Here is a 136,715-nt window from a genome sequence, read left to right on the forward strand (position 1 = left end):
GCATCTTAAACCTGTTGAAAAATAAGGAAACCCTCCTCTACATATCTTATCTTTAGAAACTTGAAATGACAACTAGCAAGCTTGCAATCTTGTCAGTGAAATTCACAAATGGTTTAGTGGCAGGTATATAACAGCCCGTTAGGGGAGGTTTGCCTGGGATATTGGCAGGTGTTTACATGAAATTTTGCCCTGCTTGTTATAGCAGATAGGACAGCCGGCACCTGGCAACCTCCTCCTGAAGATATTATTTAATTGCTATGAGGCAGCAGCTGCTCACCTTGTTAAGTAAACAACAGGTTCTGCACCTGCTTGAACAAACCCTGACCTCACTCTCCACCAGGCAGGTGACAGTCAGGTAACTCTGCTTCCCTGCCCAAGCACACAATGGCCTCGGGGATTAGTAGGAGTCTATCAGCATTGATTTGTCCTTTCTTCACTATGTTTTCCGCTGCCTTTCTCTTGAGACTAGCCTATTCAGGCAAGAGAAGTGGAAACATCACTAATTAGATTTCTGTATTATGGCTGATTCTACCTGTTATTACATGTGTACTCACTCACTCACTCACACATGCACAAACACTCTTTAATGGAAGGCTGAATTGGTAATAAGCAGAAAAATGACCAAGACATTATTTAGCAGCTAAGATGTTTACGAAGAACCTTCTTATAAAAGAGAATGATTACAGTGTGTAAATTAGAAATGTCTTGGGAAAGTTTTATTACATAAAGCAGAACAAGTGAAGGGCCTTGAATCTTCTACAGCATAACGAGGCAACAATCTCAGCAAAGTCATAAACACTCATTTACATCAGATTAAGATCTGTCCTAAAAGCAACTGTTTTGAAATAACACTGACAGTCAGACTGTGTCAAATCTCAGTGCTTAGAAATGGCATCTGAGCTTTAGTGACAATAATCCTGTGTTTCTTTCAAAATATAGCAAATTTCAGTCTGAACTAGGTCTACCTTGATTACTGCCTGGAAAATGATCCAAAAGTGCAAAATATGTACACATTAAGAAACAACTTATCCCCTAGTCAGATACATGCTAATTCCTATGAGGTGATTGATTTTAGTGGTTGATTTTTCAAACTAAGAAGGCTCTATATCCTTCATATAAACAAACCTGTCTTATTAAGCATTATATCTTAAAGGCACTAGCTGTAAAATTTGAAAACATCATTGCTGTACTAATGAGCCATCCTATACCTGCTTAATCCTTAGCAACATTATCAAGGGGGCAACCATCCATATTTCTCTGATTTGATGAGAGTAACATTCTGAGTAACATATGCCCATACTAATACAATCTCACTGGTGGATATTGACTGCATTTTTTCATGGTGAAGTAAATTAAGAGAACTGGGACAGCACCGTAGCTAGGTGAATACACACATAGCAACAGGCTTCCACACACGTATGTTTAAGCTGGCTGCAGAAGCTGCAGACGCCAGTGAGTGATACGCTCTTGGCTCTTCCACTGAGCCATGACAATGTACACATAGCTTTAATGGTGGAGTGAGGAGCTTTTTGCACGGGATAAATTTGTTCATGAATTGCCTCCAGCTCGCTGCATTTCAGCCCTAATGAAAAGAAGTGAAGGCAAAGACACATATTACTCATAGGTCAGAAAAAAGGCCGATGAGGTTTTTGCAGTAGAGTTCACAGATCACTGATAGGTACAGTCCCATTCTGGTCTCATTATAACTGCCCTCATGTAGAGATGTTCTGTAATTTTCTGCCCCAGTTAAGTGGTGGGGTAGAGAAGAAAGCAGGGATGCTCTGTTTAGAAAGAGGGTTGACAACTTGTGAAATTATCCACAAAAAAGCTGTTTAAGTCAGAATCTTGCTACAGCATGCTCAGATTCACAATTAAAAGGAGAATTATACTCATTATGCTGCCAACTTTTGATCCACCCTAGTTTACAGTGTCTTTCAAATTAAAAAGCGGGGATTTATTAGAAGTCTTTTATGGAAGCTTTCAGCAAGAGGGCAGCAAGACCAACTTCTGAGACTTCATAATGGTCAAACAAACCTTTTTCCAGAGTCACAGTCATTCTTGTCACTCTCCTCTGAACCCACTCCAGCTTGTCTACATCCTTCTTGAAATATGGTGCTCAGAACTGGACTCAATACTCTAGATGGGGCCTAATAGTACCAGAAAGAGAGGATCCAGTACCTCACATGAGCTGGAAGCTATACTGATAATACAGCACAAATAGCATTTCCTTTTTGCAGCCATTTCGAATAAACAAATGAATAATAGACCCTCCAGAGACCCTCCTGCTCCTTAAAAGGATCTGTTCTTTCTCTTTTGTGCCCAGTATGCTTGGAACTGCCTCCCTGAATAACCATGGGATGTCAGTGTCTAGTTTTATCTAGCTGTGCTCTAGGAAATGTGGTTCCTGATCCCATTGAGAATCCTACCTGCTTTAATTTGAATGCTAGTAGAACACCCTTTCAGACTTCAGTGTTTCAACATCCCAAGGTCTGAAAACACTGCTTCAAATCCTTCTTTGAAGACTATCTCTTCTGCAAAGCCTTTGGCAAAACTCTCTAGTTTGGATGACTTTCTAAGCCCAAATACATGTTACTGAAAATAATAGCAATATATTCTTCTCTTATTTACCCCTACTTGCACTTTCTCTTGTTGTTTCCCTGGTCTTTAATTCTAGATTGCAAGCTCCTTGGGGCAGGAACATGGCTTTTGTGCTCTATAAAGCAAAGGTGGGCAAAGTCCAGGCTTATGGGTAAGCTTTGTTTTTTTTATGAGAACCTCAAAATCCACGTTCCAGAGCCTTGTGCAAAAGAATTAAAACACATGGAGTTCAAGAATGTGTTTTGAGTATCAGATATGGACATAAGATCTATAGAGTCCTTCACACAAAACCCTCTCCTGCTTAACCCTAGGACAGGAGAAATAATTCAGGTATGTTAGTGCTGCTATTGTTAAGGAACTGGGGATCAGAAATGCTTGCCAACCTACTGCAAATCTTCCAGTAGATTGCGTTCTACTTCTGCACAGACCTGCTGTAAAGCAATAAGTGCACTGACAGTATAATGAGAATAACAACAAGAACTAAAACTAATAATAATAATGGATTATGAGCTGGGTATTTGCAGAAACAAGAAAAGCAGAAGCTGATAGGATTGACTAGTAGGAAAGGAAATAGAATTGCAGCTGGAAATCAGTAGTAACAGCAATACCCAGAAAATTATTATATGAATATAAAATGGATCACCAATTCTGAAAGGAGAAGAAGAAAAAAAGATAATGTAAAATTTAAGAGGCCTGTTCCAAGATAGCAAAGAAAAATGAAAGGATAATTTCAAGAGATATGAAAGAAGGCAATAAAAATTATGTAACTTCCTGCATGTGGTTACACACATAATTTCCCCCTCCAGTAAAGATGTTAAGTCCTCCCTTCCTATCTAACCTGTGACCCAAAAACATGGCTCTACATCCTTATTGCAGACTGATAGAACCTTTTTCAATTTGTGAGTTGTATTATAATAAAGTATCAGCAGTGTGGATCCATGCAGAGCAAGCCAGGAAACATTTTCCACCAGAGGACCAGATTCTATTTTAGAGAAGCTCTTCAGAGCTGCATTCCACAGACAGAAGGAGCGACACAGGACTTAAAAAAACCCACCCACACATCAAATTCTATTGTCACTCATTCATAGTAGGAATTTTATCTACTGTGAAGCAAGCATGAGTCGCATGTCTACTCATAAAACAAGCAGGACAAGCCTCTGCATATGTAGTCAGAAGTAAGCAGGAAGGAATTAAGAGCAGCCCTTTCAAAATCCCAAAAAACAACTCTCTGCACATCTACTCAGAAGTAAGCATGGACAGCATATCCATTCACAAGAAAGTAGGTTTAGCCTCTACATGGCTTCTCAAAAAAGCAGGACAGACTCAGAGAAGGACAAGAGTGAATTATTCAGCAGTATTTTCAAACAACATTTATATTCAGAAGTAGAGACAAGCATCATGCAAGCAAACAGAACAAGCCCCTGCAAGCTGGCATTACTACTCAAGGGTAAGCAGGATGTGGCTCAGAGGCAGATAAATGCTTTTTCCTGCAAAGTGCTCAAAGGGGTGTCTTTTTCAGTGATAAGCAGGGAAAGGTTTTACTGTCAATCAGCTGCTGATAGGAAATGAGAGCTTTCTGCTCCCTGGCAGAGTGGGCATAGACACCACCAGGGCAAGAAGCAATCAGGCCAGAGGGGGAGACTTTATGAGTCCTGCAGACTGGAGGACAGCAGGATTCATTTATCTGAATGTAACTGCTTTCTCTTTTCACCTATACAGACAAAACAGAAAAGGGATGAAGAAGAAATAGTAGTGGGGCCCTGCAGTTGTCTAGCTGAGATTTGTATTGCAGCTACTGCATATGCAGAACTTAACTTTAACCTTAAGCTTCCAAACTTCTGTTTGGGCTTCTCCAGTTCAGCTGCCTAATACAAGTAGAAGCAACAGCTGGTCGGCCTTTCCAGATGATTTTATTCCTTCAAAGCTCATCCGTTGATTCATTCATAAAACAAACACTATATATTCTATAAACTGAAAAATTACAACAAAAGAGAAAAGGCAAGCTTGAGTGAGTCACTCTGATGTGACTTTTTGTGCTATCTAAATTTACCTCATCTGCATGTGTGTAAGTTACCCATCAGAATATCAATGGAAAAAATATTCTGAAAAATTGCATAGACCAGGTGCTCACACAGAGGTAGTGGATGGAGCTCAAATAGGATTTGTACAGAGTTAGGCACTCCTCTGCCAAGCTATTTCTGCAGCTGGCACTGCACGTATGAAGCAGGACTTTATTATTCAGCACTTGCCAAGGGTTGTATTCAATGACATCATTCTGCCAGTGGAAGAGAATCACCAGTAGGAAAGGATCACTGGTTTCTCTTACCCCAATCTGTTCCAGATGGCTGGAGGACTCTCTGGAGTAGATTTGGGGCACACAAAGAGGGCAGCAGGGTTAGGGTTAGGATGTCCCATCCATTTCATTTTGCAAATGGACTTTTGCTCATGCATGGGTTTGATCCAATCCTAAAAGTTTGTCATTTATGATCAGTGCAAAATACAATTTCTTTATGAATAAAATTGTATAAAATAAAATGCACAAATTTAATCAAAATACACAGTATAATGTATCGAGGTAAGCATCATTTCTTGGTGTTTCACTCTAAATTTCACAATAATGTTTTAAAACTAAGTTTTAATAGTTCCTGTAGTATAGTGAGCCTTGGCCTGATGCTAGTATTCCAATATTTAGGAAAGAATATCTCATCCTTTCTTAATTTATCTTATACAGGTTATTATTTTTTTTTTGCAGTACTTTTTTATTAAATTTTAAAACAGTACTAAAAACATCAATCATCACAAACTTTGGAACTACTGAGTCAGCCCCTTACTACATATCTTTAACATTCTGTAATCATATTCAGATCCATTTATGGAATCTTAAAAAACATTTTTAGATCTAAACCAAGTCCTGTTTCTCCAGCCAATTAAAAAAAAAAAGTTCCAAATTTGATAGAAGTCACTATCTTCTTTCTCCTTCTGTGGTAAGATCAGTCCATCCATTTCTTACAGAGTCCTGTTTTCCTTGACCAATATTAAAAGAAAGACTGTCCAAATTTGATAAAAGTCAATATCTTCTTTCTTCTTCGATAGTAGCTTCAATCTAACCAACTCTACACAATTCCAGATCTTTTCATTTTTTCTAATATTAAACAGATGAACTCCTCATTATAATAGTTACAAATACGATCAAATACATTTTTTGCTTACTAGTATTCCAGTCTAATATCCACTAAAAAGGAAAGTGAAAGAGAAGAAAAGTTCCAAGCTTAAAGAACTAAAGACTTTTAACCCAATTTATGTTCACATGTCTAACATCCATTTAGCATCTTTAAGGACATCTTATCTAATCTATTTAATGACAACAATTATCTATGATATCTTTTAAACAAATTTTCTTTAAGCTAATTTATTAAAGTTTCATCTAGCTTACACTTCACTTAATCACATACAATTAACTCCTTATAAGAGTCCAGCTCCTTACAATCTTTAATATATCTCGCTTGTAAAAAGAAATCTATTTAGTACAGCTCCTCCTACTGCCATAATAGTCATTTTCTAGTATAGCAGTTCAAAGACAAAAGAATCATACAACTTAGCTTTTGGTCATTCATTTTTAAGAAAAAAAAAAGAAAAAAAAGAAAAAGAATCTCTCATTTTCCCTTATATCACCCACAAAGGGGAGAAAAAAAAGGGGGGGGCTCCTATTCTTCTTCTTAGTTCAGTTTAAATCTTATCTTATAATCTCTTCATAATTCAACACATTTAAATGTAGAAAAGCTTCCACAGTTAAAATCATATACCTTAGCCTTTTCATACCACAATAAACATGCCAACCCATTTATACCATTCCTTTTTAAGATTTCTTTTTTACACCTCTTCCAAACAGCTTTTGTTTTAATAGGGTTTGTTGAAAATCAATATTTTTAAACTTTACATCTCCAGCCCATCTTTCTCCCCTTGGTGTTATTTGTTGAAAATCAACCCACTTCAAAGTCTGTATTTCAATCTTCACTATTTCTTGCTTTATCTTCTTGCTTGATTGTAGCATTTGTTGTAGGTCAATATTTATTCCCAATGGCTGTGTTTTTTGCTGCAGATTAACCTTCACTGTTTCTTCTTCCTCAGAATCAATTTTAGTTAATTCAGGATCCATCCATCCTTCAAAAAAAATATTCCTTCCTTTAGTTGCCAAATTTGTTTCTTTTTATCCTCAGTTTCAAATTTTTCATATACTTGTTGCATTTCTTGTATATTCTGTTCAGTTTTGGATTCTACATCAATCACCATCTCCTTAAAAGAATCATCAAGCTTATCAAAGCGCTTTTTTTGTACAATTGAGAACATTTCCTGTTGTCTCAACATCACCTCTTGGGATATTTGTAAAATTGTTAAAGATTCTTGTATTTCCAAAAAAAAATCTCTTCAGCTCTACCATCATTGCAATAATTCCAATAGCCACAAAGTGGCAGCCAAGATCAGTTCCACTTTTCTTTTCTCTAGATCACTAGCGGTCAGAAGGTTGGCAAGTTGCCAAATACTTTGGTAGAGGTTCCAGAAATGCAGGAGAGGAAATGGAGATTCTTATATCCTTCCTCTTTTCTCCCTTTTCTCTTTTTTTTAATGCCAATTAACAACAGATAAAGTTTTTCCACAAGTAGTATTGCAAAAGGAAAATAGGAATGCTCACCCAGTCGTCACATTAAAGAAGAAAGCATCCAACAATGTGAAAAATATCCTGGCGAGTGTCCAGTTGATCTTGGCAGAAGTCCAAACAGATATCCAAAATGATCAGTCAAAGCTTTGAACTCCTATCACGTAATTGTACCTTAAAAATTTAAACTAATTTTATACCCTTAGAGAGGTTAGAGGAAAAAGTCTTTTTCTTCGGCTTCAACTTGGACAAAAGCCTCAGCACTCTCTCATCTCAGTCGCCGCCTAAACATCTGGAAGGTGTTTCTTTTCTTAATGCCAAATTATAAACAAATGCAGCTTTTCCACGGGTAATATTGCGAAAGAAGTAAAAAATATTTACTCAGCAGTTCCAATGCTTATCTAGCTAATAAAAATCCTAAGCTAATCTTCTAAGATGTCGAGAACTTGAAGGGGCTGAAACCACCCCCTGTGTTACTCGGCTGAGAAGTACCTGAATTGCTCTCAGCAGATATGAGATTGCCTTCTCACATCAAGCCAAAAGCGTGCACAGGCAATCTGTCTTCACCCCGACAGGGCTTAGATGAGTCTCCCACGACTCACTGCCGAGTCATACCAGCGTGATAAACGAACTCCGTTAATCACATCCATTTCGTTCCAATGCCATCTTGGAATCTTACACAGGTTATTATAGATGCTCCTTAGCATATATTAAATTTACAGTAGTCAGAAGAAAGGTTAAAGTACATAATGGTAGCAGTATTCGAAACATCTGTTCAATAGAACTAGCCATACTTTGTCAGAACGTTATGGCTCTCATGCATTCTACCATGCACCAAGCAGGAGAAACTCTGTTCTTCGATATATTTGATATAATTTATATTGTATGATGCAAAAAAGGCAATATTTAGAATAAAAGCAGGTAGATTTCATGATTTTGGGTTAAGCTGTCTTTTGTTAAAATAGGAGATGCATTGTTGGTAGTTTTTAAATAGGTAATACATAGAATCCAACTAGACAAGACCAGTTTCACACAATTAGCAACTGTGTGAGTAGCTTTTTTAAAGTAAATGGCAGATGTGGAAATCAAATGGGAGATTCAGCAATTAATTAACAGCCTCTCCACTAGTAAATAAAACAGAGCAGTCAATTTGTGGTCCATCATATAGTTCTGTCAAAATTAACACATGGTGAATTAAATTCTGCCTCAGTGGAAATGCTGGTGCTACCATCTTTTAAAAAGTATATTGCTTAGTGGTTTCTGTGTTAGTTTATTAGAACATCTTAACATCTGCTATGATATGCTCTGAAGGATTGAAAGTGCCCATCAATTAAATTCCTCTTCTGACTTTAATTGCTCAACATCAGGTAGGCATCTCCTAGATTTATCATCTTCCTGTTGTGGCTTGCCACTTTGGAACTTGCCTGGGAAGCTTGCCTAGTGCTATCTCTGTTGTCATTTACCTGGCATCACAAGGACCAACACAGTGGAACCAGTGGAAAATATATTTATTTACTACTAGAAACCCACATCAGTGCCAACTTTTCATTTTTTAAGATCCATGTCCTTAAGAATACCCAGGCTACTGAGGCATCTTACTTTTAAAGCAATTTCTCTGCCTGGAGGATTTGTTTTTACATTGCTAACAATACAATTCTCAGATTTTATTTTAAAAATTTCTCTAGTATAGTATAGACTTATTCTCCAACTGAGTTCATGGGGCTAGTCCTGTATGTGTATAGCTGGGAATACATCTCATTCAACTCAATAGGGCTTACTTGTGAAGACATACATAGGATGCTAGTTACACTCCATGTTACCAGGTCTAGTTTCAGCCCTTAAAAATAGATCTTCCACAAGTGGGAACCTTGAATTATTATAACACCTGAAGAAATGGAAAGATTCTTAATTCTGCTTTTTACAGAGAATCAAATTCATTGTGGGCATATTTTCCTTTAGATCACAGTCCTGCTGTGCACTCTTTCCAGATAAAGTGCTGGTTTGAGTCTGTAAAGACCCACATGGTTCAGGCCCCAATACCTCAAGGAGAGCATCTCTCAGTATGAACCTAACCAGTTCCCGGAGTCAGCTTCAACAGCCCTTCTCCATGTATTCCCTCTGAAAGAAGCTTAAGACTGTTAGTTCAGGAATTTACTGCTTCTGTGATAGCCCTAAGTTCACAAAATGCTCTCTCCAAGGTGGCTTGTCTGCTGCTGACCCTGTCATCTTTTGGGTGCCAGGCAAAAACATACTTATTCTCCCAGGCCATGATTTATTGGTGATGGCCCAACTCTTGCAGGGTACTCTTGCAGTGCTCATCTTAAGCCTTGAGTGAACACTTTTCATATTGCATTGTTTTTAGATTACATTGTTATTGTATTTAATATTAATTGTATTATTGTGATGATTATAGTTGATATTGTTTTATACTTTTTTCTTTTATATTAATCATGGATTTGTGTATTGTGTATATTGCTTAACAATTTCCTTTTGAGGTGGTGAAGCAAGTTATCAAATTAATTAAATCATCATCATTACATTACTCATGGAACAGAATTAGTCACATATTCAACTAGTTGATCGATCCCTGAAATTGGTATTTATTGGCTATACATGCTCTGTCTGCAACAGAAGTAATGCTATCTAGTCATATGAATTGGTTACTTCTATGCTGAAATGGGGTGCCAGATCATACCTGATTAACATTCATACATGCATAAATATAATTTAAATTAATGTGCATGAGACACTATGTAAACTATTATTAGTGCTATGTAGGATATCCCCAGTGGATAGAATATACAACAAAGCTGGTATATTAGATGGAATTAATCAGTATAATTTTAGATGCGCTCTTATGATACCAAATTGGTGCAGAGCACAAATGCTCTTGAGTGCAGCAAATCACTCTGCTATCTTCTCCTACAATATCATAAATGTTCTGTTGCTATTACAAAATAATGGGCTTTCATACATGCAATATCATTCAGACTGGGCAGAGGGTCAGAAAGAACATTTAGCTACAATTTTTTAAAAATGTTGCAACATTTCATTTTTCAGGCTTTTGACATATTTATTTATTTAGGAGACTTCTATGCCACCCCATTCGCCGAAGCCTCGGGGCGGCTCACAACCATAAATAAACTTCAAACTAGAATAATATAAATTAACAATATAAATTAAGTCATCCTGGCCAAAGAATAAAATGAATAAATAATATTAACAATTAAAATAACATTTGAATAAAAAGGTCTTCTCCTGGCACCGAAAAACAAATAATGACGGCGCCAGGCGGACCTCTCTGGGGAGCACATTCCATAGATTGGGCACCACCGCAGAGAAAGCCCTCCTCCGAGTACTCACCCTCCTAATTTCCTTCATGGAGGGTTCCCGGAGAAGGGCCTCTCCCGCAGATCTCAAGGGGCCGGCGGGCATTCATGGACATAAGCGCTCCTTCAGGTAACCAGGACCCAAGCCGTTCAGGGCTTTATAGGTCATCACCAACATATTGCCTGTCATTTGTGGAAGATCCTCCCCTTCATTCCTCTAACTCCATTAATTTTACAGTTCAGGTAACAGTAAAATCTGAGTTGTTTGCAGTTATAATCCAGGATTCACTTTGATATTTTAAATGGACATGCTTTCACAAAGTAGAGGAATGAAAAATTGAATTCCTGTTCTTAAACAGCATATATTGAAAGAAAAAAAGCAGCCCCAATTCTATTTTTTCTTAATTTTCATTTTAAGACTACTTCACTCTTCTAAGCCTGGCATGAATATTAAATTATTCATTAATTACTGGCTAAGTTGACACATAAAAGTGGTTCCCTGGAAGATTAGTGTCTGATCTTTATTTCAAGTTGGAAATTATTCTGTGATTTAAAAGGCACTAGGCTTTTCTGTCAGTAAATATACATTATTCAAGATATAAAATGCAATTCTCATCCAGTATTTGTCTTCTTAGGTGAAAGCCAAATTAGATGTGAAGGGAGCAGCCATATTTGTTTATTCACATGCCTGCACTGCTCATGTGTGAAGTGCAGAGGTTGGTTTCTGTGACATTTTATTTATTTAAGGCATTTCCATACCACTCGGTTAGCACACTGCTCTCAGTGAGTGACAGGAACGCATCTTTCCTGTTCTGTGTTTTCCTCACCTATCACACTGGACATTCTTCACAGAGCAGTGCTGACAAAAAGGTGCTCGAGCCAGCAGTGCCATGAGGCAAGATAGAGAAGTGGTTTCCATTCCCCCACTTACTCACCTCCTTTCAAGTAAAATATGATCCTAAATGGCTTAGGGCCTGGTTCCCTGAAGAAGCGTCTCCTTCCTTCCATATGTGCCTGACCACCCCTCAAGATCTGGGTCAGAGGCCCTTCTCTGGGAGCCCTTCTCTGGGAGCCCTTTTGAAGGAGATTAGGAGGGCGACTACCCAGTGAAGGGCCTACTCTGTGGTGGCACCCCAATTGTGGAATTCGTTCCCTAGAGAGGTTCACCCAGCTCCATCACTTTATTCTTTTCAGAGCCAGGCTTAAAAATTTGACTAGGATGCTATGTTTTATTCTATTTTGTCTTATTGTGAAACTGTCCTGAGACCATAGTAAGGGTCGGTCTAAAAATGGTTTAAGTAAGTAAGTATGTAAATAAGATCCTCCATTCTAGCTCCTTCCCCTTTATACATGAGCAAGGCAAACATTGATACAAAATGCGACTGTCCCAACACATTTCATTTGGCCCTTATATTACCCAGCAACAGATTCCCAGAACTTCTGGATGATATTAAATATTTTAGTCTAGATGACTATTTATGAAATAAGAAATATTATGACCAGCAACCAAGCTGCTTGGTATTTGATGGGTTTCAATTTTTTAGGAAGCCAGACTTAATTTAGAAGAGTTCTATAGACTTCGCTTGTGGCTAATGAAGGTGGTGTGTGAACCGCAGGCTCTACCCCTGCTCTCTGTGTGAAAGAAATAACCATTAGCACATTTCTTCAGTAGGATCACAGAACTCTAGGGCTGAGAAAGTGACCTTAGAAATAACCTAATTAACACTTCACACCAAAACAGAATCTTTTGCTTCCAACACAATTAACCCTTCTCTTCCACATTACAGAAAACAAGGAACACACAAGAGAGACCGATGTTCCCATTAAGAAATTTAAAAAAAGAAACCCACCCATCTGACTCAGGTCCTCTGCTATGAGCCACAAAGACATAGGTTATTGCCTCATTAAATTTATACTATTCATTATATAGATGCAAGAGCTGTATGGCAAACAATAAAATAAGAAATAGCAGTAATGAAACTGGGACATATGCACTTGAGTCTATCTGCACTGAGGATCTTCCTATTCTTCTGCCCTTGGCCTCAAAGCTACCTGCCCCCTCTCCCGACCCCTGCAACACTTCATCAAAGCATCAGCCACTGCCATTGCATAAATATCCAGGTGGGCTTGGGAAATACCTTCGGAGGCTATTGCCACTCAAGCAATAGGCACAAGACACCATAAATCTTGGATATGCTATTCAAAAGAAGCAACTACCCTCATGTAAATGAGCACCATCTATTTAAAAATGGACAAAACAGAAACTTCACTGTAAAACTCTCTCAGAAGAATATTGCTTGTGTGATAAAACTGAAAATGAATAGGCTTCATGTTATAGTTTTTAAAGGTTTTTTTTTTTAAACGTATACTGCATGTTAAACATGGAGAAGCCAATCTGGATGGGTTCAGACAACTATTTGTTTGTTTGTTTGTTTGTTTGAAGTTTTTATATGCTATCCAATACTTAAAGTCTCTGGACAGCTTACAAAAAACAAACAAAAAACAAAACTTGACAAGCCAACACTTGGTTCTAAATCACCATGACTTATGTTGTATGAAACTAGTCACTGTCTTGAAAGATAAGACCCTGGCCACTGTCATATAAGCATTTGTGACTACTAGAATCCAAAAAATCAGATCCAGATGCAGTCCTATTTAGACCACTGAAATCAATTGTGCTTAAGGTAATCAAGACTAACTCACATCTCAATAATTTCAATTGGTCTACTCCATGTAGCACTGTCTGGATCTATCCCCAGTACTGTAATACCTTAGAAGCAATTACAGAACTTCAGCTGATACAGTTACCAGTTTTCAGCATAACACAGCTTGGAAAGAACCAACATATGCAACCATACTGTGGGACCTGCACTGGTAGGTACATAATTTCTAGACACAATTCAGAGTGATGCCTTTAACCTTTCAGGCCCTTCACAAACTGGGACCTGCATTTCCAAGACCACCTTTCTCTGAGTTAGCCTCTACCCAAGATCTTCAGAATGTAGAATGGGAGAAGCATGGTGATCCCATTGATTTGGTGCCTTTGGAATATTTATTTTATTCCATTTAAAGCTTTTATATCCTGCCCTTCACAATGTTTCATGGCAGTAGGAATACCTTCTCAGAGACTCTTGTAGCTTCTCCTTAAGTCTTTGCAAACCACAATTTGCTTTTACGGGCCTTAACATTTTAATTAAATGAAGGCTGTAACTGATATTGGCTGTATCAGTAGTTTTATTGTCAGCTATTTTATATTAAATTTTAGTAGTTCATTTTAAGTGTTGACTATTTTTGTAAAGAAACTTGAATGATAAATCAGTGCATAAATTTAGAAAACACTGTGACAATGACAGCAAGGGTGGACAAAATCTTCAAGCTTCAGTATTTCCATCCCCCACTCAAAGGAAGAGAGAGAGAGAGAGAGAGAAGAGACTCTTTAGCTTACAAGCCAATCATAGTGAACTACTGTATCTGCACATTAGCATTTATGTTAGGGCCCAACAACCATCAACATATTTTGCTTCAGAGAAGTTTGCTGGCTTTGCAAAGCACCAAGTGGGGAATTATGGCAGAGATGTGTTGAGGGCAGACTAGGAGTCATGGTTGAAGTCACAATGCAAATTTCATCATCACAGTCATGTGACTTATGGTTCACATTCACATTATCAATGGGATTCCTACTAAAAGACAAAATGGCTGGTGACACTAGGTCCCCTGCCAGTAATTCATTGCAGCTTTACCTTCATTGGTGAAAGTCACACCATCCAACCTTGAAGGTATGTGTATCTGGGGATTTCTACCTGCAGAGAGGTATTATTCATCCTGTGTCTGGCTCTGCTTAAATCTGGGTGGCTGCAGCATGAGTTTACAGACCTCTGTTCATTTTACTCATTCATGTAACTTATTGCAAGTATATTCTCATTTTCTTCCACTGGGGAAGTTAAGATGTTGTACATGCTTTGCTCACTACTTCTCTTTCTTTTTATTACTTACCTTTCTAAGCAGTTCTGAGAGCTATTTTGGCTAAATGCTGGACATAAATAAATACACTGTGAGTAAAGGTTCCTACATGAATCTCCCATCCAGTCACTAGCAATACCCAGATCTGCTTGGGTTCAGCCAAAGAGCTAGCTCATGCTCTTTGTATTAATGTATTAATGTAGGGTACCTAGCTTGGAGCATGCTGAACTTCCTGCCTGCCTATAGGATTGTGCCTATAAAGCATTCTTTTCCCTAGAACAGAAAATGTTTCTAATAGTTTATACACAATGTAAACCATGCAAGCAGATTATCAGTTTTTATCAGATGTATCATTTCCCCCTTAGCAGGCATTCAGCTATCCAGCGAATAGTTTATCTTCATTTTATACACTATACAATGGAGAGAAAAACAAAGAAACCAGTATTTATTTTTGTTTTTTATTTTCTTTAGAATATTTTAATATTGAAGCCCAAATTGTTATTTTTCAGGGGATTTAGGAGGGTAGAGAGCAAACATGTAGACAGAACAAATCTTTTTATTATAATCTTGTGATCAGTCACTTTAGTAAGCAACAAATGTTTCCTTTTTTTTGAAAAGAAAGACAAACAGCACCATTGATGAAAGCATGATCCCTGAAGTCCAAACCAAACACTGCCTCTTAAAAGGGGAAAAAATAAAAGAAAAAGTGAAACACTTTTTTCACTCAGTCACATTTAGTCAGGTAATAAAGCAAGCATAACAGTAAACCGTAGCAATGCCATTGAAATCAAGTGCTCCCTCTTCTGAGAATATGAAGAACTTGTCCTATGGGTGTGTGTGTGCGTGCATGTGTATATGTATGCATTCACACTTGTGCATGCCTGCATGTGCACGCGCACACACATACATACACATGCACATATATTTTCTTTGGTAAAGGACTGAGAGGTTTTGTTTCTCTGTATGTGGATGCAAAACACCTATGCATGGTAGGGAATACCCTAAGCCACACGAATGTGTGTTCCTCATGCAAGTTCAATATGGGTTGATTTCACATTGCTCTTATCCTGGGCAGGAGAAATACTACCCTTAAAAAGGCATTGAATGGCTAGTGTCAAAAAGATGTAAACATTCAAAATACTGACAAATAATAATAATAAAAAAACCTATACAAAACCCGGTACCAAAAATGTCAATTGATTTAGGTTTTTGTAAAGCAGGAAAAATAATAACTTTACAGCAGTACAAGATAATTATGGCAACAAAGTAAAGCACTTTTCTTGTAACATTCATGAACAGTACAAATACAACAAAGTATTCTACAGGCTAAATTATCTTTTAACTATCAAATATAGTACAAAGCGAAATATGTGCTATAAAAGAAGCAGCTCCTTTAAATTAGACGAAAAATACTATTTTGTTGGTTTTACAGTGACAAAGCATGATGACTGAAGACAACAGGATGTCCCCTTTAGATTCAGAAACATTTAGCTACACAGGTCCATGAAAATCCACTGAAAAGTAGTCTTTCCCCAGCATTGTACAGAACTCCTCCTGCCAGACACAGAAAGTCATTCAGCAGCAAATGCATGGCCTCACACATGTGAGCTAAGATGGTCCAGCTAGGTGGCATTTCTGAGCTCTTGTCATGGGTGCTGATCCTGAGCCTTTACCATACTATGCAAAACCAGATACTTATAACAACTTCTCTGAAATTGTGCGCATGTTTGTAAGAGCTGCAGCATAAGGTCATTTCGTTTTAGAAACTGCATTATAAAGCACCATATGCATCAGTTTGGAAGAAACTGAGCAAGAAATTCCATGGTCCTGAAAACAGAATCGAGTAACTCACCCTGACAACACAGACCACTTTTGAAAGATAATGTATAGTACAGAGGAAACACATTTTTGCTTTATGGCTCAGCCTCCCCCTCCCTGTGTTGATTTCATGCACTGGAGAATAATTGAATAAAAAAAAATCAGGAATGCTCACTTCACAAAATTTTTACATTATTTCTGTTTCAGTTTAGAAAACTCTGTGGAAACATGAAATGTACACATCAAATGCCCCAACATTATGTATAATTCTCAAAGATGTGTATAAAAAATTAGCCACTGGAAGAACTCAATTGTGTCTTTTCTAATCTCTCCCAAAATGTGCTGAAAAAGAAAATGGAAAAATGATGGAAATTTACCTTTTTTAAAAAATAGATTTTATTCCTCAGAGATACATGGGGACACATATTTTGTACCAGTTTATTTTTGCATGGTTTGTCAATGAAAATAGAAATAGGAACGAGTGTCAGCTGCAACTTATCTCAGCTCCTGTCTCAGATTACTCCTTCGATGTTCTGTTTCCTGGATTTTTCATGTGCAAGTCAGATTTTAGGATTTTATATGACTAGTATTTGTCAAGGGTATGCTTGTAGTTTTATGCACTGCCATGCAAAGCATGAATGACCAAAAGTGAACTTAAACTCCCATATACACATGCTTTTGAGTCACAACTGGAGCAGGGTTCTCAGATTCACATCTTTAAATATCTGTGTGTGCCTCTGTTGTTAACACCATACATATTTGTTGCAAGAAATATTTGTACCAATGGCTATTATGATTATCATGTAAACAAGTGCTGTGCTGGAATGGAGGACATTTTATGACTTTTCTCTCGCTCATGAAATGTACCCTATGCATATTTGTATGAAAGTCTTGCCACCAGAGGGTTTCCAGGCCTTGAAACCGACAGTGCAGCATGGTGCTGTAAGGGAGCATTGGTCAAGTTGTCTGGATATATTCTTTCACCCTTGTCTCCATTCAAAGTGGAAGCCACTGGAGGTCTTTATATGCTCTCAAGTGGCTTTGTCAAGTAGCTCAATCCAACTGGCTACATGGCATCATGAGATCAACATGTTCTTTACTGAACTCCTGCTTCACTGGCATCACATAAGTCCTTTCAATTACATCACCACAGCAGCTGAAACAATGGCTATGAACAAGCTTGAAAAATATATGCAGAATATTGGGGGTGGGGGGGTGGGGTGAGGCAGACTCCTGCTCAACATCAATTTTGCATAAAAATTGTCTCTTCGGTGCAGGGCTACTGGAAATAGTTGGAGTTACAGAGCTGATGCAGATGCTACTGCAGGTGACTACCCTCAAGGCCATAACTAGTTGTGCAAGCAGTATATCCAGCTGAATTATTTACTATTTCATTTGTACACTGCTTCACAGCTGAAGCTCTCTGGGCCAGATTACAACTGCAGAGCAGCGTTATATGCAAGAAGAGGACCCAAGGAAGACCTTTTCTTATCCTTTGCAATTATTATTATTATTTGTTACATTTATATACTGCCCCATAGCCTGCAGGCTTTCTAGAAAAACATGCATTTTTTTCTAGTAACAGAGAAGGAAACACCTCTTCCGTCAATGTTAAATACTTTCTGGAGTCAGCTACTAGGGCCCAGTCGCACCTAACAGCAGCAAATAATTAATCCACAATTTGCCAAGGCAGTGCACTGCTGCCATTCTGAGCATGCAACCTTTGATTTGAAATTATTTCTTGACATGTGAACCCAGACACTAAGTGTTAATTATGAGTTATACAACCCACAGTTAATCTTCTGTGCAAACCAGATGTCTAAGTGGCATTTATTTGTGGGGATTAGACAGCGGCATCAATGCCTGCACCAGCTCTAAGTATAAACAAATGTATATTTAGGCAATTCTCCTATAATGTCCCCTATCTGGGCCACTGTTTCACACTACCTTACAATTCCAAGAAATCACCTTGAGGGCCTCCCAGTCTATTATGCACTGCATTACAACAATTTGTTCCATGAATGAATGCAATCCTGAGAGAAGGAAAGACATATGTAGAAGCTGAATACTGGGGCAATACGACATGTCACAAAAGGTGCTGGTGAAGACATTGCTAATCACAGCCATGCATGCAACACAGTTATGAGTTTTAATTTGCCTTTAGTTGTTGATTATCCCCTTTTTTAGATATAACTCTTTTATGCTATAAACTGATCTTAGGAGAGTGATGGGATATGGACATTCAGACAAGAATGAGAGAGAAGACAAGAATACTACAAAGTTAGAGAATACTTGGTTTCTTCTGGGTAAGGAACAATTCTTATAAGCCACTACTGCCACCATCAGGTGTTTCTAAAGAGCAACCCAAATTAATTCCAGGTGGAACACAGGCAATAGTGGCTTAAATTCTACTAGGGAAAAGTTTGGACAAACATTGAGCACCATTTCACCAATGGCCTTTTCTGAAGAACACTTTCTCACAGGCTAAGTAAACCAGCTGCAACCATGCCACCCTTATACATGCATACACGCAGGATGACAGGAGCGAGTTTTCTATCATCAGTCACATCTCTGTTGCCAAACCTGATGTAACACTGGCAAAAATGAGTGTTTAAAGCCATGCTAGCTGCCAAAGGCAAAAGTGTGTGTTTGTGTGTGTGATTTTAACCACATATGAGATGCATGGGGGAGAAGTGCTAAAACTTCCTTTGCCTGTTGCTTATCTCTCAAGCACAATGCGTGCACATCCAAGTAACTTTATCCTAACAAGGCTTACTGCTTATTTTGTATTTCCTCCAGTTATGCCCACTAATTTAAAAGAGGCACTATGCCTCTGGCTGCCACCTGCTAAGTAACATATGCTGGAGGGAGGGTGCTGCTATACTCATATCATCCTTGTGGACTTCCCATAGACTTCTGGTTGTCACTCTGTAAACAGGAAGCTAGACTAGATAGGCCTTGTGCTGATCCAGCAGGGTTCCCTTAAATTTTAATGGAAGGTTTCATGAAGTTTTTGGGAAGGTTTTGGTGCCACTTTTGTAGTTAAGATCAGGCATTTGTGGAGCTTTTAAAACACATACATCTGTTGTCCCTACACCTAGTTTGGTCATTACCCCAGCAGTTAAAATATAACTATAAAAACCCATCTTAATACTGTGGGCAGTATCTGCTGCTGTCCCATCTATGCACTGGGCCCAGTACCACTTCCATTCTATAAGCAGGCAGCCCCACTGATTCTCTTATGCAAGTGCTGCCTCATTCCAGAAATAACTCTGCATGCTCATTTTAGGTTGCTCCTGGACATGCTAAAGCTCCATGGCACAAGTGGGTGCCACTTACTCAATGGAATTTGCAAGGCTGTCTGCTCATGGGTAGTCACCTTTCAGTACTGTTTTGTGTTAGCCACAACCACACAAACAAAGGGGGTTGTCTGGAGAAAGCCAGGCAGGCCAAAATTCCATTTAAGACCATGAGACTAGCAGCCCAATATTGTGCATGTTTACTTGGATGCAAGTCTCACTGAGATCCAAGTAAACATGCCCAGGATTGAAGTTCTAAGTGCTTCAATTTCTCTGGATTCTTCACAGATTTCATATGGTATAATTTCAGAGCTAATAAATGCTTTTACAGCCAACAGTCCTTAGGACAGTAGAAAACATTATTCTAGCTAAAAACTGCTCACTGTGTTTATTTTGATAAAAGAAAGAAAATACCCTGTCTTTATCAGTCATAATTCTGGATTCAGTATTGGTAGGCATTTACTGAAACCAGGATTCCGTCTACTGTATTACCATTTTATCAAGGTTCTAATTTAAAATCCTCCTAAATTCAACTAAAAATGCAAGCACATGCATGTTTAACAATGGCTCCATTTAGCCATCTATTTTGAACATTACAAAAACATGCTTTTCAAATATGTTTTTTTGAAAAAGATTTTTTTCCAAGGGTACCTGAAAGTGTTGAGAATCTACATGTTATTTATCTTACACAAAAGAGTGTTTTTGAACTACAAGATTATCTCGCCTTCTCAGTTATGGTAAGGCAATTGTCATTGTCTAGTCCTTTCAGACTGTAGGGACTCAAGGCAATCTGTTGGTCTCACTATGAAAATAAAACATGAATCCAGTAAAACTACAAGACCTCTGGCTAAAGGAATACAAGCCTACCTATTCCAGTTCATTTAAAAAAAATGGGAAAATGGCAGATTTTGTGTTAAATTTGGTCCCAAAAGAACTTAAATATAATTTCCAAATAGCAGAACCTCACTCACATGCAAATATGCCTGGAAGTCCTATTTATTATTTAGTAACAAAAGTGATAAAATATATACAATACTTTAAAGCACCTACAGAGGGGTAGGTGCCTCTGGACATCAATATTCCCCTGGACACCTTTCTTGGGACCTGCCAAGATGTCCTACTTGTCTCACTTTTTTTAAAAAAAGTAGCACATTTTCATGCCAGCACCGGGGATTGTTGTGAAATCAGTTTCTTCTGGTGCTGAAAACTGTGGTTCAATTGAGTTGTTTAGCAGGTTGGCACTCAGATGCCACCTCTGGCTTGTTCTCAGTCTTTTGGGCAGGTTACTTGTCCTTTGCCATGGGAGTCCTTTTGTGTGGTGCATGGGCCAGTTTCTCAAATTGAAAAATGGCCCCATGGTCTAAAACAGGGGGTCTCAAACTCGCGGCCCGCGGGCCAATTGCCGGGACAGGCGGGGCACAGGGGAGGGGCCCTGAGGCCTTCCAAGTGCCAGCGGCGCCCGGGCCAGCCTCCGGATGAGCGGCCCACCACCACCGCGGTGGTGGAATACTTGATGTGGCCCAGCCTCACCCAGACTCTACTTCCAGAGGCCCCCAGGTAAGTTGAGTTTGAGACCCCTGGTCTAAAAGGACACCTATTCCTGGATAAAAGTATATTTCAAATGCCATACTTATTGTAACAGCAATACTTTGGGATAACAAAATTAACGTAGTACTGTTAATTTCAAATAATAAAATATCAGAACTTGGGGATTTTAGTGCATTATCCTACTATGATAAAGCTTCCACAAGAGCTGGAAAGGAATCACAACTTTTTTGTATGTATTGCCAGGCATTGGTCAGTTAGGTTCTATGTTATGGTTGGGAAGGATGTATTTCTTTAATGGCTACATCACTTGGTGGTTAAATTCACATCATAGCATGCATGGTACATTCACCCTACATTTCATGTCCTCCATGGTAAGGGGGGCGGGGGGGGGGGGACAAGATAACTAAGCATCTCCTCTTGTCAAACTCCACATTTTTATCTCTTTACAGAAATTTCCTTATTAGTGAAAAGAACTTAGCCATTGCTACAGTTTTTCTCCAATAGTCTGGTGGCTAACATACCTTGAATATCACTATCAACATAAACTAATACTAAATACAATACTGAGAGTTAAAAGATGCAGTATCCCTTTAAAGACTCTTCATTCCTCTAACCAGCCTACACAATATTTGTAGTGTGAATTCTCTAACACTCAAAAAGGCGATAAGTAAAATTTGAAAAAAATTTAAAAATATATCAAGTTGTAAACATATTTAAAAGTACTGTAAATCACATGTGAATTATTTTCTTTTTTTGGATCACAGAGACAGAGTGAAAGAAGAATTAGTTTTAGGCTATTGAAATTATATCATTGCTCCAAACATGCATGTTGTTTACATAATATGGTTCACATACATATTATATGCTGAGTATCTTCCTTCAGGACAATTTATATGTGAGGTTTGGGGAAGATAAATGGATCAATACATAATATTGTAATAGCTGCAGTTATTCCACACACACACACACACCCCGCAACTTCTAAAATCATGCAGATTCCAATTTGTTACAGGTTACCCTAGGTACCTGGCTTAATTAAAATTTCCTTCAGTGTAACAGCTTGTTATAAGGGGAACAAAGTGATCAGTATCAAGTTGTCAAAGTGTCTCATTCTTTCTTGCTGCCTGTAAGTCAATCTTGGATGGCAAAGGTAGATCTGGGAATACAAGCATATTCTACAATACAGTTGTAGAAACTGCCAACTGGCAGCAGCTATACTAGTCTGCTAGTGGTAGCAGAATACCATGCCATCGTCTCATCTTCCTTGGTCAGGGTTCCTTCTCATTCTTGCTGTTTCATGCCCAGAAAGTTGGAGATTATGAAATTTGTAATTCTTGTACTCAGAAGATATGTTATGTTTACAAATGGTAAAAAATAACATTCTGCACTTTGTGCACATAAATAGATATGGAAATGCAATTCTGTAGTATTTTAACACAGTAAGAAAGCTTGGCATGTTTAACATTTTTGTGCACATTTCCCAGAAGGGGGTGTTCTTACCAGGGAGAGCCATGTAAGTTGAAATAACTCAATTCTAAAAGAAAGTTTCCTCCGTAAAGAATTCTGCATCCAGTTGTTGTTGTTCCCCCTTGGCTTGGCTCAGCTCTCCCAGGCAAATAAGGGATACTGCATCTCTGCTTCGGATCCTACCGAACAACTAAACAGGCTACACACAATTTTGAAGGGCCTATGCAGTCATCATGGCAGAAGGCGCCACAGCCTTTGCACACTATCATGGCTTTCAGCCTGCAAGAGCATTTCAGTTCCAGCTCATCTGTGCTGCTGCTGTCAGCAAATTTCTGAACTGGAATCTGAGTGTTCTGTATAGATAGGCTGGAGGCTGTATTTGAACTGCTTCCTAAAATTCCGATAGATTTTTCAATTGCAGATGCTGCCCGTTTGAAGCTTGTGCTACCAAAATGTATTGTAGGGTAATTTCCACAGAGCTGCTGCTGCTGCTGCTGCTGCTGCGGCGGCGTCTGTATTTTCTGAGCAGTTAATTGGGCAAAAGGGTTCTGCGGCTCAGAGAGTAAATAGGAAGGGAAGTCAGAATTTTTCAATGCAAAGGCTTTCAACTGTTCTTTTACTTCATTCTGATCATAAGAAGCTTGTTTCATGCCCAGCTCACAGCTGCTGCTTAAACCTTCCTCAAAAGAAATGGGTTCTGATTTTATATTGCTACAGACGCTTGCCGGCTGAGGCCAACTAAGTCTTTTAGTGGTTTCCATAGTAACTGCCGGTTGTTTGTGATCAGATGGAGCTTCTGCACTGGGAAGGGGTGGGGGTGGGGGAGGTGGGGGAGGAGGCAGTGGAGGGGGGTGCACTAATGATTTATTCTGCAGGTTCTGTGAGGCACTAGAAATGTCATCACCTTCTTTAATTTGAATGTTAGGGGAAAACATACTAGCCAGCCTCAGCTGGTGAGGCGTTGTAGACCTGCTGACCTCTCCCAATGCCTTCTGCTCTAAGTGCCTGCTGAAAGCAAAGGCACCACAGCCAGATGGGGCCTTTAAAGTTGCCTGCATCAAAGCCGTCGAAGGAACAGGGCCTCTTGCAGCCACTGGCATTTGGTAGAAATGCTGCCTGTGTGAGCTGCTTGCCTCTGTGTGGAAGCTGTCATTTTTGTCCACGTTAAATAAGTTTTGTTGGAAACTGCATGAAGGCAATGGCCTCTTCTGCTGCTTGATCTCCGGGCTGTGTGCAATTCTGCTCTGAACACCATGCTTGCTTGGCCACTCCTGTTTAAACAGCTGGCCGTGCCCAAGTTGATTCAGACTGGAGCTGACAATACAAGGGCCTATTTTAACATCTGTGTCCATTGATGGTTTCCCAGGTTCACATTTAATGTCCCCTGCTGTACGGGCCACTCTCTTTTTGGGATGGTTTTCACGCTTTCTGATTTGCACTGGGGCTAAACTGGCTGCCTGAAATCCTCTGCCATCTGTATTTGGAGATGTGGAAGAATTTTCAGCCACATTTCTTTCAGAAGTTGCTGCTTTACATACTGAGGTAGTTTGCAAAGGCAAGGGAAGCCTGTTAATTTCTAGCTTGGCTCCAAACCTGGGCTGTGGCAAGACTTTCTCCAGTGGAAGGTTGCCTTGCAATAACTGTGTCACCAGAGGATTGTTGGCTTCTACTGATGACAAACGGCAGCTAGAGCTTCCAGCATTTGTAACTCTTTTTAGTGTTTCTGTTGTTAATGACAGAGAGTTCTCCATGGAATCTGTAACAGATGTCTTGGAGTTTTGTGTTGGCTGTGCACTTGTGGCTATTTCTACAGTCTGGAGAGGCATTTCGGGTCTCGCAAAATCTTCAGTGTCCATCCTAAAACATTTGTCAGATTCTGACTTAATAGGCATGGCTATGCTTGTCACAATGTTTCTTGCATGTATCTCATTCAGATGTGCAAAATTTGAAGGCTCCGTTTTGACATTTTTAATGCAGTTTTGCTCAATATATTCCTTATGCTTATTTGGGTTAAGATGAGTGACCACAGATTGATCAGTGTTCATTGCCTCATCATCGTTCCAACAGATTCTGCTATTGGGATTATATGGGTTGGCACAGACACTGTCTGTTTCACTTTTGAAAGTCAAAGCACCTCGTAATTGTTCTGAAAAAACTTGGCCAGGAGAAACAACTTCAAGTCTTTTATCTTGAGGCACTTCTCGAAGACTAGGGCATGCTGTTTGCAAATGTTTGCCATCTTGCTTTGCTGCAACAGTGTTAAAGCCAGAGCTGTGCTCCAGACTTTCATTAGTAAGCAACTCTGGCCGGCTTATTACAGACACTTGAGGACATGTGATACTTTGTAAGGCAGGTTCTGTCCTAATAGGCCTGCTCTGGATATCGGTGCTGTTTTCAGAGTTTTCCACAGATATACCAAGTGACAAGTTAGAGTTCATTGTTGTTGTTGTGTGATCAACAATGACTTTACAAGGTATAGATCTATTCATAGGTGCCTGTACATAACCTACTGAGGATTTACCAGACATATCTAATCGGCTTCTCCCTCCAGAATTTCTCTCCACAGTTTCAGCACTCATTTTGGCGGTATTCTCATAGGAGCTTGCTGTCATCATGTTACTGGCAAACACTGAAATAGAAGTCCTGCCAACAGAATCTGCTCCTGGAAGTGCCTCATTGCCATGTAAAGGTGCCCTAATGGAAGTGTTACTTGACAAAGAGCTTGGGTCACTACACCCCGTTATGGCTATCTTATCAGAAGAATATCTGTTTGCAGACCCTACTGGAGGGATCAAAACAGAGCTACTACCCAGATGATTTGGCAAATTACTTGCAATGGATGAAGTTGGCACAGTGCTATACTGGCTAGAAATGCCATGGTTTGCATTGTTGGTTGGCATAGACAATCTTTTATCATCTAAGGAATTTGACAAGACTGCACTGTCTACTGCTGTTGGAGTTGTGGGCTTCTCAACACAATTTGGCATGATAGCAATGCATGGAGTGTCAGCTCCTTGGATGGATTTCAGCATGGTTATATTGCAAACCTTAGTGCCTGTGTTTTCAACGGACATTAAAACTGAAGACTTATCAAGAGAACCTGCAAAGGGAAGTTCTTTAATTGCTCCTGACATACCAGTGCTGCACACAGACATGGGGACTGAGTTTTTATTATATAGCACTGACACACTGTTACTTTCCATAGAGGTAGATGAAAGCATTTTCTCACCGAAATGAGACACAGGGATACTGTCATCAGAATTGTGAAGAGAGATGTCAGTACTAGTTTCTGGTAAAGTAGTGGCATTAAGTGACTGCTGCAATAAAGTAGTCGCTTCTCGAAGGTGAGAAGACTTGTTGCTAGGAGACCTGCAGTTAGGATTAACTATAATCACGCCAGTAGAACCTTCAATCTTTGTTTCAGAAGAAGCTGAGATCTCCACTGCTGGTGGACCTTCCTTTGAGGCATGCTGAGATTTGGTTTCTTTATTGTTCTGGAGCAAGTGAGCTCTTGCTTGGTGCTTTGCAAACAATTTAGCCTTGGTCTGCTCCTTGATGTGTGCTAATGTCCTGGTCTTTCCACCTTCACAGGGACTTCCTAATCCTCCAGACACAATGCTTGCAGCTGCGGCCACTGCTGCCGCTGCCGCTGCCTCCCTCTGGGCTCTAGCTTGCTGAGCTCTTGCTTTGATATCTGCAAGTGTTCTTGCTCCAGTATTCCTCCCACTGCTAACTGCAGTACTTGGAGATGCCCGAGGCTCGGGTTTGGAAACAGGCTGGCTCTTGATGATGAAAGGAGGGCCAATTTTTGAAAGCTGAATCTGAAAGGGAAAAAAAAGAAAACATCATCATATGGATGGTTTAATGTCTCAAAAATTACTTCACAGCATGACGATGGAACAACTTATGCTAGCAACAACTAAATACCATGTATCCTTTACTAATTATCACCCATCTGGAAGGTGCTTTGTCACTGAAGCACAGACAATTTTTGTGTCAACTAAGAGGCTCTTTAATCTCTTTCTCTGTCTCTCAATGGGCCAATTCACACAATCAAACTAAGATACTGTGGTGTGTGCTGGCCATGGGTTAGGGTTAGGGTTATGGGTTGGTTATTGGGCCCGGGTCATCAGGTATCAGCAACTGGCACACACTATGATATAAATAAGTCACCCTTATTTAAATGAAAAATATTTATTTAGATTGTGCAAACTAGGTCAGTCTCTCTCTGTGTGCATCCCTACTATTTTCACAGCTCTCTGATCCTTGGTTTGTGGGAGTGGGGTTGGTTGCAATCAGATTTTCTGATAATGCAGAACTATAAACTCATGGAGGTATGTTGGAGCTGTGTATGTTAAGAGCAGAACTACAGGTGGTTTTAAAATAATTTCACAGGTGTTTCCCATGGCTCTGTGAAAACTGAAGCCAGTTCTGAATGCAAACAATGTTTTCAGTGGTGTTTTCTCTTAATTTTGTATTTATGATTAACAGTTTATTGAATTAGATATAAATGATTTTGGGCTCATTTTGATAGTGTTCCAGCACTTCCATTAGATCCACTAGCTACCATTGGAAGGACCTGTAGTACTTAGGCCATTGCACACATATAATAGTCCAATAGGGCAATTGTTTTTAATAATGTATTTCCAATTGAATTTCCATGGCTGTCTATTAGCATATTCACTCTGACAGATAGACGACTGACCAGAAGCTTGCCATGGCATCTGTGGAAGTTTGCAAGTTAACAAACAAACATGAGGCTCCAGCTGAACATATGGCTCTCTTACCTGTACATATGACCTTTTCATTTATGGCCACTTAAACTGCAAAGTCAATTATTCTTTTCTCTTTCTCATTTTACTTTCTAAAATGTAATGCAGCTATTAAAATAGTAACATTAATGTTACACAATTAAGGGCTCCATGGTATATGCAATAAAAACTACCTGCTCTTTTCATGGGTGTATTGCTATCTGAGATGACACACAGAAAACACTATTAATAGGCTCCAATAGCATTTCTGAGGGAAAAGAAAAACAATTTCTTTTACAAAATGTAGTACTTCATGTTGGAAGAATGTTGACTGAGTTCAGCTATTCGGGTGATGTTATGTGGAAACCTCCATACTAACAGCTTGCAATGAAACCAGGATTGCTCTGAAACAAGGGATATTTGTCAGATGTTGGTTAATTACCTTTGGCAACTGGTGTTTTAATTGGAAATTGTTAGATGAAAGGAATCACTCTCTAGAAGTATGCACTTGAATTAGTGAAGAATGCCAGTGTATTTCAGAGAAAGTTGTAAATAGAGATTTTGTTTCAGTTCTTTCTTTCTCTCTCACACATGTGTACACATGTGCATGCACACACTATCACATGCAAAGTGTACCTTAAGAGGTGGGACTCTGGGCTCCTCCCTCGGTGGTGGTTCCCTCTCAGATGAACTTGCCGATGCATTACGATGAGGCTGATCATCTTCGATTCTAGCACGCTTCTCTTTGCAAATTCCAAAACCATGGTGCTCAGCAGTCTTCCTCTTTGGAATTTCTAGGTCCCTGCTTTCACTTCTTGCTTCAGGTGACTTTGTGGCTTCAGATGGTTTTGAAGAATAAGAACCTTCAAACCGACTCTGCAAAGTCCCCTGAAGTTTGTGAGACTTGCTTCTGCCTGCCTCTGAGAACAATTTTTCTGATGAGGAGGAGTTAAATAGTTTATCAAGTGATTTCGATGGAAGAACTTCAGTATTTTTGCATCCTGACACTTCTGCTAGAACAGATACTTCTAGCTGAGAGATTGTACTTTTCTTGTCAGTTCTTTGCTGGGTACCATGGTTTCTAATTTTTATCACTTCCAGGGAAGAACGTTCTGTAAGAGAAGAAATGAAAGGTTTTTCTATATCAGAATGAGGCCTACATGGTTGATTAGCAAGTTTTATAGACTGGGATTCTTCTACTGCTGAAGCTTCAGGAATGACAGCTTTCATGGCTTCCGGTGTACCTTGGAGCTGTTGTGATGCAAGATTCTCTTCTTGAGAATTATTAGAAATAGCAGAAGTTTCTTCTTTCAGGGGTGACAAGGATTCTTCAGACAAACATGGTGATTTTCTTTGCTGACTAAATCTTTCACTCATTGGGGAATTAGAAAGCGGAGATGCTTCTGAAGGTAACAGTACACTGTTTGAATGAGATGTTTCTGAAGCTAAAAGAATAGAAGACACTGAAGAGGTTTCGGATGTCAAGGGCAAGTCAGACAGTGGTGAGGTTTCTGATGGTAAAGCTAAATTAGAAACTGGTGATGTCTCTGAAGTCAGAGGCAAATTTGACATCAGAGATGCTTCTGAGGTTACTGGTGAGGGAGGCATTGGAGATACTTCAGACACTGAAGATGTATTCAGATTATCATCAATGGGTTTTTGTTGACTATCAGCATCAGTATTTTCAGTGCAAGAGATGTCAGAAGAACATGCTGTTTCCAGAGATACTGGAGTGCAAGGCTCCTCTGAAGTAGATTGTGTCTCTCCTCCAGGAGATGCAATACTGACAGATGGTTCCTCTGGGCTTTCAGAGGAAAAAGACGTTTCAGAAATACAAGCATTTTCAGAGGACTGTTCATCAGGGTCACTTTGAAGCTCCATATGTACAGCAACATTTCCACCAGTGAATAGGGAACCATTGAGGACAGGGGAGTATTTTCCATGAGGACTTAGTTCCTTTGCTGACTCCAGATCTTTTTCTTCCATGTTACTGACAGAGTTTGTAGATGAAGCAGACTGTGAAGGTGATAAACTGCCTTCTGGTTGATCAGTCATGACTGACATTTCTACTTGGGGATATTCAAATCTCTCCTCCACTTTAATTTCAACCTGAGTCAATGTACTTACTGCATCATTCATGACAATACAGGATTCAGAATTCTCTGCAAGGGGTAAAGTTTCTGTTTCTTCATTTATACCAACTGGGCTGATTGCCTGTTCAGAACTCACATGTTCTGTTTTATGGGTCTCCTCCTGACATTCACAGATAGTTGTTTCAACCTCCTCAGCAATTTCCTCTTGAATAACAGATTCTTCAGGTATCAGAATGCCTTCTGTATCTGCTATTAGATTCTTGGATGGAATTTGTTCCATGTTGCAAAGTGACTGACAGAAATCTCTCTCTGGCAATAATGGTGGCTGGTTAGTTTTCTTTTCACATTCATCAAAAGTTGACTCTCTTGAAGGACCAGGCAAATCTGAAGACCCACAGAGTGAATTTTCTTCGTTTTCATTATTGTTCTTGGCAGATGTAAGCTTCATAGACTCTTCTATTGACATTCCCAGCCTAGTTAGAAATCACACAGTTAAATTATACAAACATCATTCTTCAAATAGGTACTTGTATTTTAAAACCAAAAAAATCTTTCATTATATGCTACAAAAGTAGAATTTCCAGGTGAATTTGTAGATCTGTAGACAGAAATTATTGTCTAGTAATGGTGCTTTTGTCTCATAAAGCTACAAAAACTTTATTCCCAATTATTTGTGTTAACTCTAAAAATTTGCTGCATACACAGAGTACATGCAATTTTTTACCTAGTTTATATTTTCAGAAAGATGGCACAACTTACAGAAAAATGAATTTAGAATTCCAGCAACTCTGACCTCCAAGTTTTGTTGACAATAGCAATTTAGACAATGGCTAGTGTCAAAAGCCTGAAGGCCAGTTTAGTCCAAGTTCTGTCATTTTCAATCTCCATACCCCCATTTTTACTATTGTTTTTATCACATCTGCATGTTTTGTGCCTACCCCATTCATGTCTTTGTGGTCACAAGAAGTATCATAAAATGTTATGCATATACTGTGTTTGATATTATTATGGCAGAGATGACCTGATGGTTAATATAATAAACATATTTAAGTATGGTTTTGAAGAATTCACTTGATATCATTCTTTGTCTTTAAGCAACCTTTATTACTTGAAGCTGATCTGCCAGTGGCAGTCAGCTTGACTACAATTACTCATCCTCTAATAATCTCCTGTTTGGATTATTGTAATGTTTTGTACAATGGGCTGCCTTTAAAAACAGTTCAGGAACTGAAGTTGGTTCAAAACAAGGGCACTAAGTTATTGAAAGCTGGATAGTTTGACCATATTATGCATGTGCTTTGTCAGCTGCACTTGGTCCCACTTTTCTGACAGACCTAATTTAAACTGGCAATTGTAACCAATAAAGACTAAAAGCCTTGACACCTGGAAAACCATCTTCTCCTAAATTATACATTCTTCCTCATAGACCCTACAATATTGATGTTAAATGGTTGTGGTAACATCATAAAACATTCACTGAAATTATTATTGTATTTTTGATTTTGGAGTCACAGCTCTTGTAATAATTCTGGAGTAATTTAATTCAGATTGTGTAAAGTCCAACTAGCCAGGCTGTTCCCTTGATACAGATAAAAATAATTCTGTCTATTTTAAAAGGTTAAAATAAAGCAGTGTATATTTGGTGATGCTTGCTTGTGAAGAAACCAAGCATGGTTCTTATTAAAATGTTGTATTTTAATGCTGAACTACATGTGACCTGACTATGGCAGGACCACAGCTTTAACTATTTACACATATAAAGCACAGAGGAAGGGCACCTGAACTCAGAGGGGGCAATGTGTGGGAGTTGCTATGCAGCTTGACCCTCCACAAGGTGATTCCTCTTCTGGCTGGGCTCTGATACTAGGAAAGGGGCTGCTGGTGAAAAGGAACTAGGGCAAGGGACTATAGGGAGAAGCACTGCAGTTTCTTTTATTTCCCCCCTCCCGCCAACCTACCCTTTTAATGTGACCAGGGCAGATCTGCATTTAAGGAAAGTGCTGACATGCTGTTAGAATTTCATCCAGAATCTGCAATGCCGGAGTTGTGAGTAAATCATCTATATTTAAACTCAGCCCTGCATGTTATATAGAAATGAGATTGCCTCTGTCCATAAGGTTAGTTGAATAAGACAGATGGGACAAAGACTTGCTAAAGGAGCTGTGGGAATGGAGGCAGGGGATGTTTAGCATAGCACAGATGGAAAAGGCTGTAGGGGTCCAGGGAAGCCTTTCTAAACAAGTGGGAATTGAGGTAAGTGGAGAAAAGCCACTAAGGAGCCTTCTAACTATGGGAGGCAGAAAGAGCTACATTATTGCCATTATTAACTAGGAGTTTATTTTTAACTGGTCTATGTGAAGCACAAGTATCTTTATTAATGTATATTTGAAGATGACAATTTAGAATGTTGCTTGGATACTTACTTTTCTCCATAAAATCTTTCAAAGAACTTCTCTTTCCATGGTTCTGTTTTCTTTTCCTTTTCAATCTCTTGTCGGATGCGCAACTGCATTTCAGGAGTAAATTCTCCTAAAAGATACAAGTAGTAAAATATTGAATACAGGTGTCTAAAGCTGTACATAAGGATTTCATTGGAACTTGGGTGGGAGGCTCGGCAGAAGCTCCATTGAACAGAGGCTGTGCAAAAACTGCTTAAAACTGTGCGGTAGATTTCACAGACTGGTCAAGTTGAATGATTCCAGTGCACAAATCCAAGCACTTTCATGCATTCATCAAGTCTTCCAAATGTCATCATCCAACTACATTTCCTGGTGCTGTTTTGGAGGCCTCTCCAGAAGGTTTTCCCAACTTTGGGAAACAATTTTCAGGTGTCATGGAAGGCTGCAGTAAGCAGGAGTCCTCAAAAGCTCCCTGTGTGACTCTTTAGCTCTCACTTGTTATATTTATATTCATAGGTATATTATATTGCTCTTTGCATTACTTTCAGTTGCTCAAAAGTTATTTCAATGCAAAACAATTCTGAGAGAAACCAACAATACAATTTTATTTGTAGTGTTGCCTTACTATTTCTAAAGTATGTTGGTGGGATTTAGTCACATGCATTTAGGTTTCTAAAGTTGACACTGATGAAAATGCTTGTTCTTATTTTAAGTATGGCTGTCCAAATGATCTTCTATATTCAGATATAATAAACAGATTGCTAATATTAATTTGAAGATGAACTAGAATATTTGAATTTCAAGTCTTGAAACTCTGCATTTTCTTTTATAAAAGTATTTTAAATGAGTATTATTCTTGCCCATAACACAAGAAGGCATTTCTTCAGGAAAAAAAATCAGTATTTGGTTAAATCTAATAACAAATAGAAAATTACCTTCTGCCAATCGTTGTTTCCACCCTTGTGCTGCATATGCAAAGAATTCATTATTTAGAGCGGAACTACTGAGGCGCAAAACTCCATCACTTCCCATCTAGAAAATAAGCCGGTGGTAGCAGAAGACACTGTCAGAGATTGCTTCAACTAAGAGTACATAAGAATAGAGCTCCAATTATGTGATACAGGGAAGGATAGAAAGTGGGAATAACATAGGGAATAATCTCCTAATATTTAAATAGCATTTTCATTATAGTCATCATATTAAATGCAAGTGGCCTAATCCAGTATCAGTGTACCTACATTAATGATGATCATGTTCTATTGATTTTAACAGTGGAATCCTATGCCGCTTTACTCAGAAATAGAAGACTCATTGCAATCAATGAGACTTGCACCCAGGTGAGTATGTTTAGGATTGTACAAAAATAATGAGAGCATCTGAAATGTTAAAATGGGGCCCAACAACAACCATTTATGTTTAAGAAAAAGTTCCAACATTTTCTGTGAAATTAATGAGCAGTACCCAATTATTAGACCAATAATAATAATACAAGTTTTAGAAAGTTGAAACGATTTAAAAGAAATAACTTAATCCACAAAATGCTCCAAATCAACAGAACAGAAGAAAAGCCATGCTGGATCAGTCCAAAGGTCCATCCAGTCCAGCATTCCAAACATACTGTGGCAAACCAGCTCCTACTCAAGCAGGATGAGTGCAAGACCTTTTCCTGCCCAACCTCCACAGTAACTGCTGTATGCAGGTATGAACCTCTGCTAAAGGAGGTAGCATGTAGCTAGCAAGGCTAGTAGCCACTGAGAGACTCTCCCCTAATGAATCTGTACAACCTCTTTTTAAAGTCATCCAGATTGGCACCCATCACCACTTTCCATGGCAGCAAATTCCATAATTTAATATATGCTGTGTGAAAGGTGAAGTACTTCCTTTAATCTGTCCTAAACCTCCCACCAATCTGCTTCATGGGATGATCCTAGGTTTGAGTGTTATGGGTGAGGGAGAAAAATAGGGGAGCTGCTCCAGCCCACTGATCATTTTTGTTTCCCTTCTCTGTATTTTCTCCAAAAAATGTCCTTTTTCGGGAAGGCAACCAGAACTGAACACAATATTCCAAGTGCAGTCATACCTAAGATTTGTAGAAGGGAAGTAAGATTTTGACAGTTCTGTTTTCATTTCTGCTCCTTATTGTGTCTACCATAGCATGAGCCTTCTTTACAGCAGCTGCACACTGGGCCAGCATTTTCACTCAGTTCTTCACCTCTACTACCCCAAGATCCCTTTCTTGCTTGGTCACTGCTAGTTCAGATCCATCAACATTTCTTTGAAGTTACAATTTTTTGTCCCAGCATGCATTATCTGATAAGTTTCAAGCCAGCAAAACAATGTACTAATAGAAACCTGATTTTCCCTTGTCCTTCTTCATCAGCTTTCCAATGGTTATCTTGAGGAGCAACTAATGTATAATTGGTGACTTTGTGATGGTGCATCATGGAAAAGGAACAACATTTCTAGATACAAAAGTGAAACTGCCCATGAAATCAGCAGGAAAAAAGGCAACTCAGGATACATTATTGTATGTATTGAGAACAATGGCCACTATGTTTGCTGGGAATGATGGGTGCAATTCTATCAAGAATGGCGAAGAGAAGAAATGAAACCCCCTAGCTACCTAGTATCCATATGAATCTCATTTTACATCTAGTTGGGATGCATGTGAGGACTAGTGTTCAGTAGGGCAGATGGGATGTTGGGCATCTTTAGCAGGAAGGTCCTGAAATATGGAAGTGCCATTTTACAAGAAATACCAAGTCAGGTTTCTCACTTCTTGTTTTCCAGTCATATTTGTTCAAGCAGATTAAAAAAGCCTTCTGAAAACTGCATTGAGAAGAAAATAAAAGAACCGCAAAATTATAGAACTGAAATTTGCTTCTGCTACAAATTCGTACACAATTCGTACACTCTAAGATCAGACAGAATAGTTTTCAGATTAGACCAGTCTTCCATAGCCTAGTGCCTTACAGCTGTGAACTACAAACCCCATCACCTCTAACAAGAATGACTAATGGATATACTATCTAGGGATGATGGCCATTTGTAGCCATGCTGCCTTGGTGAGTGCATTTGCACCTGGAATTAAAAAGTGCAAGAAAGGGAAAAGTTAAACTTCCTGGAATTAAAGTAGGTATTTACTTCAGTAGTCCATGGCCATGGAGATGGCACAATTAACCACTAAAGCTAAATTAGTATTTGGAGAAACATGCTAATAAAGCACTTTTTAAATACTCTATTAATTTTATGGTCTTAAAGAAATGCTGTCCAACAGAGACAATGCTTTAATGAGCCAGAACAACAAATGTTTTTGAAAGGTTGTTTTTTAAAATTCTGTTGGGCTTGGAATTCTGGTTTTGTCTGATTAAGCACAATGGAGGTGTTAATTCCCAAATACAAGCAATTATTTTATGGCAGACCCATACTTGAAACATTAAAGATTTTTTTTACTTTATTGTGAGTGGGGGATATTTGTCATAGCCCAATGGCTATTTTCATAAACAATGAACATGTCAGACATCCCTTAAAAGAATAGTATTTAGTCAGTTAATTTCCTACTGGTGCCTAATTTAACTCCTTTGTTACTGAAGCTAACAGTGCAGCATGGGAATAGAATATGGCAATATTTGATATACTTTGATTTTCTTTAAAAATATGACATTACTTTACAGGTGTTTAAATTCTTCTATGTGACTGATATATTAAGAAGCACTCAACCATCTAAATCCATTATTGCACTGCTTCCCCAGCTCAATCTAATAATTGGTGCCCTCATATAAAGCTATTGCTCAAGCTTTCTGTATAATTGATATGTAGAAGATATATTTCTCAAATAAAAGGTTTGGTAATAAGCATTGATTCTACTAGTAACACAGGAAGCAATGAATTCCACATGATTTGGTTATATTGTTTTGCAATATGAAGGCTTTAGGTTCAAGACAGCAAAGGCTTACTGCAGTAAATTAACCATGCATCACTCAGCATGGATCGCCATTTTTAATGGAAATTATTAAATGTTAGCTGCACTTAAGGAAAGTAGGAAACAAAGAGGATTCTGGTTAGTTTCTTGAAGACATTTAAAATGGGAAGATGTCAGTAAAGAACATTAATGCTGGAAACACTGGCAAAGAGCTAGCAGTTTTTTAGTTCATTAGAAATATATTATCACAAATACATTAAAACTAAGCTTATTATTAAGATATCAAGGAACGGTCTGTCAAATAATTCTGAGCAATTATTGTTCCTTGGCTTTACAGTTTAGACAAGCCTCCTGGGAGCCAATTTGTTAGACATGTGAGATGTGAACTCTCCATGTCCTGCCCAAGTATGGCCACTACAAAGTTTGACCTTTAATCCAATGTCTCTTAATTGTGTGCAAGATGCTCATGGGGTAAGAAAAGATCTGGAATATCACTACCACACTTCTACTATTGTGATATAAAACAAATTAATTAGCTTACATCATATTTTTTCTACGTTTCCTCTCTGGGAATTGAAATAGACAATAATTGTTAGAAAATTAGAATAAAAATATGTATTTATGGCTGTCAAGTCCAGAACAAAAAAAAAAAAAAAACCCACCACACAGCATGTGAGCCAGAAAGAATATTGAAACATTCTGCACAAGTTATAATATAAGAATAGCTTGACTGAGCAACTTCAATGAAAACAAGGTTTTGGTGAGTAAAAATAAAACTATCACACTGTAGGGGTGCATCTCTGACCAAGCTGCTCCATAATTGCTAAATGCCAAGGCATCCTTCAAAACAACATATTGGATCAGCTTAGAATTGTGGAACCATTAAGGAGGGAGGTTTCAGAGTATTCTCATGTTGTACTGACACATCTTTAAGCTAATTTTACTTACTGCATAGAAAATGAAAATATTTTTCCAAGTCAAATGAAAATTAAATGCTACTTCTCTTTTCCATATTAGTTTGGAATATATATCAAGTAAGATTGAAAAAGAACAAACGTGTCGTGAAAATCAGATCTGTTTAATCCTGCTTGGTGAGACACCATAATGGTTATAGTAGATGGAGGTGCTGAGAAACTATAGTGGCCAATATTGTTGCAAATATAAAAGGGAGGGGTTTTTAAACAGGATCACAGTGATAAAAGAAAATGGCAATAAGCACGGAGGAAGGCTAGAACATACAAGCATAATGGACTGAAACCAAAGGAAATTAATCATGCTTTAGTCCCATGGATGAATCATGACTGAGTTGCCCAATTAATTTCAATTGGCCTAAATACTGACTAACTTCTTCTGGCTTAAACCCAGTGTAACAGCACACATATTAGGCCAAATACAACAAAAAGCATGTTGCTATGAGCATGCAAATATAACTGCTAAATTAATATGTTGCAAAACATAAAATATGGAATGAGCCTAATGATATGAGGTTTCCCAGGGTGTGGTGAGGAAAGTATTAGGCATGTTGTTCATTCAATATTTAAATCAAGAATAGCAAACTTAATACTAGCATTGAAAATATAAGGTGAAAAATAACTTTGGTGGGGCTCTCACAGAAGTCAGCCTGGGGAGGAGGTGGGTTTGCTTTGACTTTGAGGAAGGAGCTGTGAATTACTTTAAGAAACACACCTGCTTCCTACTCTTCATAGTTCTCCCACAATTACATTTGGGTGTAACATAAGATCCTATTTGAACACAATGGAAAGTGCACTGCATGTGTCACAAGAGTGGTAAAAGCATTGCATAAACATCATGAGAGCAATCCCTGATACATGGAAGGGACTCTCATCTAGACCCAGTGCTGCCACTCAGGGCACAAAGAGAGTAGAAATGCACATTAAATTCAATATAACTGGGGAGAAATGTAAATCAATTAATATATGAAACTGGCTTATACCAAATCAGATCCTTGGCTAATCTATCTCAATATTATCTACTCTAGCTGACAAATCTCAAGCAGAGTTGTTTTCTAGCTCTTGCTGCCTGTGATTCATTTACTGGTTGTACAGTAATTGAACCTCAGACTTTCTCCATATAAATCTTGTGATCTATATGGAGCTGCAAAGTCTAGAAAAGCAATGGAATTGTGATGCTTCTGCCATACAAATAACGGCAACATGCCCCTGGTTGCTCATCTTATCTTGTATACATAAAGGCTGTAGAAAAGGTGATGGAGGCTCCAAGCTGATGGAGACTAGAAAGTAAGTAAAAACAAACAAACAAACAAACAAACAAACTGCAAGCCATCATAAATTCACCTTCCCATGGGAAAGAAACAATTAGATTGTTTTTATATTAGATTACAAAACAATTTGGTAAACATGACAGTCACACTCCAGAAAAGCACAAGCAAGAGATCGACTTCTTTAGTGAACAACAGCTTATTATGTGGAACAAGCAAAGGAGGGGGCTGCAGTACCCTTTAAGAGATTCTGGATTGCAGCCAATATTGTAAATCATTTTACTCTTCACTATGGAAACAGAATGATTTATACAAAAATTTATTTTAAAAGGCTTTCAATGTTAGTCATAAAAGCACTTAAGTTGCCTCTCCATTTATTGTTTTTAATTGAAGGTTGATGGCTTCTTGAAAAAAATTTAGGGACAGAAAATATATCTTAGGCACTAATATTGGTTTTTAGTCAAGTGCTGTTCTAAGTGCTTTTGCAAATCATACCACATAGCCATTAAATTGAGGGAGCTGGTGCCATGGCACAACAGAAAACAATATCTTTGGTTAAATAGCCGACAAGACTTTGAACTGTACATCCTACCCTCTTCTGTTAAATAATCCCTCTAAAGCTTTTCTGCATTGCTTAAGGCTCCCTCAGCAGTATCTTCTTGGCGTTTCCTGTTGTTTCCAAAATGGAGTCTTGCCACTGGGGGATGATGTCAGGTGATACGTGGTACCCTCTAATAATTGATCACCCATCTCATCTGCTTCACCTTGCCTCAGGTATGATCAGAAAAAAGAGTATAAAAACCTTGGGCTGATGCAGATCGGGTGCAATATGCTAACCCTTGGCCATTTCTTTGGGACCATAAATGAACAAAATGGAAAGCAACTCCTGCACCAGAGCTTTCAAGACAGGACTCTTCTTCAGTCCTTGCTGGGGAGGCCAATGGGTTATGATTTGGGAAAGTGTGCAAATGAGTTTTGTATTTTCAACCATCAGATAGTTTGTTTGTTTTTCGATTTATATCCTGCCTTTTCCCTACAAAGGGCTCAAGGCAGCTTACATCATTTTCCTCCTCCATTTTAGCCCCATCTCCATCTTATCTTATCTCCATCCTATAGTGGAGTCAAAAGTAACTCTGCAGGCTAGTTTGGTGAGGAAAACAATTCCATAAAACTTGCCCCTGCACTCCCTTATGCCAAGCTTCAGGATCTGTAATTTGAGGGGGAAAAAAAAAAGCTTTTTGAAGTGTGAGTCTTCTGCGAGTCAGAAGAGAAAGAAAAAGATAAGTAAATGTAGAGTGAGGAATGGGTTTTTAAAAAGTAACTTTAGGTTTTGGCTGTTTGTTTTATATCCTGCTTGTTTCCTTACAAAGAACTCAGACCAGCTTACATCATTATTGCTCTCAATCTTATACCTATGACAACAGTCCTGTGAAGTAGGTTGGGCTGACAGTCTGTGACTGGCCCAAAGTCCCCCAGTTGGCTCCATGGCTGAATGGGGACTAGAACCCTGATCACCTGAGTCCCAGTCCTGTGCTCTTAACCACCACACCATACTGGCTCTCTTTGTGGTTTATAAAGGAGTTGTTACAAAGGCTCAGTCTTGGAAGGTCATTGTTCTTTATTATTTTTGCCATATTGAACCTAAGAATCTTCCTTAGTTCAGCTTGCCTTGGCCATGATGAAACATTTTGCAAGAAGTAGCTACAAATTCCTACATGCCTTTAGACACATACTGAGTAGAGGTCCCATAGAAGGGAAAGGTTTTATGGGTATAAAGCAAAGGTTTTTATGAGTATAAAGTTGTAGCCTCTCTTTAGACTCAGCTTGACTCTTCAGGCAACAACTCTTCCTTTGCCTTGCCAATGTCTCCTGTATGATGCATAGCTATGCCAGATTTTTCTGCCAGCTCAGGGAATATTTTCAAATGATAACCCCTTCCCATACAATACATTTGGTGAGGTTTCATTTGGGAGCAACCATGTGTCCTTTTAAGAAGCTGACCCATTTTCCATGATGTTTCTATCAATCTTGATTTATTATCAATTTATTTTTTTAAAGATAATTATATATTGTAGTTATTCCTATACAGCATAAGTTCATCAGATTAGGAGAGGAAGTACAGAATCAGTACCCAGAAGAATATTATGTCTCTCATACAAAGTAAACAAGGAAAAACACCTCAAAGATGACAAGAGTTTCAATTTCTTGTCACAACAGGGAACCATTTTAATGATTTCATCATGTTTGCAGTTGAGTCACTAGTGCAAAGAAATATATGGTGTACTCTTTCCCTGTAGTACTCTGTATTTTTTCTAGGTTTCTGTCTTCTGAAAGGTGTTTTACTATACTTCTTGGATGAATAAATGTTTCTGGGAACCACTATAATGATTTTAGTACACCAAGGACCTGCTTAGTGATACACAGGTATAGTGAGTTAGAAAGCAAGTATTTGTACAACTAGAAGTATAAACAAGTTCTCCAAACTAAGGTGGTGTCTAAACCATTCTCACATTATCATTCTAGGAAGATATTCTGAAAATAACTCATGCAGAAGAAATAAAAAGAAATGAAAAAAAAAGTCTCTAAGATAAAAAATAGTCTTGCATTTAACTCTAGCATGCAATACTTTATGGAAGTATCTTGCCAACTATATGTGCAGGTGGAACATGAGGATCACAAGGAAAACAGCTTTGGGAAAAGCAAGATTTGCTGTGTGATGAAAACAACTTCTAGGGCAATCTAAATCATGCTCAAAACCAGTTGGTAGCACTTCTGGACCCACCTCCCTCACCTGCTCCAAGCCCATAGAAAGCTATGTGGATACAGAAATACCAGGAGTGGTACTCCTGTTGTTAGTAAGGCCTGGGCATTCTGGAAATATGTTTGCAGTGAACTTGTAACCATAGGCGCCAAAGAGCCCTTAATTCCACCAACATGCCAGAAGACCAGGAACTCAAACTATGCTAGACTAGAGCTGGCACAGTTATTTCATAAGACCATAAGACCAAGGGTCCATCTAGTCCAGCATTCTTTCCACACAGTGGCCAACCAGCCACACACAGGAAAGCCAGAAGCAGAACATGTTTCCTTGCAACTGGTGTACATAGGCATAGTGTTTCCAACACTGGAGGTAGCATATAGCCATCAGGACTAGTAGCCATGGATAGCGTTCTCCTTCATGAATTTGTTCAATCACCTTTTAAAGATGTCCAAATTGGTGGCCATCATCACATCATATGGAAGAGAATTCTATAGTTTTAAGTACTATGTGAATAATGGATTTAAAAAAAAAATTACAGTGGTGGGGAAAAGAAAATGCTGCCCCACCCACCCTAGGAACCTCTCAACTTAACATTTCTTTGCCACCTTACTGCAACAAAACTTTGGGAGGACTATTTCTGCATAATGTAAACACTCTCAAGCACTAGAACTGGTATGTTGAGATCACAAGAAATAGTGTGAAGGAAAATATCAATGACTGGAGGCTGGGAGGGATTGGTTTAGGTAGCAGTGGGTCAAGGAATATTTACAGTATCACTACAACACTTTTGCATTTGCAGCCAAAACCACCAGGAGGTTCGTGTTGTTCATAGTTACTTGGAGTAGATAATGTGGGAAGTCTAAAACTCTTCACATTCTTTGTAATAAATGTTGCCACTATTTCACTTGGGCATGAAAAGGATATATGATTTGTAACTTTTCATTTACTATTTCCTCTTTTCTACAAAAATGCTAAAACTTGCCAAATCTTCCTTAACAGAAGATTTTTTAAACTCTTGTATTATATGTTCAATATCAATTGTTGTCTCAGTCCAACAATTAGTTAGAATATACAACTAGTGTCAAAGAGGGTCTGTAAACTTCTTCCAGATCAAAAAATGCATTCAGTCAGTTCATCAGAGTCACAAAGCAGACAGATGCATATCCACCTGTACACAAGTATCTCCCTTTCTAAATCTGGGTACAAATTCACAGAACTGAACTATCAGAGAAGACAGATCACAAAACGGTTTTGTGACAAATGAGAACTGAGGAAAGAAGTGAGAGTGCAACAGTTTATGAGATTTTCATTTCATTCTTCTTGCCAATTCCATGTCTGTTCAAATAGATTAATTTACTGGAAGTCATTCATCCATCAATTCATGACCCTGATTTTACTCTTAATGTTATTTATTACTTAAGTATTTTTTACTGCCTGTAATCAGATTTCCAGAACATTACACAATCATTTTTTGTTTTGGCATATAGTTCAATAAAATACAAACGTTTATAATCTAGCTGAGATTGTTAAACTATTGTGGCAATTGTACAGAATAGGTGTCAACTTACCAGTGACTGTCTGTTCCTCTTGAGAGAATGGAGGACAGCTAGCAATGGAACAAGCCCTTCCCTGGGGCTAGGAAGACAGTCAAGTCATTTCCAGGGGAGGGAAGACTTCTTTCCCTTGAACCCCTGGAAACTTCATATCAAGGTAGAATGAAGAAATACAAATTCTCTCCTCCCAGGAGGCAGAGGCGGAGGCGGAGGTGGAGGAGGAGGAGGAGGAGATGATGACGACAGTTTAGTGAGCTACAGGGGCCAAAAAAAAAAACCCAACAAACAGAAGACTCCTAAGGACAGCAAGTAAAAAGAAACAAGAACTTGCTGACTGAGAACATTGAGCAAATGTCTCCTTCATAAGGAGCACAGAGATACCATCAAAAATGAAGTTGCTTGGAACTTAACTACTTCAGAGAAGAGCAGAATGAAGAGAAAAACTGATCCCCTGTACAAATGAAAATGAACTACCTCCACCTAATGGGAGAATAGTCAAAGAACAGAACATCCTCAGAGAATGTTTTGCTGTCCTTTCCCACAGAAGAATAGAAATTCATTATGAAATATGAAACTTTTGCTTCTCTTCTTGAGAGGGGAGCACAGCTAGCATGGAGATGTCAAAAAGCAGCGCATCCTGTGACAGAACCCCCCAAACTGATTCTCCCTAGGGCTATAAACTTGTGTAAGATGGGTCTCCCAGAGGCACCCTTAGGAGAAATATATCTATCTTTAGTGTCTGATGAAGGGATACACTAAGGAACAGGCAGCCATTTTTCAGAGGAGAACTTAGGTGGCTGCTCCCTTGACTGAAGGTGCTGCTATACCCCGAGGGACCTGAAGGTTACTAAAACTGTAGGCTAAGCAATATATGGGCAACAGAGATTATGCAGACTCTTAAGTTGAGAGCCAACTTCTTGAATGAGATAAACAGCACACTGTGCTATTGGTGTGGCTTCATCCAGTCAATGCAGAGCTCTCTGACATAGGTAAAAAGAATGAAGGAGCAATTACTGAATGGCTAAGTTGACTTTTGAAATTAAAAAAGGTTCTGGTTACATGAGGACCTTTTCATGGTGAAAAATATGTGATTTGTTCTCCAAGGAGAAGCTCCAAACTTGAAGAACCTTCAGGCTGAAGTTACTAATATTCAGCAATCTGCTCCTGAGATCTGTCACAGGATTCCAAGGTGGTGGTCAGCCAAATAATTGCCAACTGTCAGATAATTTTGATGGCTGAGTCAGTGCACCTGAATATAGATAGTTCTTTTTAGATGCTTGCTCAAATGGAATGAAATTATATCTCTTTCTAGGAGAAAGATAAGGCCTCCTTTAGGACAGTTTTGAGCAGGTGCTGTCCTGTCAGTTAATGTATCTCTTGGTTGCCATGTTGTCCATCTTGAACAGTATATGTTGACCCTGTAGAAGGTGGGTAAAATGGAGTTCCCTTACAATATGCCTCAGAAACTCAACTAGCATCTGTCATCAGGACTCAGCTGGTCTTCTTCATGGGAAAAGCTCAAGAGAGCTGCTGAAGTCCATATCTAAGGAATATCCCATAGTCTGGGAAGGACCTGCATCTTCAGGTTGAGACTATTGGTGATTTGAAGGTAGTATTTCAAGAAAAATATCTGTACTGGCTTGGAATGTTGCTCAAGGGATGGAGTTTAGACAGAATATCATCTTTTCAAGTAAGGGATTTTGCCTAGGGATTTTAGATGAGCCATGGGTTTCCTGCCCAGAAACTGGGTTGGAGCCTTCACACAATGTTTGTCAATACAGGGAAAGAAAAACTCTGTTGATCTTTGTGAGATGGATCATAGCTCCTCTCAAGGCAAAGAAAGGTCTGTGATCAGTATCATCTTATGGTGTGTGTGTGTGTGTGTGTGTGTGTAATTTAGTGCACTTAAAATCACCCAATAAATTGAGTTTTCTGGGTGGTGTACGCTGTACTGGAACATAATATACAATCATCAAACCAAAAAATAAAAGCCCAGAGTAAAACCAAGATAAACTCACCAGCAGGATGAATGCAGTTCTTGAAATGAATGGATTTACACAACATGACAACCCCTACACAAGATTGGGTTGAGTATGGGTTGTTGTTGAATCATGGACTATTGTGTTATGTGAACCCAGGCAAGGTAACAAACCATGGTTTGTTAACCATGTACAATCCACAGAGAGAACATGGTTTATTGCCAGGTTGTGAACTGTTGATTTTTCATAGTTAACAAACAGCACAACAACCCACATTTCAACACCAACCCATATTTATAGTAGAACTCATTATTAACCTTGAATGTGAGTTGCCACATTGTATGAAGCTAGCCAGTGCCTAGGAAAATACAAAGCTCTTTACCTGGCACTGGAAAAGGGTTACTGTTCCACAAATGCTCCTTTCCTTATAGTCACCCACCTCACCTCATATGGTGAAGACACCTGGAAGAAAGTCTCAGTTGATGATCATAATGTTCAGGTAGGTAAATATGGGAGATGTTCCTTCAGGTAACCTGGTTGAAAGCATTTAGGGCTTTAAAAGTTAAAACTAGAACTCTGAATTGGTCCTGGAATTGAACCAGATGTAGGAGTTGATTGTCAATGAACCCATGTTGTTACAGAGTCAAAATGCCCAGAGTCATGCCTTGGAGACCCAAGCCATATAGTCATTGGGTGGTGATAAGACTAGGAGATCAGCAAGATGCACATGTTCATGGTGTTGTGAAAGGCCAAACCCTGGGAGTAATGAAGAGACCAACTGAAAGAATTCCAAAACAGAAATGTTCTTGGAATGAGGGGACCTTTAATGCTTTGACCTCAGTGAGACGGTGTTAAGGAAGTCCCTGTTAGACGTATCAATACCCTTTCTGAGATAGGCAAGTTGCTTACCTGTAACTGTTCTTTGAGTGGCCATCTGTGGATTCACATATATGGGCTTTGTGCCTGCACAGAGCCTCTTGGCAGAAAGATTCTATAGCTAAGTGATTGGGCAGAAGCTCCTCCTCTTCCTGTTCCAGGAGAACATGGGAGAGGCTCCCACTCATCCCCTCAGTTCCATTGAGACTGTCATAGATCCCAGGACCAAGGGAGGAATGATCAGTGACCCATCCCAGCCCCTTGCACCCCTGGTAAGTGTGTGTGAGGGGGGTGGCTCACGTAAGGACAACACCAAATGGGGCCAGAGGGAGGGTTGTATAAATGCACAATGACCATTCAAAGAACAGCAGTTACAGGTAAGCAAACTGCCTGTCTTCTTCATGGTCTCTGAGCATTGCACATATAGGCAACTAGTAAGCTTACCTGTGGAAGGATAGGAGGAAGGTGTCATCACTGGAAGACACGAGAACTGCTCTGCCAAAAGAGCAGTTAGCCCTTGCACAGACATCTAGCCTGTGGTGCTTGACAAACTTCAAGGGCATGGATCATGCAGCAGCCCTAAAGGCTTCTTGCAGGGGGATCTTTCATGACAAGGTCTATGGAGATTGCTAGTGCTTGTGTGGAGTGAGCCCTTGGGGGAGCCATGAGTTGAAGGCTGCCTATTTCATATGCTAGAGATATGGTACTCACAACCCAGTTTGCCAGCCTCTGAGGAGAAAGTGAATCCCCTTCATTCTGTCTGTTGTAGCAGATGAAGAGTCTCAGCAAATGGCAGAATTATTCTATCCTGGAATGATAGAAAGCAGGAGACTCTGGTTGTCTAACAAGGGTGGATTCCATCTGGTTGGCAGGAGCAGGGAAGAAGGCAGAGAGGACTACGTCCTGGCTGAGAGAGAAAAGCTGGATCTAGTTGGAGCATGGTCTTCTCTCTGTGAAAGGTGGGATATGAGGAGTCTATCTGGAGGGTGCACAGTTCACTGAAGCATCTGGCCAGTGTAATAGCCACCAGGAAGGTGACCTTCTAGGAAAGGAGGGGGAGGTCAGTCATGGCCAGTGGCTCAAAAGGCTTTTTGGTGAGGGCCTGTAGCACAAAAGAGAGGCCCCATGTAGGCATGCATGGTTAGATAGTGGGGGTGAGGTTCTGGAGTATTCATAGGAAGTGAAGAGATAGGGGGTGTGCAAAGACTGAGGTACCATCAATTGGTGGGTAAAAGGAGGAGATGGCTGCCCAGTAAATTCTGATGGAGGAGGGTTTTAGTTCTTTCTGGAAGACCTTCTTCAGGAAATGGAGGATATGCTCAATAGTAGCATGCTGTGGAGTGAGGTTCTTCTGGCATGAGAAGGTGGTGAAGGCATTCAATTTTCCAGGTATGACCTCCTTGTGGACAGTTTGGGTGTCATGGCAAGGATGGACCTGACTTCCTGGGGCAGTGTTGCTGCCATGGGTTCTATGGTATGATTTACCATGCTGTAAGCCTAGGCTTCCCATATCAGGATGGAAAATTTGGCCCCAGTCTTGTGAAATCAGGTCCTGGGTGTGTGGAAGTTGGAGGAAGTTCCCATGGCAGAGCCAGAGGAGTTGGACAAACCAAGTTGCCTCAGCCACCATGGAGTGATGAGGATGCAGTCTGTCCTGTCTTTCCTGATCTCTGTGAGCATCCTTGTGATCAAGGGGAAGCGGGGAAAGAAATGTGGAACAAGGTTCCCTGCCACTGAAGGAGAAAAGCATCTCCTAGGAGGCTGGTGCCTCGTCGTGCCCAGGAGCAGAAATTTGGGCATGTTGTCAGTTATGGTGAACAGAGCTACTGACGGTGTGCTCCACATGTTGCAGAAATCACAGACAGTCGCTGCTGTCATGCATGCTCTTTGAGGCTCATGCAGATGAGGGTGTCTGCCAGGGTGTAGCTCTTGCCAGGGTGTAACTCTTGCCTGCCACGTAGATGACCGGGATGGTGATGTCCCTGCAGTATACCACTCCCAAATTCTAACAGTTAGCTTTTTCAGTGGGATGGACCATATGCCATCCATGTTGTCCACGCAGGGAGGACTGGAAGGAGATTGGGACCTTGCGGATGCCTAGCATCATCAGGAAGTTGATATGCCTGCAGGCCTTCAGTTGGTCCTAAGTCCCTTGGGTTTGCAGGTTGCCACAGTGTGCTTGCCATCCTGACTGAGATGCATCTGTGGTAACAGTGACTGTCACCAGGTTGCAGGGCATGTTCCAACATGGTAGCCTCATAATTAGAGACCTGGAGACTGAGTGCTGTGGCTGCATACACTTGCCTCACCATATCATCCAGGCAGCGGCCCACTGGTCCCTTGTGACCTCTGAGAAGTTCCTTGCATGGGTTCACGTATTGCCAAATTGGGGTTTGGATGTTGGAAGAGGACAAGTTCATCCTTTTCCAACTCTCAGTATGTAGTCTCCAGCATTTTTCACATGATTATGCAGCTGAGGTGGTCCTCCATGACCATCTGACAATTTACAGCAGGGTGGACAAGAATGATTTGGCCACTGGTGCTAAGTCTTCCATATGCAGGGGGTCAAATACAGGATTGGTGACTTGATCCTGCTGCTGCTCTGTCTCAAGCCCAAGGGAGGTGGCCATCCTGATGATCTGCTCTGAAAAGTTACCCTTCTCTTCCAAAGTGGATGCTGGATCTTGTGACACCATGGCCATATTAGGTGACAGTGACTGTTGAGGGGCCCTCAAAATAGAGGGGCCCTCAAAATAATCAACTCCATGTCTGAGGCAGAGGGTTCGGGGCTTGATGAGGAGGTTGGTGTCCTCAGTCTCTGGGGTCTTGACACTGAGGGAGTCAGTGATTGGTGTTGACTTGATGCTGGGATTTGGTGGCAGCTTGGTACCGAGGCCTCATCTTGGCATGGAAGACATTTTCTTGGAGTCTTTTCAGAAGCAAAGTAGTGGTGGCAACCATTTGGAGGTCCAGTCCCATTAAATGGAGGAAGCACAGGAGATGTCCTGATGTATCCTGGCTGATGGCTGCTGTGTTGATGCCAGTAAGGCAACAACAGATTTTTTTGACATTGAGCTGTTCTCAAAAGGCAGTGGGCTGTCTCTGAGCTTCCTTTCTGATGTAGTGTGGGCTGGGTCTTCCCTTGGTGCCAGGGATTGTGACTGGTTGAAGGGTGAGGTCAAATGGATCCTCAGCAGTGAGGGTGGATGGGTCTCTTGTGGTGCCTCCTATTTCTTTGGTGGCAGCAGCCATCTTTTTGGGACACTTCACTGCCCTCTTGGCTTCATGGTCACTGGGTGAATGATTCTGTCAAGGGAAATGCAGGTTGACTAGGGGTTCTTTTGCCACCAAGGTGGAAGATTGGTCATATCCAAAATGCCTGGCAGAGTTGGCAACCTGAAAAGTACTTCTCCAAAGTTTGGCCTTCAGGTGGTTGGCCTGGTTTCTCCATGTCTGCTTTGCGATGGCCAGTCTACATTGATAGTCCTCTATAGCATGTCCCTTGCGCAGGCAGAGGAGGCAGAGGCAGTGGCCATCTGAGGAAGGAAGGCTGCTGTAGCAGTGGGTGCAGCTCTTAAATGCCACCAAGGACACCATTGTGGTAGATGGGGAAGGTTGGAGAGAATGAAGGCAAGGGCAACTTGGTGAGAATGTAAGGAGCAGAGATAGAAAGTGGGTAGAAAGTTATTTTTTGTTTTGTTTTTTGGTAGATAAAGAGTGAGTGGGTTTGTGAAGGCAGAAGAAGTGTGAAGGAAGGTTCGGAAGGCGAAAGAATGCTAGATTGCTAAGTGAGAAGTACTTCCCAATCTAGGCACAATGGCAGTTGAAAAGCAATTGAGCCTCTTCTGGAAAAGGAAGGGGAGGGGCTCCCACCCACTCTAATGGAAGGGGAATGTATCCACTTGAATGCTTAGCTATAGAAGCTCCCCAACAACAGGCTCTGCACAGATGCAAAGCTCATATGTATGATGCACAGAGACCATGAAGAACCAGATCTTTCACTTTTGGAAATGGCAGGTCATCCATTTAAGGTCCAATATGGAATGAATGTACCCTTTATTGAAAAGATTCCAAATATCTCTTGGCCTTGGTCAAAATGGTTGTCCAAGTTCAATTGCTTGTATCTGAAGGAGGTGTACTGCTAGTGAGATCCTCCAGTGTAGGTGAGGTCACTGAGGGTTTGGTAAAACAGGAAGGAATCTATACATAAAAAACTGTGAAATTCCAGAAAAAACTCTCTTCCCACCATGCCCAGGAACCAATAGTCAATTGTACAGCCCCTTTAAATCTCCAAGAATCTACTCACTGTGTGCTCTGGTATAGGTTAGTGAAGCTATGCTTTGCTGCTTCTCAAGGTAACAGAGGGTATTTTGCTACAGGTATTGTGGGCCTGCTGAATTGAGAAGTTTATCTTAGCCTTGGCTGTGCATTGCTCCTCTTATCCAGGATCAGGGTGCCCAGATGGCAGTTTGGATGGGTGCATGGATTTGTAAAGACAGAAGGCACGGGACTGTTTGGAAGTCTGATTTTCTCTTTCTTATAAAAATTAAGACTCCCCCCAAGGCATGAAGTCCTGTTCCCCATATCTGAGCTTCTTTTTATTTGGATGGGCTAAAGAAGAAGGATCAGAAGAAGCAGGCTTGATCCTGTCATGTGTTCTCAGATATTTACAGGTGTAAGAAAATGTAACACTGCTTGATGGAATGGGATGCTGTCCTCTTTTCTTCATGCGGGCAGATGTCTGTAAATGACTGTGACAGTGGCTTCTTGAATGGGACTTAGATCAAGAGAAATGATGGAAACCAGGTTTCTGCAACAATCCCAATGCCAATATGGGGAGACCCAGAGTGATATCAGCAACCACTCCTGTGGCTATCCTAAGAGTGACTATGGAAAAAACAGATCCTATGCATTCTAAGGGGTCTATCTCTAGAGCAATCATGGAGAACATCTGGAACACAAGGTTCTCCAGTCCTACCTGTGAGGCTGTTTTCCATAGGAATGTACTCTTTATTAAACCATAACCCTTACCTTTTATTTGAGCCAGTGCCTTGAGGTGCTGTTCCTTCAGGTGCTAGTTGGGTGGGCTTCACTTGCCACTTGTCACTGCTCACCTCCTGGCCAGGATGATGAGCAGCAAGCAAGGCCTGCTCTGCTTCAGTTGGCACCTTAAAGAGCCACTGTTTGTCTACTCCTTGCACCCCAACCCCCACAATAGTGTGTGTGTGTCTGTTTTCTGTTACCCTGAGAAGCAGTGAAGCATAGCTGATCAATGGTAGCTTTAATCAACACAACAAATTCGAGGGGAATGTTCTCTCCTATGACTATTGGGAGGTTTAGGGAACATTCCAATTCTGTGTTTGCTTTGACAACTGATGGAGAGTTAGACAAAGAAAAGCTGCAAGCCTGCACTCTCATGTAATAGGAATGGGGCTTATAATTTCTTCAGCAGGGGAATCACACCTTTGGGTTACTTATGCTGCCATGTTTCATCTTGAAAGACTATGGGCTGTTTTAAATGAGCTACTAATTATAGGCTCATGATTATTCCCTTGGGTAGCTTGCAGGTACTTTATATGACCTCATCATCTTCCAGGGTCTCTTTTGTGCTTTTCAAGTATTTCTGCATCATTTTTTAGAGAGAAGAAAGTGCAATATTATCTGGAAATGGCAGAATGAACTGGAATAGAAACTCTTGTCCTTTTCACAATCCTGATATAATGCACCATCACACCTTGTAGTTATGTAATAGAACATACAGAAAGGCAGAGAAAGAAAAGTCCCCAGAGGGGCAAAAATGTGTAAAAGAGTTTATTTAATCCTACAAAGAATCTGGAAGTCGAAGCCTTGGTAAATTTGTAGGTTAAAAGCATCATGCAGAGAAGCCCAATATATTTTGTATAAACTAGGGAGACTGTAAGCAACCAATGCCAGTGTTCTTTGCCTTTTGGTATCTTCAAGGAGTAGCCTATGGGTGTGACAACCATCTGTCCGAACTGATGGTCTGGGGGAGAAAAAACCTGAAGGAAGCAGCCTCTATGCCTTCAGATGAGGCAGCCTATAAGCTCCAGTGGCATGATGAAAGGGGTTTGGCTTCTTTGCTTGCCTTCCCCTGAAGCTGTTAGAGTGGTTCATCTGCTAGTGCTTGTTTTCTTGATGCTGAGCTTTCCTGTGCTGGGGACCCTAGTGGAGCCTGCCTGTTCATAACAAAGGCAGGGACTTAGCAGAGTGCTTGAGGAGAAGACCCTTCTTCCCTCAAAAATGACTTGATGGCTGCTGTTTTGGGGCCTTTCCTCTTGGTAGCTGTCCTCCTACACTTGAGAAGAGACCCATCAATGCAGGTACAAATAGTAACCTACAAATCACTGGGGGTTCTGATAAATAATGCCCATAGCATTATTCATAGGAAAGATTTCAATTGATAGAACTTTGGAGTTTTTCAAAGGCTGTTACTTGAAGTTTATGAAATATTTTTCAGTAACAGTCACAGTAAAATGGCCTGGGGCCAAGAAACTGCGAAACAAAAGCACGAACCTATGGGAAGTAGTATCCTGTTGAAGCTTTTTGAAACTGATAGGAGGGAGCTGCAAATATTTCCCTTTCATGAAGTAAGCCCCTGCCCTTCAGGCAAACTTTCACATCACTTGTAAAGATTTATTTATTTATGGTTTTTGTATGCAGTCCCAATTACTAAAAAAAGTCTCCGGGCGGCTTACAGAGAGTAGACCAAAACAACAGAACCCAAGTTTGTGACACCATTAAAGGCTGGAGGTGGGCATCAGGAGAAGGAACATTTTCCATGATTAATAAATAGACAGCAGTGCCAGGTGATGAACCAACAGAAAAAGTAGCATCCTGCACTTTTGATATATCATTTCCAGAGTGCCACAGCCTGATGGAGATTTCATTCTTGCTAAGAGCCTTTTTAACACCTTTCCTCCTGGAATGTGTGCCTAATCTTTTTTCAAGAACAACATTTGCTATTGTCCATTGCAACTTCCCCAGACAATGAATTCCATAAGTTAGGTATGCATGGTGTTGAGAAGCACTTACTTGTGTCAATGAGTCTGAACAATAGGCATCAGGTTAAGCTGTAGAAAAGCAGCAATTAGAAAGGAATTACTATGGAAGCAATTATGGTACATTTTTACTCACCTGCCTGTCTACTTCTGGAAGCAAAAGCAGGAGGTATTGTTGGAAATGCTGAGGTAAAGAAAGAAATGTGTGTTTGTTTATTAAAGCCCTCAGGTTAGTGTTCACAAGAATAGATCCTGGTGTTTCTATGTCAATATCCTCGGCTTTGGTCCATTTCAAGTGTCCTGGATTAAACAAATAAAACAAATTTATCCTTACTACAAGTACCAGAAAGAACAAAAGCATTTATAAGAAAAATCCAGGCTTCATTTAGATTTTATGTAGTGTAGTACTTTTCACTGCAATCGAGAAAAATGCAATCTTTTCTATGATTCTAAGAGTTTTCCTCTAGATTTTTCACCTTTTCACATTTGTACACCACCCTCCTCCTATCATAGTAATGCTTTCTATTTTATTTCATAAAATAAATGACCAAACAAATGGGAATGAGTCAATTTTCAGTGTCACTATTTCATCCAAATATACTGTAGTCACTTCAGTACTTTTCAAGCCAACAGCCTATTAAACAATGCATTGTTTTGGTACTCTTTCACAAAGAAACCAAAGCCACAAATTTTGAGCCTGTGAATTAATTGTGTTTTTAACTATAAAAGTTCATCCTATGGCCAAAGAGAAAAGAACTTGAACAATTGGACACAAAAGGCCCTATGCAGTTTACCAACTGTTGTGTTGCTATGCAATGCATAGGTTAGCAAATTTTTCTTTCTACACAAGAGCATCCCCTCTCCCAAAAAAGCCACTCATAATGATCAGAGCCACTCACATAACATGAGACTCAAGAGGATGCTACAAGAAGGGAAGACTAGAAATAAATCACATGAACACAGATGCACTTTGCGCATGCGTGGGCTTCCCTGAATTATGTTCATATTGCTAGGAGCAATGCATGCCAATTCCATATGGCACAGAATTACTTCTATTGCGGATTCATAGTGGAGTTATTTCTTGACTTGTCAAAACATCTTCATAGTTTAAATAACACAATAAAACATATTGAAGTAAATTGCTAAATTCTACAGAATTCCAAAATTGTTTTTAATTGGTGAGATCAAAAGGTTGCTCCAGTGTGAGGATGGTCATGCAATTGATCTTTCCCTTCCCTTCATAAAAGCATAAAATGAACTTTGCTAGAACAGACTAATAGCCTACCTAGTCCAGTACTCTTACAGCAGACAACCACATCACTACAGGATGCTCACTAAAGGCAGCATGAGTGCATTAGCACCTTCCTGCTCTTATTTCCCGGCCACTGGGACCGGGAGGCACTCTGCCTCTGTCACTGGAGATAATGGACAGCATGACTAGCAGCCACTGGAAGTTTTACTTTCCATGGATTTGTCTAATCCCTTTTGTCTAAACCCTTTTAAAGCCATCCAGCTAATGGCCATTCTTTCATCTTATGGGAGAAAATTCCATAGTTAAATTCTATGCTTTATGAAAAAGTATTCACTTTTGTTTCTCTTGAATCTCCCAGCATTCAGCTTTATTGGATGACCTTGTATTTTAAGAGGTAAAAATTCCCCCTCTTTGTCCACTGCATGCACATCGTTTATACACCTTTATCATATTCTCCCATCCCCCCTTTATAAGCTAAAAAGCTCCAAACATGGTAATCTTGTAGGGAAGTTGTTCCAGACTCTGGATAATTTTTGTCACCTTTTCTGCACCTATCCAGGTCTCTGAGCTGCAATGGCTACATACAATATTCTGAGTGGAGTTACACCACTGATTTGTAAAAAGGTGTTTGGTATCAGCAAATTTATTCTTCATTCCTCTCCTAATGATTCTCAAAATGCAATTTGCCTTTTTCACATAGTCACACACTGGTTTTATATTTTTACTGAACTGGCCACCATAATACTATGATTTTCTTCCCTGGCAAGTCATCCTCAACTTAGAACCTGTATGTGAAGTGAGGCCTCAGTGTGCATTACTTTATACACCTTCTTACATTTGCCATTTTAAGGCCTGTGCACCCAGTTTGGCAAGTGTCTGTTGGACCCTGTCACAATTCCTGTTCGTTTGAATCACCCTGGTGCCATCAGCAATGTGCCCTTGAAAAGTCTCTCTGGTTGCATATATGACTTTACATTACAAACAAACTACATAACAAGCCTGGGGGTTACAACTTAGGGATCTCTGTGTTGAACTAATATAGAAGCTCAGCTTGGTTGCTTTTAAAAATATACATTTACATGAAAACACAAATTCACTCTCTCCCTCATCAGTGAAGTTTTCCAGGTTAGACTATAGCCCTCTTCAGACATTCATCAGAAAGAGTTTAACTGTAAGTGTAGAGGACTCTGAGGATGCAACTGTAAGCATGGAAGAAGCTGGAGACATACTCCATTTCTTCCACAACCTTTCTGTGTTGACAAGAAAGATCTGCAAGAGCAGAGTAAGCATATTTGGTGGAATGGGCTTACCCAGCCTCATGTGATCAGGAGTACCAAAGCTTTACCAGGGTTCCTGATTGTGTAGGGTTCTGAACCCATGTTCAGTTGAACATGGTGACTACAATTGTTGCAGACCTTCCCCTTCCACACAGGCTGGTCAGGAATGAGTGGGACAAGGCATACATCCCTTGTTCCCACCGTATTTACAGTTAACCCCAATTTTGCAAATGCCTAAGAGCATCTGAAGCTCCTGAGAGCCAAGTAGGAACTCCTTTGTTGCTATTAGAGAGATATGTATAACCTCTATTTTAGAAATATTTTTTTCAATAAAGGAAAGAAGTTACTATTTTATACATAAAGAAACTAAGGCATTTATCTAAGGACACATATAAAAGTGTACTTATTTATTTTGTGGCAAAAATCTAGACTACTAGCTTAGTATCTACAGAGCACTGACCAGGTTAAAATACAAGAAACATATTGCAAAATAAAATACATACTAATTTAAGAGCAGAATCATGAAACAATAGAAAGTTTGATCCAGATAGTTACATTAAAAGATGTAGCAACTTGCTCTCTAATTGAGATGCTAAAACACTGAAGCAAATAATCAACAAAGACTCTAAGGAGCTTCCAGGAATGGATTACATGATAGCATAAATCAAAGTTTCTCTAGCCCCTTGATAAAAACTACAATTGAAGAAGACATATAGAACAGACTGCACCTCTCATTTGGTGCCAGGGAAATCTTGGTTATTAACTGGAATGTTATTTCTACATCTGGAACAGGGATGACCAGACTTGCTCAGCAAAAGAGCCAGATATGGCAAATATCAGAGGTTTGAGAGCTGCAAGCAGGTGCCCATGGGCAGCGGCACCAGGTGGTGAGTGGCAAGTGGGAGCCTGCAGGTGGTGGTGGCAAGCAGCAAGTGAGTGTCCACAGGCACCCATGGGTGGAGAGCAGTGAGCCACAAAATAAATTCAAAGAGCCACATGTGACTTGTGAGTCTCAGTTTGGCCGCCCCTGATCTAGAAGTTTAGAGGGTGGAAAATTGCAGCAGGGAACCAGAAAACAAACTCTCCTATATCTGGAGATAGATAACCAGTTTAAGTAGGACACTCCATTTTTAAAGTTTGGCCCAAACAAATCCATGGTAAAGTAGCATATGGACCCTATACCACTCTGCAGATTTTTTTAAAAAATTATATTCATTAGCCTCCATTTAAGAATGAATTTGGCTCTCTTCCAATTCTTAGGTAACAACTAAGGAGATTGAATCAAAAATTTTTGCACCACTTAATGAAGATTTGATTTAGACTGGAAAGAAATTGAATGTTTGCAATGAAGCATTTCAAACCACTGATACAGCCTCTTCCAAGATTCCAAGTTCAATGCAACACTACTTGAGCTAAACAATGAATCAGCCACACTCCAAATATTGATTATGGCCTATAAAGACCTTTGTTGTGGGAAATAATAATCAGATTTTATTCAGATGAAGTGGAAGAGCATTCGGAGCATAAGGAATGGCAGTTTAAGGATTTTTGACACCAGGCAAAACATGGCCACCATGCTAAAGAGGTCAAATTATATAACTATCATTTTTGAAAGATTAGATACTGAGCTGTCTCTTGGGGGAGAGAAGTCTGAAAATAAATCATGAGTAAAGAAATGAGTCAAGTGTGAATGAAAACTATTTCTTAAAAGAATAGAAAGTATTTTCTCGCCACAGAGCCAAAATGCTTGCCTTTCCCCATGGTTAATGAGACATTTGCCACCCAGGGTAAGTATTTGCATATAAATTTGCAACATGGAAAAGATATCCAACATAGTACTTGATGTTTTACAGTAAACAAATAAAAATATAAAGGTTTATAAATCGAGGTTTAAAACCTCGCTATCAGTGTGGACTGAGAACGGGAAGCCAACTTAAGGAATCAGATGCAATCAACCAAGAAAAATGCATAATATTGATTTAATTTGTTAATAAGGATAAATATAACCAGAGGAAAATTATTTCTTTGTAAAAATAAGGTGAAGTAAGAAACAGCTGGCTGCAAAATGGCCAATTTAGGATAGCTTGGGTCTGTCAGATTGAAAAGGTCAGTGGTAGAAAGGCATGCTGGGGGAAAGGTCCCAATAAGAGGACACTCCTGCAGAGTTCAGAGGGATGAAGAAAACAGCCAAGAGAGATACCCATGAACTGAAAATATCCAAAACATCAGGAACGATATAAAACTGCCTTTAGTGAGTTTGCAGTGTATGTGTATTTTCTGCAACCCAAAGCAAAGAAGGGACAAAGTAAAAAAATAAAAGGACATTTTAGAAACCTACTCACCTAAACCAGACTTTTTTAATCTTTTTAAGTGCTGGCTCATCTGTTTTCCAGTTGGAGACTTTTGGCCATGTTTCATTTCTTTATCAGAACTGTCTGCTTCACCATTTTTAGATTCAGACCCTTTAAAAAGCAAACATCATACTGAAGTACTTCCCCACTTGGGAAAAACAAACAAATGCGAAGCCATTTTTTAGACAAAACAAAACCTCCAAAACCTGAGAGTGACATCTTCATCTGCTACTCTATTTAAAGGTAATGTTTTCTGTTTGACAATTTGATTCCCTGTCACTAGAAGCAATGAAGCAAAAGCTCATAAATCCATTAAGTGGTGAAAACAAGTTTCTTGAATGTAGCAGTCAATAAAGATGCTTGCTAATCCAATAAAAATAAGCCTTTCCTCTGATAGCCGAGGGACATCTTTAAAAATAATCATGCTCCCATTATGCAGGGACAAAGAAATAAAAGAAAGAAAGGAAAATCCTCCCTTTGTAAAGTTAATCCCCCCCCCACACACACACATCTGAGAAAACACACACACGATATACAGTAAAAAGTGACACAGATCTTTGTACAATCAATTCACAGAAAAACATGTAACTGCCAGAACTAAAGGTCAGGGTTGCACTCTGGTGATTAGGATGGTGCCAGAACACAAAGTCTTATTAAAAAGACAACTGGTAGTGCAAGACAGAACTAAGAGAGTAATTCGCACTCCCAGAGGAGCTGCAATGGTTATTTATTTTGCCCCCTGATGGCACTGCATGCCAGTATGTAGTTCTCCCATTAGGAATCACCATCCAAAAATACTAATTTGCATTTCCTTAAAGCATCTCTTGCAATGTTGAATTTTAACCATTTTATTATGCCTTCCACCACCACCCTTTTTTCCTCTTAATACAATGGCATTACATTCATCCTCCTTTGATTTAATCAAAATTGGTCAAAGAATAAGAATAAAAAATCCATTATGTGGGAACAGTATCATTATTTCACCATCTTAATTTTGTACGCTATAGCTCTCACCCACAGGGAGGGCTCTTTGACTAGAAACTGATCTTGCAGACAGTCCTTTAGCTATTTACCTGAAGGTGAATCCGACTGCTCATCAGACACCTTTAATGGTGTCAAAACAACACGAGGAACAGTCTTGTTTACCATCATTGAGACTCCATTTCTTCTTTTCTGCTGCTGTCTCAAAGCCTACAAAGAACAACAAACAGAAAAAAATATAATAGAAAATTCTGCTTACAATTCAGCTATCATTCAGTTGAATGCTTTAAGATAACAATATTTATCTAGCTGTAAGTTTTCCAGGCTTCAAACTAGTTGTCTTTTATATAATTTCCCTTAAAACATATTATATTTATTCATATATATGGAAAACAAGCTTTTGGTTTTAAGGATAAGGAAGATGCACCTTTACAATCATTTTCCAGAACAATTTTGACAACAAAGAATCATACATAACTGTTTGCTCTACCTTAGCAGCAGAAACATGAGAACCCATGGAATTTGAGACTAAAACTTCCAAATAAAATAAATGTAAAATAAATATTTCAAACCCAGACTAAAAATGTGTGTCTGTACATCTCTTGCAGGTGCATCTTCTCCCGTATACTGCTCAGTCAATCAAGTTAACACAGTGTCATCAGTATGTACAGCATGTAAGGGCTACAGTATTGATGCACTCACTCAGCCGTGAGTAGTGCTGCACAAAATCACTGCACATGGCAGGAATCATTTATTTCTGCGAAGGGAATCGGTCCTAATCTTGGAAAACCTTGCAGCACTTGGCTTCTGTCTGCTTGACTTTGGGCATTAACCTTCAGAACACGAACATGATGGTGTTCTGGCAAATCCGGAGGAAAATGATACAAGAATAAATATGTACAAATGGGAGGGGTTTGTGTGTGTGTGTATGTGTGTGTTTTATAACTGGATCAACTATGGGGATGATAATGCAATACAAAATACGAACAGAAACTGAATAGCTGTCAGGGTATTTTATACAGTAAACGAGCCCAGACTGGAAGGTCAGGAAACATATTAATGTGAGAATTTGCCCGTTAAAGAATTTACAAGTACAGATATGGAAGCTGAGCAAGTCACAACAAATCAGCTCACTGCTGATTATCTGGTACCTGCTTGTAATCTTTATTTTACACTCTCATCTTTGATTTGTCTTTTCAAAAACAACAACTACATTTTACCAGTAGAGATTATGCCTAATATGAATGGATATCCTTTGTCTTCTTACAAGCACAAATGACTATTGACTTACGAGGTTAATTATGTAATTGCAATACAGTAGTAGTCTATTTAGGTGACAGTGCTTTGTGCACAAAACTTCAAAAGCCAAAATAATTAAACACAATGACTTCCTATTCTTTTGAATAATAATACTCTGTAACACAATTTCAGCCATAATTACACCCCCCTCCCGAACAGTTGGATTATTTCATGGATATTTCAGTGCAGAATTTATCAGAGGTTCATGGACAATCTATATAAAAGAAGATTTTTTTTTAAATGGCTGTCAACCAACTAAAGACTTTAACTGATTGTTTTTAATCAACTCAATTTACATACATTTTCATGTTGTCAAATCATCAGTGTACAGTATATTGAGTATATTTTTGAGAATATTGAAAGAAAGGCATGGTTTCTCTTAAACGAGAGTTAAAATTTTCAAAATCAATGCCCAAAAGCTACCGCTCATTAGCAGAAGGAAACACTACCTTTAATATTTCTTTTTCATCACTTTGAAAACCTCAGCTATATTATACTCCTCTTATGCTGACATAACACAGTGAAATATGAATGTTCTAATCCCATCAGTATTGTGGCAGATCCTGGTTTAAAAGACATATTGACATTGATTTCAGCTGAGCACTGTCAGCTTCAGTTGCCAGTGATTATTATTGCTAGAAGGAAATGCACAGTGGTTTCACCCTTAAATGCAAAAATATTTGTGATATTCAGATACAAACTGAAACGGAAAACCACTTTTAACTTTTTTTTTCATTATATCTGGGCAAGGAAAGGTGACACTAGGCCTCTCAGTCGTGCTTCCACAGGTTAACTAGAGGGCAAATTTAATCTGTGATCAAAGCTTTAGTTGATTAATCTACCAGTAAATTCACTTAAAGATTGTAGTCTCAATTAAAACAAAAACAAAAGCAAAAAAGAACATGCAGCACACAATGGCCTGGTTTTCATAGAATGCTAATTCATTGAATAATTAAACCATGACACGTCTTGAGCAAGTCTTCTGATCATTTGTTGCTTCCACTTTTCTTCCTGTTCATAAAACAACCCTGTTTCTGGGCTGTTAATTGCAACATCTGAACCCAATGCTGGGTTGCTGAGGGTCAAACAACCCAGAATATGAACTTATAATTTATTGCTGGGTTAAAACTCTGGGTTGTTTGTCCCAGGGCATTCTTGCATTGTTCAATAGTAAGAGTGTACAACAGAAGTCATGGGCAGTAGGGAGATACCATGGTCATGCATTCAGTCTTGGGCATCCCTCAATAACTATGGGTGGTTCAGTGCACAATTAGAGATTGCATGCCTAGCAAGCTGATATTTGGAACTCAGTCTTGAGGTTTGAGGTATATTTATCTTGAGGTATATTTAGAGGAAAACATAACATTTAGCTCATAAAAATAAACAGACAAAACTGTTTAAACCACACTTCTGGATTCTGTGCACACAGTTTGTGATACACCAAGCCAAACTTATTATTCCTAGTGGTCACATTGGACCCTGCTACCCCCCATTTATCTATTTATTTGCTATCCCTGGCTAGAAACAAAACCAGGAGACTACCACACATCATTAACAAGCCTTGCTCAGTTTGTTAAGCCACATGTGTTGCAGGCATGACTAGACACTGGGCTAAGAGAGGTGATGAAGAATCAGTAGTTATGGGATGCATGGCTCTCAATGACATTGAGAAATGGAAGAAAAAAGTCCTTAGCTGTCATGAGCAGATCCTATTACAGATGTAAGAGAGCAGTAGGAACACACAGACAATTTTATCAGTAGAAAAAATGCTCACAACAGAGTTCCTCAAGAATCAATATCAGGACACACTAAAGAAACAATCCTAGCATGGACATACCTCTCTACTCACCTAGTCCAACTTTCCATCACCAACTCACAAAATGAAAGAAATATACTACACTTCCTGGCAATAAAATTGATGATTACTAGGCAAGAGAGAGCACTTTCCAGCCGGATTCATGATATAAAATGCCAAGCATTTTGCTCACTTCACATGGTCCTTACATGGTCATAGTGACACCTACATTCACTGTAAACATTTACAATTTTTCACACAAATGGCATACAACCAGGAAGACAGTAACAACTGTCCAAAACAGTCATTTGCCCTGTATGAACTAGAAAGATCAAGCCTACATGCTAAAATTCCTAGCATGAAAATATAATATCATATATATTACACACACAGAGAGAGACATGAATATATAAATGAAACTATAATATCATATATCACACACACATGTGCCATTTCCAATAGAAATTCTGTCCTCATAGACAATATCATTCTCATATAACCCAAATTAAAATAGTATCTGCTTCACTGTTATCATCACTAGTTCATCTTACATTCACAAACTTGACTAGCGGCATTAATTCAAGTCTGAACATCATTAATTCCCATTCCTCCTTTAAAACGTTCTACAGAATGCTTCATGTACAAAGAATCAAAGTACTAAGCATAAAAGCTGACTATGTCTGCAAGGCTGCAGCCTTTTTATTTAGCACAGAGTAATAAAACATGTGTAACCTACAAAATTTCTAAAACATCCATATCTTTAAATACATTTCATTAAATCCTCCCTTATAGATAAAGTTCAGATCACAGACAAATAAGATGATTTCATTTATATTGACCTGACTTAGATCCAGAAATCATTGGTTGATACTTTACATGTCAAAACAACAGAAAATTGGTGAGATATAGCACATTCTCAGCAGGAAAGCACCGGATGGCAACTCAAGTGAAATAAAAGTCAAGCATTTCTGCCATAAATTGACAGCAGAGTCTTTGACAATAAGTTCACCAATTCTAATAATAATTTTCCTTCCTCAACCTGTCTTGCCTTGGTTAATACAGGTCTCTGTTCCCATTAATTTTGTGGTGCAGAAGGATAGGAATATAGGAAGCTGAGTTTGGTCCATCGAACTCAGTGTTCAAACTCCAACACTGGAAAGACTACAGGGCTATGGAAACTACTTTGCTTTTGAGATCCACCAACCAGCACTGGAAACTAAAGACACACACATAGGGCACAATCCTATGGCTACTAGAACACTGTCTAGATGATCATGTGATTATTTGAAGCCACAGCCCCATTCTTGAAAACTCATTCAAAGGTCAGAGCTGGGGTTCCAAAGCTAGAATTCCCTCCCAGCCTGTGTAGAAAGAGAGGAGAAGGCAGGCTGCATGAGCACAGCATAGTTTGGTGGTGCCTCAGTCTCCTCTCATGTTCTGGGGCCCATGTGGTCAAATGTGGCTATTTAAGTCTTTTGAAGGGAGGGAGAAATCATGCATAGGAAGCATGTACTTCTTCAAGGTCTAAGTGTTGAAGGCAACCACACTGGATTACACTGCCCATATTAAAGAATTCTGAGACCAGGAATTTGGTGCATTTCGTACCAGAAATCAGTGGGGTTCATAATCCTTCCATGCAAAAGCCCACTCCTGGTTATATATGTACTCTCTTGGGATTTTTGGTTCAGCAATACAATTTAGGGCATTGAGGCATTTTGATGTTGCTATTGTTGAATGACTGGGAGGCAGCAACCCCTGCTGATCTACTGCAAATCATGCAGAAATCCGCTAGTAGATCCCAGTCTGCCTTCTGCTCATGGCTGCTATACATTGTCTGGCAGTGGCTTCCTGGGTAAAGCAGATGTTCTACCTCTGAACTACAGCCCCTCCCCTTTCTTCATCACTGCTTTTTCCCAAAATTCATATGTCATGTCAAAAAATATTGGACCAAATGGACAAAGCTGATCCTGTTATCTTCTCCCCAGAGCAGCATGGCCACCATTAGAACTTAAGTAGAGCAGGTGTGTAGAAATGCCAGCATGTACACACATGGCCCAGGGCTTATAACAGTAACTTTGTGGCACAGGAAGCACTCATGTACCAGTCATGGTTCCTATGCTATGGATGTAGGATTCCGGATCCTCAGAGCCTCTCCATACATTCTGTGACTGGAAGGTCAGCATGACAGAATTCTAGTCTGCAACACTGGTGGTGATGGGCAGGGCCATATTTTAAACATGGAGGACACTTAAGAAGTGCCAGGAGGAACTGTTCAGTATAGCCCTCCCTGGACTATGCTGGTTTACTTTGTGTAGGTATCTTGCTGTAAGCCAGGGGTCTCAAACTCATGGCCCACGGGCCAATTACTGGGATGGGTGGGGCACGGGGGAGGGGCCCTGCAGCCTTCAAAGCTCTGGCGGTGCCCGGGCCGGCCGTGGGATGAACGGCCCACCACCACCGCGGTGGTGGAATACTTGATGTGGCCCAGCCTCACCCAGACTCTACTTCCAGCAGCCCTCAGGTAAGGTGAGTTTGAGACCCCTGCTCTATGACAATATGTCTCTTCTCCCCAGCAGTGCAGAGATGGAACATTTCAGAATTCTCTGATCTCAGTCTTCTGTTTTCATTCTTTGTAGTGTACACTTTAGGTTGTTTAATGCATGGGCTGTCTTGACATAGGTCTATCAACAAGAGGCCTCAAAGTTGCCCAGTACTCTTAACACCATATTTAAAAAAATATGATGGCTCCTATTTGATACAACAGCATATTCTGTGAACATACTAACAAAAAGGAATATACCAGTATCTAAAGGTTTAAGCTTCATTTCCTCATTTAACAACAGAAAGAACGTTCAGATGTTCACAGTCACACATTTCTCTTATCTTAATAAAAATCACTTGCTGGTTGCTTTCCAGCAGCAGAGGGGGGATGCCTGCATAAGCGTGAATGTGAGGCTTAAGTAGTCCTGCCAACTTTCACATCAACAAGAACAAAAAAGGGACAGTATATCAACTTGTTCACATTTTCATTTTCTTTCTCTTCTTTCTCCCCCTCCTCCTTTTCCCCCTTTGTTTTAAAAGGACAGCAGTTCTCTCTTGGGGAAAAAAAGATTTTAGTATTAAGCTGTTAATGTGGTCAATTGAAAAATGTCCTATGGGGAAATATTATCTCTTCCTCCACAGTGCAAAAGCAAACAAGTTAACTGGGAAGCAGATTGCACCCTGCTGCTTTTAATAGCACCGCTGTTTGTTATTTCAACAGTAAAACAAGTTTAGAATCAAAACAGCATTTTTCTGAAACCAATGCTGTCAAGTAAGTGGTGCAGAACATTAGAGAACTGCCATCTATCTCTTTATAGTTAACATGTGTGCTGTAAACAGGTCAAATAGCAAATTTTCTAGTTAGGAGGAAAGGGTGCATGGGCTGGTTCTGAACCAGTCCAGAAATGCCAAACTGAGGTGCACCCAACCCTGTGCCTTTCTGAGCATATTCTCAATTAAGACATCACACCAAATTATGCTTTGCACCAAGTGTGAGTAGATTGAAAAGAAAGTCGTTTAAGACACACTGAAGTTTAGAATGGCCAGAGGGCTTCCACAGTCTATCTGCTGAGTCTTCAGTTCTGATTGTCCAGTGGTTTCTTCAGATTCAAACCAGATTCAAAATGTATTCCAACTCCAGTTCAACACAAACACATTATACTTGATCTTAGCCAAAGAGCCAAGAAACTGTGAGAGCCAAAGCCCTCCACCCCCATCCCTTTCCAGAGTCCTGGATCTTTGCAATGAAAGGCTCAGGGGTCTGTAACGTTTTTCTTTGGCATCTTCATAAAATTGTATTGTGAGGAAGGCTGCTATTATTTTACAAGTGGGACACAGATGTTGAAATACAGTGGCCAGGTGAACTCCCACTGATGTTAAGTAAATATGTATGCGGCACTCAGCTATGAACCTTACTGGGTGACCTCAGATCAATTACTCTCTCAGACTCACAGGGTTATGTTATCCTTGGCAATAAATCTTTCCATAGGATAGGCTCTGATTTTAAGCTAGTGTAGTGTTCTAAGAACTGGACAGTGAACATTACTAAGCTTGTTCACCTTCTCATGGGATGCAAGGAGAGCAGGGAAGGGCTAGACTGAACCCACTGGCCTTCCCTCACGTTCTGGTGAATTCATTTCAAGGATAGGCAACTCTTTTTGTCCTGTAAGCACATTTGGCAATTTGAGACACTGGTGCAGGTATCAGCATCAAGCAGTCTTTGGGGCAGGTTATTGTTACAAATGATGAATTACTTACTTCAAAGACTGAATATCAAACAGAGGGGAAATCTGAGCCCCAACACAATACACAGTGCCATCCTCTTTCCCCAAGACTATCTTTGAGCCACATGCATGGCACAATGGCAATCATGAAAATGATAGCAGCTGCTGGTGAGAACATTCGTTCATTTTAAATGGTGGTTACTAAGACAAGTGGGCAAGTACCCTGTTCCCTACCCCCACTGCAGCTGAATGCAAGAAAGCCTGTCACATTCAGCTGAAGGAAGGACAACAGGTGTATGGGCAAGAGCAGGCAGTCTTACTTCCCTCTCCTGGTATGATGTGTGTAGAAAACAACGATGAGAGTGGCTTTTCCTTCACCTGGTTTGTGCAGAAAACTCACAGGTAATGGAAAACCATCGTTTGAGGTTATCTAATTGCAGTGGCTTTGAATTGTGAAAGACAAGCTTCTTTTTTCCCATGGGTGCTAAATTAACCCAAACACTGCCAAGACAATGACTGGGTTCATATGACACAGAACCCATTATGAGTAATGGGCCACAGTTCCACAGAATACATCATGTGTCATAAGCCGTGTGAGCACAGGTTGCTTCCTGCAGGGTGGGTGATTTAGGAGTTTTATTTATTAATAAATGAATAAAGAGGTGGGGAGGGAGAGAGAATTCTTATTCACTGCTGTTGTTTGTTTGGCTTTTGCTCCAAAAAATACAGTTAAGGTTGGAAGAATTTTCAGCCCCAGAAAATTGTACAACTGTGTTCTTTGTTTTATCCTTCATTGCTGTTGTTTGGCTTTCATAGGGGTGCAAGTGCACACTTCTAGCTGTCAGATATGTGTAGCCCTGATTTGTTAATGGCCTTGTAAGTTTCAGTTGTCAATGGAAGTAGTGTAGGTAACAGACTGATAAAGAAAACTGCATACAGGCTAATTTGCATAGAGTTATCAGCTGTCCATTGCCTTGCTGACAGTTGAAAAGTAAAGCGGGAAAGCAACAAAAGGAGGCAGACCAAAAGGGGGGAATGACAATATTATCACTTAGCAATGTAGTCCTCTTGCTTTTAACTGGTGAACTGACTATACCTACCATTTCAACACTTCCCTGAGTTTCCAGCTACTGCACAAATGTGCAATATTAACTCTCCCACCCCAGCTTTCAGAGCACTTACTGTTAAGGTTACTGTCAATTCTTGTCAGTTCTTTTTTAAAAAAAGCTGCTGAAAAATCACTTCAGAACTAACTGAATGGCGTCCTATGAGGGAAGGTAAAGTAGTGATGCCCCATTTGCTACACCCCATTCTGCCAATTCTAGACTACTGTTAAAAATGCCAACCCCACACCCCAAAACAAAATGAAACAAAACAAAAGCAGAAACAAAAACAAAAAAACCCTGTCAGGCATGTTTTCATACTTGCTTTGGGGGTGGACACTGGAAAATACATGCACATTTAATAGCTGGGAGATAGAGTGGAAAATTTGTGCCAATTTCAGTGAATGGAGGGAAAGTTTGTGAACCTGCAGGAATGGAGTAAATGCTGCAGGTGTGCATATTTCCCTTCTGTTTATTTCCCAGCCATTCAATTTGCTATTAAACTTGCCTACATTTTTCCTCCTTATACTTGCCAGTCATCAAAGGTACATTTAAGGTACATTGTTAGAGCTATCAGGGAACCACAGTAACCACAGAGATGCTCTGAAAAAGAGCGGGAGTTAGTAATCTCCCCTATGAAAAATGCCAAACAAAACTTTAACATGGCGCCAAATGAGGGACAATTACTCCAAAATGCCAGCTGGGCATCAGTGGAATGGCTGCCACCTGTGGTGACAAGAGCAAGACCATGAAGAATGGCTGGGGGTTTCCTACACTTGCCAAGTGGCTCACTGGCCAGTCCCCTGAAGCCACTAAGGATCTGTTCCTTGGGTTTGCATAATGCGTTAACTGTGGTTGAAGAACCCCTAGAAAAAGCTGTGGGTTGTCAGGGTGGCTTCTTAGCATAAAAGACGTCACTCTTCAGGGAAGTGGTCTGAGATCACATGATAGGACAACTCTTTGTGGGTAACAAACCACAGTGGGTTGCTGTGTCATGAAAACTCAGACTCGTCCCCACAGGATGGCTTGCTCATGGGCAACAAGCCACCCTGACAACCCATAGTTTGCTCCTGTGGTTGTTTTACTCACAATGGGTCATTGTGGTAGCCAACCCAGGTGACTGGGTGCTGGGAAGTGGCTAGTGAGTTAGCTGGCAAGAACAGCAAAACCCCCTTTCCTTACTTGCCAAGTTCACTCAGACCAATGTCAGCCACCACAGCAATGTCAGAGTGGCATGGTGAGGCAACTAGCACTGGTTTGCTGCCCCCTGCTGTGCTTGAAGTACCCTTTCTCCCCCTTCCATTTTTTTCCCCAAATCTTGCCTTTCCCGATCACCAGGTTAGTGACAGTCCCTTCAAAGTACCCAAGCATATGAATATGTGAGGAAACTGATGGGGGGCTGAAAGTTGGCCCCATCACTCTGTCAAACCAGTGCTGGCATCAAACCAGCCACAGATGTCTGTTATTTAAAACATGTCACAGTTTGTACACATGCACACACACATATGCACACACGCACACAGGGAAAATCTGCACAAACTTTGGGCTGGCAGTCTGAAATTTGTGTAAAATATGGAAAACATGCAGGACACTGCAGAAAGTCATATGCAGCCAAAAAAGTGGGAGGAGTTGGCTGCAAAAGGGGTGAGGTACTGGCTCCCTTCTTCTGTAGCACAGATCACTCACAGTGTTACTTCCCTTTGACACTTGTCAGGAAAGGCAAAGTGAAAAATAAATCTCTTTGCAGCCTCCCTGGATCCCTAGGGTGAGCACCTACTGCAATTTGAAATTCACTTTCTCTAGAGTAAAAACACTCAATAGCTATGGCTTCAGAGCAACTGTGTTTTGGCGCTCAGCCAGACAGAAATCCATCCTCACCTTTGCCTCATCCTTTTCTGTCCAGCTGCACCTTAAAGGAAGGGCCATGGCTCAGTGATAGGTCTCAAACTCAATCCCTCATCTCCAGGTGGAGTTGGGAACAATTCCTGTCAGAAAGTCCCTGCCAGTTAGTGTACACCATGCTGAGCCAGATGGACCAGTGGTCTGCTTTGCTTGAACAGAGGTGAGAAAAATGCAGTCCTCCAGATGTTGTTGGATTGCAGCTTTCATCAGTCTTAGCCAGCACATCAACTGTGAGGGGTGATAGGCCTTGCACTCTACTAACTTCTGGAGGGTCACCAGTTGTTCGTCCCCATGTAATAAGCCAGTTTCCTGTCTTTCTCTGAAAGAGAGGGCAGGACAGAGGCTTCCTTGAGTTGCCTCCTGAGCCCCAGCCATCCCCTTTGAAGCCCTTGAGCAGCACCTACATGGCCTGAGGCTATGGCTACTCCATGTGTCAGGACTGCTGCTTTTCCCCAGTCTGCTAGGTTTAGGACACTCAGCATCACCTTCCTTGTCTCTGTTACTCCCTTCTAGCTGCTACTGATAATACTACTGACATCATCATTTGTTGCGGTACTGCCATTGTTGGGGTAAAGCTGGAAAGGATGTTATTGTCAAGTGGGAGCCGCTATGGGTACTATTCGTCTTTCCTCTTTTCCACTGTTCTTTCTCTTCCTCCCTATCCAGTCCTGGCCCTGTCTCTTTTACCAAAGACAACACAGAACCGGCTGCTTTCTGCCAGTTCTGCATTGCTTCTGTCCTGTTCTTATTTACTTCTGGACAGGTTAACTGAAAAACATTATTTATGTGTTTCCTACCCCTTTTTCTAAAGAGATGAGGGTGATTACTTGAAGGGCTACCCAATATTATCCTCACAATGTGCTAATGGAGGAAATTAGGCTGAGGTACAGTGGCCAGGCCAAAGCCATGCAGTAAGCTTCATGGACAGCATTTTGTAGACAACTAATTATCTGTGAAGACAACTAGTATATAGAGCTCTACCACTCTCTGTCACCTATCTCCAAGGAAGATTTGTCACCTAATTCTGTTGATACCTTTGAATGTTAACTGTGTTTGATAATGGGTTGGATAAAAGTGAGCAGGCTGAGATGCAACCCAGACAATATTAAGTTGCTGTTAGCAGAAAGTCTGACTCAGGGATTGGGATTTAACATGATCAGAAAGGGGTTATGGCCCTCCTGAAATATCAAATTCATAGCCTAAATGTACTCCCTTAATCCTACCAAACTGTCTCTGGATTTTAATAAAATGGCAGTGGCAAAGGGTGCATATACTTAACTACATTTAGCGCAGCATCTGATTCAGTCTGTGCTGAAACAATTGTCTGTGTCTTGGTTACAGTACTGCAACATGTCCTAACCTCAAATAGCATTTTGAAGCTTCAGTTAATGCAAAATGAGACAGTTGGCTCTGATCAGTGCACAGTATTTCTTTGTTTGTTTCCTTTCTATACCACCCAATAGCTGATCATATAACTTCTGCATTGAAAAATCTGCACTGTGGGTCAACTGTTTTTCTAGGCTCGCTTTGTTGGACATGTGTGGAAGGGCTTTCTTCTGCATCGCACCCACACTGTGGAGTGCTCTCCATTTTGGCTCTGGCCTCTTGGCAGAGCAACAGAGCAGCAGAGGCACAGTCTGGGAGCGAGTGCTGAGTGGCCAGGGGACTGGCGAAGGCAAGGTAGGAGTGGGGCAGCGGAGCAGAGGGCCAGGAGCAGCGGAGAGGAAGGGGGCGGGGCCAGAGAGGCTAGAGCAGCCAGGAGGGAGCAGAGGGGTGGGGCGTCGTCCCTTGTCTGCATCCCTTGGCTGCGGCCTGGGCTGTCCAGAGACTCCCTTCCCTGAGACACAGAGGTTTGACTGTTTGTTTTTGTTTGTGCTGTGCTGTGCTTTGCTTTGCTTTTCTTCCAATTTAAGTTTATTTTATCCTTGTGTGCGTGTGGGTTTTTGTCTGGGAGAACTGGGCGAGTGAGAGAAACTGCAGGAGAAACAAGGCAGGGGACCAAGGTAAGGTCTCGGAAGGGATACCGATGGCAGACCAGGAGATGGCCTTGGCGGGAGTCATGGGTGTTGCTGTCCGCTGCGAGAGCTGCAACATGTTCGCCCTTCTCCCCCAGGAGAGGCAGGGATACACTTGCCCTCGGTGCAAGATGGTGACCCTGCTAGAAGAGGAGGTGAGCTGCCTGAGGGCCGACAGAGCTCTCCAGGCCCCCCCAGAGCAGCCCCCCTCTGGACAGAGGGTTGAGGGAGAGACCACGGAAGGAGCAGCTGCAGAGACAAGGAGGCACGGCCGCCTCCTTCCTGGCACCAATCTGGAGCTGGGAAACAGGTTCTCTCCACTTGGGGAGGCTGGGGCTGATGATGCCTCAGGGGATGAGCAGGACCCCCAGCCTGGGACGTCAGGCGGCAAGGGGGCTGCTGCGGGAGAGGTGAGGGCCAGGGCACGGCTGCCCACCAGCACCGGGAAGGTACAGCGGTGGGTGATTGTTGTTGGGGACTCCCTGCTGAGGGGCACTGAGCCGGCAGTGTGCCGCCCCAACCTGGAGACAAGGGAGGTTTGCTGCCTGCCGGGCACACGCATCCGGCATGTGAAGGACAGAGTGGAGTATCTTGTTTGCGCCGGGGGTCACCAGCCGCTCCTGGTGATCCATGTGGGCACAAACGATGTGGCCAGGCAGGGTGTGGTTGGGACCACCAGGGACTTTGAGGCCTTGGGGAAGAAACTCAGGGAGCTGAAGGCCCAAGTGGCCTTCTCGTCAATCTTACCTGTCCGGGGATTTGGGCCAGGAAGGGACAGGAGGGCCTCTGAGGTGAACGACTGGCTTAGGGTGTGGTGCCAGAAGGAACGCTTCGGGTTCCTCGACTACGGCACTCGTTTTCTTGCCAATGGACTTCTGGCAAGGGACGGGTTACACCTCACGAGGATGGGGAAAATGTCCTTTGGAGATGCTCTAGCGAGCTTTGGAAGACTTTAAACTAAGCCGGGGGGTGGGTTCAGGCCCCCCAGTAACGTGTCTGCACTGGACAAGTGTGGGGGGAGGATCAGGGCTCTGGGAGCAGGGTTTTAGAGATACTGCAGGGACTGACAGGACTCCTACAGAGAGGGGCCAGGTATCAGGGAGGATGTGAGGAAGGAGGAGGCTGGAAACTCCAAGGAAAGGAAGCGGTGGGAAGGAGTTGAGGTGCATGTACATCAATGCTAGGAGCATGGGTAATAAGCAGGAAGAGCTAGAAGCTCTCCTGGGAATCTGGTGGGAATCACAGAAACTTGGTGGGATGAAAGGCAAGTCTGGAATGTGAACATAGAAGGGTATCACCTTTTTAGAAAGGACAGGAAGGGAAAGAGAGGTGGGGGCGTGGCTTTATACGTCAGGGAAGGGATAGGATGCAGTGAGATAGAATGCAGCACAGATGGGGATTCGGTAGAGGCAGTCTGGGTGAAACTTAGGGGTTTTGACAGGGAAGAGACCTGACAGTGGGGGTATGTTATTGCCCTCCAGGTCAACTTGAGACCCTGGATGATGTCCTGACAGACCAGATTCCAAGGATATCTCAGGAGAGAGACACAGTAATTATGGGAGATTTCAGTCTCCCGGATATTACTTGGGAGACTCACTCGGCAGTGACAGCCAGGTCACGTCGCTTCCTAGAAGCTATAGAGGGAGGGTTTTTCACACATAGGGTCTGAGAGGCGACGAGGGGGGGAAACATCCTTGACTTGATGTTGACCAATAGGGAGGAGCTGATAGGTGAAGTACAAATTAGGGGAGCTCTGGATGCGAGTGATCACTCCATCCTTTGCTTTGAGATCAGGGGACTGGGGACGTGCAGCAGGTCAAGCACTAGAAGCTGGGACTTCAAGAGGGCCAACTTTGGCCAACTGAAGGCCAGACTGGGGAAAGTCTCCTGGGATAGGTAACTGGAAGGTACGCGAGTTGAGGAGGGGTGAATAGCACTAAAAAGGGAGGTTTTGGAGGTGCAAGCCTTGACAATACCTCTAGTCAGTAAGGTGGGGAGGCGGAGGAGAGTGCCACCATGGATGCAAAAGGAGGTGGTTAGAGGGATTAGACGAAAGAGGAACCTCCGCAGGAAATGGGTACTGGGGGAAATAGACAAAAGGGTATACCGGGAGGAGGAGGCCCATTGCAGAAGGATTCTTCGCAAGGCTAAGGCTGATTACGAGCTGAGACTTGCCAAGAATATCAAGAGCAACAAAAAGGGCTTCTTTCAGCATGTAAATAGGAAGAGGAAGGGGAGACAAGTGGTGGGACCACTAAATAAGGAGGAAGGAGATCCAGTGACTGATATGAGGGAACAGGCATAGATGCTAAATGACTATTTTGCCTCTGTGTTCTCCCCAAAGCAGGACAGGGGATATCCTCATAGAAGATTAGATGAGGCTGGGGACTTAGGGGCACAGATTAGGGTCACCCCCCCCTTGAAGTAGAGGGGCTCCTCAGGGCATTGGACATTACAAAGGCGCCAGGCCCTGACGGGTTACACCCGAGAGTACTTAGAGAGTTGGCAGGGGTTCTCTCATGCCTGCTGGCCTCCATTTTTGAGACCTCATGGAGAACGGGTGAAGTTCCAGAGGACTGGAGGGTGGCATCAGTGGTCCCAATTTTCAAAAAGGGTAGTAGAAAGGACACGGGGAATTATAGACAGGTTAGCCTTACGTCCATTGTAGGAAAAACAATGGAAAGGCTCATAATAGAGATCTAGTGATGCTAGATAGGGAAGGGAGGCTGACAACCACTCAACACGGCTTCCGCAAAAACAGGTCCTGCCAGACAAACCTTGTGGAATTCTATGACAAGGTTTCAAGATGGCTAGATGGAGGGGATGCAGTGGATGTGGTATACCTGGATTTCAGCAAGGCCTTTGACAAAGTGCCCCATGATATCCTGGTGGAGAAAGTGAGGAGTTTTGGGATACACCAAAGCACTGTCCGGTGGATTAGGGCATGGTTGACTGACCGAAAGCCGAAGGTAACCATTAGCGGGGAATCATCGGGATGGTGGCCAGTAACAAGCGGGGTCCCCCAGGGCTCTGTCCTGGGGCCGATCCTGTTTAATCTTTCATTAACGACATGAAAGAAAGGGTGAACAGTCTGCTGATCAAATTCACAGACAACACTAAAACTGGAGCAGTGGCCACAACTGAGGAGCAGGTACTCCAGATCCCAAAGGATCTGGACAGACTATGGAAGTGGGCAGGAGACAACAGGATGGTGTTCAATGTGGATAAGTGCAAGGTCTTGCACTTGGGGCATAGGAATAGGTGTCATAAGTACTGATTAGGTGACAGGTGGCTGGCGAGCAGCACTAGTGAAAGGGACCTTGGGGTGCTGGTTGACTGCAGGCTAAACATGAGTCAGCAGTGTGATGCGGTGGTCAAGAGGGCGAACGCCACCCTTGGTTGCATAGCCAGAAGTGTGGCTTCCAGGTCAAGAGAGGTATTACTACCACACTACACGACTCTGGTGCGCCCGCAACTGGAGTATTGTGTTCAGTATTGGGCCCCTCATTACAGAAAGGATATAGGCAGGTTGGAGTCAGTGCAGCGTAGGGCCACAAGGTTGGTGGCCGGTTTGCAGGGGATGCCGTATGAGGTGAGACTGAACTGGGAACTGGGTCTCTTCAGCCTGGAGAAGAGGAGACTCAGAGGGGATCTGTTGGCGACATACAGGTATGTGAGGGGATGTCACATGGAGATTGGTAGAGACCTGTTCTCCCCTGCAGAGGAAGGCAGGACACGCTCCAACGGAGCAAAGCTCAGGGAGCCAAGGTTCCATTTGGATGCCAGGAAGCACTTCCTGACAGTCAGGACCCCGAGGGTGTGGAATGGGCTTCCACGAGAGGTTGTTGAGGCCCCATCGGTGCGGGTGTTCAAGGATAGGCTGGACGTCCACATGGTGGGCATGTCATGAGTGGAGCCGGCTGGTGCCGGAGGTCAGACTAGATGGCCCAGGAGACCCCTTCTGAATCGTTATGTTTCTATGTTGGCCCCACTCCCTTGGTTTTTAAGAAAATAATTCAGACTCTCTCTTTACTTGGACCTTTTAAAAAGTGGATACTGTTTGAATGTATTTTTATATGATTATGGATTACTTTTTTAAATTAAATTATTGTATACCATGTGACGTGTGAAAATTATATAAATACTACACATAAAAAGTGTAAATAGGAGTTAGTAAAGAGGGAACTTCAAGTAAAAACTGAACAAATCTGTCTCTTGTGACCTTCTTCACTCTATACTGTTTTTAAAAAGCAAACAGAAATCCTGGTGAAAATACCTGCAACTGTTTGCCTTTGTTTAATGTACCAAATGGAAAAAAGACACTGAATTTTTTCAAAGGTACTATATTGCAGGAATCACTGTGTTAAAGACAAAATAAAAATACAGCCAAGCCCACATTGCTTCTGGCACTCTACAATGTAAGCAGTTTATTCCCAGAGCATGTTAAAGGTTCAGCTCCTGTTATTGCAGAACAGATCCAGTAAGTTAATATCAGGTGGTGAGTGTCACATACGATTGCTTAACATCTCTGTGTATTCAGAGGCACTGTAGGCTATTTGTAGTGGAATGGAAACACATTATAAGTCCATAAAAGCAATAGAAAGTCTGAAGAGTGGATATACAGTAGGAGAACTAACTCCCAACAGCAATTTCCTGAACAAAAATTGCTGCTTAAAGTTCATTCACCTATCAGATAGGATTTACAGTTTTGTATTAAATCAAATCCAGTTGCCTGCATCCGGTAGTAATGAATACCTGGAGCATAAGAAGAAAAGAGTGTGGGGAGGGGAAGCCACTTCAGGTTGAACCACATCAACCTAAGTGTTCGCTACGGTGTGTAGGGGTTGGTGGGAAGAAGATTCTGCTGAGAGTTATTATATCCATCTTTTCAGATAACCATAATCATTTTGAAATGAGACAGTTTTTCCCTTAATTGCCTCACTATATATAGCCAATATATATCATATTTGCATACAATTATTTGTAGCTCCCTCCTGAACATTTATGTTAACAAAGTATCTGTTAATTGCATTCATGGATTTTCCCCTCACTTGATTTTGCTCATTTTGTCTTACTGCTATCAAGCCTCTTATTTCTTAACAAAACACTTGTGCTGCCTGGCATCGTCACATCCGTAAGGCTCCTCTGTAACAATTCCTCTCCTAACACCATGATACTCAAAGTGATAGGCAGGCTCAGAGTATTATTAGAAGCAGCACAAGCACGTCTCTGAGCCCTTTTCCTTGAGTATCCTGGGCTGCCTGGATCCCTGCTTACCTATGCACTGCTCTCTACCTGGATTGCCTGAAGGAGAACCACTATATGTCAATTATTTTCATAATAAACCATATATCTGCCCCTTCATCGTTATAATATACAGGCTAAATGAGATCTCTTGTGCACAGTGAAATAGCTTGTGTTGCAGTAGCTTCACATTTGGCTCATCAAAGCAAGACAGAGATAAGTAAGCAAGTGGTGTTACTCCACCAAAACTCCAGAACAGTTTCAGAAATGCTGCAAGTCCCAAACACGGTAAAGAGGCTGCCATTTTTATCGATTCCTTCATGAATGTGAGATGGCATCACAGCATCACTTGCAGACATGTCAGGGTCATATAAGGATGCTGCTTTGTACATTCCTTGCCACAACAGACACCTACAGGCATTCAAGGAGAGGGCCAGCATGCCACTTATGGTCTTCCTGGATCTGAAACTTCCACTTTTTTTTTTTTTTTTCAGCATAGCATCAGTTTGAAAAATTCCTGCCCTGGTCAGCACTTGTGGTTCTGACCAAGGATCCTACTGGGGTGGAATTTGCCTTTTACCTGAAAGATGCAAAATTACTTAACTGCTTCAATAAGAGCAAAAGACACCAGGACAGGCAGACTGGCAGAAAGTTTAACTCTGGCTAATGTTCTCCTTGAGAAGAAGGAAATCCATAATCAAGTGTCAGCTTACCTGTTTAAGTGCCTTTTTGGTGTGCTGCTGAAAGGAAGACACTAGCTTGCTTTGCACTGGTGCACTAGAGAGACTTGAGTCCCGAATGGAAGACACTTCTTCAGGTGCTTGCTTTGGGCAAACTAAAAATATAGAAATGAAATATAGCACTGAGAACAGAGGAAGGTATAATTTACTTTCAGATCTTAACTATCAAAGAGCTGGCCCCATAAAGAAGGTCTTAGGGCTAATCTGACATGAAAGAAAGCAGCTGCATTGCAGAGAACATGGGAGCACATGAGTAAAGTGAGAGGCAACCATGAACACCCACTCAAACTATCATAGACACACTTAGGACTGTTCTTTGGCTTTTCCTAGGAAGATGCAGGCCTCTGTCTACAAAAAGCATCTGCCTGCCATTGGCAATGAAATCACACAAAGCTCAGTTTTGTCGAGACATAAATTTTCAATTGTATGCTGCCAACACATGCTAGATTCAGTGAATGCCTTGATACATACAAATTAACATCTGTGAAATGTCTTTTGCTATAATTTGAAAATGTGCTATTTGCCTGCAATAAAACTCCAAACTAAACTGAAGGCAATAAGGAGAAAAATGACCCATCCAGGAAGCAAAATATGAGGCTGCCCATCATCTTGTGGAAACATTGCAGAACATAATAGAATAATAGAATTTAACAGCCTTAAGAGATCCCTTGACCTAGCAGGTAAGTAGTAAAGCTCAGCCAGGGAGAAAAATAGACAACAACATGAGAATAAAATTCTGGCCAATGTTCTAGTCCCTAAATCAAATGGTAAATGCATTGTAAAGTTAATTTTTTCTCATTCTTGTGGGAAAGCAATGAAAAAGAGAGACCTGTCTCTGTGCAACTAGCATTTCCATGGTAGTTAGCAGTTATACAGCATTTTCAGAATACCCCACATATAATACCTTATGCACATATGAAGCTGTTTAATTCTGAGTCAACCCATCACTGAGTCAGCCCAGAACTTTCCCATCTATTTCTAGTAGCAGCTCTCAGACAGAAGTCTTGCTATTTGGGCAAATCTCCAGCTATCTGTTCTCCCTTTCAACAGAAGATGACAGGGATTAAATTGGTGGCCCTCTTTCTGCATGCAAAACACCACTGAGCAATTAGCTCTTTCTTAAAACTGCCTTGGGCATATGATGGAAATGTGGTATAAAATATATACCAAATCAATAAAGATTATCTCAGGTATATGGGAGAAATCTCTTTCTTTCACTGCTCCTAACAGTAATAGAACATGTGTGGGATAACCATGCTGATCCTTAAAAAGAAAAAAGAAAAAAAGCTCTGGGAATTATGAGAGGATCTTCTCTATATAGCAGTCTTCCCTGATCTGGTGCTCTCCAGATGCTCTACAACTCACAGAAACATCCAGTCAGCTGTGCCACCTGGGGAATTCAGGGAGCTGTGATGTAACCCAACTGGGGGGTACCAAGGTGGGGATGGTGGCTTTGTTTGTTTGTTTGATTGATTGATTGATTTCTACCCAAGAAGTGCCATTGAATGCCATTTGGGGTAGAAAGATAGGATACAAAGAAAACAAAGAAGATAAGATGCAAATAAAACTCAAGGTGGCTATATGCATGGGGGGGAGGAGGAGGGGGGGAGGGGGAAGAGGAGGAGGGGTTAATAGAACCCTATTCTCACCTCCAGCCATACTTTCCCAGTGTGTTTACATTCAAGTCAAGATTTTAATTAGGGCTGCCACTCTTTTCCCCAGTTGTGATTTTCAAAGTGTCATTTTGCATGTGTTCAGGGGCAGCAAAAAATAATGTGGATTTGCCACCCACAGTCCTGGCACTGATTGGCATCCCAGACTAGGTGGTGGCCATCTTTTATTTCCAGAGCAGGATTGGAAGAGGGAGGGAAAGGTGAGAGTACTGCCTTCTGCCTAATTTCAGCATGTGGTACACAGTAACACTTTAGAGATAGGTCGAGAAAGGGCATGGCTTCCTGCACTCTGCCTGCCTGTGGGTCATAAGTAGGGGAAAGTGGCAGCAGGGAATGGCATCTGCTAGCAGCTTAAAACCATAAGGACATAATCCTTCACATTTAGACCGAAAATATGTCCTACCATTCTCAGCATTCCCCAGCTGCCATAGCTTCTCTTCCCTTTCTCAAGAGGAGCACATGACTGTGCCCTAATGGTCCTTCCACAGAGCTGTCACTACGTATGAGGGAACAAGATAGTCCTGGAGTGTTCTGGGGTATGTGTGGAGTGACACAGTTACTGCTCAGCTCCAAGGAGCAAAGAACATGTAAGAATCATGCCTTCAAGCCAGTTAGGGCTGCTAGGAGAACAAATATTATGTTTTGAAAGATTTAAGATTTATAAATAATGGGACAGCTCCAGAAAAAAGCAGGGCTTTCAGGCACATGATCTTGCACTTTGGCTAATCTGTCTTTAATACATGTTCTGTTTAGATTTTCCACTTCTCCCTTGAATTATTATTATTATTATTATTATTATTATTATTATTATTACATTACATTTCTATGCCGCTCATAGCTGAAGCTCTCAGGGTGGTTCCCAACATTTTAAGTCACCCATCCTGATTTCAATCAGGCCCAACCTTGCATTTCTTGCAAGATTAGGCAGGATCAGTTACTTCAGGCTACACAGAAGCTTGAATCATAACAAATTAGAAATACCTCTTTTGAAGAAAAAATGGTACTGCTTCTAAAATGTTGTCATAAATGTCATGTCATGGTTGCCAAAAAATAGAAAATGCATCTCCAAGACAGGGGGGCAAAAGAAGACAGGAATGTGCATTAAAATTTTCCATGCTATGTTATATGTACAGGTGCAAATGTAGACCTCACAACTGTAATTTAACAGAAATACAATATGTTTTCCCATGGGAATGGCAGCAGGGAGACAGCAAGCAAGTGATGCATGTGTCTGTCAAGGTTTGAACTCTTGACAAGCAACAACAAGGCCACTGCTCTCCTTTCTAATGGGTTTTTATTTCTCAACAAGGTGGACTTCAAATAGAGGATGTCTTCAGATAGATGACTGACAGGCTTTCAAACAGTGGACTGTCCTCTATAAAGCGGCCCACATGACCACCTTCACTGGAAGGTTTCACTTAAAGTATTATGGAGAATATATATAGTACTAAAGAGCCAACTCTGGCCTTTGAGTCTAATCTATCCCATAGAAGTTGCCTATTCAACCTACAGAGCATTCCTGGATTCCTCCAAGTAGTGGTGTTTGCTCCATAGAGGAATCCCCATTGTCATCTCCCATCACAGATTAGAGAAAACAGTGGCAGATTCAACTGGGGAAGCTGCCAGGTGGATGAAATGTTCCCAAGCCACTGGGGAGGAATACACATATAGAGGGAAAGCTGCTCAATTGAGTTAGTGGCTGGAAGAAGGCTCCGCCTGCAGTCTGCTCAGTTGATGGGCTTCATCTGTTCCACTTCCTCTCCCCAGTGAGAGAGGATGCTACAGAGGTGATGTAGCTTGCTGTTTCGGGGGCTTTGACAATGGGGGAACAGCAGAATGACAGGTGCTGCTGATCACCAGTTTTGGATGCTGTCCAAAATACATTAGATTCTTACAGTATCTTTCCAGATAAACTTAAGTGTGGCTAATTTTCCTCATGATAAAGAATTGTATTTGTTCAGATGCGTAAAGGAACTAACTATATATGTAACAGTTAGTGACTTTCAATTGCATAACTGAAATTACAGCTTCAAAAAAGCCATCTGAGTCCATCTTGTAAATATTGTATACAATGCAGACATGGTCTTGTTTAACCACTGAACTAATGCACAATGGTACTGGCATCTCAGAGAAAAGGACATTGTTATTTTCCAGCCGCTTAACAATAAATGTGAAGTGATTATTAAAGCATTTACCTTAAACAGTTCCTCTTTACACTTGAGTATTGCAAGATAGGACAAGTAATTGTCTCATGCAGATATCACACTGGCTGTTCAAAAACTACCGTTTGCTAACTGGAAGATGGAAACATGACCACTGACACCCTCTCCTCTCCCTTCCTCTTTCCAGTGACAACCATGGGTAAAATCCAATGCTAAAACTAATGCAAAGCCAGAGGCTGAAAATCTGCTTTGGAGTAGATTGAAAACCACATTTAGGATTGGCATTGATGTAATGTAGATCCACAGTTAACACTGCAGCTTGAGAAACTTACTCTGGAAAAGGAAAGGAAAAGTTTGGCTTCCAAACTATGATTTTCTGCAGGGCACTGTTACATCAGTATCAAGCCATTAAAATTACAGTGCTACAGACACTTAATTGGATGCAAGTACCAATTAAGGTCGTTTACTTCTGAAAAACTTGCACAAGACAAGTAAAATGCAAAGTTACATCTTACCTCTTTATGATATATACTCTGTGTCAACGATATAACCATATGTTTAGTTTAACTTATGTATAAGCTTCAGTAGAATGGATGGGAGAAAAAAGTTCAAGCCTGAACAGCAGCAGCTCTCATTCCATTAATGCAAATATTCTCCTGCTTTGGTTACCCATCCATGGGATCAAATAATAAGTTCACACATCACATTTCTTAAGTGATTAGAGCAACCCTTTGATAACCTGAACATGTGGAACTGTTATAAGGGCCCAGTTACTTATACAATCATGGATCATTCATTGTTGCTTATGAGAGTATGCCTTAATAGAGTGTCTTAATAGAAGAAAGGGCAGAAAATTTGAACTAAAATTGGACAGGAACACAGTAAATCATATGTAAAATATGCTGAAATCTTGCTCCATCAGTTTCAATCAGGCTCTTTTTCATATGCCCACAAAAGCTTGCCAATAAGGATATGCAGGCAAAAACATGAAGATATCATCTTCAGATGAATACGCAAATATTGCCGATATGTAAAAGAAAGCTTCACACCTTTAAAAATAAATGTAGTGATATTCTTGTTTTTAAATGTCAAACCAGCCTGATCTTGAATAAATCAGAAAAGGCATTTTCCTTATTCTTATAGCAATTTCAAAATGTGTCCACAAATGATCTTTCAATAGTTCTTTCCTATGCTACCACACGTTGCCTAACTCAAGCAGAAAACATCCACTGATATTCTTTAGACACTTGTTTCTACAAAACACACCCTGAGGAAGAGAATGCAAAATATAAACCACTGGTTAAACTATCTTATAAACTCAGTACTTTTTCTTTTGGTGACATGGATCTATACACATATTGACATAAATGGCCATGTACTGTCAACACACATATATCAAATGATCACCTAAATCACTCCAATCTCTGGGGCCTAACTTGCAAAATCAGAACAGCTTTTCTCCAGCCAGTCAGCCAGCCTCTTTATAAAAGAGAAAGAAAAAGCAACTGAGGAGTATAGTACAGCAAATAAAGCAAAACAAAACACATGTATTCACCTGGGACCAACAAGAGCCTTTAAACAAACTATGTAGCTGCTTTCTACAAGTAACTAAACCTCTTAATTAACAATATTCAAGTGCCCCTGTGGGAAAATTAATATGGATATAGGTTTAGGATGACATGGTTAAATTAAAAGAAACCAATGCGGCAGAACAATCTGTAGAAGAGATTTTAAAAATAGCATGTTACCACTTTCTGCACATAACCTCCTATAGCTTCTGTCTGGATCTTTATAATGGGTTTGGAACATAAAAGGAATTATTGAAGGAAATATATAATGTATGGGAGAACATAAGAAGAGCCATGTTGGATCAGGACAAGGCCCATCTAGTCCAGAATTCTGTTCACACAGTGCTCCAGATTGCCATAGGAAACCACAAGGAGGACAGGAATGCAGCCCTCCTGCCCACGTTCCCCAACAAGGGGCATATGTAGGTGTACTGGTTCTGATTCTGGAGGCAGCATGCTGCCATCAAGACCAGCAGCCACTGATAGGCTCCTCTCCTCCGGGAATTTTTTCAATTCCCTTTTAAAGTCAACCCGATTGGTGGTCATCACTACATTTTGTTGCAGTAAATTCTACACTTTAGATGTGCTTCCTCTTGTCTGTCCTGATATTCCAACCAATCAGGGAATGGCCCCAGATTCCAGTGTTATAAAAGAGGCAGAAAAATGTCCACCTATTTTCTCCATACCAGACATTCTTTTGCACACCTTCATTTTCTGACTTGTGTGCCAAATTCATTTTAACCTGTTGCAGGTGACTAATATTTACAACTGAAGTGCTAGTATATAGGTTTGGCCCTGTAACTTTTACAGCTTAACAGTTAGTAGACATACTTATTGAGCTGATCAGTTACATTAACCCACAATCCATATCTGTAAATATCTGTGATCAGTGAAGAAATATGATACAACAGGTCTCACGGAAGAATGGAATAGAAAATTGGAATGTCCAATTCAATCCAAGCAGTGGATTACAGTTATAGAGTCAATACCTGATGTTTCAATGGAAGTTAGATTACTGTATATTTTATTCAACAAAAAGTTGTGCTCAGCATTTACTAGGTGTCATAGCAGCTCACTGATTAAGTTGACTAACTGCTGGAGGTGTAATACTGCTAACACTTTGTTCAATCATATATTTTGACAATGTCTAGTAGCTGCCTCTTTGGGGCTGGAAGCTATAATAGATAGACTTTGCATCAGAGCACTCTGATATTTGCTGATGCACTTGTTCTTTTAAATTGTCTGTTTCTTGGAAGTCAAAACATGGTCAACATAAATGGATTTTCCATGCCTTTTTGATAGCTAAAAGACTGCTACTACAACACTGGAAAGATAAACGCTTGTCTCCTATAACACAATAGATTATAGACTTAACAATGCTTTCAATATTTCACGGGGTGATCTACAGGCACCAGCCTCAAACAAAATATGTAAGGATATTTGGTCTTTGTTGAAGCTTAGGTATAATTGATACAGCTGGATTTATACTATTGTTTGGATATGTAAATGTTAATTTTAGGGTTCTTCATGTTCTGTCTTTGTTTTACTCTAGCTTGATGAAATTCACAATGAAAATAAAAGAAAAATAATATTTTTGTCTATCTTTATCATGTCTCCCTTGCTCTCCTAAATGAAACAGTCCCAGATATTACAGCCTTTCCCCATAAAGAAGTAGCTCCAGTCTTTGATCATTTTAGTGGCTCCTTGCTGTACGTTTTCCAGCATTTCAATAACCATTTCTTAGGGGCAGTAATCAGAACTGTATGCAGTAATTCCAAGCAGGATGAAATTACAGATTTGTATAAGGACAATAGGATATTGGCAGATTTATTGACAGTATCTTTTCCAACAAACCCTAATATGAAGACTGCTTTTTTCATAAGAGCCAGACACTGGGTTGTCATTTTCATGGAGCTGTCTATCACAATTCCAAGATCTCTTTCTTGGTAAGCCACACTAGCTCAGTTCCCATAAGCATCTATGTAAGACTGAGAGTTTTTTGTTCCAGTATTCACCCTGTTACACTTACATATTCATTTCATTTCTATACTATCCAACAGTTGAAACTTCCAGGGCCGTTTACAACAGTTCATGAACACAATGCAATAAAATGCCATAAAAAATCTTATCAGAATAGAAACATTTTGAAGCAAAAAATATAAAAACAACTAGAACAACATACAGTGAAGAGAAGCCCTGTCAAAACATTCAGGCTAGATAATTCCATCAACACCCTTGTGTATCCAAGTGTATCTTTAAAAGTCTCAGCATAAAGAGCCATATTAAGCTGGTGCCAAAAAGATGGAAGGTCATTCCAAAGATGGGGATCACCACCAAGAAAGCCTCCTTCTTGTTGCTGCCCTCCAAGCCTTCCTCAGAGTTCGCAATTAGAGCAAGGCCCCAGGAATTGAATATAGACACAGAGTTCACTGGTAACTATCTGGATCCAATAGCCTCCTGGGACAGATCAGCTTAATGGATTCCCCACCATTGCACATGAATCAGCCTAAATCTCAGCAAGCAATGATTTGCTCACGACCAGGAGGAAAGATCAAAAACCCCACACTGAGACCACCATCCTCAAGTCTGGGAAAGAGAGAAAAAAACAAGCCTACAGTGTCTGCTCCACCACATCTGTTTGGGCCACAGACATGTTGGGACAGTCCCATGGTTGCCATGGAGGCCATAAATCCTGAGACACCCCAAACAAGATGCTCTTGGCATGAATGCTGAAATCCCCCAGAATCAGGATCCTGAGGGACCCAACATCACATCCAAGATGCCCTCTGTCAGCTCAGGTGCAGCCTAATGGGTTACAGCATGGGTGGTTCACCAACAGGATCACAAAAGTGTCCCACTGGCCCAACACAAAATGCAAACACTCCAGATTAGTAATCAGATGGAAATAAATGGAATTCTTATAGACTGGAGAGAGAAACTGAATTCTTAAGGAATACTACAGCCAGCCCTCCCTGACCCTCAGGTCTACCCTGCTGATGAACCACCCTGGGAGAGACTAAACTAACTCCCCTGTCTTTGCTCACTCAGGTCTTGGTTACACATGCTGCATTGGCTGCCTTATCTGCTATTAAATTTTACATGCCGTACTGTACATTGATCTGGCATTTGAAGCAGCAGCCAGAGGCCTGAAGAAAGACTGATAGTCCAGCTATCAAATTTGCAGATGCAAGGACTGAAACATGCCACAGATGCTAGGTATCTGGACTGTGTTCCATTTAACTAACCAGTCTTCCTCCCAGCACCATATTTCCCTCTCCCATTAATACATTTATCGGATCCCCAGAGTCTCCTCACTTGGTGACATATCCATCCTCCCAGGAACATTCCCATACATATGCTGTCGTAGACACACTTGGTAGGTACAAATCCAAGTGAGAGAAAAATAAGAGGTACTTTCATTCCCTTGGCATCCTGAAGGGAAAAAGCAAAAGGGCACACCCACTTTGGTGTTGCTCTTTTGGGGCATCCCTACAAGGGTGACCTGATGGTGGCATCTCTGGTTATATGCTCAAGGAGGCTGCTGGATTGGCAGGGCCAGGTGAGGCCAATCTACACCAATGTGCTCAGCTAAAAGCCAGTGATGATTGCTGGAAAAATGGAAGGGCAGCTTGTAGCCCGTGGTTAAAGTAGCAAGCCGCCTACTTTTCCAACACCCCCAAAGCCTTCTCACCAGCCTCAGGACTGTTGAGTGTACACACTGAACTGCATTTGCCATTTTGAAGTCTAATCTCCCAATAGAAGAAATCCCTTTTTAGCTCTTTGCAGGTCCTTTTTGTTTTAACTGTTCTAATTAATTTAATTACATTGGCCATTCTCCAGTCCTGATCTTCAAGTCATGTTACATATTTTTGTTCAAAGAACTGCAATCTCACATTTGAATTTGTCATGAACTCTAGCATGGTTAATATCTGGGCCTTGTGATTTATTAAATTTCAGTTTGTTGATAAGGTTGGGAACTTTATGAGCATCAGTCCCATATCTTCTGCAGTACAGACAGAATTCGTTTGACTTTTCCACAGTAACCTTTATTACTCCTTTAACTCCATGGTCATCCAACAGTCCAACTCCTGCTCTAGCTGGTTTCTTGCTTCTGATATATTTAAAGAATCATTTATTATTGGCCTTGATGTTCTTAGCAATAAGGTTCTTAAAATGTTTGTTTGTATCATGTATTGCCAGCTGGCATCTCCTTTTGCAAGTCTGGACTTCCTGTTCTCATTTGGGCAAGACTTCAATCTTCTGATGGGCACAGAGGAAGTCATGTCATGGTTCCTTGATATGCAAGAACATGAAATTTATCAGTGGTGGCTTATGGTAGAATTCTAAGCCATCATTCATAATAATCCAAACTTTATCACTGTAATTCAGATCACTGTTTCAGGTGCATTCCAAGTTTATCTTTAGTAGGATTTTTCTTAAACACTCTCCACCGCTTTCCACAGTAGACCTCCCTCACAAATGCCATGCTGTACCATATTATAAAGCTACTTTTGAAACTGCCTTCAGTGCTGTAATATTCATACCTTAAAGCAGTTAAGTGCTTTCCTTTTCCCAAGCTAAAGATACTATGGGAAGGAAGAACTCGTCAAAATCAGAATTATCAAATGAATTATCAAACTACTGCCTGTGATTATCTATACAGTAGGCAGAATTGTGGGAAAGGTTTCCCTCAATTTAGCAGACATGTGTTGCACTACAAAAACTCTGAAAAACAAGTTACAACAGGGAAGCAAAGTTGTGTGTGTCATACACAACAAAGGGATGTCCAGATTACTGAAAAAGGTACCAGCACTTTGAAGCCTTCATCTCTATTTGAACAAAAATTATACCACCAGAATTTAAAGGGAGAATCATGCCATAATGTTAAAGAGTGTCCTAGAAAACACCATTTTTAGAATTATAGCCAGATTTGAACAATGCCAGGAGGTGACCTCTGATGGGCTTGTCTGTGGTAAATTCAGCCTTTGGAATTTAGGCTGTATGAGCTCGTAGTTGGAAATTTATTCTCCAGTATCATCAGTTTTCTAGTTATGGTATGAAAGAAGTCCTTTCAATGGTCAAGCATGACATATACAGGGTTCCTTAAAACAGATCACCTATGGCTATGAATCTTGCACTACAATACATAAAACACAGCAGAATTCTGAATGTGTTCTGGAGTGCACAGTGGATACTCTACAATGGTGAGGCCCAAAAGAATTGGTCAATACTCCATATGAAATAATTGTGTGTACTTGAATTTTCCCAGAATCCTTTGGGACACATTCATGAGTTCCTTGATGTGGAAGAATTCTTGAAAGACAGAAAGCTTTTTAAAAAATCACTGCCTTATATGGTGGTATTCGTTTATCAATCTGCAATCAATTAAGAGGTGGGCAACTTGCAAGATATTTGGGATATTGTGGGATTGACCACAAGTATGAGATATGCAGATGATTTTTATGCTTTGATTTTTATTCTTTTAACAAGAGTCTAAAGGCTACAGGAATAAAAGAGCCACAGGAACTGCAGCTGCAATACCAAAGTTATAATTTGCCTTTTAGTAGCCCAATCATTCCCATTTGTTGCCTTTTTTGCTCCTTTTATCTAACTATCCATACAGTCTGCCTCTCACAATACAGGATGTTGCAGAACATAGAATTTATAACACCAACTGGGCACTGGTACATTATTTATTGTGTATTCCCATTCCCAGTTCATACACAATCAGCATTATTTCCTCCCTTAGAATGTCCATGTTAAATACAATAAATCCAAGTCCCCATTTGGTGGAAGTCCCCCTATGAGAACCTGGGGTAGAACTACAATGCTCTAGCCATTTTCAGGAGCTGGCATGACTATCACATACACAGGTGTTGCTAGAGGACCATGTGGGCAACATGCCATCATTGACCCAATTATCTTGTCACTCCCAATGTCATACCCAGCAGCAGAGGTAAAAAACTGGCCAGTGGCTGGGCGCCTGGTTACTGGATCCAGGACCTGTTTCACACCAAAGTTACGTAAGCCATAAACATTAATGAATAGTGAATTAGTTTGCCCCCAAATCACCTGTCTGCATGCCACAGCAGCAATTCCTGGGTTGTTTAACCCTGGAATTACAAGGATGAGTGAAATGTGTAATACTTATGCTTATAATTTTCCATTTTTCATTAACAACCAGGGGCATCTGGTTCCTGGGTTGTTTTGTCATGTGTGGACTCAGAGTTTACCCACTAATTGTGGGTAGTTTGACAGCATGGTGTCAAAAATAAAATTCTAAGGGGTTTGAAGTATAAGTCCCACATTCATTATTTTTATATCCTGATTTCTAAATCCATTCATAAAATTTCTGGAGAACTGAATCAGGGTATCAGGGTATCATATGATTACATAAAATTGAATAATATGACAGACAAGCAGGGATAATGCTTTATAATTGACTGAGCACTTAAGCTCCCTAGTAATTCTACAATAATAATTTAAGAAGCCAACCTCCATTTTCTTCTCCATTGCTATTGTTTGTCTCAGCCATTTCAGTGCCATCCAACTCAGATTCACAACTTAAATCCAAAGTTCCATCTGCTGGACATGTAGAGTCTTCCTTCTGAATGTGAAGAAATGTGATTATGTTGCTTGCCACATTGAAAAGATTAATACACTTCACCTTTCTACATATTTATCTTACATGTGTAAAATGTAATTTATGACAATTCCAGAGACAAAAACGATGGTCTGATACATCATGTATATTCATCTGTGTATGAATATAATTCATGAATGTATATTTGTATAGAAAGCTATATGTAAAAATGCTGTTTATTTTATGGGTACACATAGAATTAAACTTGGTTTTAAAATGTCATCCATTCCAGTGGATGTCACCGAAAATTAACACACTCTTTTTAAATTCTGTTTTGTCAGTGTCCATTTTCTGAATTCCATAACCTTTTTAAAAAGCATCTAAATCCTATCAAAGGAAGAAAGCTGCTTCTGAATTCTTTTAGTAACAAAAGAGCCCATATTTTGAATGATTACGATCAGTGGTCCTCTTGAAATTGGTGTTTTTAAAACAAAATAAAGCAAAAAAAAAAACTTTTCTAAGTTCTGAAAAGAAAATAATTAAACTCAGCTAAACATTTTTAAAGGAAAAATCAAGGGGCATTTGCCTGCAAAAAAGGTTGACTGCAATGTAAACAGTTTTAAAAGACATCTCAACATAGAAACAACTTTCAGATCGTTTCCTTGTTCAGCCTCCCCAATCCAATTTGTTGACCTATACATTTCAGTATGATTTACACACCCTGTTTTCATGGCTCTATGCATTTTCATTGCTAGAAATGCAACTTACTTTGAGTGCGTAGAGTCCTGCCTTGCCAGGGATCTTAAAGAATGTCCCATCACCAACACGTGTGTTACTATGAAGCATTGCATTCAGACAAGCCAATGGAGAAGTGCCACTGGAAAACAAAGTAAGGCAGGCTGAAATGGAATGTGTGCTTCCTAGATCACTCTCCCCTCTTATTTTTTTTTAAACTCGTGCCTTTCCTATCATACATCCACTCCTACAGCCCCCCTCACCCCCAACCTCCCACCCCTAAAAACATCGACATTACAATAACAGGCCAGTTAAAACTTAATCATATGCATCTGTCCTTCAGCTTCAGGCAAAAAGTCTGCAAATTGTAATTATGTTATTTTCACACAGTAAACAGCTCTACATTAAAAAAGAACTACAGTCCAAATATTTATGTGAAATTACTTTTCAAATGACACCATGAACCCTCATTTTTTTTGCATTTACAGCCAAATGTGGCTGTTGCACATGAATGATCAAAACGGTACCAAGTTCAAGGGCAGCTGCATCCCATAGCAAGGAAAAGACAACAAAAGAATAATAAAGACCCCAGGAAGAACACATTTAAAATTATGAGGGTTAGATATGAACAAGTATAAGTAACACTCATGCTAATGTAGCCAATGCAAGCATACATTTTGTGTGTTTTAGCACTTATTTGAAGCTTTTAATGTGACTGGAAACTTCTTTAAATGCACTCACTGGGAAGATTTCAAGGGAACTTATTCCAAATTAAGTGTTCAGGATTGATTGCTGTTTAAGAGACAAAGTAATCCAAGAACATTATTTTATATCAAAGCGTATACCACAGGAATGCATAAGGTCATTTTGAAAGCACAGAAAAAGTCACATGATTTCTGGACTTCATGTCTGAATATGTATATAATGGCTCACCTTCACTGTATACATTTCAGAAATACTAGTGCTACTCCCACATGCACCCACTTGACAACATATAGGAAGATAATTTGGGGGAAAATTTGTTGAAGTAAAACCTTAACTTATAGCACAGCATCTTTATCAATTGTGATAAATTCAAATTTAGTTAGAGGGTTTAAAAAGAAACATCAATTTGAAAAGTTTTCTCCTCACGTACGTGCTAATTAAACAATGGTAATGCTAACATCTAACAAATCAAGGCAATATTTTCATTCAGTAAACAAGACTGTCAATTAGAAACTATTTAGCTGCAATCCTATACACGCTGAGGCAGAAAAAAGTCCAAACAAGAAAAAAAAAGCCATGGCTGGCTGAGGAATGCTGCGAATGGTAAGACCTTTTTCTGTTTCAACGTGTTAAGGCTTGTACCTTTAGTTATGAATCCTGGCTGAGTGCAAAGTAGTAGATCTATTAGGAGGGTATTAATCATAATAAAACATTAGTATTAGAAAATATGGTTCAGATTACTGTTATTGAGTTGAAACCAAGTAATTTTATAAGGCTGGTTAAAGGTTTCTTAAGCATATATTTTAGCTTCTAAGGTTGTTTGTCCGGAGAAATACAGTCCTTGAAATAAACGCATGAATAAATACGATATATTGAACTATGCAAACAGACATCCACTAACAGAGCTGGACTTTCTCCCTGTCCCTCCACTGTAACCCTTTGAGCCAAAAATCTGTTCAGAGGGTTTCCTAGAGCAGATTTTTATGGTGTGTAGAGAGGAGGGGGAATTGCCCTGTTCCTAGTTCCACTGATGGAGGTTGTTATTTCAGCAGAATGGCACTTTCGGATCCAATTCAATGTTAGCAAAAATGTGCATTACTAGCTTGCTAGGGAGTTTGGATAGATAGGTTTAGCATAACAATAAAGTAGTGATAAAAATTTCTACAAAGCAATTTCTATGATCTTAGAACATTTTAACATATCTATACCATTCCCTTTCTCCAAAATGCTTCGTGCAGGAAAGTACCCAAATTTTATCCTGACAATCACCCTGAGAGAGGGGTTGGACTGTGAGATAATCTCCTACTAAGCTTCCAGGATAAATAGAGATCAGAGCTTAGCTCTCCAGTTCAATTCCAGTGTCTCTTACATTAATTATTATTGACTGACTGATTGCAATCAGTGTGTGTAATTCAGTGAAACATTTATTTATTTTGACAAGCTTATACAATCTCCATTATAGAGAACTGAAATCCTTATACAAGGTATTATATGCACTTCCTTTAAAAATTGCAATGAAGAAGTTCACTTTTTAAGGCAAAGAAAAAATAGAAGAAAGAAAATATAATTGAATTGAAAGAACAGCCTGGTAAATGTGATATTCATAAAAGGATGGTTAGAATGTCTTCTCCATGTTGTAGAATTATAAAGGCAAACCTCAGAATAGCACACTACTTTCTTAAGCAAAGTTCTTCATAATGTATAGCATCTGTATAGCTTAAAGTGCCAGATCCTTCCTAATTTTGGAAGTGAAGCAAGGTTGGGCCTGGTTGAAATCTGGATGGCTGACTTAATGTTGTGAATCCCCAGAGAGCTTCAGCTACAGGCATTGCAGAAATGCAATGCAATAATAATAATGCAGTGTATGTATGACATGTGTTCATATGGTTGTAGGCAGTACTTAGTAGGGAAATAAGAATATTCTTCTCTCGAGACACACAAACACACACATAAGAAGTAGTAATCATGAATTCAGTTCGTGGAAATGAATCAATTGCTAAAATGAAGCAAAGAAATAAAATATACAATTTTGATTACAAGAATCAATGTAATATTACAATGATATGAAAGAGTGTAATTTTCCTTTCATTATTTTGGTTTCTTCTGAAACTGTGGAAGCACCATGCACTCAGTTGTGTGATCCACAGAACCACTGTACATGCAGCCACTGCCTCCTTCATCTTCCTCTTGATTTAGCAGTGTGCTCCCATTTTTTAAATTGCAAGATTAAGTTTGGCAAGTCTTTTTAAATTGCAAGATTAAGGTTGGCAAGTCAAATTTGCAGAAAACATAGAAGTGGAAATAAAACGTGGAGTGTGACACTGTGGGTTGATAGCTGGAGGGATGTGTAGTGGTCCAACCAAACAAAGCAAAATGAACATAAGCTACAGCTACATCTTGGGAGTTCCACTATTGCCTATAGCAAATAACAGAACATAAAGTCATGGAGCAGGGGTGGGAATCTGCAATGTTCCCAAAACATATTCTATTTGCCCTAATAATTTTGATGTAGGCATCTCTCTCCTATAACAGACATATGGGAAAGGGGCAATGAACTCAGCTCCAGGAGGGAGCTGTAGATGGACAGAAAAAAAGAAAGGTCTGATGGGAACTATTAAAAAGTGGTATGTATCTAAGTTTCACAGGGTTTTGTAAAAGCACAACCTAAGACTGGCCAGGGCGACTTCTTTTATATTGTTATTTATTTATTTTATATTGTTGGTTTTATATTGTTATTTTTGTATTTTATTGTATTTTATTCTGTGCTGTGAGCTGCCCCGAGGCTTCGGCAAGGGGCGGCATAGAAATGTTTTAATAAATAAATAATAAATAAATAAGACTGCAAAACAGTAACATAAATTCAAAGTTCCTATCATGGTGTGGCTAGCATTCACTATATGAATTCTATAGTGGCAAACCAACACTAGTTTTTATGATCAAAGATATCTGACGATGTTGATCCAGGCTTGTTGTTACCATGCATTAATAGTATTACTTATGCAGGAAATTGCCAGCCTGTTTCAGCTCATGTTAATTTGGTATTGATTCCAAGTAACTTCAGGCATCAAATAATCATAGCATTCCTTACAGAGACAGTAATCCTAAACTGAGAGATGAGGGAATATCTTGTTCAGTATATGGGCCCTACTATACATATTCAGCCTTGCCATACCATTTTGAATATACAGAAATGAATCAGATATTTAAATAATTTTATTCAGGCCAAATGTGCATAATAACAGCACAAACTGCTTGCATAAACATTTACAGCAAGAGTATAAAATACTTTTGGGATCACTCCAGGTTAATAAACCTACATACCAATTTCTACTACAATTCTGGTCAATAAATATGGCAAAGTATTTACAGGGGGTTGGTGGTTCAGATCTAATAGGGATCTATGGTTTCCCTTAGACTTGTATGTCTTCTTCTCCCTCTGTCTTTGAGTTCAGGAGATAAATCCCACTTTCAATTTTGAATAAACTGTCATTTCTGTTTATATCCAACTTTGGGAAACCATGGTTTATTCTAACTATGGTTAGTTAACAAATCAGTTCCTGAAATCCCAACTTAAATCTGGTTGGTTTTAGCGAAATCCATTTTTTCTTATTACTTGTTACAATAAAACTTCATTTTCCTGAGCTTCAGAGCGTCATGAAATTGAAAGAGGAAGACTTCAATCCCCAGTCCTCCCAGTGGAGAGGGGAGGGACTGGAAGTATCCAGAGCTTGCCACAGTATGTTTCCATACTTGGAAACCATGGGCTCTTGTTAAGGGTTCGAGTTAGGGTAGTGCTTACTACTGGGTCAGATAGTAAATCACTTTCTCTTCTTTTAGAGATAGCAGCTATTAGTTACTACTGCAGACTCCATGCTAGGGACATATGTCTATATGTACACAGTGACAGTCACATAAGTTTTTCAATAGCTCAGTCTTGAGTTAAAAGGATTAGGTGCCAGATGATGTGAAAGATGTTCTGCCAGAGTTCCTGAAGTGCCACTGCCAGGCAGAGTAATTGACATTCTGCTTCAAGACAGCAAATATAGAGTATGTTTCTCATATTTCCTATTTTTCACTTTCCTAAAATTAATTTCACTACAGCCAAGCCTGAAACAAACCTGAAATAACCTGGATATTTCACAGCGTGACCTTAGCAAATGTGTATTTTGTGTTCATGTCACATACCTAGAAAAAGTGCCATGACTTCGATTCCAAGATTCATAGACTGAAGATTTGCAAATTGAAAAAAGACAAGTTTCCCATCCTCTCCTCCCTCTGTAGCCTCCTGTATTCCAACCTTGCATCTTCTCTGGAGACTGAGATTCAGTATGGCAGCTTCTGAGGGTGGAGGGAATTTTGTAAAACTAGATGGAGGCTCATCACCTCTGTCTGAATTCAGCTGATTCCCCCTTCCTTCAGAAGACTCACACTGACCATAGTTCGGGGGGGGGGGGGGGGGGGGGATCAAAAACTCTGGAGAGGCTTTTATTCATTTCACTTCTACAATTTCCTATAGCCAAAAGGCTCTCTGGGCAGTTCACAAAATATATGCAAAATGCCCTGCATTAAGGTATTTCATTTCACCTGATTTGAATCATTTTGCTATGAGAAATCTGCATGGGAAGTCTTTCATTAACTTCTTTCCACTCTTAGGATGCAAACTTATGTTTTTACCATGGTATAACTAACTAACTAACTAACTAACTAACTAACTAAGGGCTTGTTTATATAGGAAAACTGTGTGCCTGGCATTACTACAGAGAAACAAAGTTTATCACACCATATTTATCAGATCCATGATCTTTATAACACCATTAAAATCTTGTTAGGATTTCCACCAGAAATGCATTTTTATCTGTAAAACATTATCAGTTGTAAGAACACACACACACACACAACCCAAAATGTATCCATGCAGAGATTGAATAAATTAATACAAGCTTAATTGCTATAATGAAGAGCAATTGCTAGATTAAAAATATGCAAGATGATCATAAACAAAACAAAAAATCCTAGTTAGATAATATTTTAGAATTCCCTCCTAGTTTTAAAGATGCCATTAGCTGGGTTATTACAATTAGATAGTTCTCAAAAAATCTAATTTTGAACTTGCTTCCTTTTAAACAGACTGCTTGCTATATTTCTGCTAACAAATTCACTATTAATTTCAGGCTTCTCTTTGCACTCCCTTCTATATAAAAGCCTCCAATATCTTGTGCCTTTGAGCACCCTCTGCTGGGCTCTGCACAGGGAGTTGATTAATGTAATCAAAACAAGCCAAGAGTCTGGCAGGAACTCAGTTTCCAGGATTCAATTAAACTGCATTTTTAAAAATACAAGGGAGCTGAAGGAGGGGAATCATCAGTACAAATACAACCTATTAATATGAGTTACATAATGAAAAATACTATAATGAAATTCACAGAGACAGAAGTTCAAAGTTGCCATGCTACTTCAATTACAACATTCTGTTTTGTTCCAATGATGAGTTAGCAGTGAACCCAGCATCTCCTTTTAAAGTTAAAGTTTTCTACTTAACTGCACAGCAGACTGCATTTCTAAGAAACCTCTGCTGTCCTGCGCAGCACAAATAATGTTCCTTGGCTGTGAATGCAAGAGATCAATTGCAAGGCTTACAGTGCAATCCTCTGCATAGCTACTCAGAATAAATCCCATTGTGTTTCAGAGGGGCCTATTCCCAGGAAGTAGGATCTACAGCGAGACCTACTTCTGAGTTAATATGCTCAGTACTGTTCTTTAAGAATGCTGATCATTTTATTAACATTCATACTGAAAGGCAGCAATGTTTGATATATTAAAAATATTAATAAATATGCTGTCTCAATTGCAAATAAAATATTATAATCCCAAAATTTTCTGAGAACAATTTTGCTAATTGACCAGAATCTAGTGAATACTTGTGTGAGCATGTGATACAATGGCATCTATGCATCCACCATAATGTACTCACAGTAATGTAAACCACTGATTGACTTCTAAGCTGCATGTCTCTTTGAAAACACAGCTAGTGGGTATGCCCCTCTTACTTAAAGTTAGTGTGTGTGGGAGGGGTGGGGGATGGAATCTGTGTCAGGACTTTTGCCCCTAACTGTGGTTTCAGTCCAGACTGGGGGCAATGCACCCGTAATTCTTACTATCAAAAAGGGAACAAATGAATCAATGGAAAGTATAGATACACCATTCCCAATCTGGATTGTTTTCACAGTGCTGGGGGAGGTGGTGGGGAAGTGTTAAAACCCCTTGTGCTAAATCTGTCTGTCTATCATCTATCTCTTTATTATTAAACTTGTATAGCACTATAATAGGCCCACAGGACTCTCTAAGCTGTTTACAACACAAGTAAAGCAGTTTACAAATTTAGAGAAAAAATGTAGTTGCTAGCTCATCTTTCAAAGCAGTATGCAGTCTGGATGTAAATAAAACAGAACAATGCCAACTTTTCAATTATTCTTACTCTTCACTCTTACAATTATTTATTAAACGATTGTCAAATAGAAACCTGATAAGCTGCCTGCTGTTTTGAAAATTCACATTCAGGCACAAGTGTAATTGTTTCCTCTGAACCAGACCCATAGCCAGCCTGAAGTTTGTTGCGGGAGCTAATAAGTAGGAGGGTGGAATTCTTCTGGTTTGTAGACCTTTCAAAGATAGATGTGTAAACTTTTTTTTGAATTATTTGTTTAAAAAATCAGGGGCTAGGCTATCTATATCTATATCTATCTATCTATCTATCTATCTATCTATCTATCTATCTATCTATCTATCTCCTTTCCGCCACATAAAACCCTCTTTCAAGTCAGAATGCTTCTAACAGATTTACTTATATATAGGATGAACAAGCCACCTTCAGCTAAAACTCTCAGGGTGACACACATAAAACTCCCATAGGGAGATTTTGGGGTGATGGGTGGGGTAGAAATATAATAAATAAATAAGTACTATGTAAATGTTGCTATTCAGGTGTCCTAGAAGGTGGTTGCAGCAACATGTGAGTGGGGAATCGGCACGCACCAAGTGGTTCTGCCCCCAGTGTCACATCCACTGAGTGCCCCCCTCCACTGGCACCTGCACATACCATGCAACTGTCTGCAGAAAGGGACATTTGTCCCATATATCTATATGTATAGACACTGCCATGTGACATGAAACTCTTTGCTATCAAAATTCTGGGTTGTGCGGAAACCTCCATGCATCATGCATACAGCTGAATGCATTGAAGCTCCCTCCCTGTCTGCATTCAGAGCACACACAACACCACTGATGGGCCTGCTCAGTGTGGTCCTGCTCCCATGTTGCCGTAAGTACTTTTATAATGCCACTATAGCTTTACTGTGCACATTTAATCCATAAATGAGAATTAGCACAGGATTCAACTGCACAGGAGTGTAAATTTATTAACAAATATTCTTTTTAAATCAATTCACATGTATTTGGGGGTGGTGAGAAGGGTTGGACCAAGTTTTAGCACTGGCATTTGTTTATACTAGGGAAGGGGAACCTCTGTCCCATAGGTTCTGGAAGTTCTCAGTTTAGTCTGCAGAGTCTTTTTGGATTCCTCCAGGCATCCTTCATTCAGCTTATGAAGAGACTTGTGAGAAGCAATTTGCCTCCCCACCAGAAACCTGTTCCCCATGCCTTCACTATGTGCATGATCCAGGCACATGGTCCTTAAACCCCATGGGTTTCAATTTAAGCAAATTTCCTTCACTGAAATCAACATGACTTAACAGTAGTTCACTATTGTTGGTTTATGCCTGGAATAAACAAACAAATGTTGATCTTATTCATGTTTTTAAATATATGTACTGCTAACTCAACCCAAATGTTATCAGATTAGTACATACTAACATAAAATTCCATAGCACATTATTTAAAAAACACATACAAAATAACACTTCCCTATAAAAGGTATTAATGCTACCTGTTGTCTGTTGCTTATTTTTCAATAGTTCTCAACCCTCTAAACCATGATTTGAAGGACTGCCCTTTCCCACTTCTGTTGTCTCAGTTTCGTCTTCCGTTTCCTGTTTACCACTCAAGCACAGTTTGCCATGACCTCCAATTCACCAAACTACAGTTTGTGCTTACCCCTGCTGTGATTAGAAATGAGGCTTCAAATCAGGTTAGGGTTAGGGTTAGCACCCAATCATAAGCCACAGAATTGGCTTATGAGAATTTGAAGGCCATAGTCACTGATCATCACTGCTGAACAAGACAGCTAAAAGTGAACTGCCCTCTCATGCAGCATGAACTTTGGATTTCTGTTTAAGACCAAATATTGATTGGTCTGACACCCAAAACCATCTAAACTGAACCACTGTAATAAACTCTGCTGTGAGAATTGCAACAGGCAGAAGGTTAGAATTTGAAAAAAAAAATTGTATGTGTTAAGTTGTCTTTGATTTTTGGTGAGCCTATGAATGAAAGCCCTCCAAAATGTCCTGTCTGTGACTTCCATTCTTAGCTATTCTAAATCCAAGGCTTCCTTTATATGATCAATCCATCTCTTACTTGGTCTTCCAGAAATAATATCAGCAACATTTTATTGAAAACCACTGTGAAACTGTCATTGAAGTTTGGATTATACATATTAGGAATAAAAAATAACCCCATGCTTTTAGAGAAATGTCATGGAAAAATCGCCATTACAGAATAGAAAGAGAAGATTGCCCAGGAATGGGAAAAGTGCCTTAAAAACAAAACAAAACATTGTGTGTGTGTGTGTGTGTGTGTGTGTAGTGGATATCATATGAATTATTTTCACTTCACTTATTCTTAACTCTGGGGAGATCCAACAGATAATTTCCACAAAATGCTTCTTGTGTTTTTCATGTTCTTCCAAAGCAGTAGCGTAAAAGATGTCAGTCCTTTGCCAGAAGGTATAAAACAGAACAAGTGAAAATAAACAAGAGTTGTCAAGATGAGCAAAAAGAACAATCTAACTCTTGGTAATCAAAGGTGTTGCTCTCATGCATAGCCAAAAACAAACAAACCTGAAGGATTAATCTTTTGTAGAACCATATTGTTGCAAATACCCAGAGACTATCAAGTCTGACTACAAAATATCATTTTGTTTCTCCTGCTAAAGTACTTTCTAAGCAGCTTTTCTTGCCTTTTTATACCAGCTAGAAATGGAAATTTTCCTATGAAATGATGGAACATGAATAACTGCCATTCCAAACGTTTAAATTTTAATTATATAACTGATTTTTAAAATAAGCTTTACAATAAAAAATAATATACTGCAACCTAGCACAGCAGAAGCATTTGTATGAATTCCTTTTTGTTTGCATTATGGTTTGTTTGTTTTTAAAAAGCAAACATTGGTCATCATCTATGACAAATGGGTAACAGCTTTAGTCTGCTGTAAGCAAGTTTCCATAATAAGCACCAGTAGAGTATGCTGCGGTCAGGAATATTTCACATTCAACATAAAATCACAAAGCTGACTGTGCAACATGAACCCAACTGCAAATGCACCCACCTGTTATCTAGTCTTCCCCTCATCTCAGAGGTATTTAGCTGAGCGGAAGACAGTCCTTCCAGCTCAGCGGTATCAGCCTAACAGACTTTGCTTTCTAAAGCAGATCCTGGCTGGGATCTGCTGGGAATTGCCGTCCAACTCAACTGGAAGGCACCTGCTTCAGAAAGACTGGTCTATCGTGTTTATAGTGGTATCTGAGACAGGCTGCTTTGTCCTCCTGCATAGCAGGACTGATCCTGAAACATGTCTCCGAAGGTTAATACCACTGCAACCACACATACCCTGAAACTGAATGAAGTAGCTCACTGGAAGCAGGGCCATTGTATCCTGCTGTCACTTCCAACTGAATCTCCTGTACCGAATCTTTCCTGCCTCACTTCGTTCTTTGCCAGAGACTTGTAAACACCTTTTGTTCTGTTCTTCTAACTCAGCTTGAAATTCTGATGAAGCTGGTCCAGCTCCCTGTCCCTCTACTGTGCCACTGCTAACTTACGGATCTGGGGGCCATGGACCTGTTTGGAAATTTGGGGGGGGGGGAAAAACTGTTCTGAGCCCCACCAAAACATGAACTGTCATGGAAGGCATGACAAAGGACAAGCAACTTGCTGAAAACCCCGAGTAAAAGTGGAAGCTGTGTCTGAACCCCTCAAAATAATAGTATCCCTGATCCTAGAATTGTCAGCAGCAAGGGTTACCTATTTCATAGTAATCCTATGTGCTGAAAGAAAATTGGTTCAGTGTGGTGTAGTGGTCAAGAGCTGGGACTGGGACTCAGGCAATCTGGGTTCTAGTCCCCGCTCAGCCGTGGAGCCAACTGGGTGACTTTGGGCCAGTCACAGACTCTCAGCCCAACCCACCTCACAGGGTTCTTGTTGTGGGGATAAGATGGAGGAGGAGAATGATATAAGCTGCCTTGAGCCCCTTGAAGGAAAAAGGCAGGATATAAATTGAAAAATAAATAAAAAATAAAAAAAATAAAAAATTGGGAGGGACAGAGCACCTGAGAGCGCATGGATGCTTGTGGATCAAGAGTGCCATGGAAGCGGTCTTCAGGGGCTCAGAACACCCCCACTTATTTTGGAGGGGGCCCTTGGGGGGGGTCACTGGATCCCTGAAGCCAGAGTCACTGTCCCTCCCCCACCACCTCTCAAGACACTGGTTCATAGCTGGCAGTTGCCACTGTCTTGGAGTCCTGAATTTAATTGGTTAAGAACAGGGTTGGTTCCCCAGTTCCCAATACTTCCTGGTAAGTACCTCTCCAGAGAGGGCTGACAAGCATGCACATGTATTTTCTGTGACACTTTCCCTCATGCTCCTCAGCAACATGTGGTCAACTTGCCTTTGCTGCTCTAAAAACTACCTCTCATCCCTTCTGATCATTCTCCTCCCCTCACCACCACCCCAATCCCTGTTAGTAAGCCTGTGGGCAGGAACTGCCTTATTAATTCCACATGAGCCACTCGGAGAGCATTTTGGCTCAAGAGTGGGGTATCAGTATAATAAAGAAATCATTCATAATAAATAAGATAATAAGAAATCATTTCTAGAAGCTATCATTGGATCACCTCAAAAAGTGATACCCTCATCTTGTTCATTACTCAACAAAAATCCAAAGTGACAAAGCTCATTTTCACTTTGTCAGTTGCATAATCTTGGAAATAGGTGTAGCTCAGGGGGTGTGGCTTTGATGGGGACATGGCTTTGAGGTGTGGCTCAGACTATCATGAAGGGACTGCCCACTTCTTGACTTGCCACTGGCCGACTGCTGTGGATATTTTGGGGGTCTCCCCATGCCCTTAAACCATCTGCTGAGAGCAAATGCTGCATCTCAGCTGTCCCTTCAACAGTGGGTGATGGAGGAAGCATTTTTGAGAAATCTACCATGAGAGAGTGGGCATGTAACTTGGCAAGAGAAAGAGAGAGAATTATCATATTGAATTAGTCTATAATGAAATAAATCTGCTGGCTTAGCCTAGTCTATTATTAGTATACATTGAACTGTATTTAATATACAGAATCTATTAAAATGTTCTAACATGAGAAACAGTCATGCCAAGTTAAATCTCCTACATATTTTATCATTCTGAATGCTAATATTTCAGATATATCCATTACGTAGTAAAATGAAGCTTTGGTTAAGATGGTTACTTTGCTGTTTTCAACACAAAAGATTTCCAAAGCCAAAATGCAGAAATGAAATTAAACTGATCCTCCACCCCCTTTACTACTTTGCAAGCTCATTTTGGCAGCCCATGAGAAAACAGCTGTTCCTTTCTGCCTTAGGTTTACAAATCTCATTGCCTGTTTTCCTTTCCCTCTCTTAAAGAAATACAATGGATTTCTTTTGTCTGGAATATTCAGAGAGACCTGCAGGGCTATGCCCCTCTTGTTCCATGTTAATATGTCATTCATATGTACTCCTTAGGGCTTTAAATGATCACAAGCCTGAAGTCATTTTAAAGAATAGTGCAGCCCCCCACCAACACCTGGTGCCCTCCGGATCTTTTGGACTACAACTTCCAGCATTTCTATTACCCATGATAATTGGGGCTGATGGGTACTAACACTGAAAACATCTGGTGGACACCAGGTTGGGTAAAGGAAGGATAATTTATTAGAAAAATAACCAAAATCTCTATTTGCACAGATGTGTAATTCACTGCATTTTGCTATTTTTCTGTACTTCTCACCACACTATATTGAGCTATTCACACATCACCAGCTGCTTGACTGAATTGTGCACTCTTTCGTTAGCCCACACTCAAGATAAGTAGCTATTCATATGACCTTTTCCATTACATAAAGCCAAAGATGGTCAAGTAGAACAAATGCCTCTGGAGATGGACCTAAACATGCAATTATGAATATGTACCTATGATTGGTAAAAGGAGGAAGGGGCAGGGGGAAGGAGGAATGAAAGGAAGAAGAACCTGATGGCTAAATACCTTGGCAGAGCTTCCATTTAAGCACGGCTATACATGATCAGGCTCAGAACTTTGAGCTGGTTATACTTCTTATATATCTGCACAATTGTTCAATTAAAACTTGTATGAGATGGTCCAAGGAACCAAAATGCTACACAAATCTATTTGAAAGTAAACTCCATAGTACTTATTCCTAAGTAGGTGGGACAGGCCCGTATCCTTGATTACTCATTTACTAATGCAACATCTTTGCAAATCTCTATCTATCCATATCACCAGGGAATAGTTATGTTCATCTGTTGCAAAAACAACAACAAATGACAAACATTTAGTATTCTTTGGCATTTTAAAGATCTTTGGCTTGATAAGGTTATGACATAATAATACTTTCTAGTAGTGAAATGAACAAGCCCTTGAAACCAATCATAGCATACGTATGCATAAAAATAGGAGGTAACTCAAGATACCTAATCAGATACCAATTTAGCAAAGCTTGTTGAACTTACTAATAATAGAGGCTTTATCATTGTCTTTTATAGCTAACCTAATAGCCTTACAACCTCCCCTCACCAGGCCCCTATCAAAGCTGCTAATCAAGCAATAAGCCGTTTAATTTACATTATATTCCTATGCAGAAGTAAGTCCCAATGTGGTTAATAGGGCTTACTTTCTAGTAAGAGGGTGTAGGAGTGCAGCCTTAAGATATGTATTTCAGGTTCAGTGGATTCTTGATTTTAAGCAGTCTGAAACAGCTATTTGAGACCAGAAACAAGTACCCAAATCTCCAGTCAGCCTGCTGGGAGCAAGGATGTGAAAAATGACTAGGAGGAATTTCATTGACTGGCTTTTAGATGTTGGTCTAACCTTTTGTTTCTCAAATTTATTGTTTTGGTCTGAAAATTGAATAAAAATGTTAATAGGGATGTCAAACTGCACAGTGTGTTTTAATGTCTATTTTATATGCAAGATGAAGATTTCTATATACTTCATCTAAAAATTACTGTAAGAATGGAAGCTTGTATGCACTCTTGCTTCCAATAATATCCTGCCTAGAATTAAGGAAAAATGTTCTCAGCAAGTAACTGCAGTGCTTTCACATTCCAGAATAAGCAGAGAGAGAGTAAGGCAATTTGATCTCACAGCAAGAAAGAAAGCCAGCTGTAAAAATCCAAGAAGTAATATGAATATCCCCACAAGCAAGCTTTAAATGTAACAAAAAGTTGCATTTAAAGTGTCTCATTTGCTCTAAAAGTTGCAAGTGCATATGATCCATATGATTTTCTGTTTGGAATATTTGCATCCAGTTTTGTTTAGTGTTAATTCTATAGAGAAAGATTTGGAAGACTAGACCACCACAGCTTAAAATAAGAAGCCACATTTTTATTCCTTTTTGTATTTATCTTCCCTAAATTTCAGGAAGCACTACTATTCATATATTGTTTTATTATTTTTAATCCATCATAAAAATAGCAGCAATTCAAAATCCACTATAATCATCAGCACTTTAAAATAAGTACTGTTTATCCAAGCAAATACATATTTCTGTAAGCTTTTAGGGTCAATAAGACTCAAAAGCTTGGGAAAATAGCCAGATTTTAATAGCCTGGCATTAAACTAAGTCAATATCAACACCAGCAGTTCTCTGAAAAGAAGGCATTCTACAACTGCAGTGCCACAGCTCGCATTACCCTCTTTTGTGTCTCTACTTAACGAACAGCTACCACTGGTGGGATACAGAGATCATAGAACAGTAGAGTTGGAAAGGGCCATGAAGGCCATCGGGTCCAATCCCCTGCTGCTGTAGGACACCAAGTTACACCATCCCACTCAGATGGCTGTCCAGTTTCTTCTTGAATGTCTCTAGTGTGGGAGAGCCCACCACCTCTCTAGGCAGCTGCTTCCACTATCATATTGCTCTGACAGTGAGGAAGCGTAGAGATGCTCAATTCCCACAGAAGACACTAACCAAGTATATACTAAGAGAGCAATCCTCCAGATATTGAAATCCCAAGCCACTTCAAGCTTTACACATCTTCACTAACCACTTGATCTTGGACTGGAAGTGTGCTAGAAACTAGTGTGGATCCTTTAACATTGACTCTATATGGCTTTTACATGTTGGCCCTGAGTGCAGTCTAGCTGCCTCATTCTCCACTAGGTATACTTTGCAGGTTGTCCATAATGGCAACCCTACCTATAGAATGGATTGTAGTAATTTAGAAAGGAAGTGAATAGTGCATGACTATTCTAGCCAAGGCTGGCCAAAAGCATTCTGTGCCACCAGCACTACTCAGGCCTCCAGTGGCAAAAATGAATGTAGGTGTATTCTCTCAAACTCCACCCTTTCTGCTCCAGCAGGAGTACAATCCTAGCCAGGGAATGTTGTTTACCCAATTTCTGGACTCAGGACCCATGAGGATTGTTAGGATTTGGCTTCAGTTTATTGGTCCTCCTCCAGCCAATGGTTTCTGGACATAGTTCACCACCCATAGAGTCTGATTTTGATGAGAGAAATACATAGCAACAGAGCAAGTCAGAAGGGGCCTCTTGGGCCATCTAACCTGACCCTGGGCTCCAGCCGGCTGTGCTCATGACATGCCTACCATGTGCATGTCCGTAGAAATTGATATGGATGGCACCCAGCCCCAGTCCTGCTGATGACTTGATTCAGTGGCTTCATCTAGATATTAAGCAGCACAGAGGACAGAATGGAACTCGGCAGCACTGCAAGTTTATAGCAACAAGAATAAAGAGAATGTCATCCTAAGTTGTACTACAGGTAGGAAAAGAGTCATTGTAATACCACTCTGTAACAGATGTAACTCCCATCTGACAGGACCAGGCCAATGTCACCCAAATCACTGAGAGATCTGGAAGGATCAACTGGACCATACTCCCCACTCTCTCTCATGAAGATGACCTCATGTCTCTCTCATGTTTAAATCCAAACCCCAGCCCCAAACTGAACTATATCAGGGATTGGCAACTTGCAGACATCCAGATGTTTGGCCTACTGCACCTCACCATTGGCTTTCTTGGCTATGGCTGATCAGAATTGTTGTTCAAAATATATCTTTCCTGCAAGAGCATCTGAAGCTGAGCAGCTACCACTCTTTCAAGCACCTTACTTCAAAGTGGAGTAATTAACAATTGGCATTGGTTCTCATGAATCCCTGACTCTATACAGAAAACATGTCAGTTAATTCATATAAGTAGCTGGCTGGCCAACAGATAAAACACAGACCATATTAAAAGTTCCTCTCAGACTGAGAAAGACGTTCACCTGTCATGGGCTAAAAGCTAGATTTTTTTTTTAAAAAAGAAAGAAACATGAAGGGAAAATGTTAATCATTTCTATATTGCAGTACTTTAGAGGAAACATTCATTCATTTTCCATCCTCAAAAAGCTCCAGAGATACCCTCCCAAATCTTCCACTTTGCTTAAACCAACTATTACTGCAAACTGCTTTAACATTTCTTCACAATTAGCCACCTACATTTAGCATCCATCACTAGCACTTTGCCCAAAGATGGGCCCAGTTTCCTTGATGTCCACATGAAGGGGCCAGGTCAACTTGACAGCAGTTGAGCATGCCCGGAGAGCAGAGAATTTGTAGAACTAGGATACATAGTCCTCAGATATCACTAACCCTTTTTGTCCATTCATAAGACTATACAATACATAAACATATACATTTGGAATTATTATGCATTTAGGACCAGGACAAAGAGCCTGAAAGTCTAGCAGCATTTTAAATCAATACAGCTACAACTGAGACTATGTTCTCCCTCTCCACAGGGACCTTGGCTCAGTGACAGAGCTCATGCTCTGTTGGCAGAAGGTCTCCAGTTCAATCTCCAGCATTTGCAGTTAAAAGGTCCTTACATAGTAGCAGACCCAGGGAAGACTGGCTACCTGTGGCCCGGGAGTATGGTCTAATCAGAGGAGGTCAAGGTGAATCCGCAAACCAGATAATCAACTCTTTGCAGCAACCTGGTAGGGATTCAACTTTTAATTTTGATGGCACTAGATCAGCTTCCATCATTAACACAATAACATATAAATAGCAATAACATCTAAACAGCAATCATAATGCAACAGATATTGTTTATTTTACTGCAGTGGTCAAAAGACACATCATACAGCAGTTTTCTTTGTCTAAATAGATTTATTTCTGATCAGTGCCTGGGAATTCTATACCTGCTGCCATGAACTCCACAGAGGAAAAGTGAGATTTAAATGTTGTAAGTAAATAAAACAATAATATGTATGATGTCTGGAACATTCAACAATCAAGGAAATGCAAAATAAACAGGAATGCCTTACATGCTATATTCAATGTCTAGCCCCATTGGGGCACTGAGATATTAGGTTTCCTTCCCCTCCTTCCAAAGTACTTTGAAAATTCTGTTCCCACAGGTAAGGGATGCATGAAAAAACTCTTTTCAAAAAGTACCTATAATATCAATTATAGGTAGCAATCTGTGCTGTTGAGACTTACAGAATGTATGAAATACAAATGTTCAAATATAGCTTTTTAAGCATACGATAGCTCTTGTGCTGCTACAAATATTCTTAACCAAACTGTAACTGCAGAAAGCAACAGTCACTTGAAGAACACTGTTTGAAGTAGCATAATAATCCTACAAAAAGAAGAATTCTATCGATCATGCTCATTTGTTAAGCATTAAGATTATCTTCCAAAAATAGTAATAATCTTCTGTACAAGATAGGTGAATGTGAAGAATGAGGGTGATGATGATAAATGCCCCAAACTATGTGTTAAATAGAGGTACAGTTGTACAACTTTATGCCCTTTTCCCATTATGTCACATCTGGAAATACATTTGCTTGAATCATGCCACTGAAAGATGCTTCCTGCTGCCTTTGTGCAGGACAATAATGCCAAGAAAAGCAGCAGCAGAGCACTTGCAGGGATGGAGGGCACAAGAATGCCTTTGTGCAACATCCACTGGGGCTTTTGGGTGTATCAGTACCACACAGGCCAGCTTGGTTCTCCTCTGGTCTCATGCAGAAGGTACTGGACATCTGTAATATCTTTTTGCTATTTTTTTAAAGTACATAGGAAGAGGCACACAAGATCATATTGCATGTATATGTTGGCTACTGCACACCAAAGAATTCCAGAAGAAGGTCAACCTGTGCTTTATATAAAAAGGCTTTTTCTGTGTGGATCATGAAAAATGATGGGTGGTTCTGAAAGAAAAAGGGGTGCTTCAGCACTTGATTGTCCTGATGTGCAATCTGTATCATGGACAAGTAGCTACTGTTAGAACAGAAAATTGAGAAGCAGAATGGCTTCCTATAAGCAAAGGTGTCAGACAAAGCTGTATTTTATCTTCCTATCTATTCAGTCTGTACATAGAACTTACTATAAGGAAAGCTGGAATAGGAGAGCTGGAAGTTAACCCATGTCCTGCACTCTGGGATGATGGAGAAGAGATCTTCTTTGTTAGAGCCTTTTGAGTACTTGTAGTGTGCTATCATTTTCTCTCACTCTTCTCTTCTTGAGGCTAAACATGCCCAGTTCTTTCAATCACTCCTCATAGGGCTTTGTTCCCAGATATGTAGATGGCACCATGTTACTGACATAAAGCATCAGTGAATTGAAACAAATCCTGGTGAAAGTGAAAGAAGAAAGTGCAAAAGCGGTGCTGCATCTGAACATTAGGGAAGCAAAAACAATGACTTCAGAATAATAATTAGAATGATTATTACAGAATAATACAGAAATTTATTGTCAATAACCAGGAAATAGAAATTGTGAAATATTTTGCATACCTAGGCTCAGTCATTAGTTCTACGGGAGACTGCAGCCAAAAAAAAGTTAAAGAAGACTGAGATTTGGAAGAACTAGAAAAGATCATCAAGTGTATGTTTTCCTGATCATCCATACCATTGTATTCCCCATCACTATGTATGGGTGTGAAAGCTGGACAGTGAAGAAAACTAACAGAAAAAAAATTGATGCATTCAAAACATGGTGCTGGAGGAGAGTTTTGTGAATACCTTGGATCAACAGAAAGACAAACAAGTGAGTCCTAGATCAAATCAAGCCAGAACCTTCCCTAGAAACAAAGATGACAAAAACTGAGGCTGGATACATCATGAGAAGGCAAGATTCATGAAAAGACAACTGTGCTAGGGGAAGTCAAAAGCAGAAGAAGAAAAGGAAGACCAAACAAGAGATGGATTGACTCCATAAAGGAAGCCACAGCTTTGAATTTAGCACAGCTAAGCAGAGATATCATCAATAGAACATTATAGAGGGCTTTCATTCATAGGGTTGCCATAAATCAAAGACAACTTAATTCCACATAATGACAGCACATAGGTTTGCATGAAATGCTTACCACTTCTAGCAATTATACATAGGCTTCAACTAAAGTAGACAAAATACCCAAATGTATCCCTTTGTATCCAAATGTATCTATATGCCACCTATTCAAATGCCAAAAGTTCTGTAACATCCCCAGTCTACTGCATCATAAAGTGTGTTTATCCTTCCAGTTTCGTAGTATTAGACTTCTAGCTGTCAATAAGGCACAAATAATCCATTTACACTGACAATTTGTTCATTTCCATGGAGCTGATGAAGAGTTTGAAAGAGCATGTGCATTAGTGAAAATTAAAGACTGTTCCAGTTTTTTAAAAACATGTAATAACTCCCCAACAAAAGAAGCAATTACCGGACATTGCCAAAACACATACAGCTAAAGAGGCATTAGTGTATTGCACTCCCAGCAATTACCTGAATTAGCCAATCCCCTATTAAATAGAAGTTGTAGTGCCCAATATACAAAAAACAAGCATTTCTGCTGATTATGACACAGCCTAAGATCCATAGAAGCAGGAAGTAGATGCCAAAGCAATGATCCACTGATTATGCATTTTGTGGTAGTGTCCTCAGCAGTTTGTCAAATTCCAAGATGTGCCCACAGGTCCAAAAAGGTTGTGCACCCCAATAATTTGATTGGTTCACAATCACAACAAGTCATTCCGTCCAGGCCTGTTTTTTGCATGGAAAGATGATTTGGCTCACCATGGTAACTCTCCTCCTTCCTGCCATTTTCTTCCTTTCAGTCCTCCAGGCAGTATCCCAGGAGGCACCAGGCTTGCGCTCTTAAGTGTGGTAGAAAGGACAAGGAGATGGTCACACACCGTCCCTTCCTTCCTACTCCAGAGGGACCTCTAGAGGGTGTGTTGATGGCTACTTAATCCATGCTCAGGCAAAGTGGCGGGGGGAGAATCCCCTGAGCAACATTGCAGAAAGGCGCAGCACTGCTCACTTGACTCCTTCACTGTCCCTTGGCACAAGGCAGAGTGATGTGTATTGCATGCATGAACCCACATACAGCAGAAGCAAGAAGCTGCTGGGGGGCAACAATGAAGGGGAGGAGGCACTGCCCCCCTTTTTCACTGGCTTGCCAAAGAGACATTCTGAAGCTGGTACCTGGTTTGAAGCATCTCTTTGGTAAGCCAGAGCGAAAGGGGTATGGTAATGGAGTTAGCTGTGGCATGTAGCCCTGAACTGGGCACTGCTGCCCATCATCTTCTCACCTTTGCTGGTGGCTTGTTTGTGCATGATTCACTTCACTCTGGTACATGCAAAGAAGCAGAAGGGAAATCAAGTGAATAGCACTATTTCGACAGCAATGCTCAGCTGCTTCTTGCTCCTGCCACTTGACCCATGAGGAGCAGTGCAAGTTGCTTCACTCTGTTGCATGCAAAGGGGTGGCATGGGGGGATGTGCTGCAGCACACAGCTCCCAACTGAGCCCCACCACTGCCCAGCAGCTGCTTCTTGCCCTGCTGCTCAGGTGAGAGGGGTGGCATGGGGGGTCTACCTCACTGTGCAGCCTCCAACTGGGCCCCACTGTCCAATGGATTCCTTCCAGGAGCAGTAGCAGGGGAGTCAACTGAGTGGTGCTGCTTCCCAGCACTGACCAGTTGATTGCTTGTCCCTGCCCTGGAGAAGATCTTTGAATTTCCACTGTTTTTCCGCAAGCACTCTGAGGGGAAAAAACTGCAGCCTATGTATCAGTGTAATCTGCAGCCTCTTCCCTTTTTGCCTGGAGGCACTGGGAGTGGGGACAGGTCACTTCTTATCCAGATCACAGTCCATGGGAGGAGAAGATTTATTCCATGACTGTACAACTACAGCCCTTCAACCCCCATGTAGATAGGAATGTTAAAAAAATATTGCCCATAGGTGAAAATAGGAAATACTTTTACTTATGTTTCTCGGAGAGCTCAGGGCTAGAGAGGGAAGATATAAATCTTCCTTTTCTACATGCTGTGATCTTGATAAGAATTGTGTGTGGGGGAGTCTTTAGTTAATTAAAGAAAAGGCAGAGCTGTAGCTGCAGGCTGCATATTAAACATTAAGAGTAGGAGTAGGCTGTCCCTCCAAAACTATGTGTGTATACATACAATTTACATTATAAATATATATGTATACATATAAGTATATGTATAATTTATAAAGTTTATAAATTTATGAATTTATACATTGCATATGTATAAATAAATACATGTTAAAATACTTGCTACAATTTATGCAAAAACTGAACACCTCTTTCCATACTAGGAAGATGTGACCTGTAGGCTTGTTTAAACTGTTGTCCCTGTGCTAACTGTTGATGGGCAAACATAAGGCTTTGCTCTTCTTTCTTATGGTTCTTTCTCTTTAAACAAGACTTGGACCAGACACCCATTCAAATATAAAGGATGCTTTCAATATTTTATATTGTTATTTCTTGTATTTTAATTTTATGTTGTAAGCCGCCCTGAGGCTTCGGCGAATGGGGCGGCATAGAAATGTTTTAATAAATAAATAAATAAATAAATAAATAAATAAATAAATAAATAATACAAGGCTGAATGGGGCGGCATAGAAATGTTTAAATAAATAAATAAATAAATAAATAAATAAATAATACAAGGCTGTTCTCTGACAGCCCTTCAACTAGTGGACTGTCTTCCTTAAAGCAGGCCAAATGGCCACCCTATGTAAGACACAGTAGTAGCAAACCAAAGCCAGTGGCGGGGTCCCCCATTCTACAGAAACCATAACACAGTCTCCCTTTACCTGTACTAATGTGGGTCTTACTATATTTTCCTGAACCTGTGTGTGTGTGTGTAGGCCATCAGCACTAATCCAGCTAAGGCTAGCTGTGAGTAAGCCGCACTGAAAGTGGTGGGGCATCTTAATTGCAATTGATCTGCACAGTTAGTTTCAGTGGGACATGCACATCTAAGGATGTCTACTCAGAAACATGTCATACTGAATTCAAAGGAGCTTCTTCCTATGGAATTGTGTCTTAGTTACCACTCACTTGTGATGGACTGGCTCACTGTGGCCTTTGTACAAGCCTTCCCCAACCTGGCTGATGTCCTTTGGGGTTTGCAGTTCAACACAGCTAGAGAGCACAAGATTGGGGGCAGGCTGTGCTAGGCTAGCTACCACTCTTTTGCTCTCCACAGCTGAACTATAGCTGCCTGGATTTTATATACTTAATCTTGAGAGAAAGATGTTAACTCTTGCTCTCTTTCCACATCCCAAGCACATTTTTGAAAGATTAAAAAGAACATCCATCTTTTAGGGCCCCAAAACCATTTACCTTAAAAGTTGTTTTTCCTTCCGGGGACAGAGAAGAGGATTGCCAAGATGAGGATCTTTTTACAACTGATTGTCGCAGCAGGAAATATATTAAAAAACAAAACAAAACAAAACAAAACCTGAAATGTGTGTTGTAGACAATGCAGATCTATTATCTGTGTGCACTTTCCAACAATTATGTTCATGTTAACATACGGATTTTATTCCTGAGGTGTGCTTTAGATTATACACATATTTTTGTTTTTTAATTTTCTCCCTGCTGTACTTCATATCTGGGACACAAGGAAAAAATCAATCAACCGAGGGACTGAATGCCATAGTAATATGGGAGAGAAACAAATTTGTGGACCATAAAGGCTGGCAGGTTCTTACTGTAATTGGATTCTGAACAACAGAAACATAACTTCTAACATGTAAGCACAATTAAATCTAAATTGATAATACAAAGAGAGGGTTTTCTAGTCTCTTAAAAACACTACAGTGCATAAGCTTCAATCCAGAAGGGAAATGGCTTAGTCACAATTTCCATGAAAAGCCCCCTAAAATTATTATGTTCATGGATGGATGTAACAAAACTATTGGTATTAAGAGAGAAATCCCTTCAAAATCAACGGATTGGAGCCAGATTTAACCATACATAAAGCTGATCTATTGAGATGCATGAGTATTTAGTCACAACTGACTTATCCCATTAATTTCAGTGGGGCTACTCTGAACAAATCTGAATCCAACCCAGTGGAAACTAAAAGCCCCTCAGAGTTCCATAATGAGTTGATCGCTTCAGAGTTTCTTCAGCCAATGGCAACTGATCTGCCAATCTGTCTGCTGAATCAATTTTGTGTATCAACTAACCATAGAATGGTGGATTGCAATGAAAGGGTCAGGAGTTACTAGATAGAAGTTTGCCCCAGAAAACAGATGCCACAAAAGAAATATTTAGTTTTTGGAGACTCCCAATACAGCACTGAAATATAGCAAGCTTGTCCTGCAAATAACAGTTTAAAATAGAATTTGAAAGCAAGGGCTCCACACTGCAGCTACTTGTATGTATGTATGTATGTATGTATGTATGTATGTATGTATTTGTGGGGAATGTGTAGTTCTCGAGATGTGTTGTTCTGTAATTCTCATGATCCCTCACTGTTAGCTCCACTGGCTAGGGCTGATGGGAATTGTAGGCCAAACAGTCTGGAGGGCCACAAGTTGTCCATCCCTTCCATTGACTAAGGGTTTCTTAGACTTTGTTAATAGCAGTGTGTAAGAACCATGCATTCTCTGAATGCTCTTATTTCCAAGATGTTTTGCCCTCTCCTCTTCATCACAAGGCCATCCAAGTGGAAGCTTTCTAGGAATCCACTTGGCTCTTTTCATTCCATGGTTGTTTCTTCCCAGGGTTAACCTCTTATAGGTCAAGTTATTCTGCCCATCTCAGCAAATTGCATGCTGCCCCTCATCCAGGAGCATCCCCCCACCAGACACACACAGTATTGGACTACAATGGATGCCCACCAGTTGCTCTTCTACTGTGACAATTGACAAAGAGGGAAAGTTGGGCCAACAGAGCTCTTTTGAGCTGCCACCTGCCCAGAGCACCAGATATAGTTCTACTGGGAGGGCAGCAACTCCAGAGAGTCCCACTGGTTATGCTCTCCCATTGCAGCAAATGGCACAGTGGGACAGCAGTTAGCTGGACTCTCTGGAAAATCTGCCTGCCCTCTGGCTGGCCCTGAGGATATCATAAGAGGACAAGCTTTCTGTAGTGTCATGTCAGCCTATGAAAGCATCTGGACCAGACCAGTCTGTTTCTGAAGGGGCCTTTCCTCAAAGCCAGGCATCCTGTGATGGGTGCCTTAGAAGCTCACCTGGAGCCATGAGGATGGACCTGCTCAGAGCCAGATTTGGGGACCTGGCTGCGGGCAGCTCTTAAGAGAGTCCAGACAACAACCATGCAGTGATAGGCGGGGACAGAGTGTGGGATGCAGTGGCAATGGTGAGAGGGCAATAATGGGGGATGCTGGTGCAAACATGCTTGTCCTCCTTAGGCAGCAAGACAGTTGCACAGATGTCTGTGTGCAATCCAATTGTCATTATCCCCTTGCACACAATCCAAAGCTTACATTCAACAATTAAGAAAAGAAGAAAACAATTCTCCATTTTAATGATTCTTCCTTCAAAACACATCACTGTACTGCATTATGTTTACTGAACACTTCTGCATGGATACACCATTCAGTGCAAACTATCCTGAAAATGAGTTCAGTAAGAAGCAGAAAAGGGGAAAGCTCACGTTCCCATAGTGTGCAACCAAGTGCATTGTGGAAACAATCATTTTCTTTATCCTTTTGTTTCTGCAAGGCTGAAATAAGCCATTATCATTCTCCCCAGTCCCCTTTTCCTTATATTGCACTTATTTCTGGGAAGTCTCGAACAAGTTTAATTATTTGATAATCTACACACATATAGTGATTTAGTTCGCATATAATAATGACAAATCATGAATTAACCAGTTTGCATGCCAGGTGTGTGCCACAGCCATTCTGATTTTCAGTCCTTGATCAGAGGTTGCTAAATGATGTCTGAACACAGAAACTATGGAGAAATTGTGGGTTAAACAACTCACAGTTAACCTACAATTAATAGTTCAGTTAACTGTGGGTTTTTAAACCCATGATTATACTATAATGGCTAGGTTTAGCCTTTACCTAGCAAACCCCATCTGGCCTGATGGGGGATGAATATTCAAAAGGCTTGCAGAATATTCCTGGTGAATTATAAATTAATGAATTAACTGATGATTTCTCTCTGTTATGTAAAAACAGCCTCATTGTTTTCACTTATGTGGAAAGCTAATGGGCTGCTATCTCTTTTTTAGTTTTAATTTACAAGAATTTGATAGATAGATAGATATTCATGTTTTGGGCAGGAGGTATGACTGGATTACTCTGTTAATTATCATTTTTCTTTTATATTGAGAAGAATGAGAATTGGCAAACATTCTATGAGTTTCTTGGTGGCTTTTGTAATCCTTAGGCAAAAATTTCACTGGGATAAAGTGGTGCAGCTTTAATCTGCACTAGTGCTCAGGCCCTGAAAGGCACATAGGGTTGATGAGTGCTTTTTCCCATTCAGTGTAAAGTTCCAGAATTTGAACACCTGTAACAAAGAAAAGAGTACCTCTGAGTTAGGGATGCCACATTTTAGATCTGCACATCTGGATGGCCTTTGCATGTTAGGCTATTTTCCTCCTAAAAATCAATTTTCACTCCAATGTGTGGGAAATGTATTTTTTAAATATATTTTAAAATGCAACACATCTGTACACAGGTCAATGCAGCCCAAGGTATCTGCGTGTGACTGAGGGTTGGATTTGGGCTTGGAGAGGGCTATGAGGGAGCCACAAAACTAGACCAACAGTTGCAATGATCAAGGGTGCCTATTATGTTGGGTAGAGATGTCTATTAGTCATCAGTGAAGTTGGGGTGGGAAGAAGTTGTAGTAATAACTTCTGTAACATTTTAAAGCAATGCTTAAGAAACCTGAGGGACTAAATACACATGGCTGTTTTGATCTTGTTAAGGGAAATGCTGGGGCCATGGCTGGGAATCTGACTACAGCACTGGCACCCAGAGAGGGATGACCACCAGCTTTCCTTTGTCCTTTTTCTGCACACAGAATGCCCCTCCCACCCACAAGGGTTCTGCTTTTCCCCATGAGTGGAAAGCAATTAATTATTTCCTTCTTATCAGAACTGATGCAGCAATCAACTTCACAACTTCCTCCCCAATTGCATTTTCCTAAAAGAATTGCAGGAGCCTGGATAATATTGTAATATACTATACACTGTGCACTGTACTTTTTTCTTCAACCATGCATAGGATGTGCTTCTATTTTAATTTGCATAAGATGTATGGGATTATCCCTTATTTGGGTCTAACAATTCTACATTATTTTGTGGTATTGATGTAAATAAATAAATAATAGCCATGTTGAAAACTGTAATTTCCTGTATGTCAGTCACGTGTGTGGCTTCCCTCATTAGCTGAGAACAATGGAAGGCAGAAATTGCCTTGTTTCTCATAAAATGTTTGGGGTACAATACAGCTGACACTTTTTGCCTTTTACTTCTTGTTTCGCTTTTAGAAAAGTGAGGAGAGGAGAGGAGATCTAAGCTAGCATAATAATCCAAGTGGGCAGCAAGTGACATGACCAGATCTATAAGGCCGTCCTATTCAAAGCAATGATGCAGGTAGCTCTGAGCATGTGCACTCCACATGCTCCTCATTGCTGAATAAGTCCAGGAGCAAGGTTTTATGGGCAGGAAATACACAGATAAAGGTGTCAGTAGCTTCCTCTTAACTATATCAGTACAGTGAAAGGCATTTATCCAGATGTGAATAAGTACAAAGTTTGCATTATTTGCCAGCGTATGCTCTGGTAGACTTGCACTTGCTCCATCCACAACCTTTAGAATACCATTTGCCTATTCATCTAACTTGTGCATAGTCTATAAAACCAAGATGAATAGGTTTTAACACTGAAAGCAGGGATTTAATGCAAGTTCCACTGCTGTATTTAGTTGCAGATCTGTCTTGCTGCACAGCACCACTCCGGATCCAGGCAAAGAGTCCCTGATGTACATGGCAACTACGGCCTTTCCGTGTGGTAAGATTCCTGGTCACCTCCTCAAGCTCTACTGCCTTACTTGGAGAACTGATGTTGCCTTCCATCTTGCTGATTCTTGAACACTTTTTCATTCCAGTCTGTGGGATTCCATTTCTTCTTGTGTTTTCCTGTTGTCCTGAGATATATTCCTGAGGACTGACCCAGCTCACCCTTAACATTGTTTGGCCACTTCAGACAGACCCCAGCAAGTGATCTTTGATCAGGCAATGCCTCTCTCTCTTCTGCAACTACATCACATCCTGTTGGCTCCCTGTTCTTGCTCTTGCTACCCACAGCATTTTTCTTGCTACTGACACGGGCACTTCCAATAGATCAATGTATGGAAACTGAAAAAAATTAATGCATTTCTAGCACTACCTGAACTATGTCACATAACAACTGGCAGCTTGCCACAGGGGAGGAGACCGTGCTATTTGGGCAGAAACAGATATTCTTCCCCCTTGCCACAAGTTGCCAGTGGCAATCTAATGCCATTCACACAGTGGTACAGCTGCTGCAGCCAGTATTTCAGCTGAGGGGCTGGCTTCATTCCTCACTCATCAACCTGAGCAGGAAGATGAAGGCTTAAATGATGCCAACTGATCCTGACCACGGGGCTCAGCTGGGCCCTGGAAGTGCAAGACAGTCTGCTCTGCTCATTGGCCACCTTCCCTTCTTCCTGAGAAATATGTGCTTGAGTTCATTAGTTCCAAATGACTATTGACCAAAGCTACAGTGGGATGTGAGTCAAGTGAGTGTCAGGGTGGTATACTCTGATGTCTGAATCTAGTGCAGACAATTCCATGTGGGTTGTTTTTCACCAACATGATAACCTGCAAATCCATAGCTTCAAATAGGGTTGTTGAGGATCACTTTGCCAAGTAGGAGCCGTTGTTCACCACCTCTGCTTTGGTGTTTCTTTTTAGAACAGTTACTTCTTTCACTGTTATTTTTCCTTTTCAGTGCTTTTGTATTGGGCAAATGGGCTTGTATTTTCTCTTAGTATTGTTTTTCTCCTGGTTCCCTCACAGCTGAGGGCAAATTAGCTTATAAGTAGCCTTGTCAACTTCTATGTATCTAAGCTGCTTTGGTAGTCACTTTGTCAGCTGAAACATACAAAGAAAGCAACTACACATATGCAAGAGTGGAATTGGTACACTTGCAAAGATGCAGGGGTGAGCAGGATACAGATCCCTTGCACACTTCCAAGGAACCAAACTTTTTTCCCTCTAAAGTGACAAATGAAGCACATTCTCTGAAGGGGGCAGTTCAGGAAAGCTGGAAGAGGGCTGGAAGGGAGAAGGAAAGGGGCTGGGATGGGGAAAGAAGACAGACTGTGCCATAAAGCGCACTGGGACTCAGCATGGGCTGCAAGACTGAGAGGAGTTCTGGGGGAAATCACTAGCACTGCTTGCTTGTCTTTTGGGAGTGACATGGATTAGAAGTGAACAACTAACCCTTGGTGGCTTATCCTTCAGCATAGCTTAGCATTAGGTGTGAACCCTCTCTATGCTAGTTTCACTTTCACTAAAAGGTCATAGCCCTTTAAACACACCAATTACAGATGCTTTTTTCAATCTCAGGATGCTTCAAACTAGCCTATTTTCTCAGAATTGCCATCACTCATTTCTCATGAAGAATCCAGATTATGTTATGAACAAACAGTTGCAATCTAATATTTTCTGCATTTTCCTTTTTTCAGACCTAAGTTGTGATTTACAGTTTTAATTAAAATGCAACTGCACTACCTGCCTATTCCATGAGAAAGGCAAAATGCTATTGAGGCCTTTCAGGTCTTCTATGCCTTTAATGAAATGTTTCCTGCTTGCAAATTCTGCCTGTTTTATTGCTTCTTGTTGAAGTCTTACTGCTAAAGTGCTTCTTTATCTAATTAAATATTTCTCTTCACTGCCCTTTGGTTTTTGTTCTTTTCTGGGGAAGAGTGGACTTTAATTACTTTCATTTTTATATAGCGAATAATGAGAGGAAGTCAGCAATTAAAGCTTCACCACTGCTAGAAGAGAAACTAACAATAGGGAGCAGTTAAGAGGCTGTTCATCAGGAATTCCACTGCCCCTTCTAACATGAAGTGATTAATGAGGCAGAACCGGCAAGCTGGGAAATTGTGCTAATATTGGAAAGAAGCTATGGTGAACAGAACATTTGTAAGTAAACATTATAGAAGGATCGTGGCCATGGGGAAGGACACTGCTGGGTAAAATAGCACTATATTAAGTGCTGAGTGGAACCACCATCTAAATTCTGCTTCCAGTTGATTGCAGAAAATGGATGCCTCAGCACTACTAACTGTGATATCTAATATGAAAACAAAATCTTGCCTTCAGAACTATATAGTAACACCTTATAGTTTTGGCTTTTTTTAAAAAAAGGTGCTAAAACTTACTAATACATTTGTATACAAGTTTACAACACAGTAGACATTCTTTCATAATATTGCAGCAGCATTCCCCCCCCCCCCTTTTAAACTTGTCACTGGCAATTTCTGCATTTCCACCACACCACTTTTTGTCTTTTATTTTTTACAGAGCTGAATGGGCCATTTGAACTATCTGCAGTGTTCTTTTCTAAAGGTTTTGTAACATTTTATTTTATATAGGTACAGGTAAATATCCCCTTCTATTCCAATTAGTTGGGTTAGGGCTATTTTCCTCTACCCAATCAGTCCATATCTATTCTCTAATCATTCAAAAAACTGTTGGATAAATAAGGTAAAGACAGTAGCATAATCAAGAGGTAGTGCTTTTATAATATCAATAACTGTAATGATAACAGAAGCCAGCATTCAACAGTGCCATATGACAAAGAAAAAAGGAACACCAATATATATCTTAATATGAAGTAGAATAGAAAACAATCACTCTACTGTCTTGTTTGCCTATTTATGTAGCTCCATACCTACACTTCCATATTTATGTGTTAGATATTGTCTTCTGCAAAATTATTTTGCATTCACACCAAGGATCTGTCAATACTGACTACATTTTTAAGACATCAACAGTAAATGCTATCTTAGCTTCTACATGAAGTTATTATAATTGTCTGCAGTGTTCAGTTCCTCCCCAGGTACTCACATATTTCATCTTATTGCACACACCTATCCAATATCAAGTAAACTTGCATACATATGTACTGTAAGTGACTCTGCACTGTCATTATTTTCTTCTTAGAAAATATTACTAGATGACAAGAAAATGTAATGCTGTCTCTGCTAGTTTCTTTAGTGCAGGACCGAACCCAGGCCCTGACAAAGACTGCCCAAAGAGTTGCATCTCCCCAACCTTTCATTTTCTTGAAGTGCTTGAAAGAGTGTTAAATAGGCTGTTTCGTGACAGACAGGTCTCTTCTCTGGATGGCAGCAATAAGCAAGTACTTCTTTTTTACAGAGTTCTACCTCCTTATCTTCATATTCAAAGTAAATACAATGCCACTGGCAAAGAGCATATGGTCTAAGATATCAGCATTAATTTACAACATCAAACTCTATCCCTTTTTTGATCCTGTCTGAATGCTTTACTATGTTGGGTTGCTGATCTAAGTGCATTATTCTTGCTTTGGATGCTAAGATGTTCTGGATTCAGTTCCCAGGTAGGACCATACAGCCACACTTTTCCATGAAAAGGCTGTAGTACAGAAGTAAATCCCTTGCATGCAGAACTGCCCTGAAAGACTGCTGCAAATCAGAGCAGACAAAACTGAGCTAGATGGATCTAAAGCTGTTCTTTTTCTGGCCAGTGAGCTGGGCAATGCATAAATGCCATCTGAAGACAATTATCTTTGGCAAATGTTAAAATGCTTATTTACACACGATCATTGCTGCCCACTGGAGGACCCATCCACTATGAATGGCATTCAAATTTTTCTGAGCAGTACAAAGCCTCCACTCCAAGCCTTTCTCAGTCAGCTACTGTGCCTGGAAATCCAGGTGGCAATAAATGGACGCAAGAGCTTTCTACCAATTTTGCCTTGTGAAAAGGTTGTGATTCATACTTCCGACCCGCACCTGGCAAAAGTTAATTATGGTTTCATAAGACAATAATGCTGAAATAAATTTGGTACAAGGCTGGCTTTGAATGCTACTCACAGGCTTTATCTGCATCCCAGCCACATCCTTCCACATTGCAAGAGCAAATGTCTTAGAAACGATTCAGCATATATTTATAAATTCATTACTATAAGGTATACAAATGCTAGTAACTCTAGTAAGATTCAGTTGGTTGGAATGCACTTCTAAAAACAGGGATGCACAACCTGTGGTCCTCCAAAGCCTCAACTGCAGCCCCCTCACTTGGGTACTCTGATGCCTGATTTCCCCTCCTCCATGATCCTGATGCAAATACTTTATATACTGTATTTTGAATAGAATAGCATCCATAAATTAGGCATTCGCCCCACCCAAATAACATATATTTTAAAATAACACATAAATACTGACCTTGTTTCTTTCAACCCTTCTTTCTGAATTACTTCCAATATTTGCTTTGCAGTCATGGGCGAATTGGGGTGTTTTTCCAGTGCCTAAAAAAGAAATATATGTGTAAGAAGGCAAAGAGTATTTTTTTCATACATTTCAACTATTCTGTGATCATGCATTTTTCATAATACTTTGTAAAAAGTGGGAAGCTGCATGTCAAGGGTTCTTGCTTCGACTGCAGAACAAGAAAAACTAGCTTATAACAGAGTTATGCTGAAGATCATGGGCATCACCCTAGCAAAATGCACAGAAAGGGTTTTACATGGCAGACAACTGGAATTATGAATCCTATATTGTGATTGTAAAAGCAATTTGTTTTGAGGTGGGGAAGGTGGGAGATTGTTTTTTTTCTACTGCTTGAACCATTTACGGCTATTAACACTGCATGTTCAATACATTTTTCCATTTGCAGTAGATGGACAGCTTTCAGAAATAATGCAACCAGTTTCATAATTTAAAACTATGAAAAAATTAACATAAGAAAGCAACATGTCCAAAAAACAGCAACATTATAACTTGTTCTTGAAATATGCATTCCAGTTCAGCTCAGTTTTCCACTCTTTGCCTTTTATTAAGTGATCCTAATTAGTATTCTGCAATTCTAGTAAGAAAGTTTCTACCTCCTTTGCTACTCCTTCCAGCTTCTTCTCGCCTAAATTCATTACTAGTTCTGGGAATTAATCAACCAAGCAAAGTCGATGGTGGTAGTGTACATTGCCTCTAAGTATATTACCAAATTATCCTTACTAAAAAATGTACATCTCAATGAGAAATAGTTAATTAGCTCGGGATCCACATTCAGGCACTCCTAAGCTACTCTGTCAGTAATGAGTCTTACCACAACCATTAAAATGGTTATCTCCTAGGAACAAATAAATACTAGGATACCAGATCAGGGATATCTTTAGTCCCTGCTGGATGCAGCCTCCCAGCTGCTTGAGGAAGTACTGCAGAGCCTGCTTGTTGCTGTCTTGTGTATCATGCCCAGTCTCCGCAACCATGTGAAGTGGCAATACACTGACAAGGCTACACATTCCGCAGCAGGAACTATGCTAGAAACTTGATGATTAAATGTGTATGTTATCCGATCTCCAGATATTAAATTCAACATCTCCCATTTAATATTGACTGCAGTGACAAGAGAAGTTAGTAGAAACTATTTAACTAAAGTGTTCTATTTAGCTATGCAGACCTACTCTCATTTCTCATCTATATGAGTAGGCTTTCTTGCCTCTCCTTCCACAGCATAACAGGCTACTGCCCAATATAATGCTGTTTTACAGTTCAGATCCTAATTTATAGGAGGACCAAAATTTACAGATTAAACTGAACCAAAAGTTTTGGGAGCCAAATTGAACTTCCAAAGAAATGCATTTCATATAAAAACAAAATATGAAATATTAGTTTCATACAGGGCAACATACATGTGGATATCAGATCTCAGAAAAATTAAAAAAGAGTTTTATAAAACAAGGTGGAAGATGAAATGAAGGATAAGGCAAGAAGGAAGAAACTCAACTGAACTGGAAATATCCCAGAGTTTAAAGCAGGAGTGGGTAACCTGTGGCCCTCCAGATGTTTTGGCCTACAGCCCTCATCAGCGCTAGCCAACACAGCCACAGGTGAAGGATCATGGAAGGTATAGGCAACACATCTGGAGGGCCACAAGTTGCCCACCCTGGAACTGAATACACTTAGGATAAAAGGATAGTCGGGGAAACTATACTGGACTGGACAAGGCTATGAAGGAGATTGGGTACACTTGAAGGTGGGGTTACTCACTGTGGAGGACTCCCTGTTTCTCTTCCCGTGTACGGGCCCTCAGCACACCTGGGCAGCTCCTCCCTGAAATTGAGAGAATTTGGGTAGCCCTGTCCCCTTCTCTATGACATCACAGCCTATTCTATAGAGTAAGTGGTAACATCAGATGTTACAGCACAAGTTGGATGAAAAGGAAAAGACAATTTTATGTCTACCTTGGAAAAGAGAGGAGGAGGCACAAGCTGCACTGAGTTGGTGTGGGGAGGAACAATGGGCAGATGCAAGGATGGACACAGAAGATCATCATTACAAAGACACAGCACAAACAAAGCAAAGCTGACAAAGCAATATGCACAATAGAAAGATTCTGGTCAAGCCCACAAGACAGCACTGCAATCCACAAGGTGGGAAACAAACAAAGCAGGACACAATGGCATCCCAAGATGTCGAATGTGTTTGGAAGACTGAGCATGAAGGAGCAAATTGCTCTGGTTTCTGCATATACTGATGTGGGACGGATTTTCAAATAACTTGCTGAGTTTCCTTTTTTATTTGCCCAATCCTTTAGAGGAACTTATCTCCAAGAACTAAAAGAAAGAAACCTTGCTTCTCCACAGCAAGAAGCTAATCTCTCTTGATTCTGAACGCTTTCTCAATTCTGAACACTTTCTTGGTTCTGAACACAGGAGATTTTTGTTCTTTGGAAAGAACAAAGACTTGTTTTCACCTAGAAGGTTAAGGGTGTAATCCTATGAATGCTTGAACAGAAAAAAAACTCCCAACAGCATGCTATCTGGGGCATGCTGGGAGTCATAGAACCTTTCTCTGTCTAAACAGGCACAGGATTTTATCCTAAATGAGTCAGTTTCTCATTGGAAAGAAAAGGGAAATCTTTCTAGCTTAATGTCCTGCTTATGAAAGAGTAGTAAAACATGACATAAATACTTCAGTGAAGCTTAAGGTAGGGCTGATGCGGTCAACATAGCCCAGTATAACATCAAGAAGGTGCCTAATAAACTGTTAACCATTCTGAGAGCATTATGCTAATCAAACTGTATATAAATGCTATAAATAAATAAATATGGCTGCTAAATGTCATAAAACGCCATCATTCTCCCTCCATCAAAATGCCCTCTCCACTACCTTTTAACATGTCAAAAGTGGAAATCATAAACTAAAATGCCCCATATTGAAATAGAAAACTCATGAAGGAAAGAAAATATAGCGTTACACTCATTGAAACTAATAAGAGAAAGAGAAAACATGGTCCCCATTCCCCTCAAAAGCACCAACATGCATTTGATCTGAAGGCTGACAATTGGGAGTGGAAATGTATTTACTGAAATAGCTACTTTTTTGTTAGCTACTAGTGGGAATGCCACTGATGTGCTGAAGAGTAGGGTTAAAATCTTAGAAATACTAATTTCCTAACAAACAAACAAACAAACAAACAAACAAACAAACGACATCATATGAATAATAGATAAGTTCCAAAAAGCTAGGCAAAGAAGTATCACAATAAATTCCAGTCTCCCTGACAGGGCAGAATCATAACATTTTGCTGCTTGAGGTAAAGGATAGTATGTTCCCTCTACTTCGATTCCAGAAGGTAGTTGTCTGGAATGGCAGTTTAATTTTAATTCAACACTGGAGGTGGGATAGCAGCTTCCATGGAACAGGTGGGCAGCGGTCCAGCTGAAAGGCATGCAATTTGGTACACAAAGCCCTGTTCTCTTCTACCAGACCCCTTCTCTAGTATCTCCTGTGTGTGCCCAATGATAGGGCTGGCCCTGGACCTAAGGTTAAAAGGGGCTGGGGTTCAGATTATGAGTCAGGAAATGGCAGTTTCATAGCAATCTATGGATGTTCTAGTTCAGTATTAGAATTCCTGAAAGCAATGGTGTCTCTGTCAAAAGACTATGTTTCAGAACATTTACATAGCTGCTGACCAAACCAAAGTGCACAGCAGTGACCAGAAATATAGGGAACTGTACATTTATAGTTAAATGTAAATATTGCTGCTGTGCTCTAAGAGCTTGAGTCTTATTCCAAAACCCTTTTATTCAACCCTAATTTACTTTAATGGCAGCATAATCCAATGTGGTTACCTATAACCTTCTGAACCTAGAAGGTTGTGAAGAATGGAAAAAGCATGGAGGCAAGCTTGTCTCCATGCTTCCGCTGCCCTGCAAAACTGAGATGGCTGATTTTGGCCATCTCAGTTTTCTGTGCCTGCTTGCAAGTAGGCCAGGCTATAAAGCTGGTAAGATGCAGATTCTTGTGGAGGTTCACTCTCCTCCCCCTCCCCTTCCCAAGCCCACCCCCAATGCCGGCTCTGAGTTTGAACTTCCAGCCTCAGAGCCACAGCTTGTGTGCCTTTTTCCATTGACTGCAAAGGCAAAGGGAGGGAAATGTTTCCCAACTTTCCAGAGGCCACTTAGACTGTGTCAATAGCCACAGAATTATGTCCTTAATTATTACAACTTATAGCCCATCCTCTCCTGGAAGTCTTATGGCAGGGAACAATAATCTAATCCAAATTGGCCTAAGCATCTCATATATGAAACAGAAAAGTAAAGTCAGATGCAAAAGCGCCATCAGCTCAAATGCAACCACAAAAATACTTGCTCAACCATGAAGATGTTATTTTAGAAGATATTTAGTATGTATATGGCTACTGGAAGGGAGGCGGGGAACAGTTCTAATGCAAAGTATTTGTCTGTTGCCATACTGAGGTTACTATCAAGAGACCTTCCTAGGCTTAGAGAACACAGTACACTCAAAATTATATTGGGTCCAAATATAAGAGATTTGAACCAGAACTTTAAAGTGTGGGCCAAATAGTATAGAGACTAGTGCAGTTTCAAAAGCAAGGCATAACATGTTTCTGCAAGATAAAAATGGCTGTCTTGGATGTACCTAAAAGAGGTTCTGCTACTACCAGATGACTAGATGTCATTCATCCTGCCTTTCGTATGCAATCACCGAATGTACAGATCATTACTTAAAGAAAAAGAATGTGTATTTGACAATGAATTTCTTGTAACAATATGAAGGGATATTCTATGTCAATTGTACCAACATGTGCCATGATCAACTCCTCCCCAACATTCCTCAAGTATCTGAATTTTGTTTCCAACTGACACCACAGGTAGTCAAGTTACCATGTGGTTCGCAGATCACAAACTGTTCCTTGTGATCACTCCTCCATCCCAAGAATACTGTCTGCAATGAATCAAACCACTGCAAATATGTTTGAAATTAAAGGTGCTTCCAAATGGAAGGCTCCTACCACTAACAATGAAATGACATTTGCTCAGTTTTTCCCTTGTAATATAAAGAAGATAGAAGAAAAGGTGGGGAAAAACAGGAGGATCACAAATGGAGGACAATATCATCTAGACTGGCAGTAAAATGTGAGTAATGCTGGGTGACTGCATAATAAATGCCTCATCTGCAAGCACCTTGATTTTGAAATAAGAACAGCATATAATAGTATAACACCAACATCCCAATGTCTACACAATCCCAATTCAAGTTGTGCACATGTTGGCCCATTGGTCTGTTAATGCTCTATATTACACTGCACTGTACCTATTGTAAGATGATTATTTACATATGATAATTTACTACATATTAGCACTTAGTTTCTCATATTTGGAAAATATTTGTTCTAAATACAACCTCATCTCCTTTACCGTAGGAGAGGGCAGGAGATAGCTCTCCAGATGTTTTAGACTTCAACTCTCAGTAGTCTCTGTCAAATGGCTAATGGCCCAGAATGATGGGAAATGAAGTTCAGAATTTCTGGAGATCTCCTTTCTGCCTACCCCTGTGGTAGAACACAAACTGCTGTTGTAATGCAGCTACAGACAATGTCTGAAAAGCAGTTCCAAACTTAGAATTTACATTGACTTCATATTCTAAGTTTGGAACTGCTTTTCAGCCACTCTCAGCTTTTATAAATGAAGTGCTTCCAAGTGGAACATTCTTTTGCATAAGGAGAAAGAGAGACCATTATTGGAAAATATGATTGTTTTCCTCCTATACATAGTATTGTCAGTTCCATTAGATGTTTGCTCAAACCAATGATTTGTTGTAGGCAGTGAAATTCTAATGGACACATAGTACAAAGATGCCCCTATCTAGAATAGTTTCACATTTATTTCATTAAAAACACAGAGATTAGTTTCTTCCATTTAAATTAATATTAAACCCCCATGCACAACAAATTTGAGAATATGTCTGAACATACCTAATTATATTGAGACTGTTTTACATGCTGCTTTTAACTGCAATTGTTTTATTGCCTGTGCTTTATTGTTCTTAATTTGCAAGCTGTCCTGGAAAGACGTTATGTTGAAGGGCAGCATACAAATATCTATATCAAACAAGAAAAATTGATATAGTGTTCATATATCACAGTTTCTGGGACTACTTCATTAGGGTATTTTCTCTTTCTACAACTTCCTTGTACATAATTTGATCATGAACCCAAATCATATAAACAGAACATATGCTTACGATTTGAAAATTAGAAGGAACATTTCTTTACTTCATTAAGATTTAGTTCAGTGATGATCTAGGCTAAAAATGCCACTGACATATTTTGTAAATTGACAGTATTAATTGCTTTTAAAATTATGACATTAAAATTAAAAAGTTATTTGCTATATAAATTATGATGAGCCCATGGCTACCTGGAGCAAGAGGGGGAATGTCTGGCCTTCCAGATGTTGCTGACTACAACTCCCATCAGCTCCAGCATAGCCAACAAAATCCATAAGAGCCACAAGCTGGCCTAGAGTCAATAATAAATACTATCTGAGTTTAGAAGGAGATCAGTTAAGTTTAAGACACTGAAGAAAGTTTCTGAGGAAAGGGGTGTGGACCAAAATGTCTCTCAGCGATTTTCTTTATGAAATGTCATTCCCGTTTGGATCCCAAAATGCTCAGCATGTGGAAATATTCATACTGAAATGTTCATACACAAGAGAGATCGTGTAAATGCTCAAACTCGGTGAGCATTTTGATGATGAATCAGGCTTTCCTCTATGTGATGAAACAAATAGCAGGGAAACTCCAGAATATTTTGAAATACTATATAATCAGTACCAGACAGACCACACAGAGGTCCTATTCCCAGATAAATCCTAGAATATATGAAGGTGTCAAGTTGGAGCTGTGCTTTCGATATACATTTGAATCTTGGGGGGCAATTGTATGAAGCAGAACATTTTATATTGGTTTTCTACTGTTGTTTTCAACTTTCCAAGTTTTTACTGTACTGTATTTTATGGCTGTCATGCTTGTGAACCTTTCAGAGTGCATCATTGGGCAGTATAGAAATATAATAAAGAAAAATTAACTACTAATTATCTCATGAGTCCCTCCTGCATGGAAAACTCCTGTTCATTTACATATGTACACAAGCAAGGCCCCTTCACACTAATGTTGAATACCCAGTCAGTATTATGTATGCGATGTGAGAGCAACAAGACTCAACAGATGACCTCTTTCTCTCTCACGCAGAAACAGGCTTGTGGCACTCCAGGCATCCTGGAGATGCGTTCAGTTACCATAACCCTCCCCACTGGCTACACAGTCTTGTGCTAAGAGGAAATATAAACCAAAATAACTGGAGATCCACCAGTGGACAACCCACTTGTGGGCTGGAAAGGAAATGTGTCCTTTTGCTACAATCGAATCAATACAACAGCCTGGAACAAAAAGGAAAACCAGCTACAAAACCTTCAGCCACTAGTTCTACATGCATGCTCAACTAGCTGCACATGCTGAAGGATGGCTAGGATGTAAAGTAGCTCAGGCAGTGCTTTCAATCCAGACCATTTACTTGAAACAAAGCCCTGCTGTTTCTTCAATGAAACTTTTTTCTGTTAAGTGTTCTTAGCATTGATTAACACTGTTAAGTGTTCTTAGTCTTGATTTTCAGGTGTGGAAATAATGTAGCCACAGCTTTAGGACTTAAGTATTTCCTCCTATAAATTGACATCAAAGTCTTAAGTAGGGTTCATTTTCCAGATCAGATCATTCATTTCATTCAACAAACATAATGGGCTCTTTGTCATGATCAACACCAGCAAATACTGCTAGTAAGCTGTGAAGAAACCATGCAATTTGAATACCTTAGAAAATGTTCATATACAAATAATTGTTACTTGCCCACATGAACACATCTTTACATATGTGAAAAGTAGAAGGGAAATTGAGATGAGAAGGAAGATAATTTCCCACTTCCTGTTACCAGGCAAAAACAAAGAATAGATATCGGCTGACAAAGAAATGAAATCTCTGCGGATAGTTTTAGAGAGGATGCTGCTGCTCTAACTTGTAATACCAATTCCTTCAAATTGGAAGTGACTTCAGATTTCTCCTTTTAAGAGCACATGGTGTGATTCCTAGACAGCGACTGCAGTGTTCCTGATGTAGGCTGGCAAGTGCTATTACTGTGAAGTCCTTTGACCTTCAGGACAAAAGCAATTAGGCTCATGAATGCCCCTTTCCTCACTGCCTTTTGTCTGATCCAAGCATTCTCTAGGCCAGGGGAGGGGGGCCTAGTTGTGGCAGGGGTCAAGTAACTCCCCCCAGTCAGTCCTCCATGGGCCAAATTATACTGGGGAGGAAGTGCACAAGAGAATGTCTGCTCTTATCACAGATCAGACATAACTGTGGAGATTCCTCCTCCCACCTCCTCCCTAAGACCCTGATATGTAGGAGTGGGGCCCGGGAGTGGCCCATGAAGGAAGCCCAACCCTCCCTGGACCTGATGGGAATCCTCCAGGGGGCAGTTGAGTTCCACAGCCCAGAAGTTCTCCAATCTGCTCTAGGCCACCAAAGCTAAATGAGGTTACGCCCATGACTACTTCTCTCTGTCTCTACAGCTTTTATACCCCATCAGTTCTACACATGGATGCACACGTCTCAGGTTGAACCAACAAATGCAGGGCAACTAGGATGAAGAATCTTGAAGTGAATCTATCACTTCAAGTACAGGTGACATTTCCCACAGGTGCATTGCACTAAGAGAAGTTCATGGAAAATAGACAACTTGAATATAGTACTGGCACAAGAGCCTTAATGCATGATAGCATCCCCACAACGTAACACTGATGGTTCAACAATAAACATTTTAGTTACAGTATATGCAAGTATAAATGAATTTAAAGTATATCATTATGCCAGCTAAAAATGCCAGTATCAGTGGAATGCCCTTCCAGCATTCAGGAGTGAATCAATACGGTTTTGTTTTTGGCTTTTAATGTAACTTATTCTTTGAAGACAAGCTTTCCTTGACTATTGTCTACATTCTAGCCATTCTTTTATTGATGATACTGTTGATGATGATGTTGCATTTTAATGTGTTGTATACCATTCCAATACCTTCTGATGTGGAGCTGTTTAGAAATGTTATAATAAAATAAACATATTAGAACAAATGCTTTAGAACAAATAGAATCATATCCACATTCAGCAAACCATTCAGCAGTTCTTGTTAAGAGATCTATCAATACAATACCTAGTCAAACCAAGTTAGCAGCAAAAGTTTAAGAGATAAAACAAAACTGAACTTGGAGGAGTCTTCATCCAAACAAGATCTCTAAACAAGCACAGCCAAAATGACCAACCAACTGCCCTCTCTTTGACTCAGAGATCTTCCCTGTCTCACCATGAACCCAAGTCTAGACCCAAAAGAGAAAGCAGAACAGCCACAGCAACAAAAGGTGGCCCTCCTCTCATCAAAATCCCATGTCTTGATCCATGAAATGTTCCATCATATGAAAAACTCCCTCCAGGTACAAATCTAGACCAGTAGGGAGAGGAATGCACTGAGTCTGTGTCTCTGATGCTGGCAGTTTCTTGCAGTTTCATTTTTATTGTTTAAATCTGGGGACATTAAACATGTTTATCCCCTGCCTACCTTCTGAAGTGGTACAATCCATTCTATAACCTCCAAATACAGCAGATCAGGTTCAAGTGCTTCCTGGGTCTCACAGAAAGGAAAGGTCTGCAAAGTGCGCATAATTTGTGTGACTAGTCTTGCTGGTTTCATCTCATGAGAGATGCATCTGGGTTCCATCTCCAGCCAAGACTGCTCCATGATTTCATTCACTATGGAAGTTTCATCCCCTGTCTTGGCAGTAGAAGCTCACTCTGTGCTCCACATCAGTGTCCCAGCAGTTCGTCTCACTACTTCTTCTGCCCTTAAGGCACAACAGCACTGAACTGTTGGTCATTAAGTCACAAAACTGCAAGACTGTATCACCAGGCAATTATTTTTGTTTGCTGACGCAGACCAAATCTTTTACTGAAAGTGTTCAGAAACCAAATATGACAAGTCAGGTTTCTGAACTAGAGGCACGGGCAATGAGAATGTTCCATACGCTTACATAGATGCTTTTGCTGGCTGTCAGTGGTATTTTTGCTGCGTTTGTTAAATGTATAATGGTTAGTGTCATAACAAAGATCAGCCATCATGTTATGACATTTATCTTCATAAATGAGGAGAAGAGGGGCATCTGCAAGTTATTCCATCGCTTGCTGTTAGATGATTAATGTCATAGGAGATAAATCAGCATCTACAATATCTGGAATAAAATACAGCATGCAAAGCATGGATATACCCTTTAATACACTGGATAACTGTGTGTTGCAAAGAACTGCATTACCCACAAATGCACAGCTGTGAGCTACATATTTAAGTTCTCAAGCTGGAAAAGAAACCACCATTCCCCTGCATTCTCATTCTATGTCCATGTTGGATGGGGAGGTAGAGGATAATTAGCATGGATTTAAAGTGGTCTATTCTTACCCTAGAACCTCCATCTTCCTGGAAAACTGAAGAAAGCCTCTTTTTCCATGCCCAGCATTCAGAGAGACCAAATGGGAAATAAATGTGTAATGGGATGGAGATGCAGAAGAGGTGGAAGGAAGAGTGTGGATGAATGAATGCACAAATGAATGAATGAGACTTCCCATGCCTGAGAGAACCCAGTCTGCCTGCACCACCAGAAGATCCAACTCAGCCCACTGATCTGAAACCACTGATTGACCACAGTTGAGACCAGACTACTTGGAAGACCACCTGCCCCCCCCCCATGAGCCTAACTGTGCTTTAAACTTGGTGTTGGAGGTCCAACTCATTGGTCAGCCTCTAAAATGAGTTAGACTGTCAGGCATGAATTCTTCTGCTGTGGCATCTCCCTTATAGCTTTTCCATTCCAGGGGGCATGTGCTCGGTTCTGTGCAATTGCACCACTTAAAAAACTTTGAAAATACACTTGGCCTTTAACTGATGCACATTAACGATCATGCTCCTATTCTATTTATATTTTATTGGTGTGGCATTGGAAGTGGTTCTTATATTGGCTGAATTATATTTTAACTGATTCAGTTTTTGTATTTGTGGAATGCAAATCTTTTATTAGAATATTGGATTTTTATACCTGTAATTTGTTTGTTGCCTTAGTTGAGAAAAGCAGCTTGTAAATAAAATAAAATAAAATAAAATAAAATAAGCCAATTTTATATCCCTCCCATCTATGGACATAAGCAATATTCTTCCTTCACCTCATAGAAGAAAGCACTTTGGCATGGGGAGTTTTTTGTTCATACACACCCTTTCCTGTGATATAGTTGGCCAAAACTGACTATTTGACTTTTTTCTCTCTGAATTGGGTCTTGACAAAATTATAAATATGTTCCCTTTCAGAATGGTCAGTGACACATTAACTGGGTTATAGAGATAATCAATTTAACTCATGAATAATCAGTATTGAGTTCCTCAAACTATTTCTAAGCTCAGATACTAGATTTGATTGTCACAATAATGATAGTCTCAATTCTGATGAGACCTATAGGTGATGACCTATAAAGCCCTAAACGGCTTGGGTCCTGGTTACCTGAAGGAGTGCTTACATCCATATATGCCCAGCCGCCCCCTGAGATCAGCGGGAGAGGCCCCCCTCCGGGAGCCCTCAGTGAAGGAAATTAGGAGGGTGGTTACTCAGAGGAGGGCTTTCTCAGCGGTGGCGCCTAAGTTATGGAATGCACTCCCCAGAGAGGTCCGCCTGGCGCCGTCGTTATTTGTTTTTCGGCGCCAGGCGAAAACCTTTTTATTTAAGCAGCATTTTAAATGTTAATACTATTGAATTTTATCTGGCCAGGGCGGCTTATTTTATTCTAATGTATATATTTTAATTGTCATTGTCTTAATTTATTGTTGTGAGCCGCCCCGAGGCTTCGGCGAATGGGGCAGCATAAAAATGTTTTAATAAATAAATAAATAAATAAATAAATAAATAAAATTCTGAACATTGTTCTATTTTCCTCTAGTTTACAACTAGCAAAACTAGGTTTTAATGTGCCTTAGAGATACTACAGAGCAGCTTGCAGCTCTAACATCCATTTGAAATTATTGCTTGAACAGAAAGAAAAAGTATATTTTTACCTGATAAATATACCAAAGGATTGCTTGTATATTTCCACTGTATTTTGTAACTTCTATTTATACATAATGCATTTTATATTCTTAAGAAACTAAATACAAGTATAGGTTTGATGTCAAGTCTACTGAATATTTTGCTTCCCCTGCCTCCCAGCTTTCTTTTCACTTAACATTTCCAGAGCTTTGTTCTCTCTAACCTACTGACAATGAGTTCAAAGGCAAGTGAAGAAATTGCTTTCCCTCCCCCAGTCTTTATGTGTATATGGTTTTTAGGGTGCCATTTGCTTTGACCTTTCTGCTTGGTTGGAAAAGTAGAATAAAAACAAACCAATACATGAAGCAATGCATGCTCTCATTTGAAATAAGTGTGAGAAGGAGTGTAGCATAATGTAAAGCACATGACTTGTCTCCAAAAGGTACCTTGACCCTAGAATTGCAGCTGCAGGTAAGTAAAGGCCTCTGTCTGACATGACACAAAGAGCATAAAACAGGCAGGTTCCATTCCTTCCACACTTTTTCCAGTTGGGGCAGCCATGGGGATGTACCTATTTTTTTAAAGAGACTATTTCCCATGTGTTGTAAACAGCAGTGTCATTCTGCTAGCTAGTGTAAAGATTTTAGTGCACCCATTCTCACCCTTTTCCTTTAAACGTGTTTATTTACAATTCCCAGCAGGCTAGAAGCATCCAGGAATTCTAGCCAGCACAACTGAAGAAACACAGTTGGGGGAGACTGTTTTGTTGTTTATGGAAATACCATTTTGCACAAGTGCCCAATCCAATATTTTCATTCCTCTTGTAAGGAAGTTATGCCACTAGCTCCACAAACCTTGTACCAGCCTTTGCACAACTCAGTGCAACTTCATTAAGCCAAGTGCTGCTTTTTTTACTTTGTCTACTACAGTAATATTGGATACAATTCTGAGCACCTTCATTCATATTTGGGTTCTTCCAATGCTTTCTCTACATGTTAGTTTAAAATCACTAGGATGTCATCTCTAGCCACAACGTAAAATGGCTTAATGGGATGATGCTCTAGAAAGGGTCATACCCACAGCAGCATAAATTCATGAGGATGTAATAGAGAAAGGTCTGATTATTTTCTGGATTTCACATGCCTTTTACTGAGTTAGGAACCTGAGTTCCAGGCAGAGTACAAAATCCAATGCATATTGTACTTACATGTCATGTTTAAGATTAAATATTCGGAAAGGAATCACAACTCCAAAAAATCAATAGTTACAAAACAGAGAAAGCTGTCTTTCCTCAGCCACAAATTGTAAAGAAACAACACATACACTGATAGAGCAGACAAGTACCAAGATAGACTTATAAAACAAATCTGAGAAAACCCCAAGGCAAAAAATAAAATAATAAAATACAGATCTTCAAAGCTGCCTTGATTATGGATCAAAGAGAAAGGCCATCAAAACCTCCTGAAGCAGCAGCAGTTCTACATGTCTAAAAGAGAACCAACTTAGAACAAATATGGAAATAATAGAAGGTCTGTGTTAAGCCAGAAACAAAGAAGTCCTTAGTGTAGTTAAACAAAGTCAAATCAAATCCCCATTTTATAACAGCATGGAGCTCCTTTCACAATAGTTTAAATTCTATTTATAATGGCACAAGTCAACACTTGAGATAAAAGTCAAAGAGATTAAAGTCAAAGCTCCAGCTATACATAAGTTATGATACTGATTTTTCACTGCTGTTTGTAGCCTTCAGATATGAAGACACAGCGTGAAATATTCCCTTCGACTATATGAAGAGATGAAAATGCATTCAGGTCTGAACAACCAGATACACTGACTAGTAAATGTGCAGGAAATGTACAAATTAATGACACACAAAAGAACTTCCTATTAACAGCATTTTAAAAAACCTGGTTAACATACATGATTGTGCTTTTAAATGACAGGTTGCTTTAATTACTGAAGCAGTAAAATGCTCCCTACTGTATTGCAGGGAATCTTGCTTGTGGTCTTTTGAAGAAAATATTACTAGTTGCACCTTCCCAATTCTGGCATCCTCCATGTGCACTGGATTAAAACTCCCATCACCTCCATCTAGCAAACCAGTAGATCTGCTGACCAAGGTTTATGGGCTTATAGTTCAACACATCCAGCAGCAATTAGCTGGGAAGGGCTGTGCTAGTGTTTGCAACCAGATTTGTCACTTGCAAACTGAGGGCAATGCAAGGGTGATCTCAAGGTATACAAATAGTCTGCAGGGCAGAGCTGGAAATTCTTATTAACACAGTAGCATTCACAATTCAGATAATTCTGGTGCTAAACTAGCACTGACCATAGCCTGCTTTAGACTTGCATTGCTTTACCTTTGAGAGATCAGTTTCCTTGGCTCTTTGGCTTTAGCACCAACCTTCTCCTGCCCACTCTCCCCATCACTTCCATTCCTAATCTTTGCCATAATCACAGGCAGCTGGGTGATGTAGAATTTCTCATCAGTCATATACTCTATTAGATTATATTCTATTAGTATATCATCTTGATCACTAATCTGGATTTAATTCTTTATAAACTATTATATATATATATATATATTTAAAAGGTTTAAACTAACACTAATAAAAACATCAAATATCACATACATCGGATTCACTGGGTCGACCCCCTACTACATATACATACATACACACACACACACACACACACACACACACACACACACACATACACACACACACACATTTTTTAAACATTCTAAAATCAAATTCAAATTATGCCAAGTCCCATTTCTCCAGCCAATTATATATAAACTATTTTTTTAAAAGCTCTTTCAAAAAGTGAAGTCTCTAAAGGAGTCCCAGGACTCATCCAACCTCTCAGCAAGCAGGGTAGCAAAAAGAGCAAATTGCCCCATGAAATTTGCCACCCTATTTATGGAAGGAAAACAAGTTGAACAATTTCACTAAAGTTTTCCAGGAGGAGGAGAAATTCTCACTAGTTTCTCACAAGCAGGGCTCACAATTTTATAAAACAGCTTTCTCACTCTTTCTTCCTAAGCAGTTTTGGCTTTTTTGTGCTGCGACTAGAAGTTGTAGCAGCAGTGTCAACTCTGTTGGCAGGCTGCTCCCTATTTCGTATCCTCCTCAATGCAGATGCAAGACGCGTATAGCTCCAGAGAACGAACAGGCAGTCCTGAGCCAAAATCTGTACTCCAGTAAAGTAAATATCCTGCATAAAAGAGGCTTCCATTGTTCTGCCTCATTCTGAAAGGGTTTTAGAATTGTTACATTTTTGAGTTTATCTAATCACTTATGTGATGACCAAGGGTGCTCTGCGTGTTCTCTCTCTCTCTCTCTCTCTCTCTCTCTCTCTCTCTCTCTCTC

The 136,715-nt window shown here is 40.2% G+C and overlaps 1 protein-coding gene and 1 long non-coding RNA gene across 9 annotated transcripts; one reads left to right on the plus strand and one right to left on the minus strand.

The window, feature by feature from the left end:
- Positions 1-22,852: 22,852 nt before the first annotated feature.
- ASXL3 (ASXL transcriptional regulator 3) lies at positions 22,853-121,179 on the minus strand. Of its 4 annotated transcripts, XM_044423923.1 has the most exons (11): positions 121,103-121,179; positions 89,244-89,352; positions 88,388-88,499; positions 76,463-76,584; positions 58,219-58,336; positions 57,137-57,256; positions 52,402-52,565; positions 32,852-32,948; positions 31,941-32,046; positions 28,061-29,990; positions 22,853-26,494 (listed from the first exon to the last, which is right to left on the minus strand). In XM_044423923.1, exons 1-11 carry the CDS (start codon positions 121,156-121,158, stop codon positions 22,853-22,855), a joined length of 6,576 nt encoding a protein of 2,191 aa, XP_044279858.1. In that variant the 5' UTR covers positions 121,159-121,179. The 4 variants fall into 4 exon arrangements, with proteins under 4 accessions (XP_044279858.1, XP_044279854.1, XP_044279856.1 ...); XM_044423919.1 differs by lacking the exon at positions 121,103-121,179 and having other exon boundaries at positions 89,244-89,466; XM_044423921.1 differs by lacking the exons at positions 57,137-57,256; positions 121,103-121,179 and having other exon boundaries at positions 89,244-89,466.
- Positions 31,609-118,562, plus strand: LOC123020345. 5 transcript variants are annotated; one of them, XR_006414065.1, is made up of 6 exons: positions 31,609-31,770; positions 33,189-33,253; positions 34,297-34,443; positions 38,717-38,851; positions 116,564-116,649; positions 116,747-118,562. It is a non-coding gene; the product is annotated as an uncharacterized LOC123020345 (long non-coding RNA). The 5 variants fall into 5 exon arrangements; XR_006414063.1 differs by having other exon boundaries at positions 31,610-31,770; positions 116,564-118,562; XR_006414064.1 differs by lacking the exons at positions 116,564-116,649; positions 116,747-118,562 and adding an exon at positions 58,735-59,035 and having other exon boundaries at positions 31,611-31,770.
- Positions 121,180-136,715: the final 15,536 nt, after the last annotated feature.

Source organism: Varanus komodoensis, unplaced genomic scaffold, assembly GCF_004798865.1.
Source record: "Varanus komodoensis strain SLA01 unplaced genomic scaffold, ASM479886v1 scaffold14_1, whole genome shotgun sequence".
NCBI lineage: Eukaryota > Metazoa > Chordata > Lepidosauria > Squamata > Varanidae > Varanus > Varanus komodoensis.

Coding starts and splice junctions, on each gene's coding strand:
- ASXL3 (XM_044423923.1), bottom strand. CDS start 121,158: ATGACTGCAAAGCAAATATTGGAAGTAATTCAGAAAGAAGGGTTGAAA. Junction 57,257..58,218: donor GCAGTCGGATTCACCTTCAG/GTAAATAGCTAA, acceptor TGCTTTTTAAAG/GGTCTGAATCTAAAAATGGT. Junction 32,949..52,401: donor TTCCAGAAGTAGACAGGCAG/GTGAGTAAAAAT, acceptor CTTATTTTCTAG/ATGGGAAGTGATGGAGTTTT.